Here is a 144,179-nt window from a genome sequence, read left to right on the forward strand (position 1 = left end):
AATATTTCTTTAGCTGTAAACAGCCCATTATTTAAATAGCTTTCATCTAAAAGAATTCTGGAAATTTACTCTGGGTGAAATTTCGAGGGGAGAATTATGATTAATCATTTGTGAGAATGACATTCTAAGTTCTCACACTTGCTGTGCCAGCTAAATCAAATAAGATAGGCTTTGATATAAGTCCCTTATTCTAAGTGTCACTCTTAAACTTTTCCAGAGGGCTCACTGATGGAACCAGTTCAATGACATTGATAACTGCAGGAGGGTGGAACAAAATCCTCCCAGGAATTACAATCAAAGTCTATATGTCTAAATTTCTATTTCTTCTAATCCAATATATGACTTTTTTTCTAGTGTTTTTAGAACTGGCTGCTGCTGCTGCTGCTGCTAAGTCGCCTCAGTTGTGTCCAACTCTGTGCGACCCCAGAGACGGCAGCCCACCAGGCTCCCCCGTCCCTGGGATTCTCCAGGCAAGAACACTGGAGTGGGTTGCCATTTCCTTCACCAATGCATGAAAGTGAAAAGTGAAAGTGAAGTCCCTCAGTCGTGTCCGACTCTTAGCGACCCCATGGACTGCAGCCTACCAGGCTCCTCTGTCCATGGGATTTTCCGGGCAAGAGTACTGGAGTGGGGTGCCATTGCCTTCTCCGTTAGAACTGGCAGAGGGACTGAAATAATTATGCAACCTTACTGTCCATTAACGTCTAACCATGAACATGTGTGCATTTTTTCTCCCTTCTCTAAATCATCCTAGAGGCGTCTCATGTCACCTCTACTTAAATGTTACTCTTTGCCATTTATTTTGGAAATAATTCATTTTAAACACAAGGAATGAACTTCTTTATTTTCCTTGCTAATGAAAATTCTCTATGCTGCAGATATGTCTTAGTCAGCCAATTTTCTTCACCTGCAGTTTGCATTTGCATAATGATCTCATCATGAAAAACAGTCAGCTTGATTGTAGCAAAGCTTCTGTTATTGAAAAACACACCTCATATCTTTTAAGTAGGGCTGATAACCTTCCATCTGCATCGTCTGTAATGTTACTCCAAATTGGTTCAAATACTGGTGGATTAATAATGATGAACAAGAAGTTTTGCCAGTTGAAAATCAACTTGCTCAAAGAGTTCATTCACCCATTATTGAAAACACATCAAGTTTAAGAATTTAAAAATAAGGAATCAAGGTTTTAGGGGGGAGAATTAGTTTGAAAAATGTCCACATATATTCTGATTCTGAGAGAAATACACAGGTTAAATAAAAGATAAACTATCAACACTTAACAGCTGAAAATCTGATATGGAGGCTGTGGTTGTAAGTGAGGTTCACAGGCTTTGAATTACCCAACTCATGAAAGAAGAGGAAAAGTTAATTTGAATATCCAGATACTTGGACTCAAAAGAAAACATCTGGGTAACTGAGTAAATATTTTCCATCTCCAGTGGCCAAATCTCTCCCCAAAAGCCAGGTCACTGCAATCAATTGCATGCAGGACACCTACCCTTAGATTCAAAGTAGTCATCATATCCTGGAGACCCATTTCTCTTCTACTGTTTCTATATTCACTGTCTTGTGAAATGACATCACTATCTGTATAGCTGCTTAAGCCTGAAATTTGATTTTTTTTCTATTTTATGCCTCACATCTCCTTAATCAACAACTTCTATGGTGTCTGCACTATAAGTAACTCACTCACTAATCCATCCACCTTCCTGTTTCTCCACGCAGTGCCTTAGAGGGAGCCCTTGTGTAGGTCCCACACCTAGGTCCTCAGGGCAGATTCTTAGCAGGGCTCCTAATCCCCAAGGTTTGGTTTTACTTCTCCTCCAAACCATTCTCCACCCCCAACCCAGAGAGATTACTTAAAGATATATATATAGATATATATAGATATATATATCTGTTCAAAATCCATTAGTGGGTCCAGATAAAGAGAGGGCTTCATGATTAGGTTTACAGGCTTTTTATGATTTAGCCTTCAGAGATCTCTGCAATTGTTTCTTTGGCCACAGAGATTTTCCTTCTCCATCTGCATGTCAGATGTGCTGTACTTCCTTGCCGCTGGTGGTTTTTTGTACATTTCCTTTTCAGCACATCCAATAGGTTCTCTTCTTTGCTTGGCTCTTAGTCACCCTTTACCTCTCACATGGGTTATCACTTTCCCTGAGACCCATGTTGGAGTTATATGCCTTTCCTTTGTGCTTCAATAGCAACATATAGCTCCCCTATTGGAATACTTGTAACACTGCATAGTAATTTCCTATTCGTTCCTCTGTTTTCTTAACTAAAGTAAAAATTCTCAGATGACAGGAACCACATCTTTCTTATTCACTGATGTATTTCTACATCTACCTAGTGAATAGGAATATAAGAAGCATTTAACACATATTTGTCAGATGAGTCATCCAAGAATAAATAAATATTAAGATTGCAGATAAGTATATTCCCAAAGGGGAAAAATCTAAAAATGTGAAAGCAGAAGAAAAGTATAAAACTATTTATTAAAAATTAGAAATGGATGAAAGGCAATAAATTAAACTGTTTCTGATCCTCTTTCCCCAGTTTTTCACATCAGTGTATATAAGGCTAGGACAAATCATCAATGGATGTTTCATATCCCTTCCCACGTAGCTTAGTGGTAAAGAATCTGCCTGCCAATATAGGAGACCCAGGAGATGCCGGTTCAATCTCTGGGTCAGGAAGATCCCCTGCAATAGGAAATGGCAACCCACTCCGATATTACTGCATGGAAAATTCCAGGGATAGAGGAGTCTGATGGGCTGCAGTCCGTGGGGTTGCAAAGAGTCAGACACAACTAAGCATGCATACACACATGCACGCACACCATAAATCCACCTGGTAATTTTCTAGCCTTTTCCAATTAACAGAAAATACATTTCTTTTGCTATATTCTTAGGCAGAGGGAGAATACCCCATTAACAGATCTACCCTCTGAATTGCTCTGATAGGATCATCAGTGGGTTTACCACTATGCATCCCCACTTTTGTCCACTTCTAATAGCCCAGAAGTGGACCCTTCTGATTCTGACTTGATGTTTGATCCCATATGACCCCATTCTTGGGGGCAAATCATTGTCTTAAAACCAATAATTGCTGGTGTGCATTAAGCATTAATGGGCTTCCCTGGTGGCTCAGACAGTAAAGAATCTGCCTGCAGTGCAAGAGACATGGGTTCGATCCCTGGGTTGGGAAGAGCCCCTGGAGAAGGGAATGGCTACCCACTCCAGTATTCTAGCCTAGAGAACCCCGTGGACAGAGGAGCCTGGCAGGCTACAGTCCACAGGTCACAAAGAGTCAGACACGACTAAGAGACTAAGCACAGTACATTAAACATTACTATATGCCAGGAATAATCTTATTTTTTCTTCACGTCCTGAGGACAAACATTGTTGTTACAGAGATGAGAAAACTGAAACTCAGAGAAGTTAAATAATGTTCTCAATATCAAGCAATTGTTTGAATTGAAACTACTGTGTCCAATAGTTCTGTGTTTTCTGAAAATTGCCACAGTCCCTCTTCCTAGTTGGTTAAGTCTGAGGTTCTCAACAAGATTTCAACAACTGACAGTCTCATGTTTACTTCTGGGGTTGAATTCCTGTTCTCTCTGTACTATTATATCCATGTGTCTCACATCCCCTATATGTTCATGGCTCTGGCCTATGCTAACCTAAAAGTGGAATATCCACCTCTAATGTCTCCAAAGTGCCATCCACATGAGACATTTCTAGGTTCAGCAGATTTTACCAAGAATTAGGGCAAAAGAAGAGGGCTGCATACCAGCAAAAATTCCCAAACTCTTTCATATACTGAATATTAGACAGACCTGTTTTTTAGAGTCTTGGGTTACCAGCCATTGGAAGGACTGATGTTGAAGCTGAAACTCCAATACTTTGGCCACCTGATGTGAAGAACTGACTCACTGGAAAAGACCCTGGTGCTGGGAAAGATTGAAGGCAGGAGGAGAAGGGGATGACGGAGGATGAGATGGCTGGATGGCATCATTGACTCAATAGACATGAGCTTGAGTAAACTCTGGGAGTTGGTGATGGACAGGGAGGCCTGGCATGCTGCAGTCCATGGGGTCGCAAAGAGTCAGACACAACTGAGTGACTAAACTGAACTGATGCTGGGAAAGATTGATGGCGGGAGGAGAAGGGGACGACAGAGGATGAGATGGTTGGATAGCATCACCAACTCAGTGGATATGAGTTTGAGTAAACTCCAAGAGTTGGTGATGGACAGGGAGACCTGGCGTGCTGCAGTCCATGGGGTCGCAAAGAGTCAGACACGACTGAGCGACTGAACTGAACTGGGTTACCAGCTATCTAGCAGGGATTCCTCAGTAACAACAGAGAACACCTCTAGCTTCCTGCCTTGTTACTCTGTGTGCTGTCTCCCTCCCTCCCTCCCTCCCTCCCTCTCTCTCTCTCTCTCTCTCTCTCTTTACGCCTCAGAGGAATATGGTCTGCTTTTCTGCCCTCCCCTGTTTCTTCTAAAATTGTATTACATTTTTAGATGGAGAAATTTATCTTTCCTGTTTTTCTTCTGGGATTCTTCCAGAACATGTCCTTAGGGCACACACATCCAAAGCAGAATATCAAGGTGTTTTCCTAAACAAAGATAGCTTTCTCCCCAAGGGCAACTCTGAGCCGGCTGTTAACATTACAGTCCTACTTATCCTGCCACCTTTACTTAAAGAGTAAATCAATGAAGGTGCTTGGGGAATTAACTTCTCCTGGGAAAGGCATATGTAACATGACAGAAAGATGATCATAATATGATTTTTTCTTTAAGGCTTTGATTATATTGATATATGTAATTCAGTGGTCCCAGTGCATAGCACCTCATTAGAGAAAACTAGACTGACTGAAGTGGTAACACATATTTCTACTCATTGTATATTCATGCTGTATTCACAAACACTCTGCTCTCTCCAAACCTGGATCATTTCTCAAAGCGAGCTTTCATATCTCTTCTTTCCTCCTTCGAGTAGGTAGGTTCTTTACTTATTGTCCTAAATGTATTCATTTGCTTCCACAAACGCATTGGGTGATCCTCTGAATATGGACTAATGAATAGGAGATGGTGATGAAGACAAGAAGATCCACCCAAGTCCTTGACTCCTTATAGAAGTCTTGCTAATTGTTTAAGTGTGTTTGCCTCTCCAATCAAGAACTGTCTGATTTATCTGATTTATGTGCCTCTGCATGTCAACTGCATTGTTGTTCCCAAAGTTGAAATCCAAAATGTTTGAAAACACTCCAGTCACAGTGTGAGTAAACATATCTTGATGCAGAGCCCATTATGGGCCAAGCGTTATGCAAGGAGCTTGAAAGAAATGCCAAAGCGTGAGTAAATCATGTAGCTCTTTTGTTTGAAGAGACATGGATACAAGGGAAAGCAAGAGAACAAAAATAAGGATTTATGGGAGTTATGTTTACCTGGATATGGACACATATTTCAGTCTCTTATATGTATAGATATGTATCCATGCATTTTTGTAACTATATATATGATAGCTAATCAGACTTCTGACTCTCAATCTCTTGCCACATCCAGGCAGTAACGTTGAACTGCCTTTTGCTCTATTTCCTGCCTACGTGACGCATCTACCACTGATTCTAACTCCAGAGTCCTTCACAATGACCCATTCTTAGAGTAATTCTCTCCTATCCTTTAATACTCTTCCTTGGACTCAAATCCTCCAAGAAGCCTGACTGAGGAAATACACTGACACACGGGCACATTAGTCTTGAGTTTTACTTTGTTTCTCCCTTCAGAGCGAGCTAGTCGTACCCAGCGATGTCAGATTCGATTTTTAAAATGATCTTCAGTTTACTGAAATGGTTGGTGAAGATCTACATGTTTTCCTAATAAAGCCACCTTTGTTAGCTTCCATAGTAAGCATCTGTGAAAATGTCTCTTCCGCAATTCTTTCCCAGAGTCTCTCTTGCTGCTGACAGCTCCCTCTAGAACTCTCCCTCTGGGGATACTCCCCTGCAATTACTAAACGGGTTCCAAGAAGGAAATGGAGAGGCAGGGTTACACACTTCTGTGAAAGCAGACTGATCCATGGTGGAATGCAAGACTGAAATAATGTGTTTCTCATTTTTTCCATGACATGTGACATTGACACACAGTCCCAATGAACAGCACCTCATTAGAGAAAACTAGATTGGCTGAAGTAGTAACATATTTATTTCTACTCATTGTATATTCATGCTGTATTCACAAACACTCTGCTCTCTCCAAACCCGATCACCTCTCAAAGCAAGCTTTCATATCTTTTCTTTCCCCCTTACAGTACGGAGAATGTCACATACATGAATGTCAATTGCTGGGGGAGTTTCCAAGATTGTTAGGTTTTTATTTTTTCCCTCTCTGCCATATAGCAAAAGGAGAACCACCATGTATGGACTCATGGTATGGTCCCTCAATTTAGCTACTGCTGGAAGTTTGCAGTAAGAGATAAACATGTCCTGATTTCTTCCCAATACATGGCACTCCTTATTTTGGCTTCATTTTAGGTTCTTAAAATCTAGTCTTGAAAAATCTTCTTTTGATATATCAGTTTCTTCCAAAGAGAACCTTATCATAAACTAACAAATAATCCATAATTTGAGGATGTAAATCCACACAAGCACACAGCTTACTCTCAGTCTGTTCTTGATGGCCATCAGGTTTGATATTTATGCAAAATGATGTGCATGTAGGTACCGTACAAACAAATCCTGAGAGGCTTCCTGAACTACTGAAGTTTCTGAAGCAATGTAATAGCTCAAAAGCACACTTCCCACAATGTCTCCTGTACACACACACACACAGACACCCACACCAAAACCAGAGTTTAAATAACAAAGCTGGCATTGTATGTATCTGCCTTATTCAAATACTATCTGCAGCCCAGTTTCTCAAATTACTCTGCTTCCTACAGAACTAATTTTAAAATGAATCCCCCACTGACTTCAAGGGACTGGGCTTTCATCTCTTTAGGATGGTGATGAAGGTTAAAAATGTGTGCTTGGTACCCCAGAACACTGAAGAATGAATTCTGTGTCAGCCAAGCCCAGAAGTGCTGAAACAGACCCAATTCTTCCCCGGGTGTTGACTATTAATCCCTGTGAAATCTTTCAAAAGGTCTTAAGCAATAAGCTAAGAGAAAATGAGCCCTCGGAAAAACACCCTTCTTTGGATTGACTTCATATCAGAATTCCATAGTCATATCAGAAATGAGACTGCTCAGTATACAGTTCCTTTTGTGCTATGAATAAAGAATGGTTTTTCCTTATTTTTTTTAATCTCAAATTCATTTTGTATAAGGAATGCAATTCAACTGTAGCATTACAGGAAACAACAAAGGAAGTTGCTCTCCACAGCATTTCAGCATCCTGGAATATAATAAACCCTAAACAACTTCCAGGAAATTAAGGTTCTTTTAAATGCTGAATAAAATGGAGAAAAAAAAATCTTGAGGAGAAAACACACACACACACACACACATACACGCATGCACAAAGGAAATTAATTATGTTATAACTACTGCACAGCTGCTCCAGACACTTGAAGGTACGCTGCTTTCTTCTTTGTTGATCAGATATAATCTGATTATGCTCCTTGCATGAAGTATCTCTGGTCCCTCCATCTCCAAAAATAAATTCTCATTGAAGTATGACATTTCCACATCTACTGGCTAATTACTTTAAGAATGGGATTTGTCTTGTACAGTTTTAGCCTAATCCTTTTACTCATGTAGATAAGATCACAGTTGGGGGTATCGACAGAATAAATTTCTGCCAGAGAATAATCTATCAGGATTCTTTACTGTGCCAGTCTTTCCTCTCTCATGTTAATATTCTGATGAGGCATCAGTGGAAAAAGCTTTATTCATTTGCTCAAATATCTTTCCTTATTCACGCTACTCCATTCTTGCTTCATCGGCTTTTTCTCAAATTTGCATCTCCATTCATCTCTTCTATTTCTCTTCAGAAATTTGTCATGTTTCCTCTTTTCTGCCATTGACTCAAGTTTTTTTTTATATCATTCCCCATAACTCTAAGAAAATTAACTCAAAGATAGTCACTTAGATCAGATTCTAACCTAAAGCTTAAAGTCTAACTGAAAGACTAATTCTAACTAAAAGACCACAGGCTTTAGTTTACTTTGCCTCCTTTTGTCCCAATCTGGCTATATCATACTAATTAATATTAACTTGGACTTTAAAATATTTGAATTATTTTCACATCTATAATTACAATATTTAAAATTCTTTAAAGACATGCTATTAATTATTTTCTTCATTTTATAGAGATATACCCAAGCAGACACAAATAACAAAGAGTAGAGGAGAGATTTGAACCCTTGTGCATTTTGGTTTCAAAGTTTATTGGTACATTGCATCACAGTGCCCCATGCAATCAAAAGCTTCTTAAGCCACTACCCCTACAGAAATATTAGTGAGTATAATAACCCTGAGCGATAGAAAAATTCTATCCTATCAATAGAGAGACATCAGTGGAGAAGACAGAGGATTCAAAAATTTGTGGTTCTGAATGTCATTCTCTATCAAATCATATAAGGAATCAGAATTTAACCAGGACAGATGATCCTATTCATAATTTTACTTTCATAAAAAATTCATTGTTTATTAAAATCAATTAGGTAGTCTGTCCTTCTTGCCAAAAGCAGATAATTCAGATGATACAACACTTCTTTTAGGGTGACTTGTCGTATCAGCAGGAAGTCCTTTCACGTTAGATGTTAAAACACAGACACTTCCTTGAGATAGCTGCAGAATGAATTGCTTTCCAAAGGGTTTTGCATAATTTTAATTTGCCTTTTTATTGCTATTAATGGACCATCTGCACCTGTGGTTTTCTATGAAATTTAAAAAGAACATACTGAGCAAATCTTGCAATTTAAAATGCTGAAATGTAATTAAATAAGCCATGTCAAGTAGAATGAGAATTATATTAATAAGTTCTAGAGATCAGTAAACACAAAGATTTAATATTTAGAGTATACGTTCAAAAATTTGAACTAGTGAAAACTAATTTGGGTCTGCTATCTAATTGTTAGCCTTTTTTTTTTTTTAATTTATGCTCAATTTCTGAAGCATGAAGAAAGAAAAAGAATAAAAATGTTTAATTCCAAATGAAATGTTTTTCCTTCCAACTGAATTAAAGTTAGAAATCAGGAATAATTCAAATTATACAAACTAATCTAAATCATCAACTGATTGTTAGTTCACTGAGAGATTTGATGGCATTTTAGAGAGGATTTTCTGGTATAATTTAAATCTGAAGTGAGGAACTGTGATTCTTTGCATTATATCATAATTCCAATTCATACATTTTTTTTTTAGTTTTGGCATATTTCCCCTGTATTTAGGGACAGTTTTCAACATTCATATATTCATCCACATCTAACATTCATTCATAATCTATAGCCCGAACTTAATCACGTGGCCACCCTAGTTGCTCGCACTGTCAGGAAACCTGATCTCTTTCTGTGTATCATTTTGTCTAGCCTTGTGCCTTCAACACACATGGACTGCTAAAGGAGATAAAAGCAGAAGAGACAGTGGGGGGTTGCCGACAAAATTCTGCCCCTTGGCATGTCCTTTTACTGGACACACAGAACATATTCATCATCCTTAGTAGAGTCACCTATGCCTCATGGATTTTCCGCATCTAGTTTGAAGCCCATAATCTCTTAGGTGCCATCCTCTTCTTGTGATCCCTAATCTATAAATAAACTAAGAGACAAGTTATTTTCCTCACTCAGCCTCGTCATCTAATACTCCATAATGGAGTAAAAAATAATTCATTCATGAAGGTAAAAATAGAAAACATAAAGCACTTTAGTGGTCCATAACTGCCAGATCCTAGTGAGTAGGAACTTTGAAATATATTGCTTAGCTCTCCTTGCTTCTTCTTTGGATCACTCTCTTGATCATTTTCTTTCATAACATCTGGATCCCTCTAGAAGTCTTCCCTCGAATATTGTACACTGTGGTTTTGGCCAAAACCAAAGTGAGTTTTGGAGGGTATGCTTTCTTTGTAGCCTATATGATTTACATCTTTGGCTGATACACACTTGGGAACCTAGGTCTTGCTTGTTGGACAATCTTGTGGCTTTTTTTTTTTTAAAGCTATATTCATTCCCCTCAAATTTAGTGAAGGTTCTATTTGTTTTTCAATCAGATTCTATATAAAAATTATAATACTTGATCTTTCCTGAATAGTCCTAGACTTGAAGATTCCTTACTCCGGTTTCTGGTTTCTGTTCTAAGGACTATCTTTCTGAGATAGTTTATAGGTTGTGCTGAAGCTACTGTGGTTTTATCTGATCTTTGCAAGTGGTCAGAGCTCCTATTATCTGGCTATGAAATACAAGTCGGAGGTTATTGAGAAGAGCTCTGAGCAAGGCTTAGTCTGCTCAGGTTAGCATAACAAAAATGCCATAGGTTAGGGGGCTTACACTAAAAAACATCTATTTCTCACAGTTCTGGAAGGTGAGAAATTCAAAATCAAGGCACCAGCAAATCCAGTGCTTGTAAGAGCATACTGGTTTATAGACAGTGATCTTATTAAGTCATCATTTGACAGAGGGAGAAAAGGGGCTCTCTGAGGGTCTCTTTTTTCATTGCCTAGCTCTAGTCAATGATTTTGGCAATCATTTCTCAAAGACCTCCTCCCTCTCTCACAATCCTAACACACTGAGGATTAGGTTTCAACATACAGATTTTGGAGCGACCCAAACTTTCTATTGCAAAATCTTATCTTCTGCTATGTATCTTCTTTTACATACAAACAAGGGATTTCCCTTTTTAAAAAGGATATCTATATGTGGTCAAGTGAATGTTTAGAGTTCTGTCAGAGACTCTCTTAGCAAGGTCTATTCCTTTTCATCTCTACTCAAACACTGGCAATCCTTATTCAAGCTTTTCTTTCTATATTTCTTGATACTTTTAAGTATCAAAAGGAAGCTAATGCAGACAAATATTTAGCCTTTTCCTAATCTCCCTTACTGCAACCGAATTTGTAGGTATGACCTTCTATTCTTTACTAAAATTGATAGTTTTACGAAATAGGCTGCCATGCCATCACAAAAGTCATTAGCTTTCCAAGCTGCAAGATTTACGTCTTTTTAGTCTGCAACTCAATGGCTAAAACAATGCTACATATTTTTTTTGTATGGCAGCACACTTCTTATGACATCAATTTCTTTATTAGCTAAGGCATAGGCTAAACATTTATTACAAAGAAACCTCAAAATACAAGATCTTGAATTAGGCAGAAGAATAGTCTCTCTTATCAATCTCTGATTGATCAGGTGGCTATACCATCATCAAAATATGGCTTCCATATTTGGGTCTAAGATCTGCTCTAGGGGCTGCTCTTGGCCAAGAATAAAAGAAATAAGGATGTATTGGGACAGCAACTTTATCTTCAAGGAAATAATCTAGAAATTGCACGTTTTTTTCAGTTCCCCCCATTACCCCAAACACAGTTGCTGACTGCAAAGGAGAATAGAAAATACAGTCTTTAGTTAAATGGCCATGTGTCCTGCTCACCAAATTAAATTTTTTAAAACTTGGAAAAATGGGGAATGGATACTAGGGAACATACCTTCTCTTCCACCTTTTTTTTTTTTTTTTTGGAGAAAAGTATCATAACGCAGATCTTTCTAAGACCTAAACATATGTTTAATAATATACCAATATCCTCATCAAATCTAGTAAATACATTAAGAATTTCCATTAATATATGAAGTGGCATGACCATGAGGTGTCAGGCAGTAGTACTGCTGCTTCTGCTCAGTCACGCTCGACTCTGCAACCACATGGATGGTAGCCTGCCAGGCTTTGCTGTCCACGAGATTTTCCAGGCAAGAATGCTGGAATGGGTTGACATTCCTTCTCCAGAGGATCTTCCCGACCCTGGGACTGAACCTGGGTCTCTTGTGTCTCCTGCATTGGCAGGCAGATTATTTGCCACTAATGCTACCTGGGAAGCCCCAATTAATATAATTCATTCCTAATGTGGAAAAGATGTTCATTCCCTTTTTAATGAGGAAGGACTGTATATTCCAATCAATGATTTAATATAGATATTAAGATTGATTCTTCATCAACACATATTATTTTTAGTTTTATACCTTGGCCTCTTTTTGGTCTACAGATAAAAAGTATTTGCAAAATATTTGCCAATATTAAGAACTCAGGCTGTGTTCTGTTTTTTTTTTTTTTGTCCTGTCCAATTATTTCCAGACACAGAAAATTCCAAACAAATAATTTTCAAAAAGATCTATATTATTTGATTACAGAGGAACATCTTATTGAACAACTATTAAAGTAGCTAGTGATTCCTATTCTCATTAATCATTCTTTCTAAATTTAATGTAACCATGATATGTACTAATTCATTTAGAATGTTTCTTTTAAGTTCATTTTCATTTCTAGGTTTAGTCAAAAGCTCTAAGCCATTTGAGCTCAAATTTCTATCTCTATGCATCAGGTTTCCTAAGGACTTGTTTCTCTCACATAAACAATTTTTATTAGCCTCTCAAAGAAGTGACACCTTGTAGACTGTGTCCTTCACTTATTCGCTTAGTCTTTTGTATGATTCTCACCCACACTTTTAAAGATGCATTCTGTATAGACCTGGGATTCTGCAAAGGTGCTAATGCTGGACAGAAGCAGAAATTAGATTTTCCTGGGCTCTGATCTCTCCCAATCCATTTTAGAGATAAAAGTTCAACACTTACCTTTGTTGTATATTGGAGCTATGCTTAAGATTTTCTTTGGGAAAAAGTTCTCCAGCTTAAAATGCATTTATAAATCAGAAAACTCTAAAGTTCTGTGCCATTTCATTTTCAATTTCCTAAAATTATAGCCATCTCATGAAAAAAATTAGAAGAAAATAAAAAAGCCAAATGGAAAATAAAAAAGCCAAATGTTAAGGGCTCCAATTATTCCCTGCTAGTCTTCTCCAAACAAAAACATAGTTGATTTTTCATTTTATTCTTTGCAAGTGAAATATAAAAACAAATGAGTAATATCCCATATCTTTCTGAAAACTTTTTGTAAAAATAAGCCATTGTTATTTGATCAGATAGGTAATAAGACCAGAGGAGACAGGGTAATATTTATATTGGCATCATGACCACTACAAATGTCTAATTGCAATAGAAAAGACTTATTAATTGCAGTGGAATAGTTAATAGCCACTAAGTAATTTCCTAGGTCCTCTACTAAGTTGGTTACCTTGATTTATTTCTTTTCTAGAGTTTCCTAAAAGCATTGTTTAAAGACTCCCATATAACAATTTTATATTTTTCTAGTCTTGTAATCGGAGAAGGCAATGGCACCCCACTCCAGTACTCTTGCCTGGAAAATCCACGGACGGAGGAGACTGGTAGGCTGCAGTCCATGGGGTCGCTAGGAGTTGGACACGACTGAGCAACTTCACTTTCACTTTTCACTTTCACACATTGGAGAAGGAAATGGCAACCCACTCCAGTGTTCTTGCCTGGAGAATCCCAGGGACGGGGAAGCCTGGTGGGCTGCCGTCTCTGGGGTCGCACAGAGTCAGACACAACTGAAGTGACTTAGCAGTAGCAGCAGTCTTATAATATCAATTTAATGCATCCCATTGAGGAACTTTTTATGGGAATGTCACCATTTTGACCTTTATTATTTTAGTATATCACTGTAATGAATAAAGAGTTAAAAGCAGATCAGTGCCTTACTGAGTTTTGTCTTGAGCTCAAATCCTGAAAAGAAACAATGCACATTTTATTCACATTTGATCTATAGCATGCTTCTCTCATGAGCATGCATTATGACATTTTCTTCTTGGCTCATATCTTCTGGGCAAGGAGAGAGATGTTAAGGAAACAAAAAGCTTACCCTTTTGAAGTTTTAGAGCCTTTACTTTAAGAAAAGGGGAGTCACGTTAAATAAATAATATTTTCTTTAGTATTGATGTGTGGGTGGAGGCAGTGTGTGAGAGGGGAAAGAGTACTAGGCAGAGAGGCAGGACCTTGGTGTCACATTCTCAGATTTGTCAATGATGGAGCCTCAGTTTAATTACATCTAAAGTGTCAGGTTAGACTAGGATAATCCATTTTGGATTTCCAAGTCCAAACTATTTCCACACATAATTTTACTGGGAAAGATTATCAAATTTATTCAGACATTTATAGTCAGTTCTCAAATGAATATATTTTAAATCTAATTTTTTAAAATGTTATGAAAGTACAAAATTGAAAAAAAGTCTGAGTTCCTTAAGGTAACTCATCTTTGATATATACTGAGCATTTAAAATTTCAGTTATGTTTATCTTTAAATACTAAAATATCACCATTTTTATTTAGCCAAGTGTCCAAAATTCCACCAAAAGAAAGCTACATTTCTACAGCTTTTCTTTCTAAACTGCAGCTTTAGAAAAAAGAAGTTAGTTAAGTCACAGTTGGTTGAGAGGGTCATATTTTGCTTTATTTTGTACTATTGAAAGAGTTTTAAAGGAGAACTGGAGGCTTAATTTTACGTATTAATAATGCTATTTGTGCCAAATTATATTTTTAAAGTAATGTGTAAATGCTTTTAAATCTATAAGGGTCATTTTCTGTTTTAGAATGGGTCTTGCTGATTAAATAACTTTAAATTTGTTTTTCTTTAATCTTCAGAGGGGGGTTATTTAGGATTGTTCAGTCATAGTTTTTCTAGATGCTCACAATAAAGAGATATATTTTCAAACTCAACCAATGCATCTTTCCATAATGCTCTGAAGAGCATTTGTTCTTTAAAAATTCTAATTCCCAAAACATTCTTAAAGATAATAGGTCAATTCTGCCATTGTATGATCAAAACCCTTAATCCCTGTTTTGTTTAATTACTTGATCTCTGAAGATTTCAATACTTGTCCAAATTCCAACTAGATTTAGGAAATACAATATGAGACATACAAAAAAAAAAAAAATCTTAGGATTGCTGAAGACACCAGAAAGTAACTCCTTTCCTGGCAAGCTGTAGAATCTCATTCACTTCTGTTTCCAAAGAGCCTTTAAAAAAAACATTGTTTAGATTGTATTTGAAGGCAGAATTTTTCAAAATTTATCCATAGGCACAAAATTTTAAATTGTCCCCTTTGCTGAGATGTCATGGAGAAGAGATACATAAAAATAGACAACATTCTATGCAAAGTTCAAGAATGTTATGATTCTTCCATCAGATTTTTATGATTTGTTCTTTCTTCTATCTTATAATCTTCTAATATAATTGCAACCTTGCTATTTTCGCTGTTCCTTTGGAGTTTTCCTTTAACATTCAGGCCTCCAAACTTTCTTGAGTGGGACTTTGGTTCCTCGGAAATCCATGTTAAGAATATCCTTTGTGAACACCAATTAAAATATGAGAAAGAACAGACTGACTAAAAGAAGCTTAAATTATAGCTGGTGGGAATTAGATGAAACAAAGAAAATGTCTTTAATGTTAAGTTTGGTTAGTCTTTGTAATAGGTTTTAAAGGATATGTCACTTTTTAAATAGTATTTCAGCAAATCTTAGGGAAATGGCCTAGATATTCCACATTTTCATCAGGAAATAATAAATATTAATGAATGAATGCCCCAATTACTTTCGTTTATTCAAAGTCCACTTTAATTTGCACCCAGTAATGTGAATGCTATTTCAAACTGTCATTGCATCACTACTGGGAGTAGTAACATGTCTGGACCCATGACAAGTTGGTCTGTATAAATCTTGCTCATTCTGCCTTTGAAAGTTATAATCAATTTCTATGGTAGCTACATCTTGAAGGCTTTATTCTTAGCAAATTACATATCTAACACTCAGTATGCTATGCAATGTTATTTTGTATATTACACTGTTATAAATAAACAACTCAGTATACTAGATAACCATAAGCAAAGATATTTCCAGATTTTAAAATCATACTAAGAGAATTTCAGGTTCATTGGGTGAAGGAAGAAGACCAATAATCAGAAAAATAAATCATGATGTCAGATCCAGAAAAATGTAAAGACTGTTTACTTCATATGGAACTGGTCAAGTAAGTAGCTCAAAAATAAATCTCTAAGTAATACAAAGTGATAAGATGCATTTCTATGGTGCTGAAAGTTAAATACTTACAAAACAATGTATACAGTAATGTAGTAGAACACGTTTTTACATTCTTCTCATGCCTCATGTAAGAAAGACTATATAGTATTATGATTTAAAGTTTGCTAAACTTCTTTCTCTCCTTAAATTGTGAACCCTCCTTTGTAGATAACAAGCCAGAGAAATGTCTACTATATAGCTAATATGTATCAGCTAACCTTATGGAAATGGCCATTATTTGACTACTTTTGATTTAAAAAGTAGCATTTAATATGCTGCCGCTGCTAAGTCACTTCAGTTGTGTCCCACTCTGTGAGACCCTACAGAAGGCAGCCCACTAGGCCCCCCCTGTCCCTGGGATTCTCCAGGCAAGAACACTGGAGTGGGTTGCCATTTCCTTCTCCAATGCATGAAAGGGAAAAGTGAAAGTGAAGTTGCTCAGTCGTGTCCGATCCTCAGCGACCCCATGGACTGCAGCATTCCAGGCTCCTCCATCCATGGAATTTTCCAGGTAAGAGTACTGGAGTGGGGTGCCATTGCATTTAATATGGATCCACCTAATCAAGCAAGTCTTGACAAGGTTATTGTATTAATATCCTAGGACTGCTGCAACAAAGTACTCCTGGAAGACAAGTAAGACAGAAAATGTGAAAGGACCTGTGTATGTGCATGTTAATTTGAATACTTAAAAAATATGATATATGAAAAAAAGTCCTCATTAAAAATGTCATTATTGTCAGAAACATTTTCTAATTACTTGGAACATTCCAGAATAAGCTGAGAACTTTAAATTGTTATAATCCCTGCTTTTGCAATACTTTAATCAAGAAAACATAAACCTTGGGAACTCCTAAGGGATCACTGGCAGATCCTCATTATTCAGCATGTGTCCCAGATGGTAAAAGGATCAATGACAAAAGGCTTCAGCCTGGCAGGAGCTTTTCCACTAAAGGAGAAGCAGTGTGACTAATATGTAGATATCTTGTGAAAGCTTTTCTTTGCAGAGTACCAGGAGGAAACAAACTACAAGTAAACTATAACTTGTTGTGTCTATATGGGTTGATGGGACTAACTAAACATACCTATATGCAGGTCAGGAAGCAACAGTTAGAACTGGACATGGAACCACAGACTGGTTCCAAATAGGAAAAGGAGTACGTCAAGGCTGTATATTGTCACCCTGCTTATTTAACTTCTATGCAGAGTACACCATGAGAAACACTGGGCTGGAAGAAGCACAAGCTGGAATCAAGATTGCCGGGAGAAATATCAATAACCTCAAATATGCAGATGACATCACCCTTATGGCAGAAATTTAAAAAGCCTCTTGATGAAAGTGAAAGAGGAGAGTGAAAAAGTTGGCTTAAAGCTCAACATTCAGAAAACTAAGACCATGGCATCTGGTCCCATCACTTCATGGCAGATAGATGGGGAAACAGTGGAAACAGTGTCAGATTTTATTTTGGGGGGCTCCAAAATCACTGCAGATGGTGATTGCAGCCATGAAATTAAAAGACGCTTACTCCTTGGAGGGAAAGTTATGACCAACCTAGATAGCGTATTAAAAGCAGAGATATTACTTTGCCAACAAAGGTCTATCTAGTCAAGGCTATGGTTTTTCCAGTGGTCATGTATGGATGTGAGAGTTGGACTGTGAAGAAAGCTGAGCGCCAAAGAATTGATGCTTTTGAACTGTGGTGTTGGAGAAGACTCCTGAGAGTCCCTTGGACTGCAAGGAGATCCAACCAGTCCATCCTAAAGGAGATCAGTCCTGGGTGTTCATTGGAAGGAATGATGCTAAAGCTGAAACTCCACTACTTTGGCCACCTGATGTGAAGAGTTGACTCATTGGAAAAGACCCTGATGCTGGGAGAGATTGAGGGCAGGAGGAGAAGGGGACGACAGAGAATGAGATGGCTGGATGGCATCATCGACTTGATGGCCATGAGTTTGAGTGAACTCTGGAAGTTGGTGATGGACAGGGAGGCCTGGCGTGCTGCGATTCATAGGGTCGCAAAGATTCGGACACAACTGAGCAACTGAACTGAACATACTGCAGTAATACTTTCATAATACATGTAAGTCCAACCATCATGCTATATACACTTTACACAGTGATGTATGTCAATTATATATTCATGAAAATGCAAAAGATAAATCTCGCATATGATCACGTGACTCATCTATCCAGTCATTTAAGCAAATGCTCAGCAGTGAACAAGGCCATGGACTTTGGTTTGAATTTGAATCTTGGCCTTGGTGTTCATTAGTTTGGTTAAGTTACTTAACTTCTCTAAGTTTCATTTCATGCACTTTTAAGAGGGGCATAAGAAATGCAATTCAAATGATTCTTAAGCAATTAAGTCATGTTATAAGATGTAAAACATTTAGTTCAGTTCTTGGCACATAAAATATACTCAGTATGAGGCAGCTCTTATTATAAAATACAGAAAAGCTTTCACCCGAAAATCCAAACTTCAACATAGTATTTATTTATTAGAGCTGTTTCCCAAAATATGTAGTAGAATAATACTAATTTTGAAAGATAAAAGGTATTAGGTTAAATAAACTTGAGAAAGTACTGAATCACATTTTCCCCTTCTGGAGGTTTCCCTTAGTCCATCAGAAGTTCTGAGAAGTTTTGAAATAAGGGGTTAACTTTATTTAATCCAGAATTTCCAAACATATTCGAACACAAAACCCCACTAATATAGCTCCCATTGCTTTTCTTAACTTTCCTTGTGTTCTGCCAAACAGGTTTTGGAACATATTGCCTAAAACAAAAGAGCTTATGGAATAAAATCAAAACAATAATATGGGAATTGTATCCTTTCCCACTGTCTCATGCCATTTCATTTGAACTTTCCTATTAATACAGTTAGAAAGACGGGCTAGGAAGGTATCATTATGGATATTTCACAGTAAGGAAGCAGGCTGATGTTTTGTAACTGGACAAAATGAAACAACTAATATGTGATGGAACCAAGACTTCCAAGTAGTTGTTCAGATACCCAGGCCACCTTCCCTATATGTTTGATACACGCTCTGAATATTTTCTATATATTCAGAACTTTACATTTTTACTTTCCCACAGAGGTAACCTGCACTACTGTTCTCTCACCCGTCTGTCACACACGGTGTCTTTGCTGGGGCAGAGTGAATGAATGTGCGGGCAAGCAGGCATGGTGAAGAGGTGTGCCTAGACCTCAAGCCCTTTTTTAAAAATCTTTTTACATTGTATTGGGGTATACCCAATTAACAAGCAACACTGTGATAGTTTAGGTGAACAGTGAAGGTACTCAGACATACATTCTCCCCCAAACTCCCCTCTCACCCAGGCCACCACGTAACATTGAGCAGATTTTCTATGTGCTATACAGTAGGGCTTTGTTAGTTATCCATTTTAAAAATAGCAGTGTGTACATGCCCATCTCATCGAGCACTTTCAAATATGATAAGCTCAAAATCCAAAGGACATTATATGCCTTTTATATAAATTAAAAAAAAAATTCTACAATTTACCCAACGTACAGGTAGAAGGACGATTATGAGGACTGTTGGCAAACCATATTTAGAGAGAGAGTCCCCGTTCTATTCACTTCATGTTTGGAGAAACTGAACTGGGCCCTGTAGATAAGGAATCACATGGCACTTCCCATGGCAAACAACCACAGTGCTGCAACAGTTAAGGCAAGGTGACGGTCAGAGACCACTGAGAATCATTTCTTGATCCAGGGTTCCTGGAAATTGGTCTGAAGCCTCAGCAACTGTGCAACAGCAAAACAGACTCTCATAGTTTTGATAGAGGCCCCTAAAGATCCCATTCAATACTATTCGCTCTGACTATTTTTAGTTGTATGGCTTTGACACCTTTGAACATCACTGTAAGCTGGGGATGTTAACACAACTTTACAGGAAGTTTAAATGAAAACTATAGGTAAATGTATATTAGTAGGCACTAGTAAGTCTTTTAAGAAGAACTCCATGAGGTCATTTCTATATAACACATAAAGGCAAGTAAAGCTCAGAGAGATAAAAAATGTATTGATACTTAAAGTCATGCAGCTATTAAGAAACTGACATTGGGATTCAACTAGATCGGGACTCTTAAGTAGATACTGCTTCACCGTGCTGCTTTCCCTCATTTATTTTCAAACTATAAGGGATTGGGCTCAACTGAAGAGTTTCTCAACTCTGCTTCATTCATGACATTTTTTTAAAACTTCACAGATCTAAATATTCCTACTGATTCACCACTATGAAACATGGTGCCGGAGCTATATTATTATCACTCCTTTCTCTAAAGGAGCTCTTATACCAGCATGGCTGATATGGCTTGAAAACTAGAGCATGCCCATTAAACTGGGCATCTTATTTTAGTCTGAGCACAATGGCTCCACAATATAATAAAACTCAGGAGCAGATCTTCAGAGAGAAGCCAGGTATTGATTAGTTCTTATGTGCTGACTGCTATGAGAATTTCTGAGTTTCACACAAATGAAAGTACAAATTGCTTTTTGGAAATCATTGCAAGAGCTTATCACATATGATTTTTCTAGGTATGCAAGTATCTATTTATCTAAAGTATCTCATATACAAATGCATGTACATGCACATATGCCATATACAAGCAAAAATAAAAGTGAAGCTGAAATATCAGGACAACATTATCCTCAGCTTATGTACAAGAATACTTTCCCATCACAGGTAACCAAGGTGGGAAGTGAGTCTAAACAGAAAAGGGAGCAGCCTGTCCTTATGTGCTCTACACACTGAGGGAAAGTGTTATTTGAACATAAATTGTGTCATTTCCCTTCTACCATGGATTTCATATAGTGAGTTTAACATGATCATGAAAATAAATATTATACAATGATTTTTAGCATCTGGATTTACCTGAAGGAATGGATGAATTAATTTACATGTAAGTTGAGAATTGTATGGGGTCTCTGCCATTTGGAGACTAAATATTTAGTTCTTTCCTTAATAAATATTTATAAATTGCCTATTAAATGCAAGCCTGTCATTAGGTATTAGGGATAAAATAATGAAAAAAAAACATATGTGGACTTATTCTTAAGGAATTTATTACTTTGTAGGAGAAACAGGCGTTAATAAGCATAAAAATAAGTGCTAGCAAGAAACACATCAGACACCATGATAGAATAGGAGCATCCAGCCAAATTTGGAGGAATATGGATAGTTTCAATAAAGGAGACTGAGATAAAATGAGAATAAGTCAGAGTTAGTGAGGTAAAGCATGGGAGGAAGATCATGGCAGACAGAGTGCTCAAAACTTCTGGAAAACAAAAAGAGTATAGTACACAAGGAGACTGAGTGTAGGCCATTACGGCTGGAATTAAGAGAGAAAAGGTGATAGTGATGTGTGATGACAATTAGGAAAATACAGAGATGCAACCCAACGGGATCTTGTGGGTCACAGTGACAATTTCATGTAGGTGGAATGCAATGGGTTAACGCTATGGATCAAGGTATTTCATTCATACCTTGTTTTCTCTGAAATATATAATTAATATGGTAACCAACTCAACTAGCTTTAATGAAGTTCTGTCATTGTTGTTCTTATTTATATTATGATTACTGTAAATTTCTCTACAACCTGCTGGATTGTCCTCGCAGTTAATTCTGTTGTTAGTGGTTATCAAGACCACTTGTTCTACTGATTTTCATCTTGGGACATACTGCTTAACATATGGTCTGTTTTTTTAAAAAAGTGCCACTTTAGCAAACATATACATTTTTAAAACATGATGCTTTCCTTCATATCCAGGATGTGCTGAAATGTAAATTTTCAACTTTAAGTGTTAATACGATTTTAAAGTTTCATGTGAAAAGTCAAAAATTAAATACTTCACAGATTTAAAAATATATATATTTATAGGTCCCTTTTATAATTATATCTGGCTCAAGAATTAGGGCATTTCATCTGTGATTTGCCTTTGGATGCCTGGTGTAAACACTTTTCCTGACTTTTCCTTTCTCTTCTTTCCAGTCTCTTTAACAGGATCAATGTTTGTTAACTGTTATAGGCAACATCAGTTATAGTATGTTATCTAGAATTTGGCTTATTGAATGCTCTCGGGCTTTGCTGTAGACAATCCTACAATTTGTCCATATCACTAAATACAGTTTGTAGGAAAAGAAATACTATGAATGATATCAATAAGTAATGTTTTGTCTCATATTTTGACTGCAGGAAAAAATCGTAAAACATGTGATTTCACTAGAGTAACTAGTAACTCTAACATAGTGTCATTATTTCCATTTTATAGTCCAGAATGTTGAAGGTCAAAGGCAAAGCTCTTTGCTCAAGGACCTCCAATAGTTGACCTATGGTTAAATCCTTTTTCTTCTGTACCATTTCTCATTTTCCTCCCATCACTCTACTACTCCATATATACATTAAGCCTGTAATACTGAATTTGTAGATGAGTATATTATATATTTAATCACACATGTAATTACATATTTGGCAAATTGGAGACATTATCCCCCAACTTTCAGTATCAGGATCTGTGGCAGCAGAAAGTATCCAAGGAACTGAGAACACCATCTCCAAGCAGTACCTTTCCCTTTTGACATCTCTCCCTGTGTTTTCAATTATTTTCTCAATTTATGGATATTCTGAGCCTGGGTACTCATGATTTTTTTTTTCAAAAACTGTAATTATATTATTTTTCTCCAAGTATCCTTTCTTCTTTATTCCATCTTAGTGTTAATAATGGACCTATTCTTCGTGTCACTGAAGATGTCAGCCTCAGTGTGATTTTGAGATTCTTTCTTAATTATCTTTGACATACAGAATGAATTAATCCAATCTCTCTTTTTCTTTCTTCTGACAAAGTTTCCTGATGCTGTCTCTACCTCTTTCCTTTCTGAAGAGCTATCTGGAAACAGATATTCAGCTTGCATATATTTATGTTCTCAGGAAAAGAGAACATCAGTGTAATCTCCAACACGCTGACTGTTAGTTTGACTTGTAATCGTCACACCTTCCCATCTCATTGAAAAGGTCGGGATGAATTAATTGAAACATTTAACCAATTGAATTTATGATCAGAATGTTGTCATAAAATGAGAAATTTGATGTAAGGGGATTTTTCTGGCTACTTTAAATATATTCCTTTTACACCAACATTTTTGTATTAGCTACTTAGAGTCTAAATTTACCCAGGACAATGAGATATCTGAGTTTTACAGACTCCTTTATCCCCTTCTGCTGACGTCCCATAGTTCTAACCACACATTCTGTAGTTTTTGATATTAAATTCCAGGTATCTCCAGAAGCATTTAACATAGTCTTGATGCTGCTCTAGTGGATGCTGCACTCTTCCTTGAACTCTGCTGGAAAGTGCCCGATGTCCTGCCCCGGGACTGCTTCTTCACTGGCTGTCCCGACCCTGCACCACCGGACTCCCAACATTTTTGCCAGATCGTGACACCACTACGCCATTACCCCTATAGCCCCAAATGGGCTTTGCCTTCTCCCCTTTCCTTAGCTCCAGTCCCTTCTGGGGGTGGTGTGGGGGTGTGTGGATCCCACTGATTATTCCATTCTGGTGTTTTTTAGTATTAAAATCTTTACTGCTGCTCTTCCAGGGCCTCATTGATGGCTGCCTGCACATTCATTGTGCCAAAGCCCCAGGAAAGCCTACAACAGAGAGAGGAACCCTAAAATAATGATATTTGCATTGAGATTTTATACAGCTTAGCTGAAATAACTTCAAGTTTTATTTATTTTGCTTGCTTATTTTGTTTTGTTGCATCTTAATTCCAGGCCATTGATTTAATCACTTCCATCACAAAGTCCCCCTCAAATTTATTCATATCTATATACATCCCTTCATCTCCATTACTCACTTCCATTCCCTCTTCACAGTTTATAATTCTAATGTATTTAATGCACATTCTTTTGATCTTGTAACTATGTCTTTGAAATTTATATTGTTATTTTGAACAAATGTCATTTTGGACCATATAGTCCAACAATTTTTTTTTTTTTTACCTTGTCACTATGCTTTCATGTTTGCTGTATGTACATCTAGTCTTGTTTCTGACTGTTGCATGGTGCCCCAGCATGTGTAAACACAGCATTTTGCCTATCCACTGCCAGTGATAGATACATGGATGGCAGCCAACTCATCACCATTTCAACTAATACTGCTTTACAGGAGGGATCATATCCCCTTGTGGCCCTGTGTGAGGATTTATCTGTGCCAGCTTCCTAGTGGCTCAGATAGTAAAGAATCTGCCTGTAGTACAGGAGACCAGGGCTCAATCCCTGGGTCAGGAAGATCCCCTGGAGAAGGGAATGGCAACTCAGTCTAGTATTCTTACCTGGAGAATCCCATGGACAGAGGAGCTGGTGGGCTACAGTCTATGAGGTTACATAGAGTTGGACATGACTGAGCAACTAACACTTTTCACTTTCACCTAGAAGAACTGATGGACAATATACACACTTTATTTAAGTATATGCTTCCAGATTGTCTCCTAGATTAGTAGTTCTAGTCTGCATTCTTGCCACCACATGAGGCTTTCTCTCTACATCCACACTATACTAACACTTGGAATTATCTGACAAAGTACAGATGTTTACCAGTCTTTCTGCGTCTCCTCTTTATGGGCATAAGGTAGTGCTGTGCTTTCACACCACTTCAAGTTAGATGTGGCTATGCAATTTGCAGTGAGCAATGGAATATACAAAGAAGTGACTTAAGAGTGGTACCTAGTTTGCCCTGTGAAGCTTATTTTCGAGTCAGTGTTCTACATGGCTACATCTTTCTTTGCTTAGGGCTCCATTTTAAGAGATCTCTTTTTAGTGTGCAACACTGTGCGATTCCTCTAGCATTCCTCAGACGTAACCAAATATCCCTGAACCTCTATCTTAAACTCAGACCTGGCTCAGGACGAGAACCTTATTAGAGATGTCTACCACAACCCACATTTTTCTGCCTTTTTAGAGGACAGAATTTATTGAGTGTTTTCTTGATAGCCTAGTCCATCATTTACAATGTCAAATACTACAAAATATTGTTTTGGAAAATGTTCTTAGGAACTCCTGACACATACAGGGCAATGTTACATTAAGCTAAAAGAGCCGAGAATACGATGCTACTTAGAACCTTGCATCTACTTCTCTACAGTTTTCTTTTCCCTTTCATCCTGTCATTCTGCAGGTTCCTGCAGCTATCCTAACAGGCATCCTGTTAGTATTCTTGCGCCTTTGGATGCTCTCATTTCCTCCACGAAAGCAGGAGCAATAGCTGTTCTTTTTTAATCACTTCTGCACACTCACTGCATGCCTTTCTTTCAGTATGTGCTAGTTTACCTTTCTGTATTTGCTATTTTGAATCTAATATGATTGCAGAGTATGAGAAGTGAGATTATTACAACAGCCTGAAACAACTATAAATATTTTTTGAGGGAGGGACTGAGAGATCACCTATGGATTAAGTGAAGCAGTTTAATGTTGGTATTTAATGAGCTGATTTTAGTTCATTAAGGATCCTTTGCACTACATTTTTTTTAAATTTTATTTTATTTTTAAACCTGAAACACTGTATTAGTTTTGCCAAACATCAAAACGAATCCGCCACAGGTATACATACGCTCCCCATCCTGAACCCTCCACCCTCCTCCCTCCCCACACCATCCCTCTGGGTCATCCCAGTGCACCAGCCCCAAGCATCCAGGATCGTGCATCAAACCTGGACTGGCAACTCATTTCATACATGATATTACACATGTTTCAATGCCATTCTCCCAAATCTTCCCACCCTCTTCCTCTCCCACAGAGTCCATAAGACTGTTCTATACATCAGTGTCTCTTTTGCTGTCTCGTACACAGGGCTATTGTTACCATCTTTCTAAATTCCATATATATGCATTAGTATACTGTATTGGTGTTTTTCTTTCTGGCTTACTTCACTCTGTATAATAGGCTCCAGTTTCATCCACCTCATTAGAACTGATTCAAATGTGTTCTTTTTAATGGCTGAGTAGTACTCCATTGTGTATATGTACCACAGCTTTCTTATCCATTCATCTGCTGATGGACATCTAGGTTGCTTCCATGTCCTGGCTATTATAAACAGTGCTGCGATGAACATTGGGGTACACGTGTCTCTTTCCCTTCTGGTTTCCTCAGTGTGTATGCCCAGCAGTGGGATTGCTGGATCATAAGGCAGTTCTATTTCCAGTTTTTTAAGGAATCTCCACACTGTTCTCCATAGTGGCTGTACTAGTTTGCATTTTTTAATTGATGTGTAGTTGACATATTACATTTGCTTCAAGTGTAAATCATAATGATCAATATTTGCATACATTGCCAAGTGATCACCACAGTAGTCTAATTAACATCAGTCACCATTCATAGTTACAATTTTTTTTTTCTTGGGATGAGAACATGTAAGATCTACTCTCTTAGGAACTTTCAAGTAGGCAATACGGTATTATAAACTGTAGTCATCATTCCGTACATTACATTCCCAGGACTTATTTAATTTATAATTGGAAATTTGTACCTTTTGATTCCAGTTTTTTAAATTACTGATTCTCAAATCTGTTTCAGTTAGTTGAGGTTATATAACAATGTTCTTTGAAATAACTGTAATTATGTTAAACTTTAAAAAATGTTCGATAAGTCAAAAGACCAACACTTTTGAGGTACTGAGTATAAAAAGCCTTCAGGGAGGACATCAGAATTTTTTTTTCTCATCCTGGGTTTTCCCATTTATAACATAAAATATTTACATTAGATTATCTTTTAGTCCCTTCTTCCTCAGCTATGTGATGTTGCTTCTACATCTCTATGTCAAAAGCTTTTAATTTTTTATTGACAGCCTAAATTTAAATATTTATGAACATGTTTAAAATATCCAGACACCTAACTTTTAGTTTTATAGGTAAAATATCCAAATAAGTTGGTATCTAGGGTCTACTTGGGGTGGGGGGGGGGGGGTGGGGACGGGAGGGAAGTAAGTCTTTATTCTAGGAAGAAAAATTGTTTTTACAGAGCACACAGCTGAATACATTTTAATGTACAAGCAAAAAATATTTTAAGATAATTCTTGTTTACTTATTTGGGAAACACTACTAATTCTATATTCTTAGAATTATGAATCATCATTTCAAATAGTGGTCCTTTTCAAAGTCTCACTAGTGTATTTCTATCTCAAAATGCATTTTTTTTTTTAACAATTTCAAATCAGGCATCAGGAGACCAGCTAAAGGCTCAAAGGTACCATATGAAGCCAAAAATGTTTTATTTTTAAAAGTGTACCTTCCCTTATTTAACCTCATATGGGGTGGTGCTCAGTGGAGGACCAAGGTAAGATGATATTAGTCAGGAGCAGCTGATTGAATTAGCTCAGATATGACAATAGTGTGTGGGTCATCTGTGCACCTTTCTGAGCCCTGAGAATGGGGAAGAACTGGTGCCAATGACAACCAGAAAGGTATACAGTATGGCTTTCAAGGTGAAAAGTGTGCTCGCAATAGTGGTCTGTTCTGACCTTTAAGGGATAAACAAGGATTCACAATGGACTGAGGAATTTAATCAAGGCCAAAGAATTAGTTAGAGATGAGCCAAGACTAGAACTCAATTTTGCTTCCCTCTCAGAGTTTCTCCACAGCACACTCCCTCTGGGTTATATCTTATATAACTTTTCTTTTTGACTTTTTGGAATAATTTTATATTTTCTGCTTCTTCACACTCATTTCAAAATGTTTTTTTTTTTAACCTATGTACATCTAAAATGAATTCAGAAAGAAAGATGCCTCATTTAGACAGAATTCTTTAAGGGGCATTGTTTAACACCACTCATACTAATATTGACTAGAAATTTCCATAGCTCTAATCTGTTTATATATTTATAATAATAAGCAAAGGTATTTGTCACCTTAGGGCTTTATGCAGGCAACAAAACGATTCATTAAGAAAAATGAACTCTATATGAGGGACACTATCAGATCAGATCAGTCGCTCAGTCGTGTCCGAATCTTTGCGACCCCATGAATCGCAGCACGCCAGGCCTCCCTGTCCCTCACCAACTCCCGGAGTTCACTCAGGCTCAAGTCCATCGAGTCAGTGATGCCATCCAGCCATCTCATCCTCTGTCATCCTCTTCTCCTCCTGCCCCCAATCCCTCCCAGCATCAGAGTCTTTTCCAATGAGTCAACTCTTCGCATGAGGTGGCCAAAATACTGGAGTTTCAGCTTTAGCATCATTCCTTCCAAAGAAATCCCAGGGCTGATCTCCTTCAGAATGGACTGATTGGATCTCCTTGCAGTCCAAGGGACTCTCAAGAGTCTTCTCCAACACCACAGTTCAAAAGCATCAATTCTTTGGCGCTCAGCCTTCTTCACAGTCCAACTCTCACATCCATACATGATCACAGGAAAAACCATAGCCTTGACTAGACGAACCTTTGTTGGCAAAGTAATGTCTCTGCTTTTCAATATGCTATCTAGGTTGGTCATAACTTTCCTTCCAAGGAGTAAGCATCTTTTAATTTCATGGCTGCAGTCATCATCTGCAGTGATTTTGGAGCCCAGAAAAATAAAGTCTGACACTGTTTCCACTCTTTCCCCATCTATTTCCCATGAAGTGGTGGGACCAGATGCCATGATCTTTGTTTTCTGAATGTTGAGCTTTAAGCCAACTTTTTCACTCTCCTCTTTCACCTTCATCAAGAGGCTTTTGAGTTCCTCTTCACTTTCTGCCATAAGGGTGGTGTCATCTGCATATCTGAGGTTATTGATATTTCTCCCGGCAATCTTGATTCCAGCTTGTGTTTCTTCCAGTCCAGCGTTTCTCATGATGTACTCTGTATATAAGTTAAATAAACAGGGTGACAATATACAGCCTTGACGTACTCCTTTTCCTATTTGGAACCAGTCTGTTGTTCCATGTCCAGTTCTAACTGTTGCTTCCTGACCTGCATACAAATTTCTCAAGAGGCAGATCAGGTGGTCTGGTATTCCCATCTCTTTCAGAATTTTCCACAGTTTATTGTGATCCACACAGTCAAAGGCTTTGGCATAGTCAATAAAGCAGAAATAGATGTTTTTCTGGAACTCTCTTGCTTTTTCCATGATCCAGCGGATGTTGGTAATTTGATCTCTGGCTCCTCTGCCTTTTCTAAAACCAGCTTGAACATCAGGAAGTTCACGGTTCACATATTGCTGAAGCCTGGCTTGGAGAATTTTGAGCATTACTTTACTAGCATGTGAAATGAGTGCAATTGTGGGGTAGTTTGAGCATTCTTTGGCATTGCCTTTCTTTGGGATTGGAATGAAAACTGACCTTTTCCAGTCCTGTGGCCACTGCTGAGTTTTCCAAATTTGCTGGCATATTGAGTGCAGCACTTTCACAGCATCATCTTTCAGGATTTGGAATAGCTCAACTGGAATTCCATCACCTCCACTAGCTCTGTTCGTAGTGATGCTTTCTAAGGCCCACTTGACTTCACATTCCAGGATATCTGGCTCTCAGTCAGTTATCACACCATCGTGATGAGGATCTAAATGAACAATATAATGAGGAACATATGTAGTTTACCACATGTTGCTGTTGTTCAGTTGCTCAGTCGTGTCTGACTCTGGGACTGCATGGACTACAGCTCGCCAGGCTTCTCTGTCCTTCATCATCTCCCAGAGCTTGCTCAAACTCATGTTTATTGAAGTAGTGACGTCATCCAATCCTCTCATACTCTGTCAGCCCCTTCTCTTCTTTTACAATATGGAATGTTCTAAAATACATGCCTGGTTTTCTGAGACCATTCTCCAATTCTTCGTCAATAAACAGAGGAGGATAATATGTGACCAGACTGGCCATCAATATTTTCATTTAAGTTGAGAGGATCTTTCATGTGAATGAAGCTTCCTTTGTCCCAACTCAGAGTAACTCTTACCAAGTCTAATTTTTCTTTTTAATGCCTAGTCTCAAAGTACCTACTTTAAATGCAAAAGTTGTATGTTTTGCTGTCTGCTGGAAGTTTCACTTCTTTCCAATATATTCTGCAAAATGTTGCAAAGACTGTGAGGCTTCAGCTTTCTGTTTCCCTGAGAATCCCGAGTCTGTTTCCTTTGCTGGCTGCACTCTCTTGTAGGTTTACTACTTCTGATGAGAATGCTATTTTAAAGCTAATTTGCTTGGAAGAGTTCCCTCCATAAATGAATCCCCTCATTGTGCAAAATATAGCCACCATAATACTTCCTCTGTAGTACAGCAACAGTAGTTCAGAAGCAGCTCCAGGGAACTGATGGTTTAATCATTCCTTATCCAATATCAGGTGAGTTACAGTAATATAATTGTTTTTCTTTCAGATGGACTCATAACATAATACTGTGTTTCAGTAGCTGCTTTTAAGGCAGTGTCTATGCAACATACATTTGATTAAAGAGTATAAAAATTATCATAAAACAAAAAGTCATCAGCTTTATGTTTTGGAATTATGTATGAGTTGATATACTTTCAGAAGTAATAAGAGGTTAGATAAAAAAATATACATAGTAATGATTAATTTAAGACAATTGGATTTAGTGAGCATAATATGGCCAAAAGGATTCAACTCAACAATCATTCTTCAAGTGTGTGCTATGTGCAAGGCATCCCTGGAGATACAGTGATGAACAAAATCCAATTTTTTTCTCCTAACGAATCTCAAGCTAGAAAGCATAAAAAGTTATGTATGTAAAAACAAACAAACAAACAAAGGTACTAGCTATGGCCAAGTCTCTGCTTACTGCTGTGTTTTGAACTTCCTTGGACAGTTAGAATGAATCAACAGAAATTTTTTTGCACCACTTCACTTGAGGAATTGGGACTGAAGGGGCAGGAAGGAGCCAGCTTGGGCTCTCATATTGTCTTAGGTGGAGATGAAGGAAGCTGGGCTGGCATAGAAGCCTGCAAATACTTCAAAAATTCATCTCCCTGACTGGTGCCTTGGACTTTAAGATAAAATCTCATATATGACCATTTTATTTTATTAAGAGTCTACTATATTCAAATAATTTCATACACAGTCTACTGAATCCTCTCAACGCAGGGTAGTCTTTCAGAGTTTGGTTCTATAGTGGTTCTCAAACTATGTAAGAAAAATGAAATAAGTTCTCTGACACACTAACATACTAGATTTAAAAGATGAACAGACCACTTGTAACCAAAACACAGAATAACTTTAAATATCTCTAATATTGTTCAAATATATATGCTTATTTCTTGTGAAAGTATCTTTGTTACTTACTGTTAAAAGGTTGTCACTTCAGCTATATGGAGACAGGAACTTTATTATGAAGGATTCTATGAGATGTGTGTTGGTAAGTTACCTTACTTGTAAGCATGACTTACCATGCTTACCTGGAAAAGTGTGACCTGGGTATAGGGATATTTTCATGTTTGGACCACAAATGACTTGGGAAAATCAATGCTGTTTTGGCACGTGAATAATTTAAAGCTTTGGAGGAGTCAACAATGGATCCAAAAAAGAATATGGCCAGGACCACATGATAGTGAAAATGACAATTTGTGAGTCAGAAAATCTTCTAGAATTCCTCAGATAAAACTAGAGAAGAAAAAAGAACAAGATGGCAGAGGAGTAGGTGGATGTGGAGTACATCTCTCTCTACAGATACATCATAAATACACCTTCAGACACAGAAGTGCATGCAGGACACCAGGTAAGAACAGACAGGAGTATCTGACTAGTGGAAAAGAAAATATAGAATCACACAAAACTCGAGACAAGCCCTGAGTCTTTGGAGTGGGAACACTGACTACAAGATCCTATACTATCAGAGAACTAACCCTGCTGCTGCTGCTGCTAAGTCGCTTCAGTCGTGTCTGACTCTGTGCGACTCCATAGACGGCAGCCCACAAGACTCCCCCGTCCCTGGGACTCTCCAGGCAAGAACACTGGAGTGGGTTGCCATTTCCTTCTCCAATGCTCTGAAGGTGAAAGTAAAGTCACTCAGTCATGTCCAACTCTGCGACCCCATGGACTGTAGCCTACCAGGCTCCTCCCTTCATGGGATTCTCCAGGCAAGAGTACTGGAGTGGGTTGCCATTTCCTTCTCCAGGGTATCTTCCTGACCCAAGGATCAAACCAGGATTTCCTGCATTCCAGGCAGATCAAATAGTGAGAACTCACTACAAAGCAAACCACCTGAATACAAGACCTGGTACCACCCAACCACCAGTAGCTCCCTGTGCACAATGCCTCATCTAAACAATAAACAAAACAAAAATACAAACCCAATCATCAGCAGACAGGATTACCACCCCACTCAGCCTTGCCCATAAGAGGAAAAACAAACAAAAATTCAGCACAAATCTCACCCTATAAGAAGCTTACATAAACCACTGGACCAACCTTAGGAGGGCAGAAACCAAAAGGGAGAAAAAATTCAACCTTGAAGCTTGAGAAAAGGAGACCTAAAACAAAATAAGTTTAAAAAATAATGAAAAGGCAGAGAAATACTACACAAATGAAGGAACAAACTAGAAACATGGAGGTCCAAATAAATGAAGAGGAAATAGGCAAACTACCTGAAAAATAATTCAGAATAATGATAGTAAACATGATCACAAACCTTGAAAACAAAATGGAGGAAATGCAAGATCAATTAACAAAGACCTAGAAGAATTAATATATAAACATACAGGGACAAACAATACAATTACTGAAATTAAAAATACTCTAGAAGGAATCAACAGAAGAATATCTGAAGCAGAAGAATGAATCAGTGAGCTAGAAGATAAAATGGTGGAAATAACTTCTGAAGAGCAGAATAAAGTAAAAAGAATGAAAAGAACTTAGGATAGTCTCAGAGACCTCTGGGACAATATCAAACACCAACATTCAAATTATAAGGGTCCCAGAAGAGGAAGAGAAAAAGAAAGGGTATGAGAAAATTTGTAAAGAGATTAGAGTTGAACATTTCCCCAACATGGAAAAGGAAATAGTCAATCAAGTCCAAGAGGCTCAAAGAGTCCCATATAGGATAAACCCGAGAAGAAACACACTAAGACACATGCTAATCAAACTAACAGAGAGTAAACACAAAGAAAGAATATTAAAAGCAGCAAGGGAAAAGCAACAAGTAACATACAAGGGAAACCCCATAGGCTTAACAGCTGATCTTTCAGCAGAAACTCTGCAGGCCAGAAGGGAATGGCAGGATATATTTAAAGTACTGAAAGGAGAAAATCTACAACCAAGATTACTGTACCTGGCAAGCATCTCATTCAAAATTGATGGAGAAATAAAAAAAGTTTTTCAGACAATCAAAAGTTAAGAGAATTCAGTACCACCAAACCAACTTTACACCAAATGTTAAAGGGAATTATATAATAAAGAAACACAAAAGAAGAAAAAAGATCTACAAAATCAACCCCCAAACAATTAAGAAAATGGCAATAGGAAGATATATATCAATAATTACTTTAAATGTAAATGGATTAAATGCTCCAACCAAAAGACACAGACTGGCTGAATGGATACAAAAATAAGACCCATACATATGCTGACTATAAGAACCCACTTCAAACAAGAATCAATCCCATTCACCATTGCAACAAAAAGAATTAAATATCTAGGAATAAACTTACCTAAGGAGACAAAAGAACTGTACACAGAAAATTATAAGACACTAATGAAAGAAATCAAAGATGACATAAACAGATGGAGGGATGTTCCATGTTCCTGGGTAAGAAGAATCAATATTGTGAAAATGACTATATTACCAAATGAAAACCACAGATTCAATGCGATCCTTATCAAATTACCAATGGCATTTTTCATAGAACCAGAACGAAAAATTTCACAATTCAGGAATACAAAAGACCCTAAATAGCCAAAGCAGTCTTGAGAAAGAATGGAGCTGGAGGAGTCAACCTTCCTGACTTCAGACTATGCTACAAAGCTACAGTCATCAAGACAGTATGGTACTGGCACAAAAACATAAATACAGACCAATGGAACAAGATAGAAAGCCCAGAAATAAACCCATACAGCTATGGGTACCTTATCTTTGACAAAGGAGGCAAGAATATGCAATGGAGAAAAGACAATCTCTTTAAGAAGTGGCGCTGGGAAAACTGGTCAACCACCTGTAAAAGAATGAAACTAGAACACTTCCTAACACCATACACAAAGATAAACTCAAAATGGATTAAAGACCTAAATGCAAGACCAGAAACTATAAAACTCTTAGAGGAAAACATAGGCAGACCACTTGATGAAATAAATCAAAGCAAGATCCTCTATGACCCACCTCCTAGAGTAATGGAAATGAAAACAAAAGTAAACAAGTGGGACCTGATTAAGCTTAAGACTTTTTGCACAGCAAAGGAATCTATAAGCAAGGTGAAAAGATAACCCTCAGAATGTGAGAAAATAATAGCAAATGAAACAACTGACAAAGGATTAATTTCCAAAATATACAAGCAGCTCATACAACTCAATTCCAGAAAAACAAACAACCCAATCAAAAAGTGGGAAAAAAGACCTAAACAGACATTTCTCCAAAGAAGACATACAGATGGCTAATAAACACATGAAAAGATGCTCAACATTGCTCATTATTGCTGCTGCTACTAAGTCACTTCAGTCATGTCTGACTCTGTGTAACCCCATAGATGGAAGCCCATCAGGCTCCCCCGTCCCTGGGATTCTCCAGGCAAGAACACTGGAGTGGGTTGCCATTTCCTTCTCCAATGCATGAAAGTGAAAAGTGAAAGTGAAGTCACTCAGTCGTGTCTGACTCTTAGCGACCCCATGGACTACAGCCTACCAGGCTCCTCCACCCATGGGATTTTCCAGGCAAGAGTACTGGAGTGGGGTGCCATTGCTTCTCCTGCTCATTATTAGAGAAATGCAAATCAAAACCACAATGAGATATCCCCTCACACCAGTCAGAATGGCCATCATCAAAAGGTCGAAAACAATAAATGCTGTGGAGAGTGTGGAGAAAAGTGAATACTCTTGCACTGTTGGTGGAAATGTAAATTGATACAGCCACTATGGAAGATGGTATGGAGATTCCTTAAAAATCTAGGAATAAAACCATCATATCCCAGGAATCCCACTCCTAAGCATATTCCCTGAGGAAACCAAAATGAAAAAGACACATGTATCCCATTGTTCATTGTAGCACTATTTCAAGCAACCTTCATGTCCATCGACAGATGAATAGATGAAGTTGTGGTTCCAACACAATGGAATATTGCTCAGCCATAAAAGGAATGCATTTGAGTCAGTTCTGATGAGGTGGATGAACCTAGAACCTATTATACAGAGTGAAGTGAGTCAGAAAGAAAAAGATAAATATCATATTCAAACACATATATACAGAATCTAGAAGAATGGTACCAAAGAACTTATTTACAGGGCAGCAATGAAGAAACATAAACAAACATAGAGAATAGACTTATGAACACAGAGAGAGCGGAGGGGAGGGTGAGATGTATGGAAAAAGTAACATGGAAATTTACATTACCATATTTAGAATAAGTATCCAATAGGAATTTGCTGTGTGTCTCAGGAAGCTCAAATAGGGGCTCTGTATCAACCTAGAGGGGTGGAATGGGGAGGGAGATGTGAGGGAGGGGATATGTGTATACCTGTGGCTATTTCATGTTGAGGTTTGACAGAAAATGGCAAAATTCTGTAAAGCAATTATCCCTCAATAAAAAAATAAATTAAAAAAAAAAAAAAACCAGAAGACTGAAGGCATCACAACAGTCTGCTAGCTAAAAAAAAATGGGTAATGTGACTATTATCACTACTAGAGTGGTACCTTTTATATGCATAGGCTGGGAAGCCTTGTAAGATCTGCTTTATGCATCCAGAAGATTAAAGGTAAGTTCCATAAGAGTAAGGTCCCAGTCATTCATGTTTATAACCACTTACCCAAAAGATACAATGATATTTGGGGAAAGAAATATTTCCATTTAGGTTCTATACTAAGTATGTGGGAAACTGTGGTGGGAATAATATTAGAATGAACAGATGAAGACAGAACATGGAGAACAGTCAATGTCAGTATAAGGAGCTGAGCTTTATTCTGAAGTACCCAGTCATCCTTGAAGGTGATGAACTGGAATGTGATGGTGGAGAGCTGGTTTCCTTCCATCCACCACTTCTAGAGAATAAGTCTTGTTTCATTCTGCATTGAAATGTAAATAAATGCACAGAAGGAACTGAGTATTTCAGTCATGATGTATATACTACCTTGAGGGACTTTTTATTTTTAGTCATAGGTATGGGAAGAGCTAATGTCAATTATCTTACTTCGTCCTGGTGAATAGAATGGAACTTTTAAAAGAGAAGCAAGCTATATCCTCTACAGTTCAAAGAACAACAAATTCCCACATACTTTCTAGGTATGTGGCCCTGAAGTCTGAAATTTGCTAAATGATAGAATGTCCATAAACTCTTTGTGACTCTGTGGACTGTAGCCCACCAGGATCCTCTGTCTATGGAATTCCCCAGACAAGAATACTGGACTGGAATGCCATGCCCTCCTCCAGGGGATATTCCCAATCCAGGGAGTGAACCCGTGGTTTCTGCATTGGCAGGTGAGTTCTTTATCACTAGTGCCACCTGAGAAGCCCCAACGAAGGCTGAGGACCAAAGAATTGATGCTTTTGAACTGCGGCACTAGAAAAGATTCTTGAGAGTCCCTTGGACTGTGTGGAGATCAAACCTGTCAATCCTAAAGGAAATCAACTCTGAATATTCATTGGAAGGACTGATGCTGAAGCTGGAGCTTCAATACTTTGGCCATCTGATGCGAAGATACAACTCATCTGAAAAGACCCTGATGCTGGGAAGAGGAGAAAGGGTCGACCAAGGACGAAATGGTTGGATGGTATATCAGCAACTCAATGGACATGAGTATGAGCAAACTCCACCAGGACATAGTGAAGGACAGGGAAGCCTGGTGTGCTGCAGTTCACGGGGTAGCAAGGGGCTGGACAACGACTTAGAGACTGAACAACAACAACAAATGTAGTCAATCAACAACTGCAGAGAATAATCACACAGCAGCCTCGATAGGTACAGAAACTGTTCCTTTGCAGCTTCCAGTCTCAAAATGATCTGTTTTGAAATTTTTCAAATATTGAAATGTTAAATACAGCCATCATCCAAGTTTCGATTTTGCATCAGTTGACTTTGTTGACAAATTGTATCTATATTCAACACTCTTGAGTTGAAAACAAAATGGATTGCCTATTCTATATTTTTCTCTCCTAGTTTGTTTTATGTATTTATTTAAAATCTGAATATGTATTAATTATGTTACATTTATATGAAAGTGCATCAACTTTGTGTCAGAACAATTGGCTTAACTGAGAAAATTAGGCATGTTAATCACTAGGTTATGTTGGTTAAGGCACATTAACATGGAAAGAAAATGAATGTTAAAATTCAGCCTTTCAATCAGAATTTGAGCTGTGGGTCTCTGGGAAACATTTATCTAGGCTCTAAAACATGTCTTATAAGACTGATAAAGTCTGATAAAAATGTCAGAAAAACAGATTTTCATGATGAATAAATAAAATACTGAAACCCCACATATAGCCTCTAGACAAATTTAGTTGTCATTTTGTTCTCTTTCTATTCTACATCAGATAGTTGTTTTAAATAATATTTTTAAAATGAATGTTATTGGAGTCTTTTTCTTACCAACATTTACACATTGTGTTGCTTATACTTTGCTCTCATCAAAATGAGAGGCAATTTAAATCATTTAAAATTTAAATTTAAATCAGCAAACACAACTACTAGACATTTCCTAAATTAACATATGGAATACATTTCATCAGAACGATAAGAAAATGAATGGTATGAATTAATAACTGAAATTCTTCACCATAGCTTTCATAACCATGCACTAAGTAAAGAAAAACCTACTTGTCCATGTTTAGTTCACATTTTATAATAGCAAGCATTTTTGCTCCAACCAAATAAGACCACTTAATAATTCCTGTATTATTCATTTATTTATTTATTTTTTCTATCTGAACTACTTTTTCCCCTTCTCCAAATCTTCAATAGAAGCCAAGGGAAAATGCTAATCTTATTCATACACACTGCAGAGTCTCAGATCTAGATATTTTATTTTCTTCCTTGCCCTCCTCTTAAGTCAGTTTTTAAGAACCACTAGCAATATTTTCCGGAGAAGGCAATGGCACCCCACTCCAGTACTCTTGCCTGGAAAATCCCATGGATGGAGGAGCCTGGTAGGCTGCAGTCCATGGGGTTGCGAAGAGTCAGACATGACTGAGCGACTTCACTTTCACTTTTCACTTTCATGCATTGGAGAAGGAAATGGCAACCCACTCCAGTGTTCTTGCCTGGAGAATCCCAGGGACGGGGGAGCCTGGTGGGCTGCCGTCTCTGGGGTCGCACAGAGTTGGACATGACTGAAGCGACTTAGCAGCAGCAGCAGCAATATTTTCCTACTCAACCCTATTTGTTCACCTGTCTTAGCCTCTCTTTTCCCCAACAGTGTCTAAAACACTGATTGGGCCACTAACTCTGTCTCCTCTGAAACACCCAGAATAGTTTCTTCCCTTTTTCAATGTTCATCATGTATTAGCAAAGTTGTACTAAATGGAAATATGATACAAAATTATTCTTTTAAATTTCTTGACAACTAAAAGGAAAAATAGGGTTAAATAATTTAACTGTCCATTAAATAAAGCACATAAAGTTATTTGGAATAATTATATATTTTACTCTGATTTCTAGGATACATGTATCTCATAGATCATAATATAAAGTTTTCCACATGATAATTGGACAAGTAAAAACCGTTTTCCAAAAGAATTTTTTTAATTTTTGTTAAAACTAGACATCCACAAGCAAAAAAATAAATCTGGACACAGACCTTATTCTCTTCACAAAATTTATGAATTCATGAACTGCAGACCTAAATGTAAAATGAAAAACTATAAAACTCCTAGAAGATAACATAGGAGAAAACCTAGATGACCATGTGTATAGTGATGACTTTTTAGATACAACACCAAAGTCATGATCCCAGAAAGAAATAATTAATAAGCTGGATTTCATTAAAATTAAAAACTTATGTTCTGCTAAAGATATTGTCAAGAGAATGAGAAAACAAGTCACAGACTGAGAGCAAATATTTACAAAAGATACAATTAATACAAGACTATGACCCAAAGTATATAAAGAACTCTTAGAACTCAACTATAACAAGCAACCTGATTGAAAAAGGGGCCAAAGATCTTAACAAACACCTCACCAAGATATACAGACGGCAAATACACGTAAAGATGCTCCAAACCATATGTCATCACATGTGTATATTGAAGTTATATGTATACTGAAGTGAAGTGAAAGTGGCTCAGTTGTGTCAGACTCTTTGCGACCCCATGGACTGTAGCCCACCGGGTTCCTCTATCCATGGGATTTCCCAAGCAAGAATACTGGAATGGGCTGCCATTTCTTCCTACAATATGTCACCAAGGAAATTCAAATAAAAACGATGAGATACCACTATGCACCTATTAGAATGGTTAAAATCCAGAACACTGACAGCACCAAATGCTGGTGAGGATTTAAGGCAACAGGAGCTCTCATTCATCGCTGATGAGAATGCAAAATCATATAGCCATTTTGGAAGACAGTTTGGTGTTTTCTTATAAAACTAAATATATACTTACTATATGATACAGTGAACAGAGTTTCTTGATATTTACCCAAAGGAGTTGAAAACTTATGTTCATACAAAAACTTGCATGTGGCTATTTATAGCAGATTTATTATTAATTGCCAAAACTTGGAAGCTACTGTTTTCCACTAGCCAAATAAATATATCAACTGGTATATCCAGACAATGGCATATCATTCAGCACTTAAAAATAAATGACCAAGTCACAAAAGGACATGGAGGAACCTTAAATGCCTAAGTGCAAGAAGTCAGTCGAAAAAGCTACATATTATTACAAATGTACCACTTGTGTGGAATGCTGAAAATAGAGGAGAATATGCATGTGTGAGGGGAAGGGGAATATAGGGAATCTCTGTACCTTACCCTCAATTGTTATAAACTTAAACAACACATATACATATGGGGAAGCTACTGACAATGACAAAGAATCTTTGTTAGGATACTTTTTTTTATATTACTCATACTCCAATTTTAACTTCAGGAAAATGAATGACATTATTCAGCAATATTGTGTGCTGATTTTAGTTCTTAACATAGGTCAGAGCTTGGAGAATATTTAAGAGTAGCTGGTTATCTTGTCTCTTTAAATCATCCCATGTTCAAGTAAATTTTGACAAGACCTGGTGATTTGCAGACAATTTGTGGTGTGACTCTGACAAGTGCCCAGAGCACAGATATCTGTGTTGCTGATTAAAGAGCACTACAGGCATCTTACATACCAGATGTGCAGATGGCAGAGTTTATAAAATCTTCTGGAATGTCTGGAGTCTGTTTTGCATTCTCACCCAGATAGAAAGCCATATAATTTCCAGAAAGCATAATGATGGGACACAGGAAGAAAGATGTATTTGTGTGTGGGCAGGGTAAGAGGATATGGGGAGAAAGCAGGAAAAGGGGAGTAAAAAGGGACATTCAAGTCTGCTCGAATAATTTCTAAAACACTCATTAGCTAGCTGAGCATTTTATGCTTCAAAGTATGGAAGCGAAGATTACCTTCTGAAATACTGCTTTTATGATACAATGAAAAAGAATACAAATCAGCAATTTACTGCTTTGACCTTAACACTACCACCTGGTAACTCTGATGTAACAGGATAGCTGCTTTTGAAACAAATGAAAACAACAACAAAAATATTTTATTAGTAATAGGCAAATGCATTTAATTGGACTGAATACTTTAGCAAGAATGAAGACCTGCAATTCATGGATTCTCTTTTGTTTTCTCCTTTCCCAGTAATAAATGTTATACCAGATGCCTTAAAATTAGTGGAACCCCTGAAGACACAAATCTTCCTTTGCTACCTCCTTTCTTCTTTCCTTCTTACCTATTACACTGGGCACGATGCAGTTCTTTTGTGAGCAAAGTCCAACACGACCCTTCTTCTCTTATTGGAGCTTATCATTTAACTTCTTTTATAGTCCTTATCCTTTTGCATTATTGTTAAGAGGTTTGTCCTAGCCCACTAGCTTGGCAAAGAATAATAGAACAGATGTGGGTATCCTTTTTATGGCAACAAAATCAATACATATGACTGAGCCCTCCTCACCCTAATCCCTTCCATTCCCACCAGCTACTTATAAACATCTAGAGGACACGGGATTCTCTAACATTCTTTGTTACTCCAGTTTCTCAGCCCTCCCCCCTGCTATGATCCATTCTCTTAAGCTAACCCCCAACTGCTGAGGGAATCAGCAGCACTGAAACACAAACACCTTTAGGAAGATTATTTTATTTATTGCTGTATTTAAACATAAGTTTCCCGAGGAATTCCCTGGTGGTCCAGTGGTTAGGACTCTGCACCATCACTTCTGCACTATTCCTGCTGAAGTTTCCTAACTAATCGGAAAAGCCAGTAGCTTAACCACCCAGTTCTCAAACACAAGCAGAATTTGATTACACATCTCAACAGTTCACTATCACTGCCCGTCCTCCCCACAAAACATGCCAGGTGCACAGCAAAGGCAGTCTCTTCTGCCCTTGAGAAGGCATAAGATAGTATATCTTGGTATATTAAATTGTTACATTTCTTCCTGATTCTTGTTCTGATACCCCAGCCTCTTCCGATGAATTGCATGATCCATGCCATCACCTCAAACCTTTTAGAGGACCTACATTCTGCTGCCTTCTCTGAAAGGCCACTTACATATCCCAAATTTTGTACATTTTCCCTGTTTTAGGCATCACAAAGTTTCTACAGAATAGTTCAAAATCTCTCACATAATCTTAAGAAAGAAGCTAGCAGGAGATGGACTCAGAAACTGGTGTCCCTCAATCAGAGGCTTTCTAACTAATGAGGGGCAGTATCTGTTAACACCTGCACTCATAACACCCCACTCCAGTACTCTTGCCTGAAAAATCCCATGGCTGGAGGAGCCTGGTAGGCTGCAGTCCATGGGGTCGCTAAGAGTTGGACACGACTGAGCGACTTCACTTTCACTTTTCACTTTCCTGCATTGGAGAAGGAAATGGCAACCCACTCTAATGTTCTTGCCTGGAGAATCCCAGGGACGGGGGAGCCTGGTAGGCCGCTGTCTATGGGGTCACACAGAGTCAGACGACTGAAGCGGCTTAGCAGCAGCAGCAGCAACAATCATAACAACATTATTATTTTCAGGAAGAAACTTGGTTTGTTGGGAAAAATAACCTTTAAGCCCTTGAGATAAACGTCTGTTTCCAGTAATTACTGAATAATTCAAAACAATCCTCCTGTTGAGGAAACACTAGAAAACCTGGGGGTTGGGGAAATGAACAAAATAATCTATGTGAAGGTTTAGAAGAACTAAACAGTTATTGATAGGTGGAGAGAAAAGGGTTCCACAACCAGCAAGTATCTGAAAGAGAATTCAGGAGTCCTGAGTCAAAAATTTAATTCTTACACATGCTTTTTGCCTGTCAGTCTGAAAGGAAAGAACAACGTGATGTTTTCCCTTCTTCTCTCAACCAGTCACCACAGACAGAGACCTAGGAGGGCTGACTTTGATAAGAATTCTTACCGTTTGCTGGCGTCTGTCAGTCTCCCCAGGATTCTGCAGGCTCTGGAGCCAGTCGGGTGTGCCAATGAGTCTCATTCTGGTCATGAGACATTGACGAGGAGGAAAAATTTTTTTCTTCTATGCTTTACAGTGAGGGCTTAGGTGAGATCCCTTTTCTTTGATGCGTCCCCTGAATGCATCAACTAACCTACGTGAAAAGATCTCCGTTGTGGCCGCTGTAATTCCGGATTGTCTTTGGTAAAGTTAACATGCTTGTTGGCCTTAAAACAAAACTGTATGCCCCTCTTGCTGGGCCTAGACTGGCTTAAGTCGGACCCGGAACCAATGTGGTTTCTAACCCGTGCGGGATCTGAGCCTCCACCCGGTCGGCTTTCTAAGTAGGACCCCATAAAACCTCAGACGCTGTCTGGTTTCTAGGATGGACCCAAGTTAACCCCAGTCGTTTCCAGACCCGGTGAGGAAAAGAAATTCTCAAATAAAGCCTAAAAGCTCTTCAGACCACAGGCACGGAGCCTCTGACTGACCCAGCGGTTCCTCAGGCGGCAGAGGCCCCAAGTTCAGGGCTCAGCAGGTACTATGTCTGGTGGCTGGTCACTCATAGGAATGTCAAGTTCTCCTTCCATTCCTGCTTCTTACTGTTACTAACAGAACTGTTAAGAGATAAACTGAGACATACTTCGATTTTTAACAGTTTATTTGAACAAAGATGGATTCCGATCGGGCATCATCTAGTCGAGCAGATAGAAAGGAGCTCTGGGGAGCTGTTCAAAATGAAAGACTTTTATAGACAAAAGGGAGCAGGAAAGAAAAAAACTAGGCTGAGAAGCGGTGAGTTAATGAGAAGTTACTTTCCTTCAGGGATTGACAAGGGTCTATCAGGCAGATGACCCCGCTAGTGCTTATCAGGAGATTCTGACTGGTTTCTATTTCTGAGAGAACCGAAACTGTAATTAAGTTAAATCTACTTTGGTGACATGGTGCTTAGCATAAGCAACTCCATTTTGGGCCTATTGTCTTGTTTTTAACAAGATTTCTAAAACTTAACACTGTATGATATTGGTCCCAAAATTACAATTGACCAAAGAAAGAAAAAAAAAAAAATCCAGAAACACAGCCACACATTTTCAGGCACTTGATTTGTTATGTTAACATTACCTATCTCTTTTCATTAAATGTTGCTGAAGCCTTTAGATATTTCTGTTTTTAAAAAATTAGCACTTACAGCATTCACAAATATTTATTTTAGGTATATTTAGATTTCTGAATATGAAAGGCACAATAATAATGCTTCTAGAAAAAAGACATAAGATATTAATTTAAAGGCCTTAAAAAGAAAATTTCTTAAACAAGATACTATGATATTGTGATTCATAATAAGAAATATATATTTGGTCTTCCTCTAGTCCCTGGCACGTAGGTCCTCAAACCTGGTGCCATAGAATTGTCTGGTATGAGAACCCCTATCCCCACCCACACACAGACATCTGGTGACCAAAGTACAGCAGCATTCAAAGTATTGTGTACAGTGTAAAGAAAAACAATAGTGTGTATTTTTACAGATATAAAAATAATAACAAAAGAAAACATTTTAAATTTTTCATCAAAATTAAGGGTTTCAGCTTAGTAAAGATACTATTTAGAAAGCAAAATAGTTAACTCAAGAGCAGGAAATGATATTGCAAAATATATAACTTTCAAAGATCATGTATTTGGGAATCAGAAAGAACTCCTACACAGGAATGTAAGAAACATAACCAATATGCAAGTCTACAAGTCTTGAACAAATACTTTAGGAGAGAAGATAGTAAAATAAACAGATAAAAGGGTGCTCAATTTCTTCAGTAATCAAGCAATTGTAAATTAAAACCATAATGAAATATTGCTAAAAACTCACCAGAAAGACTAAATTTGAAGTATGACAATTCTAAATGTTGACAAAAGTCAAGCTACTTAGAACAAGCATAAATTTGAGAGATATGTTCTTTGTTACCTCTTGCCAAAGGCAAAAATGATACTGGCTCCAAAATATCTATTTGTTTTTGAGTTTAATGGCTAAGCTGTAATCTTTTAAGACTTTTCTAACAGATATCTTTTCCAATGGGCAGGTTGTTAACACAGGATATTCCATAACCATAATCGATGTTTTCAGACTGGTGATGGAGAAGACTCTTGAGTGTTCCTTGGACAGCAATGATATCAAACCTCATTGGAAGGACTGATGCTGAAGCTGAAGCTCCAATACTTTGGCCACCTGATGAGAAGAGCTGACTCATTGGAAAAGACCCCGATGCTGGGAAAGATTGAAGGCAGGAGGAGAAGCGGGTGACAGAGGATGAGATGGTTGGATGGCATTGTTGATTCAATGGACATCTACTCAGTGATTAAAGCTATTTCTAGTTTTCTAAAGCATCACTGATGATGTGGCTAGCAGTTACTTCCAGTATCAAATATCAGTGATATCAGAGACCAGCAGTAGAGTCTCTGCTGAGAGATGTCAGCGGTAGTGTTTGAGCAAACTCTTGGAGATAGTGAAGGAGAGGGAAGCCTGGCGTGCTGCAGTCCAAGGGGTTCCAAAGAGTTGACATGACTTAGCAACTGAGCAACAATAGTGATTTCATCTAAATTCTGTACAAGTTATGAACAATTGACTGTAGTTTTTTTTGATTATTTTTGTTCATTTGCTTCTTTCTAGTTCCCATCAAACTTTACAAAACTAGAGGCAGGGTTTCCAGATTGCTCCATAGTGGTTTAAGTCTGACAATTTGTTGTTATATAGTTAGATAAAAGGCATATCCTCAAAACAGTTTGTACAGAGTAGAGAAATTTTGACTTAACCTTCTTATCCCCACATTCTCATTAGTCAACAGTATTCAACAATGAGAATACTGAATGTTCATTTTCTTTTCTTCCTTAATATGGGTGCAAGTAAAGGAAAATGAATTATTCAATAATCAATGATATTAATTTTTGATTAGGGGCATAAATGAGGTTTCCCCTAGACTTATCCTACAGATGGCCATTTAGCATTGTTATTACATATCTACTAGTTCAGCTTGATAAATTTACTAATTGGCTGTTTGTATGGCTTTAAATATAATGAAGACGGCAATGCCATCCTTTTCTTCTAGGAAGCCAAGTAAAAATATAAGGAGAATAAGGGATAGAAATATAAATGATATCTTTAAAGAAACTAGAGAGAGATCTGACTTAATCATTAATTATATAAAATGTTATATAAAATCTTATTAAAATGGTTATTGAGTGACTTACATGCCCCAAATACTGACTAGGATATACAGCAGTAAACAAGAAAAAGTTGCAAAGTATGTGAAAGAGCTGCTAAATTTAGTAACTATCATAAAGAAAAATAAAAGGATATCAAGAGGTAATGTACATGGCTGAAGACTTCAGAAAAAGCTGCCCCATTCACCAAATTAAATAGCCTAAATCTAGACTTGGGGGAATCTGACAACTCGTGGTTTGGACCCAGCTTAACTTGAAAATTTAAAGAACAAAGATTGAGCTAAACCCAGGATTATGCACAGACAAATTATATCTGCCAGAAACCACGTTTCAGAAAGGCAACATGGAGGAGAGGAATGATGCATGCTGAGCATCTTTGCAGCACCAGCCTTAGTTGGCTCAGAGAATCAAAAACTAAATAATTTATGGAGAACTATTGATGGCCCATAGACGTGATGCTGGCTGTCCCATTGCAGAAACTATCTGAAGGGAGTTGGTTTTGGAAGGTAGTACCTGTTTGAAAAAAGCAAGTCATAGTTATTAAGAACAATGTAGAATATCTCAGGAATGGTTTGCCACAGTGGTTAAAGCTGTTTCTAGTTTTCTAAAGCAGCACTGATGATGTGGCTAGCAGTTATTTCTAGTGTCAGATAACAGTGATGTCAAGGAGACCAGCATTAGTATCTCTGCTGAGAGATGTCAGCAGTGGTGTCTTCATGGAAGTAGTTCTACATGTAATTTTTGAAGCTGTTCCCCGCAGTATATCCCCCATCCCTACTCCTCTGTCTGACCAGGTTCTGGGAGCCATCCATGGGCTTTAACACATTCTGTTTCTCTTAGACAGAAATAGGCCTTGGCTGGGGTTTTGGAGTAAGTATGGTCAGGTGAAGTCCAACTCTTAACCTATTTATGTTTGTACCTGTGGAGTAAATTTGATTGGAAAAAGATCCACACACGTACAAACTGCTTGGTCACACTTGATATTTATCACCTCAGTTATCCCACTAATTGTGGAAACAATTCTGATTGTTTTATAGTAGATAAATTAAAGTTTATTTAAATAATTTCACATTGTTGGACCTATAGAGCATTTGATTTTTTTACTGATAGAAAAATTGCTGTTATAGATTATCCAGGTAGCCAAATCTCAGTCACATTCATAATTATTTCCTTTAAATAACTTATTTTCTAGAAGTGGAGTTCTGATTCCAATCATGAAGGAATGACTTGTATTGGACTAACTTTTCTGCTGTTACAGTTATTAATGCTGAACAAGATGTAAAATACAACTGTTTGAAGGCTCTGGAATACAACCAAAGTAGTTAGAGACAGGAGGGGCTACAATCATTTTAAGATGGAAAGAACATAAGATTTCTATATTTAGCTGGATTGTCTTCTGAGGGTGGTTAGAAATTTTCTGTCATAAGAGGCAATAGAGCCAAAGCAGGAAACAAGAATCTTAAAGGACTAAGGGGACAGAAATCGAAGTTTAAGATTGTGAGAGAGCTTACAAATAGAATGGCAATATCTCAGATTGTCTCAATTTGGAGACTTCAGAGAAGTCAAAAATCTTCTACTGGTTCTCTTCAGGATGTTGATGGATTCCTAATTATACATTCTGGAAAACCTAAGGAAAGCACTAGCTGGAAGAAAAAAAAAAAAACAGATTTCCATATCTGCCTACTTCTGAGGAATAAGATTGAACTTCAAGTTCCACCAAATCAGAAGAACTTACTAAATACCCAGGGCTTTTCTCTGAGTTACCAGAAAAGCTTTGACAGAATAACAAGGATGAAATGAAACCAAAATAATCTTAAAAAAAAAAAACTAAACTAAAATCAGCTTGTGAAAGGATGAAAGTCATCTTCTGATATTCTATCTGCCTTCCATCAAAAAAAAATATTGTCTTTGGAAGAAGATATGTTATTCATACACTGTATAATTTTAATGTACTATTTCCAATAAGAAATTAAAAATTGAAAGCATGTTAAAAATAGCACCAATTGAAAAAAAACAAGAAAAAAAAATTGAAATAGACCCATGGGTGAATCAGATACTGAAATTATCAAATATTTTTAAATAACATAATTGATATAATTCAAGAAAATAGAGGGAAGAATGGGAAACTTCAGTAAACACCTAGAGTACTCCCCATACACATACAACCTGTCAAATGGAAATCTACATCTGAAAAATATAATGACTAAGATGAAAATTTTACTGGAGTAGTTTATTAGCATTAGAAATAGCTCCCCCTACCCTAAAAAAAAAAAAAAAAAAAAAAAACAACAGAGAAAAGAATGAATATATCAGATCATAAGGAGGTAGAAAATATTCACAGCAATGCACAGGGAGAAAAAACACAGCAAAACATATTTGAGACATGTAAGACAGAGGGAAAATGTTTAACAGGTCTAATTAGAGAGACAGTAACTGAAGAAATAGTGGCTTAGAATCTCCTAGACATGCCTAGATATCAAGTCACAGATTCAAGAAGGTCTACGAGCCCCACAGAGTATAAACAGAAAGAAAATTACACTTAGAGACTTCCTAGTTAAACTACTGAGAACCAAAGATAAAGTGAAATCTTTAGAGTGGAAAAGTATAAACTTCCAGTAAAAAGATCAGTAATTACTAAGAATGTAATATACAACATGATAATTAACACGGCTGTATGGACTGGAAGAAACACAAGCTGAAATCAAGATTGCCAGGAGAAATATCAATAACCTCAGGTATGCAGATGACACCACCCTTATGGCAGAAAGTGAAGAGGAACTCAAAAGCCTCTTGATGAAAGTGAAAGTGGAGAGTGAAAAAGTTGGCTTAAAGCTCAACATTCAGAAAATGAAGATCATGGCATCTGGTCCCATCACTTCATGGGAAGTAGATGGGGAAACAGTGGAAACAGTGTCAGACTTTATTTTTTTGGGCTCCAGAATCACTGCAGATGGTGACTGCAGCCATGAAATTAAAAGGTGCTTACTCCTTGGAAGGAACGTTATGGCCAACCTAGATAGCATATTCAAAAGCAGAGACATTACTTTGCCAACAAAGGTCCATCTAGTCAAGGCTATGGTTTTTCCTGTGGTCGTGTATGGATGTGAGAGTTGGACTGTGAAGAAGGCTGAGCGACGAAGAATTGATGCTTTTGAACTGTGGTGTTGGAGAAGACTCTTGAGAGTCCCTTGGACTGCAAGGAGATCCAACCAGTCCATTCTGAAGGAGATCAGTCCTGGGATTTCTTTAGAAGGAATAATGCTAAAGCTGAAACTTCAGTACTTTGGCCACCTCATGCAAAGAGTTGACTCATTGGAAAAGACTCTGATGCTGGGAGGGATTAGGGGCAGGAGGAGAAGGGGACGACAGAGGATGAGATGGCTGGATGGCATCACTGACTCGATGGACGTGAGTCTGAGTGAACTCCGGGAGTTGGTGATGGACGGGGAGGCCTGGCGTGCTGCAATTCATGGGGTCGCAAAGATTCGGACACGACTGAGCGACTGAACTGAACTGAATGTTATATATGAAAGTTGTTAAGGAAGAAAATCCTAAGAGTTCTCATCACTTTTTTTTTATATTTCTTTAATTTTGTATCTGTATGAGATGATGAATGTTCACTAAAATTATTATGATAATCATTTCATGGTACATGTGAGTCCGATTACATGGTACACCTTATACAGTGCTGTATGTCAATTATATCTCAATAAAACTAGAAGAAACAAAAAACAAGAGTTAAATCTTAAGAGGTGTCAAGAGGGGGAGAAGTTTAAGAAGTAAAATTATAGATTTGAACATTTTGAGATTTTTAAATAATTAGATGTGAACTCGCAATCTGTTCTCCAGAACATGTGCACCTTCCCCCACGGCCTTGTCATTACTGTCACAAATCTTGGTATGGCTTTGGCATTCCAAGTAGTGGAATATTTAAACCTCTTTAATCTGTTGTGATTTCTGAATGATGAATGAAGCTGCTGGACATTTTGGAGAGAGTGAGCCTTTCTGAAACTATTCATGAACTTTGGTCTGTTTTTATTTTGGATTAAAATACAGTTTTTAATTTGGATATTACTAAGATAGTGTTCCTATGCATATTTATGCCAAATTTTACCTACACATATGTACATAAGGTTGATATTTTATAGGTTTTATACTTTTTCCATTTTTTTTAATTTTATTTTATTTTTAGACTTTACATAACTGTATTAGTTTTGCCAAATATCAAAATGAATCCGCCACAGGTATACACTGTCTTCCATCTCAGATAACAAAATCACAGTTTTTTTGAAAAAATGTGAGTTACACTCACTCATAGAATAGTTCATACATTACAGCTAGTTTCCTAAGTAATTTTGATTTTATTGTAGTTCTTGGTTTCATAACATGCGTTCAGGTGTCCTTGAAAGAAGTACTTTCATCTCTGTGGGTTTAAATGCCCTCCCTTGGCTTCTATGGGCAGCAATTATGGTGTCTCGTATCATCTGGTCTCTTTATATGGTGATCCCTAGGAAGCTGAGATGCAAAGATTCTACCCCAGTGATTTAGGTCTGGCCTCATTCCAAACCTTAATTGATGGAGACTTTGTCCTGTATTTAGTATTCAGCATAGAGCAAAGCATTTCTCATGAAATGGTTGCAGGCATTGAAAATGCCTAGTTATTGTGAACCTCACAGCAAAGTGGAATTACCTTCTAGACCAGACCTGAGGCTCAGTGCCATGCCCACCACTGTTTCTTAACCAAGAAATTTCCTAAAATACAAACTAGACTGCTTTTGAAAATATGAAACTCTATTACGTATATATAAAGTGAAAAGACAGGGAGCAAAATATTATGTGTACACATTAGAATTGTAAACAAAAAATTAAAAGCATATGAAGAAAGCCTGGAAGGAACTCCACCAAAATAATAATGATGGTAGTTTGAGTACAGTAATAATAGGTAATTGTTTTACTTTTTACCATTTTACATATTTCCTAGATTGTAGTTATATTACTTTTATAATTAAACAATAAATTTCCTTTAAAAATGATGTTAAAATAGCTCCTCTGATAAAGATTTTGACAACCTACGTTTATAATCTCCTCTCTTTAGCAATAGATCTAGGATTATAATGCTGGAATGTCATAATTAAGATCATAACATGTTAATAACCCAACTGGAGTTCTTAACATTATGGTTTGCTTATTTTGTAATACACTTCTGTTTAGCACCTGTACAATTCAAACCTTCTAATTACATTTTGCATCACTGTCAGGCAAAGTAATTGCAAGCAAGGTTTTGTATATACATTTTTCTTAAGCTTCACTTATAATAGCAATCCATATGTACTGGGAGCACTGCATTTAACCAAGTAGAAAGACAAAGCAATAATTGTGATTTCAAACTAAGTCACCAAGAATGGAATTTTCCAGTCACTTTTTTTAACCTTCTCAATAACTTAACTGCCAAAATTAAGATTAATTTATCAAAACTATGTAAAGATGTCACATACTCTCTAGCAAATCTTCTAGACTGCAAATTGGACTGAAAAATCAAAAATTTTGACTGAAACCCAGAGGGAGGGTATGGGGAGGGAGGAGGGAGGAGGGTTCAGGATGGGGAACACATGTATACCTGTGGCGGACTCATTTTGATATTTGGCAAAACTAATACAATTATGTAAAATTTAAAAATAAAATAAAATTTAAAAAAAAATTAACATGAAATGTTCTTCTTGTACATGTCTTCTTCACAGGGGGCACTGGTGGTAAAGAACCTGCCTGCCAGTGCAAGAAACATAAGAGCCTCGGATTCAATCCCTGGGACAGGATGATCCCCTGGAGGAGGGCATGGCAGCTCACTCCAGTATTCTTGCCTGGGAAATCCCATGAGCAGAGGAGCCTGGTGGGCTACAGTCCATGGGGTCACAAAGAGTCAGACACAACTGAGGTGACTTAACACAATACATGAAATATTTTTCTTGCACACAACAGGTGTATAAATAGAATTAAAGAGTTTGTATGCATTTAATCTTTGTTCTTCCAAATATTGTCCTCTTATATTAACTCTATTTAATTTGAATTACTATAGATGATATCCATAGCACTTTGTTAGAATGACTTTTATTTTTACTCACATTACTAAAAATAACCCAGTTATCTTTAAGCTAAAATAAATTTATTGAGAAATAAATTGCATATTAATGTGCCTTTCTTAAAAGATCAGGAACCATGGAAATGGCTCCCATTGAAACATGATAGCTGTATGATTCCATCATGGCTGACTTCTTTCCATGTCTTCCTGTGGTAAGGTCTGTTTGCCTATGTGGCAAATTTATGCCAATTTCCAAGCTGACTTTGAATCCATGATATGCATTTCAAATGAAGATTTTTCTTGCCTGCATGACTATGGCAAAGGAGCATCCTGTTTTGTGCTGTTTGCTCACTGTCACAGATCTTGTGACGCTTCACTAAACAAAGTTGAGTAGGTGACGTCAAGCTGAGTATCAGAGCAGTTTCATATGACGCCAACCCCACATTATGCCTTGGAAGAGAATGTGAATTAACTTTTGCTGCTCTAGGTTTTTACAATCATGAACTATTTCATGTAGAGTCAGAAGGAAATTCTAATCCAGTGGCTTTAGAGTTGAACTCCCTTTTCAAATATCAATCTTATGTAGCTGCCCAAAACATAAAATGATACAAGTAGAACTCCTCCACTGATTGAGTGAAAGCCTCCGGCGAAACACCTACAATTCACTTGTCTTACCCCTTATTTCTCTGTGGGAGCTGTTGAACATCTCAACAGAACACAAGAGTCCTCAGAACAGATTGCAAACCACAAATCTAATTCCAGTCTCTCTCAAGTTACCCACAAGTCAACAAAAGCCTAAAGAGATGAAGTCACTTATCCAAAGCTATAGAACACAAAGCCTTGCACACATTAGGTCTTAAAATATAAATTACATGTTAGTTGTTATATTAGCAAAAGAGGCAAACTTAAACTATCTGGAGCATTTTTTTCTCACCAAAACCACTGTTGTTTAATAGGTTTGGTTTTTTTTGTTTTTCCATTTGTCTGGAAGTTCTTCATTTGTCTGGAAGTGTTCAAAAGAAAGTATAAAAGAAAAGTGTTCATTATGAAAATCAACCCCAAAAAGTCTAGGGGTAGGTCAAGAAATGTATTAAAAAATATGGAAGAGATCTCAGCATGTTATCCTGAGGGAAGGACAAAATATTCAGTTCAAGTACCACTACTGCACAGATCTGGTGGGACCCAGCTGTTACTGGAACCATGAATGCTTCATTTTGCACAGAGAGGTATTTACAGGGAAGTAATTTCCTAAGAGCAAGAGCTCTGAAGGCATGCTGTATCTTCAGTGTAGAGGATCTGTTCAATAAAACACAGAGTATAGTTGAGTTTCATAATGTCAGAGAAATCATAAGGCACAGGTTGCTCTAGGACTCCTCGATATTCTGATTACTTAAAATGTGTGCTATGATGTAATATTCTCACTATATATTAGGTAAAATATTTGATTTCATCAAAGGGCTGATATTTTGCATCAGAAGAAAGCACTTTCCCTCACTACACTTTATTCAGGTGCCCCATAACTCAAGAGTTATATCAGCATTTCAAGAACTACAAAATAAATGATCACAGTATCAAACAGTTATGTTTATTACAACAGCCATGAGAGGTCTGCACAGAATGCAATGAGACTTTTGCTGGATCTCTGAATTTCATCTGAAGTCTGAAAGCCGAGACCGTGAAGGGCAGGTGTTATTACTTACCTAAAAAAAAACAACAACAACAAATTCATTTCCACTTGTCCAGACTGCTCCAGCTGTCATCATTCCCAACAGTTAGTGCAAGGAAAGTTTATGGAGACTTGCTGAAGAGCAAAATCAATGAAGAGATTAAATAGGTATATATATGACAATCACATTCCCTCTTCCCTCAAGTCAAGTAAAGTGACCTCCCAATAACCACTCAGAGATTGAAATGTCTGTTGAAGAGACACACTAACACAATCCCAATTCCTTGCCAAATGCTTGTTAACTGCACAAAATGCATAGGTTTGCTCATGATGTTATGGAACAGACACCTCCCGCTTGGCAAGTGTTCCCTGCAGTTTCCGCACACAGAGAAGGGTGCTTGTCTCTTGCCCAGAGAATTCCAAATACTGGAGATTGCCTTGAAAAGGTTTCATTGCAGAGAAAGAATAAAGCATGTAGCGAATTGGCCTCATTCATGGAGCATGTCAGGGCCAGGTGGTATGCGTTTTCACATCCATCACTTGGATACCCAGAAAAGTAACCAGTCTTGAATATTTTTGAAAGGATTCAGGTGTCTGCCGAGAGGAAAAATGGACCATTTTGCTTTACTGCTATGGGAGTGGAAGGCCAGTTGTAGTCACCCAAAGGGTTTAGAACCTGTGCCATGGGATGGTGTGGTAAAGGGTTTAGAAGCTGTGCCGTTAGATCGTGTGGTGCAGAGATACACAGTAAGGGAGTAGAAACTTTGTCATTTTTCTGTGCACTCCTCCCCAGCTCCTGACTGCAGAATAGTTAGAAGCAAAGTGAGGAGGAGGTAAAAGGAAGTTCTATTTGAAATCAGCCGGGAGAGAAAATAATAGTGATTGACTCTATTTAAGATAGATTGTTTAAGAGACCAGTTGTTTTACAGTACAGGAAACTGAAAACCACAGTTAATTGGCCCAAAGGCACAGAGGTTGAAAGTGACAAAGCAGTAGCCTTTAATGCCTTGAGAGAATACCACCTTCCTTTTATAAAGAGTTTGCAAAGAAATCGAGCATAATATTTACATTATACTCTGTGCTACCTTTGTCTTTGGCATTTTCAACTTAGATCCTAGAAAGATTAGATTGAAAAACTGTGAATGAGTATTCTGGGACTACCTAGTGGTACTGGAGCTTCCCTGGTGGCTCTGATGGTAAAGAATCTGCCTGCAGTGTGGGAGATCTGGGTTCAATCCCTGGGTCAGGAACATCCCCTGGGGAAGGGAATAGCAACTGACTCCAGTATTCTTGCCTGGAGAATTCCATGGACAGAGGAGCCTGACAAGCTACAGTTCATGGGGTCGGAAAGAGTCAGACAGGACTGAGCAGCTAACACACATACACACACACACACACACACACGTGAATAAGTTGCTTCATTTACCTAAGCTTCCTTTTTCTCATTTACAAAATGCAGAGTTTGGATCAACTTAGCTCTAAATTCCCTTTTAGGTTTTATAACACAATCATAGCTCAAAAAGACAGAGAGGACGAAAGAGGAGAGGGGAAGAAGGGAGGGGAAAGGAGGAAAGGAGCGTGATGTGAAAGAGTAAGATTCTGTATTTGTTATATTAGACAAATTTTTCTACTTTAAATTTGTATTTTTCAGAAGAGTCAGAGAATTCAATTAGAAGTCAAGAAGTGGCTTTATATTCTCCCCCTCCTCTTTCCCATCACTTCTTTTAGAGGAATTTATAAGATGATTTCAAAATAAAAAAGAGAAAACATAGTTTTAAGAGATGGAAGCATTGTATGCTCTCTGAAATGCCTTCAGTTGTAGATAGTAAAGAAAATTCTGCAACCTCCAAAAGCCACCCTGTAACTGAATTCTCAGGAGAAACGGCGGTATGGAGGTTTGTTTTGTGTGTTTGTTTTTTAAACATGACGGGAATGAGACGGGGGAATTGTAACTTCAGATGGGTTTGTTGCTGCAGCTTTCAATCCTGTCACAATTGGTGTCATGAAGATGAATAAAGTTGGTGCCATCTTCTGTTTTCATTATCATCCAAGGGGCTGGGATCGGAAAGGATTCATTTTGTGCCACTGTCATTTCTCATTACTATCTTTGTCATGAGAGTGAATTATAACAGCCCTCCGATGCCAGCTATGGCTTTGCTCTCATTACAGACTTTCATTCTTGGGACAAAGATGGTAATAAGAATGGAATGTCGTGTGAAAACAGAGCTCACTTTCATGACAGTTGGAAATTGGTGATGAAAATAGGAAATGGCAGAAAAAAATTAAGCCTTTTTTTGTGTGTGTGGCAAAAATGGTCCTGCAAACAACATTGTGCACCAAAGGTATCCCTCACTGTGGCCATGACAAAGCAAAGGAGAGGCAAACAATTAACAGCTTTTGGAGCAAATGAGGGATTCTGAGGCATCCATCTTGCTTGGTGCTTTGGAAATCTCTCTCTTAATCCTGGAAAATGTAACATCCATTTAGCTCCAAAAGTAATGTAATAGGCAATTAGGAACCTCTCTGTTCTCCCTTCAGTGATGTGGGTATCTCTATTACATACTGCCAGAAAAGCATCACCAAATTTATGGAAGACATTAGAATTTCTATATAGGATACTGTACACACACACAAACTCACATTCACACACACACAAATATATGTCTCTGTGTATGTGTTCATATATATGCAATTCTAGAAAAGTATTTAGCTGACTCAAAAATAGTGGTGATGAAAGGAAAAACTTTCACTTTCTACTGTATAAATTCCAATATTGATTAATTTTTTAAGCCAAGAGCATTTACCACTGAAAATTGCAGAAATGCTAGCCTTCTCTCCCACCAAAATAAAAGTAATACCACTGAATTACCTTTACTACTGGAGTCTAATGTCACCTCTTGATCCATATTCTCTAACTTTAAAATGGCAAGGGGGAAAACATTGTTTATATATACACTTTAAAAAGGGATTAATTGCTTTCTTTATAGATTCTTTTTCCTGCCATACTCCAACTATGATGTTTCTCTTTTACACTCAGAGGTTGTATCTTTACAGAATGAGGGTTAGAGCAAGCTGATGGTGGTAAGAACTTGTAAAATGATCCTTTCATTAGATTTCATTTAAAGCATTCTATCTAGTTTATCATTTGCCAATATACATAACATATTCAATATTTATCCATTTTCAACACATGGCATTGTTGGGAGAGAAAATAGGCATTTTAATATGCACATTGAGCACAGACCCTTTTAAAAGTTGGTTATTGAGTACAGAAACATTTATTTTGTGCATATTCAGTTCAGTTCAGTTCAGTCACTCAGTCGTGTCCGACTCTTTGCGACCCCATGAATCGCAGCATGCCAGGCCTCCCTGTCCATCACCAACTCCCGGAGTTCACTCAGACTCACGTCCATCGAGTCAGTGATGCCATCCAGCCATCTCATCCTCTGTCGTCCCTTTCTCCTCCTGCCCCCAGTACCCCCCAGCATCAGAGTCTTTTCCAATGAGTCAGCTCTTCGTATGAGGTGGCCAAAGTACTAGAGTTTCAGCTTTAGCATCAGTCCTTCCAAAGAAATCCCAGGGCTGATCTCCTTCAGAATGGACTGGGTGGATCTCCTTGCAGTCCAAGGGACTCTCAAGAGTCTTCTCCAACACCACAGTTCAAAAGCATCAATTCTTCGGCGCTCAGCCTTCTTCACAGTCCAACTCTCACATCCATACATGACCACAGGAAAAACCATAGCCTTGACTAGACAGACCTTTGTTGGCAAAGTAATGTCTCTGCTGTGCATATTAGTGCCTAGCATAATTGAAGGTTGCTAAATGTTGACAGAGTTGCCTATAGTATATGTGCTAGCCAGGAAAAGTCAACATGAGACACCACTGTATTGATAGGAAAAGAATGCAATTATGTTGTAAAATATCACCTGAGTTCACTTGATTTCTTTTACTTTGAAGTGGTTCTTGGTAAAGGCACATTTTAAAGCCTGAAAGGTTGTACAGTTTAATGGGCAGAAGAGAAGGGAATAAAATGGTAATTGTTAGGGAAAAGGGGGAAAAAAATATTCTTCTAAACTAGTAGAATTTTTACATAGAAAATATGCTGGAATAAGTTTATATAGCTCTCCAAAGTCATTGACAGAGTATTCTCAATTAAAAAATCTAAAAAGTAGATTACCCTAAAGCTTTCTCTAGAGTGTTTTGGGTAACTGATTAGATTGAACGTGTAGAACTCTTCAAACCATAATAAGGAAAGCTCATTTTAGAGCAAGGTTACTAACTATCATAGAAAACCCATGAGGCGTTTGTTCTTTGTTTTGTTTCTGGTTTTATGCTTTTGACTTCTCTACTGTATTTTTTTTAATTGAAGTATAATTGACTTACAGTGTTATTTTAGTTTCAGGTGTACAAAATAGTGATATGTAAAGTTATTATAAAATATTGGCCATATTCTCTGTGCTGTATATTATGCCCTTGTATCTAGGACAGAGATCTTCCCTGCCATGCTCATTGCAGCATTTTTCACAACAAGCAAAGAATGGAGACAACCTAAGTGTCTGTTGACAGATGGCTAGATAAAGAAATGTATACACAGTTGACCCTTGAACAACATGCATTTGAACTGTGCAGGTTCACTTATACAATGTTTTGTTTTGTTTTGCTTTGTTTTTCCAATTAATACTACAGTACAGCAGCATCCATGGTTTGTGGAATCCACTGATGTGGAACCACAGATATGAAGGACTGGCAGTAATGTTACACTCTGATTTTCTACTGCATGGAGTTGGTGCCTCTATGCCAGAATTGTCCAACTGTCAATTGTATACACAATAAAATATTTTTAGCCTTAAAAAAGGAAGGAAATCCTGCCCTTTGCAACAACATGGATGAACCTGGGGCTTGCCTGGTGAGTTATACGTTAAAGACTCTGCCTGTGATGAGGGAGACCCAGGTTCGATCCCTGGGTTGGGAAGATCCCCTGGCCGAGGGCATGGCAACTCACTCCAGTATTCTTGCCTGGAGAATCTGCATGGACAGAGGAGTCTGGTGGGCTGCAGTCCATAGAGTCGCAAAGAGTCGGACACGACTGAAGGGCTAAGCACCTCACTGCGCTGCACTGGATGAACCTGTAGAGCACTATGCTAACTCACATATGCCAGACAAAAGCGAATATTGCATGGTATCACTCACATGTGGAATCTAAAAAATAGTTGAGCTAGAAACAGTAGAATTATGGCTGCCAGGACCAGAAGGGAGATAGGGAGAGACTGGAAAAGGGTTTCAAGTTTCAGTTACAAGATAAATAAGGTCTGAGGCCTAACATATAGCACGGTGACTATAGTTGAGAATTTATTTTTGTTTAGTCCCTAAGTCATGTGTGACTCTTTTGTGACACCCCTACCCCGCCCAGGACTGTAGCCCACCAGGCTCCTCTGTACATGGGATTCTCTACGCAAGAATACTGGAGTAGATTGTCATTTCCTTCTCCAGGTGATTTTCCTGACCCACAGATAGAATCTGTGTCTCCTGCATTGACAGGGAGATTCTTTACCACTGGGCCACCAGGGTAGCCTGTAACTGAGAATACTGTAGTTTAATTAAAACTTGCTGAAAGTGGAACTTAAGCGTTCTCACTAAAAGAAAAAAAAAAGTTAATTAACTCAATTCTAGGACTTCTTTCAGAACATATATAATATATCAAATGATAATGCTGTACACTTTAAGTATCTTACAATTCTATTGGTTATTTATACCTCAATAAAGCTGAAAAGAAAAACAATTGGTTTAGAATCCTAAATGCTTTTTGGTAATCTGATTATTTAATCCTGAAAATACAATGTTTACAACAAAAAGACAACTTTTCCCTTGAAAATCATCTCTTTATATTTAAGCTCAAAATGACATCTAAGTTGCATGTATACATGCTTACTACATCAACAATTTTTAGTCATTTTTAATCATCAGTAACTGATCAATTTATATCAAATCAATGCTGCAATTAAAGCAACAATCAGATAGATATTTTTATTCATGATAAAATCGCTTTTAATGCAATGGAGTGCTTTTGTGTTTATTGTGTGTTGGCTAATTTTTTTGTATGGTTCATTTGTATAGCCTTAGACTTATTATTTAACCTTAGACTTACTATTTAAATTCACAACAGAAAAAAAGAGCTGAGGAAAATATTTCACCCAGGTGACTTGGTGACTAAAACTCAGTTCACGGAATGTTGGTTTGTGAATGGATACCTCAGATGCAAAACAGACATTGAGAGTAGGCTGAAACACAAAAAGGAATCAATAAAAATGAGAGATTTTATTTCTAATTCCATACTTTCAACGATAGCAACTGTAGGGGATGATATTTGGTCAGCCATTATTTAACAGAAGAACTTAAATAAAATTGAGTATGACTTCCCAATTTCTTTAATTTATATTGTATCATGACTTTTTAATTGGCAAGCTTCACATTTATTTAAAGTCTGAATCAAGATGTTGACTAAATCTTAATTGCTCACTGGTTATTAGATCTTTAAGTTAACTTATATGCTGTCACCATTTACATAATGATGTAGTAAACATCTTTATGGGTATAATTTTTTACTATCTTAGATTATTTTCTTTGGATGCTTGAATGGAGTTGTATGGGTGAAATGTAGGCACATATTTAAGACTCTTGGTACATAATGCCAAATTATTTCCCCAAAAGTTTCTGGCAATCATAACTGAAATCTGTAAACTCGACAGCATTATAATGTTGATTTCCCTTTTTTGTTGTTTATCTTTTTCATTATTGTTAATTGAAACATAGTTGATATACAGAAAAATTTTCTTTTTGTAGTTGTAGTTTGATGACTTTGACAAATGTATACTATGTGTATCCACAACAGCAATAAATTATATAATAGATATTTCTGTCACTCTATGAAGTTATGTTGTAAATCTCTGTAGGAAGGTAGGTTTCATCTATCTTCAGCCCCTACAAACCACTAATTTGATTTGTTGCTAGAGTTTTGCTTTTTCCAGTATTTCATATAAATGGAAATATAGGGTATGTGACCTTTCTTGGCTGACTTCTTTTACTGAGTTTAATCCTAAGAACATCATGTTGTTGATGTGTCATTAGTTTGTTCCTTTTTTGCTTAGTAGTGTTCTATTCTAAGAGAAGATGAACCACAATTTGTGCATCCTTTCACCAGTTAATAGAATTTAAATTGTACAAGTATTTGTGTGGAGATATTTTCAACACACATAAAAAATACCTTGGAATGGGACAGTTGGTTCAGATACTAAGTATATATGTAACTGTGTACCTCAGTGCCAAATTGTTTATTAAATGGGCTATACCATTTTCCATTTCCTTTGCATCCTCACCAGTTATATATATATAGTGGTGAGGTTGTTGGGGTGAAGATTTTAGCCAATCTGGTAATATGATGTAGTGATATCTTGTTGTGATTTTAATTTTCCCAATGATTAATAATACCAAACATCTTTTCATATGTTTAATATATAAAATTTCTTTGTGTGTGTATGAAGCTTCTCTTTAAAACTTTCATCCACTTATATTGAATTGTGTGTCATATGAATATTGTGCTTTAAGAGTTCTTTTGAGAATAGAAAGTTTTTGTTTTGAAGTATAAATTCTCAACTTTCGTTTCATGGTTTGTCCTTTTGTGTGCTAGATAAGAATATTTGCCCACCCCAGATCACAAAGATTTTGTCCTATATTTTTTCCTATGTTTATATTTCTGAGTTTCACATATAGGTTCCATGATCCGTTTATGTTAATCTTTTCTTTGTTAACACATGCATGAAATGAAGAAATGAAATCTTTTTTCTCCCACTAGCACACAATTTGTTGAAAAGTGTAGACTTTCTAAAATTCACTTGGAACACTACATTTGTCAAAAATAAATTGACTATAGAAGTATGGGTCTATTTTTAGACTCTTTATTTTGTTCCATTGGTCAATATCACTAAAACCACATTCTCTTGATTACTGAATATTTATAGTAAGCCTTTAAATAAGGCTTACTATAACCTGATTTGTGTGTCTTTCAAAGTTGTTCTTCTGCCTTCAATTTTGTTGGACTATGTACGCCATTGCCTTTCCACATAAATTATGGAATCATTTTCCCGATTTCCAAAACTAAGTTTTCTTAGATTGTGATTAGTATTTTTTGAACCTATATATCAATTTAGGAGAAACTGACAACAATGTTGAGATTTCCAATCCAAAAACATATTTCTTAATTTATTGGATCATTTTGTTTCTCTTGTCAGTTTTTTTATTCTCAGCATAAAATTATTGCACATATTAGGTTAGTTTCATGTTTCCTTTTTTGTGCTATTATAAATAGTGAAGTTTTTAAAAATTGTGTATCATCAATATCCAAATTTTAAGTATTAGTATATAAAAATATAATTGAGTCTTATAAGTTGACTGTGCATCCAGTGACATTTCTAAACTCATTTACAGATTCTATGAGGTATTTTGTAGATCCTTTGAAATTGTGTTCATAGATGACTGCAATTTTCTGAAGGTAATTATAGTCGTGTTTATTCCTTGCAAGTCTGTAATGCACTGATTGTGACCTCCTCTACAATGTTGCATAGAAGTGGTGAGATTGGATGTCTTATTATTCACTACATTAGGGAAAAGGTACTATTATTGTTCATTTAAATATTCTGTCACTTATGAGTTTTGTTAAGTGTACTCTACCAAGTTAAGGAAGCGCCCTTCTATTATTAGATGGCTGAGAGATTTTTTTGTTTTAAATAGATGTGACTTTTTTAAGTAGATGTCACTGATTCTTATATCATTCTTTTTTGTTATTGTTTCTAAACTAGACTTGCTAGGAATTTCTTAAAGAATTTTGCATCTATTTTAAGATGAAAAGAATGGATAATGTTGTTTGTTTGTTTTTAATACTGTTTTTGTATTGGTCTGTTTTTCCTTTTCTTGGGTTTTGGTACCAACAGGTCTCATAAAATCAGTTGGAAAATGTTCTCTCACTTCTGTATTCTAAAGGAATTTATTCTGAAAGAATAATTATTTAAATGTTTCATAAAACTTATACATGCTGCCACCTGGGCCTGAAATTTACTTTGGGGGAAAATTTTAAGTTCCAAATTAATATTACTGTATAGATACCAGGCTGTTTTAATTGTCTCCTTCTTCAGGAGTGATATTCAATTGTTATTTCCAGAAAATTATCCACTTTATCTAAGTTTTAAAATGAATGGGCATAATGTTGTTCATAATATTCTATCATTATCCTTTTAAGATCTGTAGTTATGTTCTCTTTTATTCTTGGTATTTGTAATTTTACTTACTTTCTTTTTTCTTCAGCACTCTGGGTAAAACTTTATCAATTTGATTGAACTTCTGAAAGAACCAGTTTTTAGATTCATCGATTTTATTTATTTTTAATGGAAATATAGTTGCTGTTAACACTAGACAAGTTACATGTATACAGCACAGTGATTCACAAACTATAGGTTATACTTCACTTATGCGTGCTGTGTATGCATGCTCATTCACTTCAGTTGTCTGATTGCAACCCCATGGACTGTAGCTCACCAGGCTCCCGTCTATGGGATTCTCCAAGAAGAATACTGGAGTGGGTTGCCATGCCCTCCTTCAGGGGATGTTCCCCATCTGGGTATCGAACATGCATCTCCTGCATTTCAGGGTAGGTTCTTTATCACTGAGCTACCGGGTAAGCCCCATTTTGCTTATTCTTATTATAAAATATTGGCTATATTCTTCTTGCTGTACAACACTTCGATGTAACTTATTTATACATAGCAGTTTGTACCTCCTTCTCCTTGGTAACCACCAGTTTGTTCTCCATTCTGTGAGTCTGTTTCTTTTTTGTTATATTCACTAGTTGTATCTTTGAACCGAGGAGCCTGGTAGGCTGCAGTCCATGGGGTCACTAAGGGTCGGATATGACTGAGCGACTTCACTTTCACTTTTCACTTTCATGCATTGGAGAAGGAAATGGCAACCCACTCCAGTGTTCTTGCCTGGAGAATCCCAGGGACGGGGGAGCCTGGTCGGCTGCCGTCTATGGGGTCGTACAGGGTCGGACACGACTAAAGCGACTTAGCAGCAGCCGCAATAGTTGTATCTTTTAGCTTCCATGTGTAAGTGATGCCATACAGCATTTATCTTCCTTTGTCTGACTTATTTCACTCAGTATACTATCTTCCGAATCCTTCCATATTCCTACAAATGACAATATTTTATTCTTTTTTGTGGCTGAGCAGTGTTCCATTATGTAGATATGCACCACATCTTCTTTATCTTTTCACCTGTTGATGGACACTTGGATGGCTTTCTTACCTTAGAAGCTGTAAATAATGCTGCCATGGATATTGGGATGCATGTATCTTTTTGAGTTAGTGGTTTTGGTTTTTTGTATATATACACAGCAGTGGAATTGCTAGGTCAAAGGGCAGTTCTATTTTTAGTTTTTTGAGAGACTTCTATGCCATTTTCCACAGTTACTGTACAAATTTACATTCTCACCAACAGTGTACAGGGATTCCCACTTCTCCACAGTCTCACCAATGTTGTTATTTGTGTTCTTTTTGATGACAGCTATTTTGACAGGTATGAGCTGGTATGTCATTGTGGTTTTGGTTTTCATTTCCCTGATGATTAGGGATGTTGAGCATCTTTTCATGTGCCTGTTGCCCTCCTGCATTTCCTGTCTCAAAAAAGTCTATTGAGTTCCACTGCCTATTTTTTAATCAGGTTGTGTTTTTGATATTGAGTTGTATGAGCAGTGTATATATATTAAATATTAATCCCTTATCAGTCATATCATTTGCAAATCTATTCTCTTGTTCAGTAGCTTGCCTTTTCATTTTGTTGATAGTTTTATTTGCTTTGTAAAAGCTCTTATGTTTATTTAGGTCTCATTTGTTTATTTTGTTTTTATTTCCTGTGCTATGGAAGATAGATCCCCAAAAATATTGCTGCAATTTATGTCAATGATTATTCTGCCTATGCTTCCCTCTAGGAATTTTATAGTACCTGGTCTTACATTTAGGTCTTTAGTTCATTTGATTTCATTTAGCTATATGATGTTAGAGAATGTTCTAATTTCATTCTTTTAAATGTAGTTGTCCAGTTTTCCCATCATGATTTTTTGAAGAGACTGTCCTATTCTCATGGTATATTCTTATCCCCTTTGTCGTAGACTAATTGACCATAAATGTGTGGGTTTATTTCTGGGCTTCCTGTCCTATTCTATTGATCTGTGATCTGTTTTTGTACCAGCACTATACTGTTTTGTAATACAGTCTGAAGTTAGGGAGCATGATTCCTTCAGCTCTGTTCTTCCTTGAGATTGTTTTGGCTATTCAGGGTCTTAAGTGTTTTCATACAAACTTAACTTTTTGTTCTAGTTCATGAAAAATGCCATCATTATTTTGATAGGGATTGCATTAAATTTACTTATATTCTTTGTTATTTTCTTCTATTTGCATTGGTTTTAATTTTTCTCCTCTTTTTGTATTTTTTAAAGTAATGGCTTAATTTACTGATTTGAGATATTTTTACTATAATTTTTGTTGTAAGTGTTTCCAGGTACTCTTCAGCTTTGTCCCCAAAATTCAGCATATTGTATTTTCATTTTATTCCATTGCAAAGTATTTTATCATTCCCCACTTTAAATCACTAGTTATTTTGAATTATATTCTTTACATCTAAATATTTCAGGGTTTTCCACATTTTTTATACTATCAATATCTATTTTGACTCCATTGTACCCGGATAACTAATTTTGTTTGATTTATGTGCTTGTTTGTTTTATGAGTCATAGGATGATCGGTGAATATTCTCTGCATATATTAAAATACTGTATGTTCTGTTTCTTTGGGGTCCAATGTTCTATAAATGAAATTAGAAAAAAGTGTTTGATAGTGCTTTTCTTTTACATCCTCTATACCCTTAATTGTTTTCTATCTTCTTGTTTTATTGTTAGAAAGAAATTTTATAGTCTCTAATTATAATGGTTGGTTTGTCTCCTCCTTTTAGATCTGTCAGTTTCTGTTTCGTGTGTGTGTGTTTGCACGCTAAATCGCCTCAGTTCAGTTCAGTTCAGTCGCTCAGTTGTGTCCGACTCTTTGCGACCCCATGAATCGCAGCATGCCAGGCCTCCCTGTCCATCACCAACTCCTCAGTTGTCTCCAACTCTTTGCAATCCTGTGGACTGTAGACCACCATGTTCCTCTGTCCGTAGGAATCTCCAGGCAAGAATACTGGAGTGGGTTGCCATGCCCTCCTCCAGGGGATCTTCCTGACCCAGGGATCAAACCTACAGCTCATGTCTCCTGCATTGGCAGGCAGGTTCTTTACAAGTAGTGCCACCTGGGAAGCTGTTCTGCTTTATATATTTTGATAATCTGCAAGGGAATATATGGTTAGGATTGTTATATCTTCTTGATGAATTGATTCCTTTATCAGCAGAAGACAGTAATTTCATAGATTCTGTCAGAAGACACAAGAATCAGAGATAAAACTTTTTATTATTCACAGCACAGGAAATAGTACGAACTCTTCCTTTCCCCTAACTCTTATGCGTGCAAGACAAAGTGTAAACCCAGGAAGATGCTGTACCCACAATGGGTTTGTGTCCAGTTGAGAAACCCTGACCTTGAGAAATCCCAATCCTATAAAGAAGGCTGCTAGGAGACCTGCCCAACATTTTCCCTGGAGGACATTATCTTTATTATCCTAGGCAGCAAACAAATCTGCCTTATGCCCTGGAGATGAAGGCAGACACAATTCTTAAAAGGATTATCCATAATAAATGAAATCACAAGATGTAAGCATATATTAGAGACACATGGAGAATTGTTTTCCAGCTATATCTCTTCTTATGCTTGAAGATCTTTCTATATTCTCTTTTGCATATTATATACTCACTTGCTTTCCTTTCAATCAGTATTTGCTTGGGGTATATTTTTCCATATTATACTTTTAACCTATCAATATTTTTATATTTAAGATGGGCTTTATGTGGGAGGCATTTGATCTTAATTTTTTTATCCAATCTGACACTCTCTACCTTTTAGTTGAGGGGTTTAGGCCATATTTTAAACATAAATGCTAAATAAATTTAACCTACTGACTTCTTATTATTTTATAATTATACTATCTCTTCTGTTGCTTTTTCCTCTATTCGGTTATTTTCTGTGGTTTAGGATATATTCTACCTTTAAATTATATTATCTCACTGCAAATTATATTATTCCATTTCACTTTGTTTTACAACTGTATACTTTCACATCTTTCCACTTCATCATTTCCATCCATTTTGCTATTTTTGTGCTGTATTTTGCTTCTATATGAGTTAAACAACCCATAATATTTTGCTACTATTTTTTCCAGAGATATTTAGCTCTTTAATAAAATAAGAAAAAAAACTTATGCAATTTAGTTTATCTGATTTCTAGGATTAATTATATACATTCAAATGTTCATATGTATTCTAATTTTCTTCTGCCTGATGTACACGCTTTAACGTTTTTTGTAGTATAGGTATGTTGGCAATGAGTTCTGTAAGCTTTTGTTTGTTTGACAAAGTCTTTGTCTATATGATTGCTTTTCTTCTGCTTACCTTAAGTTTAATTTACTCTTCTCTTTACACACACACACACACACACACACACAAAACCCAAAACCTATGTACAATACACTAGTGAAACACTTTTGAAACACTTCATACATAATGTGGTAGGAGCAGTGGGAGGCATAAAGTAGAAGTGTGTAGCAGCGCTCTGAAATTGAAAGCAGCAGCAGAGTGATCCTAGGTAATTACAGTGTGGTTTAAAAACCAAGCATCAGTAGTTTTAATTTCCATATAGACTCTGTTAAGAAATGCTGTACCAACAGTCTTTTGGCATAGAGGATATCCTGTGGGAAAACATGGACAATGATGACTCTGTTCAGAAATTGATTAAAAAGGCAGATTCTGAAGAGAAAGACATTTTAGGAATACTTTAATGAGTATCATTTTCTGATTTATTCTATGTAGATAAAAGATAAATAGGGTCACAATTATGTCTAAATGTCTAAAAACACTCTTTTATTACTTGAAGTTTAAAAGTCTAAGTGATAAGAAGGCATTGTGTCATTTGATTGGCTGAATTTTTTCTTTCATGTACAGAAAATAAGTTGGCAATAATAAGCAATGGTATGAGAATCACTAAAATATGATCATTGATAAATGTTTTGTTTATTTGAAATAATTTTAACAATTAGCTTTTAAACTCACTTCTAATTTTCTTTTGTGATTTCTTTTTCTTCTAAACTGTTTATTACAATTTAAAAATGTGTTAATTCCCTCATCATATAGATATTTATTTGAGTTTTTAAATATGTTTTTTAACCTATAATCATCTAGATATTTTGCCTGTGTAACAAAACAAAATTCCTTCATTAACTCCAACAAACATTAAACAAATCAGAGATCAGCAAAGCAGGAAAAAAGAAAGAAAGAAAGAGTAAGACAGGCTGACATTTCTTCTTTAGAGCAGATTTCATTATTTTGACATTGCTATAGAAATTATATTTATCACTTATTAAAACTTTGATATCAAGGTATAAAAATTATAAGAATAGATTATTATGGCTTTAACAGAAAAAGTAACTTCATAGATAAACTTCTGATGTAAGTATAATTGTGCTGTGCTCCCAAACTGTGATAAAGACTTTCATGGTCAGGATTAAAACTTTGGACATTATTTATTTTCATTTAGAAATTTGTTCCCTCTTTACCATTTTTTTTTAAGAAAAATATTTCTTTCTCTAACTTGTCACAGTTATTCTTTTGATTTTCTTTTATTGCCACTCTTGTCCAGAACTTTGGAGGCAGAAAGGCAGTATTGGAATGGCCTTGTCTCTGGAACCAGAATTGGGAGTTTGTTTCTAATTTCTGTTGCTTACCAGCTGAGTGACCTTTGGTAATCACCTAACTTCTCTGTTCCTATTTCTTTAGGTGTAAGGTTGGCAGCCCACTCCAGTACTCTTGCCTGGAAAATCCCATGGACGGAGGAGCCTGGTAGGCTGCAGTCCATGGGGTCACTAAGAGTCGGACACAACTGAGCGACTTCACTTTCACTTTTCACTTTCATGCATTGGAGAAGGAAATGGCAACCCACTCCAGTGTTCTTGCCTGGAGAATCCCAGGGACGGGGGAGCTTGGTGAACTGCCGTCTATGGGGTCGCACAGAGTCGGACGCGACTGAAGGGACTTAGCAGCAGCAGCAGCAAGGGATTAAAATAATCATTATATCTATAGCTAACATTTATAGAATATTTCTTATTCAAGTAATTTATTAGGAACTTTATACATGCCATTCCATATAATCTTCACAAGAAACCTCTGCAGAAGATATTATTATTATCTCCATTTTATACTAACAAGGCCACAATAGAGTAAAATGAAATAGTACTTACTAAGAATGGAAAGTAGGCACTAAATACAGCGTGACGATGACAATAATGTCAAAGATGATGACAAGTGGTAACTGTGACAACAAGGACAAAAGTAACACTTCTATGTATTAGCATTATGCCATCATCTTAAATAAATATGCTTTTAACTATTGGAAATAGTATCACAGTTTATTTTATAAATATTTATTGACACCCTTTTATGGCCAGACCCTGAAAAATATAAAGGTATATAGTGCTATTTTCAAGGAGTCTCTAGATTAGCAGTAAAGGGAAAAATATGATCAAAAGAGGAAAATATTAAAGGAAGGAATGACGAGGGGCAAAGGAAAGAAAGACGACAATAGGAGAAAATGAAGGGATGATAAAATAAGAAAAGAAAGGAAGGCAGGGTAATCTTATAGGAAATGTAGTTTGCTTTATTTGGATTGCACAATAGGAGGTATAGTCCAATCTCTAATACATGCCATGCATCAGCGCCCAAATTCAGAAATTAGCTGCTGGGAAGACACATGTAAACACAACAGAGCATTTTTCTTCAGGATGTGTGGTGATGCATACCGCCTGTCAAACTGGAATTTGGTTTTATGCAAAGACGGTGGCGGACCACTGGTCCTAATTCAGTGTGCCATCCATTAAAAAAAAACAACACTGTAGCCTATGTATGTACAATTGATATTACAAAATGATGTTAAATTAAAAAAGCCTGTGTGGCTTTTACATTCTTTCAATGAAAAAAATGGATGTCTTTTTCATTCATGCTGTGATCAGCTTTTCTTTTTTTCAAGCATGCATATCTAAGGATTATGGAAAGGGTGGAGAAGGACATGGAGAGACAGACAAGTGGGAGGGGGAAAAGGGCAGAAACATTATAGTAGTTTCCAGCTGCTTCAAAACTCTTGGAAAGAGGTTTGGTATAAATTATATCAAGAAAATAGGTGCGTCCAATAGCTTTAGATACATTTTTTTCTGCCCATCCAGTTAATATGTCAAAATGTTCTGCTTTAAGCAAGAAGACAGAAAAGCTTTGCCACACCACAAAGGGGCATCTTAATCCCATCACTCCCTCGTCATCCTCCAAGAAAGGAGCATTATGTAAGCATCTGATTTGCATCAGGGGGGCAGCCTTAATTTCAGAGAAAGCTGTTTGCAATTCAATAAGCTTCATGCACTATGCGGCCTTTTATATGATTCCTCACGGTGTGGTTGATCATGATCGTAATACTTTTTTTTCCCTTAATGTACAACACCAAGGCAGTGCTGCAAAATCACTCTTGGGCTCTGAAAGTCAGAGGATATATGAAGATTGAGAGAAATGAGCCTTCGTCTTTTATAACCTCTGACCTGGATTAAGACAGTTTGCAAAAGGCACTAGGTTAGGTAGAAGAGAGGCTGAATTGATGGCCTAGAAATAAAGACTGGACAGCGTGAAAAGTGAGGGAGGGAGAAAAATAGAAAGATAGAAAGTGAGAGGAAGAGAGACAGAAAAAGAGACACAGAAAGAAAGAGAATACAAAGAAAAAATGGAAGTTGCTGGGGAGACTGGATCACAGGGTAGGAAAGACATTTTGCAACCCTTGAAAAGGTCAAAAGTTCATATGAAATTCATCAAATGCTCTGCTCATTTCCCTAATTCATTCCTCTTAGCTTTTTGAGTGTTCTGGTTATGCCATAGCATCTTACAAAACCTAAGATTTTCTTCCCATTTCCCACTTTGAATAGTTAAATAACAACCATCCTCTTTATTGTCTTTTAAATCTTAATTTCAACAGAGCTGAGTTGTTAAACAGTTAATAATTCAGTAATATTTCCTGCTTTGCCTGAATTCTTCTTTGACAGAAAACATTTGAGATAACCGGTGTCTTAATGTGGATAGACATGGCTATGGGTCACTAACTTGGACTTTCCAAATGAGATGGCCATGGTGTTGGAAGCAATCTTAATACATAGATATCCTGTGAATGTGATAAAAATGAGTTGAACTATTGCTCATATTGAGGGAGAATAAAGAAGCAGAAGTAGCAAAAATAATGACTGTCAATAACAAGGACCTCAGGAACAGGGTCCATGGATTTTGTAGCAACCACCAGAGAGTCTGGTACATAACATTGCACAGAAAAGATGCTCCATGTTATTATTATTCATCCAAGACCGTGAACTGATTGCCCTGGTGCCTATAATGAAAACAAGAACAGAACAAGTTTTCTAATCTCAAATTGCTTCAAGTCAAACAGGGGTGACACAAGGAAATCAGTAGAAGAAACATGAGTATCTCGAACACATTATCCTCACATAACTTCTGTGTTCCTGATTTGTTCAAAATGGCATGCAATATTTTGAAGATACAAAAATTATTATATGAAGTGAAGTTTCTCAACTTGACATTGACATTTTGAGCCAGATAATTTTCTCTGTGATGTAGGCTGTTCTCTTATGTATTGTGGATGATTAGTAGCATCCTTGACCTCTTATGTGCTAAATGCCAGTAGCAACCCACCTCCATTTGTAACAACTGAAAATATCCCTTGACATTGTCAAATGTTCCCTGGGGAGACAAAATGTACTTAGTTGAGAAACACTGCCAGAGAACATTTAGGGTTTTTTTTTCTTCTCAATTACTCTTTGGATTTTTTTTCCATTTTATGTTGTATATATAGTAAATGTGGCAAATTTATGGACTTACCCTGAAAACCATTCTATCCTTTCTCCATGGTAATGGGTGTACACGGCCACTCCATTAGAGACTACATATACCAGATTCCTGGAGAAGGCAATGGCACCCCACTCCAGTACTCTTGCCTGGAAAATCCCATGGACGGTAGGCTGCAGTCCATGGGGCCGCTAAGAGTCAGACATGACTGAGCGACTTCACTTTCACGTTTCACTTTCATGCATTGGAGAAGGAAATGGCAACCCACTCCAGTGTTCTTGCCCGGAGAATCCCAGGGACGGGGGAGCCTGGTGGGCTGCCGTCTCTGGGGTCGCACAGAGTTGGACATGACTGAAATGACTTAGCAGCAGCAGCAGCATACCAGATTCCATTGCAGATTGATGTGCACTTGTGACAAAGCTTAGTAATGAACTTCCTGGAGTAATGAATGGTACTTCAAAAGCACTGCATTAAAATAAAGAGCAGATTCTTTTGTACTTTTCCTTTGCATTTTACTGTGAACTAGCTCACAGAGATGATCTAGCTCCAGCAGTGCCAAGAAAGGCAACATCCTGCAGGACAGGAAAACAAGAGGATGGAGTAACTTGGTCAGTGACAATTTCCCTGAATTTCTGTCTTTGTGGAACAAAACAATGTCAATGCACATTAATATTTTATGCACATGCTCACACACATATGATCAATGTGCAACATTTTGGTCAGGCAAAACATTTATGAAGAGGGAATATATAAGTAGGTGCATGTACCTATGAGAATACAGGTATAAAAAGCTATAGGACCTTAATTAATGGTGTAATTAAGTTTGCCAATGTGGCTTCTGGGCCTTAAATGATGAATAAGAGTTTGTCAGAAGGATTAATGAACCAATGAAAGACTGTTCTCTAGTTTCACAACTTGAAAGGCTCCCTCCAGAAAGAGCTAGTGGTAGCTTTACAGAAAGCAGCAGTGATCAGCCACGTCATTGATAGATACTCTCTTTTAGTCAGATCACTTAGCTGCACTCCCACATCCCACCAGGAGGGCCACCAGACTTCTAGAAGTGACAAGTGCTTTAGCACAGACAACTGACTCACCTGTACACCCTATGTTTCAATTAAAAGAACTCTAGGTTTTGTGTTTTATTTCTTTTCTGCATACAGAGTCTGTGAAAAAATACTTGAACAGAATTTGATGGTGCTTTTAATGATTCATCTAAGTGTTCTTTCTCTATTTTCTAATGATTGCAATTATATAGCACATGGATTGCCCTCTCCTCTGAATTGAATGCTGCCTTCTAAAACTGCCAGTCAGGAAACAAAGTTACATTTGGTTACATACTTATGAAAAAGGGCATGATGATTCAGTTTTCTTAGGTTAAACTTACACTGTCTCATGAAATCAATATGCATGATGTCAGCTTATTTACATTACTGAAAAAATTAACTATTTGAAAAAGCAATTGAATTGTCCTAACATTACTTTTTTTTTTTTTTGGAAATTTTTATTCCCTCTATGAGAAAAAGCCATATCACATTTTAAAAAATTTTTATTGGAATATAATTGATTTAAAATGTTGTATTAGTTTCAGGTATACAGCAAAGTGGATCTGTTATACATACACATATTTCCACTCTTTTTTAAATTCTTTTCTCATATAGGTCATTGCAGAATATTGAATAGAGTTCCTATGCTATACAGTAGGTCCTTAATTAGTTATCTGTTTTACATGGAGTGGTGATTTTATGTCCATCCCAATTGTCTGTCACAATTGTTCAGTTGCCCAGTCGTCTCCAACTTTACGACCCCATGGACTGCAGCACTCTAGGTCTCGGTGTCCCTCACCATCTCCTGACGTTTGCCCAAGTTCACATTCATTGCTTCGGTGATGCCATCCAGCCGTCTCATCCTCTGACGCCCTCTTCTCCTGCTGCTGTCAGTCTTACCCAGCATCAGGGACTTTTCCAGTGAGCTGGCTGTTCACACGAGATGACTAAAATACTGGAGCTTCAGCTGTTGCAATTACATCTCACTGTAAATGAATTCCAACATTCTTCATGCTAAATTAGTGAAATTTCTCACAAAGCCTTACCATGCTTACCTTTTACCAGATTTTTCAAATATAATTATGTTTTCCCAGGGAACTGTACTCTAAACTCCTCTCATACTTGACCTTATATAATATTCTGATGAATCTGGATATCAACTTTTCTTATTTCTTTCTTTCTTTATTTTACACTACTGGGTCTGTTTTTAAAAAAAAAAATTGTAAGAAGTTTGATTGCCCCCCTTTCTAAAAACATTATTAAAAACATTATTCTCTGTCCTTTTCTCTTGTTTGATAGTTGCAAAGATACCTCTTCATTTAATCTTCTCTTCTAGCAGCAATTCAATACTGTTCATTTTTTCTTTTCAAGAGGCTATGTACTTCTGTTGAATTCACATTTAACTCTTTCATGGATATTGTAATGAAGCATTTGCACTCCAGAGAGTTTAATTGTAAAAATATATCTAAATTTTTTAAAAATAAATTTAATTTAAAAATCTGCCAAAATATCCCATAAACCCTAATAATGCAATTTTGATGCTAACTATCCAAATCTAGCACAGAATTCTCAGATTAAAGAAACAGTCCCCACGGAACTCCCCTTATGTCAGATATCAGCCAAGTTTAGGGGTACCCAGGCCCTCTTCCCTGGTGGCTCAGACGGTAAAGCGTTTGCCTACAATGCAGGAGACCTGGGTTCAATCCCTGGGTCGGGAAGATCTCCTGGAGAAGGAAATGGCAACCCACTCCAGTATTCCTGCCTGGAAAATCCCATGGACGGAGGAACCTGGTTAGGCTACAGTCCATGGGGCCACAAAGAGTCGGACACGACTGAGCGACTTCACTCACTCACTCACTCACTCAGGCCCTTTTATACTTCTGATGAACTGGCTACCAATTTGGAGATTTCCACTAACACTTCAGATTCAGTAATTCATTGAAATTATTCACAGAACTTAGGAAGATGCTGTGTATTGTTACATATGATTACACTTTTATCATAGCAAATGGATACAAATCTGCACCAGCCAAAGAGAGAGACATAGGGTGAAGCCTGAGAAGGTCTCACATGTGAAGCTTCTGTACTTAAAGTGGAAGACAAAGTGGTGATAAAGGTATAGATGGTTTATCTTCGTGATCGCACAGCTGACTGGAAGCTCCAGCTTGCTGCTGCCCAGCAACGTGAAAGAATATTGCACCACACACAGCTAGCCTGAGAACAGATCAAAATTCAAAGTACAGTTTCTATGGGATGTGTATTGCTTTCAAACTACCATAAAATTGAAAAATCTAGGTCGAACCATCATAAGTCAGGGAGTTGAACATTTGAATATTAGACCTTGAAGGGATTTCAGATATTCTCTACTCCTATGTTACTTTTCTTTAGAAACAAACAGGTTAAGAGAATTAAGTGCTTTTCCCAAGGTAGAAAAGAAAACTAACTCTCAAATGGGAGTGAAGATTCAAATTTCCCAGCTTTTCCCATCATGCACCTAGAGTATTCCTTTGGAGCCTGCCCCAACTCATCATTTGGGGCCCACCCCCTGGAGGTTCTCCAGCCTGCCCTCTTCCCTTCTCCATCACTTGGGAGACTTCATGATATTAAACTCTCTTCTTTCCCAGCTGTTCCCCTCTACCTCCCCCTCCTCATCACTGAAACTCCAGTGGGGCAAGAACTGAACTGCAAATTCTCTTCCTTACACATTCAGATCTCTGTGAATGGCAGAAATGTGCTAATAATTCATTTTTGGCTCTTCGAGATATCATGATAGCTTAATTCTATTTCTTAAAATTAACGTTCTTCATTGGTATGAATGAAGGGGATTTCAGAAAGGAGACACTTGGCTATTCTGTGTACATAGGTAGATTTTTCTGCCACAGAGGGCAGAATCTGAACAAATACAAAGAAACTCTCCTTTGCAGATCAAGTGTGCTGCTTAATGTGATAGAAGAATCAGAATAACAGAAGTGCCTGCTGACTGATCCTCTTATGGTGTATCTCCTATTCTCCTCCCAGGATAACCTTGCTAAAATGCAAACCTTCCCTGAAACCCAGGGATGTCAATGTGTCAGTGCTCTCCACGGCCTTCAGTCCCCTTAGTCAGGTAATGGCTTCCTTCGTCTGGCTTCAGCCTGTCTTTCAGTCTAATTTCCAGCCTTTCGGCCAATATCCTATTGTACCTCCCCCACCATATGATGCCATTCCATGCTGTTCCATTCCTTCCACATGCCGTTCCCTCTGGCCGAAATGCACTCCTGCTAATCCTGCTGGGCCTCTTTAATGCATATGGGTAAATCCTTGAAAAACCAGCCTAAAAATGACCTTTCTTTGAATATTTAATACTCAGATTTGATTAAAGTGCCCCTGTTCTAGTCTCTTTTAACAATCTTTAGAAAGCCCCGAGTTAGCACTTTTCATGCAGTAATCTTTATAATGAGTAATCTGTCTTTCTCTCAAATGGATTATGAATTCCCAAAAGGCAAGGACTATGCATGCTTGATTTTGTATCATCAGAATGTGGCACATAGCATGGGCTAAATTAAGGTTTGATGAATGAACGAATACATGAATGAACAATATATATCATTGTAATCCCTATCCACCTTCATCTTTCCTACAGCACATTGGAAAAGGTTTTTAAAATATGAAATAATATCCACATCAGGTTTTGGAAGAATCAGTATCTTCAGTAAAATTGTGTGTATGTGTGTGTGTGTGTGTGTGTGTAAACTCTCTCTCCCTTCCCTTCATCTTTGCTTTAAATTCCTCAGTGTTCACAGGATGCTATTTCAAAATTACATTTCACATCATGAATTTTTTTCTAAGAGAATATGTTATAATCTTTGTTTCCAATATAAATAGTAGCATTTCAGGGCTGTGGTGAAAGGTAAATGTTAGAAATCTTTATTCTTTGCAGTGCTAAATATTTCAAAAGAACTGAAAGAACGGTATCCCCAGCTGCATCCACAATTGCCACAGCCACTATTAAATTTTGACAAAACACACATGGAATTTGGCAGTGTCTTTTACAAATATCACCAGATTATTTTTCCCAACTTAAAGGCCAGTGTTCTCTCCTGGCTTCTGCTGTCAGGGCATTGCCTTCTACCCATAACCCATTTCATAATTTACTCAATCTCATACAATTCACAGAATGTGTAAACAAAAGTCAAAGTTCATAACACTGTAAATTCTCCAAAATCAAAGATAAGCATCTATTGACAAAACTATGGGACAGCTTACAGGCCTCTTGTGTCCTAAAATTCACCTTTGTTACTTAGTCCTCACTTCCACAATTATAGAGCTCTTTGCTTGGAATTTTATTTAAAAAAATATAAATAATGGATGAGTTAGTTGAAATGAGTAAGGTATTATGTAATATCTAGCTCTTCCAAAAGTGACATTTCAAAGGCAAAAGCTTATACTCAGAATTTTTCATGGCATAAAATATTTCTACATGTGCATGGATTGATTTTTAGAGTATAGATCATAAAACTTGACATTTAATAGTACAGCAGAATGCAATTATTTGTATCCACTATTCCTGTTTTGCTTACCAGATGTTGGCATCAACAAAGATTAATGATTTTTAAATTGTTTATCTTTAGATTGATATTTATACTGTTTCTTTGAAAGTTTGGGCTTCCATTTTTGTATACACGTATGTATGTTCTCTATTCTCTGTTTTTGCTTCTCTAGCAGACCTCTGGGGCTCCTATAATAATGCTGACAAAATTTACTTAGGCTCTTGTAAAATTAGCACAATGGGAAAAATACAGTAAGATGCAAATAAGTTGCATGAAACATTCCATGGAATTAATGAGAGCTGAGAAAGAGTGCTAGTTTCCCTCAGGTAGCTCTATGGATCGAAGACCTGTTCTATTTTCCTTGATTAATTAAGTAGAATTAAACCTTTCTGGGGTTGAGGGGAGGGAAACAGGCTATAAGTAGGCTCAGTACTACAATTTTTAGATAGTTAGAATATTAAGCTAAAACAACAATAAAAATATTTTCTCTGTTAAAATTAAGATCTCAAATTTTAAAATAGTGTACATAATAGTCTTTTGGCTTAAATATATGTACAAGCATAATAGCTAAGCGGTAAATGTATCATGCTTATGTAGAGTATCCTTGTCTTGGGAAAAGTTACCAAAGCAAAATAGTGTATATTTTTAGATTTATATTCTGTTTTGCTGTATGGCCTAAAAAAAATGATACAGTTTGCAAGGTGAATTCAAAGCTCACTATGAAAGTTTGCAAATTTTAATTACAACCCTGACCCCTTACACTTGGGACTCATCTCTATAAATGGCTGGGGATTCACCATTTTCTATTAAATTCATTTTTTCTTGATAACTAAATCATTACTATTTACATAGTCTATTTGAACAATTAAGTAATATAAGACCAAGAATGCCAGCAATTTATTATTAACATTACTATTATTTTGCTGGAGGTAATGCATTCTTATTTTTTTCCTCATTAGGTCTTTTTGTTTTCTTTCATTCTTTAAACTCTACTCTGACAACTCAGTTGAATTAAAGGAAGGGAAGAGAATGTGTTCAAAGGATACTTGAACAAAGTCTTTTCCTGTGTATGTTTATTCCTAAAAGGTATTTAGAACAGGCGTTGGCTAATTTGCAGAATTTGTAGTAACTTAATTCAAATATCTTATTGATCCTAAGGGTGGACTCAAAAGAGGTTATAAATGGCAATAAGCACTAAAACAAGCTCTGTAGTTTACTGTTGGTAGAGTGTTTTGGTAAAAAAGTCTCCTCTTCCTGTGAATGTTCTGATGTAAAAGGTTACAGACCACAGTGAGACTGTAGAGGTCAATGAGGTTAGGAACACTGAGTTCTGCCAGTGATTTCCTGTGTGGTCTCCAGGAAAGATATTTAAACTCTCAGGGCTTCCACCATTCCATGTATGGAAGAGAAATAATAACACTTAAATATTTCTTAGCACATTACTATAATTAATTCTTCTGAAATGCTTTGAAATAAGCATCAAAGGGATTCACTTTTGTGCTTCAGCTTTGATTTTATTTGTCTGTAAGGGAGAACACAGTTTGCATGGAAGGAAAAAAATTCTTGATAATAAACATGGCAAAATTTTATTCATTATATTAAGTTCATTCTACATGATTTCATTAAGATGATTACAGAAACTGGAAAGTTCTTTTCTGTTCCATGTGAACGTCCACAGAAATGGGGTCCTCCCTTCTGGAAGTGACAACTACCCCAAACTAAGCTTTTGGGCATTACAGACACAAGATTATATAATGATGTGTCTTTTGGAACTTTTCGGGCTAAAGGACTTTTCTGCTATCACAGAGAGTTAACAACATTATTCAATTGACTAAAATGGGTTTGTCAGTTAAGGTATTTTCAATACAGAACAACAACAACAAAAACAACAACAACAAACCCATACTGGCTACAACAATGAAGGACATGCATTGGCTTTTTCAACGGCAAAGATCAGACATGATCAGATCAGATGAGATCAGATCAGTCGCTCAGTCGTCAACTCTTTGCAACCCCATGAATCACAGCACGCCAGGCCTCCCTGTCCATCACCAACTCCCGGAGTTCACTTAGACTCATGTCCATCGAGTCGGTGATGCCATCCAGCCATCTCATCCTCTGTCGTCCCCTTCTCCTCCTGCCCCCAATCCCTCCCAGCATCTGAGTCTTTTCCAATGAGTCAACTCTTCACATGAGGTGGCCAAAGTACTGGACTTTCAGCTTTAGCATCATTGCTTCCAAAGAAATCCCAGGGCCGATCTCCTTCAGAATGGACTGGTTGGATCTCCTTGCAGTCCAAGGGACTCTCAAGAGTCTTCTCCAACACCGCAGTTCAAAAGCATCAATTCTTCGGCACTCAGCTTTCTTCAGTCCAACTCTCACATCCATACATGACCACAGGAAAAACCATAACTTTGACTAGACGAACCTTTGTTGGCAAAGTAATGTCTCTGCTTTTCAATATGCTATCTAGGTTGGTCAGACATGATAGATAATAGTAATCACTTTTCACCAGGTTATGCTATAGAAAGAATTCCAAAATCCCAGTAGTTTGTTGAAATGTTTCTCTGAAGGAAGCTAGTGCTTTACAAAATTCTACTTTACCTTCATAAGCAGGCTGAAGGAGCAGCCCCTACCTAGGATATCTCATGAAATAATACAAAGAAATGGTGGAACTATCTATTGGCTTCTAAAGCTTCTTCTCAAAAATCACATGCTCTTTTCAACTCATAGAGAAGGTTGCATGGTAATGATTGATGTCAAGGCAGTGGTAAGTATAGTTCTTAGAGGGATAGGCAATGAATACTCTGAAATACTAATGCTACCTGCCACTTGGAATACAAGTCAGATACAGTTTAATCAAGGGCCAACTCCATTTCTCTGAATCACTACCCTCCCTCGTTTACTACCTCATGGTAGTAAATTGATGATCACTCTACGTCTCAAGTCCAGAAATTATCCATCGAAACAAGAGACTGTCTCTTTTTCTAACCATCATAAAAAAAAGGTTGGGGTTTCATTTTCATTGGGCCCACTTAAGTCATATGTTCAACCCAGAAGACATCACTGTGGCCAGGAAAGGCCAAATATTGATTGTCTGAGACCTAGGGTCGTGATGAGCCCTTGACTAACCTTAACCCTTAGAATAACAGACTGCTCCCTGAATCAGAGTTTAATGTTGATCCTAGTCAAACCACACTGTGGCAGGGGCAGAAGAAATGCAAGGAGCCAACCCTAGATCTACAGGTCCCAATCCATCTCTTTACTGGTTAACTTTCATGTCACTCCTTCATGACGTTCCATTGCCCTTTCTGCCCTTGAATTCTGTGATACAACCCCATATATGGTACTATTGCAACAACTTAAGTTTAATTTAGTTTGAAAAGGATTTCTGTTGCTTGCATCTCAAAATGGTTTACATGGTAAAAAAAAAAAAATTCACAAGAAGTTGTTACATAAAAGAGGATTCAATAAAACTTTTTATAAAATTAACTTTGGTTCTGACTCCAAATCTTTCACTTCCTAACTATGAGACTTTAAATAAGTTATTAAATTTGCTAGGCATATTTTCATATCTTTAAAAAGAGAATAATATATATATAAGTCCTTGGGCAAAAATTCAGTGAATTCAGGTACATGTGTAAAGGTCTTGCCTAGTGTAGAGTAATAACTAATTAATGTGAGTTGTTTTGTAAAGTGTTATAAGAATTTAGAGATGGTAGAAAGCACAGCTTGAAGGATTAGAAAACCTCTGTGGGGCTTGTGGCATTTAAGCTTGATTTTAACATCTGTATAGTATTTCCACATGAGAAATCTTGAGAAGATAATTGATAAGCATCCAAGGCCCACTGACTTGTATCCAGCAAAGCTGCAGAGGCAGGATATACAAAGTGTGCTCAGAAAATGGGAAATAGGCAAGTAAAGTTCTCATTCAAAACTCACTCCTTATTTCACCTCTGTTTCCATCGCCAAACCTGAAACAGTCCTTTTGCCCATTTCAGCCAGGTTTTCACACCTGTGATCAGGTTCAGCTCCAGCATTCTCCTCCAGTGGTATTTCCTGTCTTTGTGTTCACACTATTCATAAATGGTTGCTTATTCAAGCAGAGCATTTTCAATATTTTTATACATACTTTCATGCTGTTATTCATCTTACTTTTACATGAACATTTCATAATTTCTAACATACTCCAGGCATAAATAAATATATACCTTTATTTAAAATGTGCATAATTATACTTTCTGCTGAACTCAGGGGGAAAAAAAAAACTTTCCAAATGGAAGTAATTTTATCCCAAAATGAGCAATTAATAATGTATATTATGTACATTACATAGAATAGTCCTCATTTAGAGAATGACACAAAATTCATTTTTTTCCTAATTAAATTATGCTTTGTTCAAAAGTGTGTGCATTATTTATTGCTGGGCCTGATTTCAAGAAGGAAAAAATTAAATACTCTCAGTACCACAGAACTAGTTTTGGTTTTCTTTACTAGGTTCTGTCCTTATGCTTAACATGAGCTGAAAACATTAGGGAGCTACCTAATTCCACAGGCCCCTTCATCATTAAAATATCAAAATTCAATGCTTCTGAACTCCCCAATATAGAATATGTCATTTCAGTTGCCTGTTTTCAGAGTCTCCTTTTTTCTGATCTTTATAATAATTTTTTTTTATTTTTCTGTCTGAAATATTGAAATACTTTTCTCATGGCTTGCTAGTGATCTGAAAGGCTTTGAATAATGAATAAAATATGTTGAGCTTCTAATGAGAAAAACTGGGTCACAATTTTTGAAAATAGGCATGATAATGACACATAAAAATAAGGGGAAATAGAGACAAAACAAACGAAAGAGGTAAATTTCTTTGATTAAAAATATTGCATCTGACATTCTTAAGTTAGATTTTGGTGTCACCGTTCTTAGTTTGTTTGTGTGTTTGTGTGCTTACTGGCACTTTTTAACCACCATTAAGCATCATTTTGTTACAATTGCTACACCAGTCAGTGGAGAAAAAGAGGATTTCTGGTCCAATTCTAGTAAAATTGAGAGGAGGACTTTGAAAGGCAGTAACCAGAGAGAGGGGTATATTTAAGTCTCATCTTTACATAGATGAATACTTCAGATATCCTTGTGTCCTGATACAAAAACATTCCTGGAGTAATTTTATGCCAAGGAATATCCATTTTTTGTCCTCAGAGTATGACAATTTTGAATAAAAATCAAAGGTTTTTAATCGGACTACTTAGTTCCATTATATCAATTTGATATAAAATAATGTCCTGAGACCATTTAAATCCAAATAAACAAGAAGTTCAGGCCACCTGCCCAGGCTTGGAAAATTCTGTTTTGCATTTCAATGACCTCAAGGTTAATTGGTTTTAATCTCAGTTTGGATCCCATCACTTGGAATCACCAAAAACAAAATATCAAAATGAATGGATGTGAAGAAAACTTTTAGTACTGGGCACGCTGAATGATCTTTGACTACATAAAGAAATGGAAGACCACAGATTTATGGCATTTTATTTGTTTAGTTTAAGACTGGCATGGGAGAGGGTGATAACAATGTTTGGTTCCAAATACAAATTTCAATCCCCTCCCAAGAAATAGCTGAAAAAATAAGTAATCATATGGGATTTTCCAGGCAAGAGTACTGGAGTGGGGTGCCATTGCCCTCTCCAAGTAATCATATACAATAAGCTATTTTGTATTTGTACTTAACAAACTAAAAGTAATTAAAATACCTACAGGAATCCCACAATGATATGTATGGGCTTAGGAGAAAAATATTTTTTTAGTAAAGCCTTGTAAAATCACTGCTGCTGCTAAGTCACTTCAGTCGTGTCTGACTCTGTGCGACCCCATAGACGGCAGCCAACCAGGCTCCCCCATCTCTGGGATTCTCCAGGCAAGAACACTGGAGTGGGTTGCCATTTCCTTCTCCAGTAAAATCACTAGAGGAACTCAAAGATTTATGTATAAAAAATATTTTATTGTCTTAGAATCCTTTGTTCCTCCACACAATTTTACCGTTCTTGTTGCTGCTCCACACTATAAATGGCTGAGAATACACAGAATCCTCCCTGCCAGCCAGCTTTTCACCTCACCTGGAGCTCTTCTGAACTCTTTGGAGGACAAAATGGGGTAGCAGGCAAACAATTGCTTTGTGAATAGTCATGGGCTAGGATTATGTCACTTGTTTTGCTTCATGGTAGGTAGGTCACTGCCAGGTATTTCCTGAAAGCCATCTTGAAGCAAGTTCTGTTTATGCCATGATTTTGCCTCCAGACAGCTCTTGTGATGATTTTAAGAATTTCAGTTTTACAGTCAAGTAAATATTCCCTTAAGCACATAATTATTTTAGTAGTCAGTTTGTATCTGTTTGCATATTTTTTTCCTTATTGGTCAGTTTTGCAAATGCTGCCCAAATGTAGATACACCATAGTTTTGAATATAGGTAAAAGTAAATTCTTTGGTTGGATGTCCAGAAAACTTATTGTGGATGTCTAACACTTAATTGTCAGCAGCATTGAAAACCCATTTTGTGGGGGAAACTCCCATTATTGCAACCTCTCCACTCCTGTTTTGTGAGGGGTTGCTTAGAAGAATCATTTCTTGGACATCCTACGGTGCATGTTTTTCCCTTTCAACAGGTTACCTTTTTCCCTGGAACTCATCCAAGCTCTTTTCTACCCACTCACAGTAATACTATGCATCCCCCTCCACCCCACTGGCTGGCATTTCACTACTCAGAGAAAGCTTAATGCCATCTGCAAACTGGGAAATTCAATTTAGAGAAGTTGAGAAAATGTGAAATATGATTGATTTTAGCATATTTTCAGTAGAATCCAGCTCTTAACCATTTTATATCTATTTGAATAAATGCTGTGGAAAACCAAATTAATACAGCTTTTGTGTTTGCTTATTTGTTTTTTTCACATTACAGCATCAAGCTTTATGCATTTTGAATTGCTTAGTTTTTCAAAATAATTTCAGTGCATTTAATTCTTTTATTCCATATGTTAAAGACTTATTATGAGCTAGGAACAATGTTAAATGTTCTATTTTAACCCTACAACAACCACAGAGGTAACTATTATTAACTATATTTTACTATTAAGGAGGTAGCTTAGAAATACTCTTGTCTCTTCCCCCAGTACACAAAGCTAATAAAAGATACAACAGCAATATAAATCAGTTGCCTGAGTATTTATCAATTACAAATTAGCATGACTGTGAGTACATTTTAAAATCTGTTCATCTAAAGTAGTCTTTTCAAATGTTTTAGCAGTGAAATATTAAAAAAAATAAATCTAATGCAAAAGAGACTGCATTTTATCATGTAATATTTATTCTTTTTTTGACAATAATAATGCATGTATATTGTTAACATTCAAATAGCATGGAAACACACAACAGAGAAACCAGTGAAGATTGTCTTTGACAACCATAAAACTTTTTGATAGTAATTTAGGTGATTGCTGAAGTCTGATCAGCCTTGACATTCAATTTATTTTTGAAATTTACTCAGTTGTTTAGGAATAGAACATCTTGACTCTTACAGACCAGGAGGGTATGACCTTGTATTTGTGTGTGTGTGTGTGTGCATGTGTGTGTATCCAGGCATACATAGATATCAGTTACAAAAAAAAACCCAGCACCACTATAACCATCTTAATCAAGGACACATGTCTACAAGTTCAAATATAGTCCCAGAGATGATAAGCAAGGTTCTATGTTAAGCATGCACAAAAATGAACTCACGTGGCAGCGAAAGTTGGTATGCTGGTGGTCTGCAATGTCTTGAAATTCAGTATATAACACATTTAATGTGTATCTTAACAATTTATTACAGTCAAAATGTTAAATTGGAATCAAATGTCAATAAACCTTTCAAGACACCTTTAAGAACTAAGATTCAATAGAAAACAGTGTGAAAATCACCTCTCAAAACAGCACATCCACAACTAACCCCCTTTATTTAAGAACTGTAATCCTTTTGAAACTCTGCCTAAGCTGTAGATCTTCACATCAGATAGCTGGCAAGCATCAGGGAGTTAAATACACAAAAACACACTCTCACACTCACACTTCTCTAAACAATCTGTAGCCAATACATACCCTAAAGAATGTCTATGTGACACACATCAAAAATATTTTGATCCTGGAGTTGTAGAGAAATAATGGAAATTCCTAAGCCAATGGCTCATACCAAAGATAAAAATATCATTTGAAACAGACAATTTGTATGAAAAAAAAAAAAGAATATGGTTAAAACTGGAAGTAAATAACACATAAAAGTTGTGGTGAGATTATAGTTGGTGTTCTACATTTTAATCCTTGATTATGGTACCTAAGGATGTCTATCTTTTAACTTTTCCTTGAATATATTTTCTTAGTGGAAGAGAATGGTCAATTAGCGATATTATCTTCAACACTCATCCATATGCAAATTAGTCATTTTAAGGCGGGTCCAGTCATGAAAATCATAAACTTGGATTCGGTGGCAAGAAGATTTTCCTATAAATTTGATTGTTTGTTTTATTCCTTGTGTGGCTTGAATTCAAAACTATGACTAAGCCCTTGAACTAAGCCTCTAAGTCGTTTTGCCATTTGATTAAGTAAGTTCTGGCTAAGAAGTTACATTTGTGCAGATGATAGAAGAGGCATGCTAAAATATAAAAGAGAGACCAATTTCTTCATACTTTTTACTATTGGCCTTACAGCTGTTGAGGGATTTAATTATCTTCTCTTGAATCCTGTTGTGTTTTTTTTTCCTTGTTAGACTTAGCTTTTATTATAAATTTCTATGACTGCACAAGATGAACTGAAAAACTAAAAAACCCCCAGCACATAAGGAACTAATTTAAATGGGTCCCAGTTAAGAGTGAAGGAAGGTCTTGGTTCTGTGCCACATACAAAATTGAGGGGCAGCAACAGAAAATTGCTTTTGTACTATTTACTACACCATCTAAAATAGTCCCTTCCAATGGTGGTTTTCAATGTGGATCCTCTGGCTCCATAAAAGTCCTCCATAGAGATCTGCATAACAATACCCAATAGAAGTAACAAAGGGAAAAAAATGGGTGAAAAGAGGACTCTCACTATAGAAAAAGTAACATTAAAAAAGAGTAAACATTTTAAAACAGTATGATGAGGTTTTCTTTTTTCTGTGTATTTTTTTTTTTTAGCATTATTAAGTTAGCTGTGTAGGAGGTCTGTAGATTCTTTACTGTTTGAAATTGTCTATAAAACAAAAGATTTGGGGTAAATGCTAATAGTTTTATTTATACAGCTCATTTTGCATCCCAAAATGTTTAATAACATTGGAAGAGGGAAATATAGATCCATAAACACTTAGATAAAATTTTCAATTTCAGATTGTTTCAGAATTGAGAATTGTTCATATTTTGATGAGGTAATAATAACAAGACATGTGACATATATCATGTCAATCACTAGGAGTCTTATCTGGGTTAATGCCCAGTAATTAAACATGTTAGCATCTACACAGCAAAATGTATGAACTTTCCTGTTAAATAGAATAAGATCATAAATAACTTTTCATTTCTATCATTTCAAAGCAAGTCTTGACAGCAAATCTCAGTGTTATCTGCATTTCAGAATTGTAGTTAAGGGATTATGCACCTCTATTGCCTAATAGAGTTAGAACTGGACATGGATCAATAGACTGCTTCCAAATCAGGAAAGGAGTAGGTCAAGCCTGTATATTGTCACCCTGCTTATTTAAATTATATGCAGAGTACATCATGAGAAATGCTGGACTGGATGAAGCACAAGCTGGAATCAAGATTGCCGGGAGAAATATCAATAACCTCAGATAAGCAGAGGACACCACCCTTATGGCAGAAAGTGAAAAGGAACTAAAGAGCCTCTTGATGAAAGTAAAAGAGGAAAGTGAAAAGTTGGCTTAAAATTCAACATCCAAAAAACTAAGATCATGGCATCTGGTCCCATCACTTCAGGGCAAATAGATGGGGAAACAATGGAAACAGCAAGAGACTTTATTTTGGGTGATTCCAAAATCACTGCAGATGGTGACTGCAGCAATAAAATTAAAAGATACTAGCTCCTTGGGAGAAAAGTTATGACCAACCTAGACAGCATATTACTTTGCCAACGAAGGTCCGTCTAGTCAAGGCTATGGTTTTTCAAGTGGTCATGTATGGATGTGAGAGTTGGACTGTGAAGAAAGCTGAGTGCCAAAGAATTGATGCTTTTGAACTGTGGTGTTGGAGAAAACTCTTGAGAGTCCCTTGGCCTGCAAGGAGATCCAACCAGTCCATTCTGAAGGAGAAATCCTGGGATTTCTTTGGAAGGAATGATGCTAAAGCTGAAACTCCAGTACTTTGGCCACCTCATGTGAAGAGTTGATTCATTGGAAAAGACTCTGATGCTGGGAGGGATTAGGGGCAGGAGGAGAAGGGGACGACAGAGGATGAGATGGCTGGATGGCATCCCTGACTCGATGGATGTGAGTCTGAGTGAACTCCGGGAGTTGGTGATGGACAGGAAGGCCTGGCATGCTGCGATTCATGGGGTTGCAAAGAGTTGGACACGACTGAGTGACTGAACTGAGACAGCATATTAAAAAGCAAAGACATTAATTTGCCAAAAAAATTCCATCTAGTCAAAGCTATCGCTTTTCCAGTAGTCATGTATGGATGTGAGAGTTGGACCATAAAGAAAGCTGAGCACCAAAGAATAGATGCTTTTGAACTGTGATGTTGGAGAAGACTCTTGAGAGTCCCATGGACATCAAGGAGATCCAGCCTGTCAATTTAAAAAAAAATCAGTCCTGAATATTCATTGGAAGGACTGATGCTAAAGCTGAAACTCCAATACTTTGGCCACCTGATGGGAAGAACCGAATCTTTGGAAAAGACCCTGATGCTGGCAAGATTGAAGGCCAGAGGAGACGGGATGACAGAGAATGAGATGGTTGGATGGCATCACTGACTTGATGGACATGAGGTTGAGTAAGATCCAGGAGTTGGTGCTGGACAGGGAGGTACACTGCAGTCCATGGGATAGGAAAGAGTCGGATATGACTGAGTGACTGAACTGAACTGAACTGATTGCCTAATAGCTCTAAGACGGCATGGCAGTTCACTCTCCCACCAGCATTTATTGACGATTTCTTGGCAGGTCTTAGTCATCCTTGAATTAGTGTCCAGCATGACATCTAACTCATAGTGAGTATTAATTTTTAAATTGAATTATTTAAGCAAAATATCACCTTCAAGAAGTAGAGAAAAACAACAATCTCTGGAGAATGTTCAGCGAACAGTCATTTGGAAATAAATTTAAAAAATAAAAATATGAGGTTTCCTCACATGCTGTAATTTGGTTTTGGTTTGATTAGAAGGCTAAACTTAAGCAAGATCTGCATTTCCCAAGGCATTGGGACCCCCAAATATATAAATAGTTAAATGACCAAGCTCTCTGCAATGAGTTATAGGTTAATCATAGAGTTATTCCAATTTAGGAGTTTAAAGAGCTAAAAAGAAAGCATTTTTCCTACCTTTACAGTGACCATGCTGGGAGCTTAGTGACAGTTCAGGGTACAGGATTCTTCTAGCAGAGAGCTTTGCAAAGTTTCACTATAAATATAAACCTCATCGGCTGAAATCTGGTTATTATTATTTTTCCTAAAGAATACAACAGTGTTTTTCCTATCCCATATCATCATTAAACAACAGCAACCCTTTTTAATTAGCTTTTAAAGGTATTTATCCAAACAGTATCAGATCTGAAACATGCCAAAAGTTGTCATAATATATAATACAGTTCCACCCAGAAAAAGTAATTCTTGGAACGCATCTTGGAGAGGAAGCCTTTCTTGGTCCAACACAAAACAGTTTAGACATCTAGAATATTCACCAGTTACTTGTGAAAACAATTATGTTGCCATGCTCTTTGACTCGCTCAAAAGATGCCCCTCTTGTTGGTCCTCGGCTGCCAGCACTCCTCAAACTCAATAGCTGCCAAAATTATTCCTTTAGAAAGTGATATTCCAGAAATGCATTTATCAGCAGTTCTAAATCTAGAAAATGCTTCATGAATTTCCTCCAAACAGCAAACCTCTTGTATTTTAGAAATTATAAATATTTGGGAGAGAAAATGTCAATTCAGAGATTTGCATTTTTGTTTGTCTCCTACTGTTTACCACTCCTTCCAGGCTACCTTTCACTCTACTATAGTAATATGTCTAAGCTCTTCATCTGTTTAATCATGTTGGTCTTTTCCTTAGAAACCACCTTTAGTTCCCTTTTTCTTTTAATGTGGAGAAGGAAATGGCAATCCACTCCAGTGCTCTTGCCTGGAAAATCACACAGACAGAGGAGAGTGGTAGGCTACAGTCCATGGGGTCGCAAAGAGTTGGACGTGACTGAGCGACTTCACTTTCACTTTTCACCTTTAATGTAAAGAAAGTTCCTTTGTTTGTTTTTACTATTATTCTGAAGCTACCTTTCTGGCTTCATGTGTCTTTCTTCCCCACCTGCCCCAATATACCACTGGTAATCTTTAGTTTATGAAGCAGGGCAAAGACTAATAAAGTTTTGCCAAGAAAATGCACTGGTCATAGCAAACACCCTCTTCCAACAACACAAGACAAGACTCTACACATGGACATCACCAGATGGTCAACACCAAAATCAGATTGATTATATTCTTTGCAGCCAAAGATGGAAAAGCTCTATACAGTCAACAAAAACAAGACCAGGAGCTGACTGTGGCTCAGATCATGAACTCCTTATTGCCAAATTCAGACTTAGATTGAAGAAAGTAGGGAAAACCACTAGGCCATTCAGGTATGACCTAAATCAAATCCCTTATGATTATACAGTGGAAGTGAGAAATAGATTTAAGGGACTAGATCTGATAGATAGAGTGCCTGATGAACTATGGAATGAGGTTCGTGACATTGTACAGGAGACAGGGATCAAGACCATCCCCATGGAAAAGAAATGCAAAAAAGCAAAATGGCTGCCTGAGGAGGCCTTACAAATAGCTGTGAAAAGAAGAGAAGCAAAAAGCAAAGGAGAAAAGGAAAGATATAAGCATCTAAATGCAGAGTTCCAAAGAATAGATAGAGATAAGAAGAGTCTTCTTCAGCAATCAATGCAAAGAATTAGAGGAAAACAACAGAATGGGAAAGACTAGAGATCTCCAAGAAAATTAGAGATACCCAGGGAACATTTCATGCAAAGATGGGCTCAATAAAGGACAGAAAAGGTATGGACCTAACAGAAGCAGGAGATATTAAGAAGAGGTGGCAAGAATACTCAGAAGAACTGTACAAAAAAGATCTTCATGACCAAGATAATCACGATGGTGTGATCACTGACCTAGAGCCAGACATCATGGAATGTGAAGTCAAGTGGGCCTTAGAAAGCATCACTTTGAACAAAGCTAGTGGAGGTGATGGAATTCCAGTTGAGCACTTTCAAATCCTGAAAGATGATGCTGTGAAAGTGCTGCACTCAATATGCCAGCAAATTTGGAAAACTCAGCAGTGGCCACAGGACTGGAAAAGGTCAGTTTTCATCCCAATCCCAAAGAAAGGCAATGCCAAAGAATGCTCAAACTACCGCACAACTGCTCTCATCTCACACGCTAGTAAAGTAATGCTCAAAATTCTCCAAGCCAGGCTTCAACAGTACGTGAACCATGAACTTCCAGATGTTCAAGCTGGTTTTAGAAAAGGCAGAGGAACCAGAGATCAAATTGACAACAACCGCTGGATCATCGAAAATGCAAGAGAGTTCCAGCAAAAACATCTATTTCTGCTTTCTTGACTATGCCAAAGCCTTTGACTGTGTGGATCACAATAAACTGTGGAAAATTCTGAAAGAGATGGGAATACCAGACCACCTGACCTGCCTCTTGAGAAACCTATATGCAGATCAGGAAGCAACAGTTAGAACTGGACATGGAACAACAGACTGGTTCCAAATAGGAAAAGGAGTACATCAAGGCTGTATATTGTCACCCTGCTTATTTAACTTCTACGCAGAGTATATCATGAGAAACACTGGCTGGAAGAAACACAAGCTGGAATCAAGATTGCCGGGAGAAATATCAATAACCTCAGATATGCAGATGACACCACCTTTATGGCAGAAAGTGAAGAGGAACTCAAAAACCTCTTGATGAAAGTGAAAGAGGAGAGTGAAAAAGTGGACTTAAAGCTCAACATTCAGAAAATGAAGATCATGGCCTCTGGTCCCATCACTTCATGGGAAATAGATGGGGAAAGAGTGGAAACACTGTTAGACTTTATTTTTCTGGGCTCCAAAATCACTGCAGATGGTGACTGCAGCCATGAAATTAAAAGATGCTTACTCCTTGGAAGGAAAGTTATGACCAACCTAGATAGCATATTCAAAAGCAGAGACGTTACTTTGCCAACAAAGGTCCATCTAGTCAAGGCTGTGGTTTTTCCAGTGGTCATGTATGGATGTGAGAGTTGGACTGTGAAGAAAGCTGAGTGCTGAAGAATTGATGCTTTTGAACTGTGGTGTTGGAGAAGACTCTTGAGAGTCCCTTGGACTGCAAGGAGATCCAACCAGTCCATTCTGAAGGAGATCAGTCCTGGGATTTCTTTGGAGGGAATGATGCTAAAGCTGAAACTCCAGTACTTTGGCCACCTCATGTGAAGAGTTTACTCATTGGAAAAGACTCTGATGCTGGGAGGGATTGGGGGCAGGAAGAGAAGGGGATGACAGAGGATGAGATGGCTGGATGGCATCACTGACTCGATGGATGTGAGTCTGAGTGAACTCCAGGAGTTGGTGATGGACAGGGAGGCCTGGTGTGCTGCGATTCATGGGGTCTCAAAGAGTCAGACACGACTGAGCAACTGAACTGAACTGAAACTTTAGTTTCAACTTTTGTTTAACTTTAGTAAAATCCATGCTGTTTTAAAAACACCAAAACCAGGATCTTTATTGTTTCATTGAACATTTCTTGTCTTTTTGTTTTTTATCCATGACATTCCTCAAGTGAATTTGTATTTATCCTCCAGGAAGTAGTTTAAATGTCATTTGAGGGAAACTTTCTAAGGATCCGTTCTGTGCTCTTATAAATACTCTTTACATCCTTCTATTATAGAACTTCTTTGTCGATATCATTTTAAATATTCTGTGATATTTCTGTCTGTTTTTAATCTCTCTGTGTCTTTTCCAGAACATCTCATATTGCCATGCATTTTTTGGTGCTTGTAAATGTACCTTGATTAAATAAAAATGGGTGAATATTTCATGGATTCGTTAACAAATTTCTCTTGAAGAGGGGTCAGTTCACGACATACTTAACCTGAAAACTCCACTCCAATATTACAGAACCTCATGGAATTTCTAACTGAAAGACTAAATTATTTTTGTTTTCCACCCAACTTATGCTATGATGATGCAAAACATCATGCAACCGCTGTGAAAATAACGTCATCTGTCTTTATGAGAATATTTGCAGATCTTTGTCAGCAATAATGATCCTAAAAATCCTGATACATGACAAAGAACAGTGATGAAGTGTGATCAAAGTTGCGGTGAATGTCAACGATTAAGGATTATGAGAATACCAAGCACGGATGCTAAGCTGAGTTTCTTCAATATTGCACACAAGTTTAAGAACATATTATTGCCGGAGTCCAGCCCTGGCTGATCCAGGGTATTCGAAGGAGAGACGGCGTAGGCGAGGGTCAGGAAACAACTGCTTAATTAAACGTTAATTAAGGATATAAAGAGTAATAGAATAAGGATAGCCAGTAGGAAAATTCAGTGGAGAAAAGAGGCTGAGTAGCTTGGTTTACGTGGGAGACCAATAAAACTTCAAGACAAGAAGTTTGCACCACTTACGTAGGCCGCAGGCGTCCTTCCATTCTCCCAAAGGAGAGGAGACACTGAGGCCTCCCCGGTCGGATTTAGAAGCCCAGGCATAATTAGCAAGCATGGCGGGTTCCGCACTCCAGATGGAGACTCAGCCAGAATTTGAGAGAGAGAGTGACATGGGGAGACCAAGTTTCAGTGAACAAGGCCCGCACTTTATTTTCCAAAGTAGTTTTTATACCTTAAGTTGTGCATAGAGGATAATGGGGGAAGGGATGGAGTCATACAAGGACAGCAGTTCCTGGTCCTAATCGAAACCAGGCTTTCAAACTTATCATATGCAAAAGTTTAGGTGAATTACCTCATCTTCTGGCCCGGAGGCCTGTTAACATTTTAAGAAACTTATTTTTCTCTAAAGGTGATTATTCCAAAGTCAGGCACCAGCCTCCAAAAAAGCATTGGACAAAGCTGCATTTTACATTTCTATACACCCATTATATCAATCAATACACTGCCAAGGACACAGTAGGTAAGGAGTATGGAGACTTAGCAGCAAACATTGGCCCAACAAGTGAAAAACCCTTCACCAATACAATTTCTAATCAATCTTTTAACTATTCAAAAGAATCTGTGTTTAGACAGTTTAGAACATCTCCTGCCTCTCACAGTTGGGAGGCTCTGAACAATCACATGTGGCCGGAAAAACCTATTCAGGCAGGCTAGAGGACTTCCAAAGGAGTTTGTAGGTTGAAACACTGTCACACCCAGGAATTATTAACTGGAGCTGTAAGCTAACTCTCTTTTCAGAGAGAGGTAGTGGGGGACAGCCCCCCGTAAAGTCAGAGATGTAGGTGAAAGCACAAAGCAGAAAGTAGGCAGACTCTGGTTTTGGGGGTAGATGCTCGAGAATTTCCAGGGGGACTCCTGAGGCTCGATCCCGCCTTTGCGTATGCCGAGCCTCCTTCCTCATGACCTTTGTCACGGGCGGAGTTCCTCACGCTGGCTCTCGGCAGTGATAGAAATCCATTTGAGCAATTCCAGATCCTGAAAGATGATGCTGTGGAAAGTGCTGCACTCAATATGCAATATGCACTCAATATGCAATATGCCCGCTCCCAGCATATTATGTCTTAAAAACCAATGAAAAAGAAGCCACCCAGGCCTTGTTTCCACAGCAGGGCTAAGCCTAATTTTTTTATGGTACATTGATCCTGGAGCCAAGGCTCTCTCTCTAGGCTATTTTCTGTTCTCAAGAGAGTAGAATGCAAGATTTCCCTAAACTGCCATCCCTCCCTACTCAGTTTCACTGCTTTCCGCCAATATCACCAAGCAAAGCCCAAGGGAATCCAGCACCTAAAAACAAACCATTTATTTGGTTGCATTTCCTTACAAGGTAATAAGAAGTATTCATCTAACTTAGGCTTTACAACAGCTGAGCAAAATAGGGTGTCACAAATGAAACACATGGTGGCTAATCCAAGTAACTGGAGGAACTGATTTGTCTCTCTTCCCATGATGACATTACCAGAAGATGTCCTTTCTCTAAATTTCCATGTTAACATTCTTTCTTAAAACTAGAGACATTATACTCTTCTACTGAAATTGATATCACCCAGCATGAAATCCTCTATTAAATCTTCCCTTTTGTGCTTGGAGAAATGGTGTACATAGCACATCCTTATCTCTCTACATCATTAACCCTTTATTTATTTATTTATTTTTTCTGAAACCCTGAAAGAAATGGAGTTTTTATAATTTTTGGACTTCTGTTCTTATTTTGAATAACCCTACTTCCTGATTGGATTTATAGAAAAAATATAGGAAATTTTAGAACACCAAGATTATTGATGAATAGGAATTAGGATCTGGATGTTGTGCTCAGTTATTAAGAATTGGGGTTGAAATATTCTAAAATTTTGCAATTTTTACATAAGTGTAGATTGTGCTGAATATTCAGGGAGATTTCTCAATATAAAGACTCAAATTCCTTACTATCTCTGGAATATTGACATATTGACTTAATTCCTTATTATGACATCAAATCGACACTGTCTTGCTCCCTGTACCTTTATAGTAAGTCCAGAAATCCAGTAATGTTATTCCTCCAACTTTTTCATTTTTCAAAATTTTCTTGACCATTCTAGGTTCTCTGCATTTCCATATGAGTTTTAAAATCAGCCTGCCAATTTCTATAAAATTGCCCACTGGAATTTTGATGAGGATTGCTTTGAATCTATAGACCAGTCTGAGAATAACTGACACCTCAACAATAATGAATCTCCCAAGCCCAATCTTAGTAATATTGGGTTTTGGAAGGGAAAGAAGAGAAACTCATGTGCTTTTATCTGATCTCTTTACTGGAAGCTTTGTTTCTGATCCTTAATTTTTATTTTCCCACAATCAGTCTGATCTCCAATAGCATATTGGGCACCTCCTGACCTGGAAAGTTCATCTTTCAGTGTCCTATATTTTGCCTTTTCATACTGTTCATGGGATTCTTAAGGCAAGAATATTGAAGTGTTTTGCCATTCCCTTCTCCTGTGGAACATGTTTAGTGAGAACTCTCCACCGTGACCTGTCCATCTTGGGTGGCCCTACACGGCATGGCTCATAGTTTCATTGAGTTAAACAAGGCTGTGGTCCATGTGATCAGATTGGTCAGTTTTCCGTGATTGTGGTTTTCAATCTGTGTGCCCTCTGATGGAGAAGGATAAGAGGCTTATAGAAGCTTCCTGATGGGAGAGACTGACTGAGGGGGACATGGGTCTTGTTCTAATGGTCAGGACCATGCTCAGCAAATCTTTAATCCAATATTCTGTTGATGGGACGGGCTGTGTGCCCTCCTTGTTGTTTGACCTGAAGCCAAACTATGGTGGAGGTAATGAAGATAATGGCGACCTCCTTGAAAAGGTCCCATGCGGACACTGCTGCACTCAGTGCCCCCAACCCTGCAGCAGGCCACTGCTGACCCACGCCTCTGCCACAGACTCCTGAACACTCACAGGTAAGTTGGTGTCAGTCTCTTGTGGGGTCGCTGCTCCTTTCTTCTGGGTCCTGTTGCACACAAGGTTTTCTTTGTGCCCTCCAAGAGTCTGTTTCCCCAGTCCTGTGTTCTGGAGGCTCTATGGTGGGGTTAATGGCAACTTCCTCTAAGAGGGCTTATGCCATTCTCAGATCTACTGCACCCAGAGCCCCTGCCCATGCAGCACTCCACTACTGACCCATACCACTGCAGGAGACACTCAAACACCATTCTGGCTCAGTCTCTGTGGGGTTCTGGGCCCTGGTGTGCATGAGGATTGTTTGAGTCCTCCGAGCATCTCTGGCACTTTGTTGACTACACCAAAACCTTTGACTATGTGGATCACAACAAACTGTGGAAAATACTTAAAGACATAGGAATACCAAACCACCTGACCCGCCTCCTGAGAAATCTTTACTCAGGTCAAGAAACAACAGTTAGAACTGGACATGGAACAATAGATTAGTTCCAAATCGGGAAAGGAGTATGTCAAAACTGTATATTGTCACCCTGCTTATTTAGTTTATATGCAGAGCACATCATGAAAAATGCTGGACTGGATGCTTGGGGCTGGTGCACTGGGACGACCCAGAGGGATGATATGGGGAGGGAGGAGGGAGGAGGGTTCAGGATGGGGAGCACATATATACCTGTGGCGGATTCATTTTGATGTTTGGCAAAACTAATACAATTATGTAAAGTTTAAAAATAAAATAAAATTAAAAAAAAGAAAAATGCTGGACTGGATGAAGCACAAGCTGGAATCAAGTTTGCAGGGAGAAATATCAATAACCTCAGATATACAGATGATACTACCCTTATGGAAGAAAGCAAAGAACTAAATAGCCTTTTGATGAAAGTGAAAGAGGAGAGTGAAAAAGTTGGCTTAAAACTTGGCATCCAGAAAACTAAGATCATGGCATCTGGTCCCATCACTTCAGGGCATATTGATGGGGAAACAGTGGAAGCAGTGACAGACTTTATTTTGGGGGCTACAAAATCACTGCAGATGGTGGCTTCAGCCATGAAATTACAAGGCACTTGCTCTTTGGAAGAAAAGTTATGACCAACCTAGACAGTATATTAAAAAGCGGAGGCATTAATTTGCCAACAAAAGCTCATCTAGTCAAAGCTATGGCTTTTCCGGTAGTCATGTATGGATGTGAGAGTTGGACTATAAAGGAAGCTGAGTGCTGAAAAATTGATGCCTTTGAATTGTGGTGTTGGAGAAGACTCTTGAGAGTTCCTTGGATTGCAAGGAGATCCAACCAGTCCATCCTAAAGGAAATCAGTCCTGAATATTCATTGGAAGGACGATGCTGAAACTGAAACTCCAATAGTTTGGCCACCTGATGCAAAGAACTGACTCATTTGAAAAGCCTCTGATGCTGGGAAAGATTGAAGGCAGGAGGAGAAGGGGATGACAGAGGATGAGATGGTTGGATGGCATCACTGACTTAATGGACATGAGTTTGAGTAAGCTCTGGGAGTTGGTGATGGACAAGGAAGCCTGGCGTGCTGCAGTCCATGGGGTCACAAACAGTCAGACACAACTGAGTGACTGAATTGAACAATCAGCCTTCCCTTTCTAACTTCTAACATAGCAAGCTTTAACTGTTGTTAAATGAGCAATACTCAATTCACTTAACACACTTACCTTTTCTAACTAGTTCTTATTTTCTTTCACTACTAAATCAATGGAGTTGAATTGCTCTTAATACATTTTATCACTAACATTTCTGAGATCTAGTTTGGCCTGCAACTTAACACCACTAGTCATTAGTGTTCCCATCCTGATCAAAACCTAATGTTCTTTTCCTTGGTTCTTTTCTTCTTGATCTTTTGATTTTTTTTTTATTTCTCCATTGCTTCTCCCTTTGTAACCTCTGTTTCCTCATTGAATCCTGGGGACTATATATTTCTGGTTCTAATTCCCAAATCTTTGACTATATTTTACACCACCATGAGATCTAGCATAATATCTTCTAAAACATATTCCAGAAAGCCACAGCACCTCAGGAAAGAAAAAGAAAAGAGAGAAATATTATTAGATACAATCAGCCATCCATATACGATGGTTCCACATCTGTGGATTCAGACAATCACAGATAGAAAATATTTTTTAAAATTCCAGGAAGCTCCAAAAAGCAAAAATCGAACTTGTCTCTTGCAGGCAACTATTTATATAGCATTTACCTTGCATTAGGTATTATAAGTAATCTAGAAATTATTTAAAGTATATGGGAGGATATGTGTAAGTTATACACAAATACTATGTCACATTATACAAGGGATTTGAGCATCTACAAATTTTGGTTTTCAGTGGAGTGGAAGCAATCCCCCAGGGATACCAAGAAAAATTGGAAATTTAGGCAACACACCCTCAGAGTTCTTCACTTTGAAGTCTTTAATATGCTAATATGCATCATCTATCACAGGGAAGAAATTACAACATATGGCATTTACCAGACCTGCAAGTCTCATGGTACAAGCCCTGAGCAAGGAATAAGGCATTAAAAATTGCCATGCCTAGCATGGGGTCTCCAGTAATTCAGATATCTTCCCATTACTTAGTTTCCTCATCTGTTTTGTGTATAGTTTTCCACTCTCATCTTTGAAATTTAGCACAGATTTTGCTACTCAATAAAATATCAATCAATGATTTTTTATCTTTATTTAATATTCATCATTATAACAGTTGTACAAGTGCGGGCTCCATCGTTCAGTGGTGTCCAACTCTGCAGCCCCATAACTGCAGTCCACCAGGTTACTCTGTGCTTGGAATTTCCCAGGAGAGAATATTGACAGGTGTAGCCATTTCCTACTCCAGGGGATCTTCCCTACCCAGGGATTGAACCTGCAACTCTGGCTTCTCCTGCACTGGCAGGTGGATTCATTACCACTAGCACCACCAAAATTTCAACACAATATTCTTTAACTTGACAAATAGCTTTCTCCTAGAAGCAAGAGGAATTATTTTTAGTGTAACATGTATTTTAACAATAATTTTGAAAGTGAGAACAGGGGTGAGAATAGTGTTTAAAAAAAAATCATCTTGGAGGGGAGCATAGCTCTGAATTATAGGAATATTCCAATCTTCCATTCTGTGGTCAGAGGGGAAAACTTGATCTCAAAGTACCAATTATGGGTTCTAGCCAGTATGTTCAAGATGACTGGAAGTACTCTGCATCAGGATACATAACACTGTGGTCAGACTAGGAGGAAGGTAGGCACTTTAAAAAGTTTCAACAGTTAGAGTAAACCAAGCTCCCTCATACCCAAAGGAAGAATGTCTTCAAACTCTAGTGAAAGCATAAATTTCCAGTCAATGTGACAGAAAGCCATAATCAATAACAAATTGCAATGAGTCTAGGAGCTATTTTATTAATTCTTTTTTAAGTTAATATGGTTATTTATCATCATTCTGGAGCTCTGCCAAAGTGATGTTCCCTGATTTCCAGGGGAAAAGTTGGCAAGATGTACCAAGGTCTGTCCACATTTATGAAACCAAGAACTTCAGACTGTACTGTTTGCAATTCAAGAACCAAGAAAGGAAAAAAGGTAAACAAGCATCCATTACTTTAAAATTACTTTTTCATGTAAAGAAAAAAAAAAACATACACACACACAACAGCATTCATGCCTGATAAATGAAGAGGTATAAGGGTATATATAGTTCTAGTTCATTTTACATGTGATTTATTTTAACAAACTTTCTATACCGATTTTTAACTTGGATTTTCCAACTCATATGTTGTATAATATTAACTTGCAAAATAAATGTGCTTTCAATTTTGTTTTAATATGAAATTCATGGGTATTTGATCAATACTAAATGAATATTAAAAACATATTTCTCTAGAATCAAAAATATGAAGTATCATAAGGAAGGAAGCATAGCTTTTTTGCCATTAATCATTTAAAGATATCTGATAGTTGTACTGCCTGCTGGGTCTTTTGGAGCAGTGAAATCTTTCTACTATTTTTTTCATATTTAAAAATAATGAGCATATTGGAATTCAACCTGTTCAGCTGTCATGGTATAGAATCTTACAACAGGAAAGATTGTCTAGGGCGTTGTTTCAGTTCATTAAATGAAATATATGTCTTTTCAAAATCCTTATTTACGGTGGTTTTGATATGAGAGATGGTCTAAAAGCCTTGGGAGAATGACTTTCATTAGAAAGGTGACTATACATCCAGGTCCTCCAAAGTATACTTTAAGTCATTTGTGGCAAAAAAATTAGAATCTTAGATCATGTGATGAATTAATTTCATAACAGCTTAGATAACCTAGAGTACCCAGCTATTCCAATAAACAAACTTTAATCTTGGTGTGAAGATTTTTTGGTAAATGTGATTAACTCTACAATCAATTGATTTTTTTTTTTCATCTGAGTATGTTTCTTCTTTTTTTTTTTTTTTTTTATTTTTAAACCTGAAACACTGTATTAGTTTTGCCAAACATCAAAACGAATCCGCCACAGGTATACATGTGTTCCCCATCCTGAACCCTCCTCCCTCCTCCCTCCCCACCATCCCTCTGGGTCATCCCAGTGCACCAGCCCCAAGCATCCAGTATCGTGCATCGAACCTGGACTGGCAACTCGTTTCATACATGATATTACACATGTTTCAATGCCATTCTCCCAAATCTTCCCACCCTCTCCCTCTGCAACAGAGTCCATAAGACTGTTCTATACATCAGTGTCTCTTTTGCTGTCTTGTACACAGGGTTATTGTTACCATCTTTCTAAATTCCATATATATGCGTTAGTATACTGTACTGGTGTTTTTCTTTCTGGCTTACTTCACTCTGTATAATAGGCTCCAGTTTCATCCACCTCATTAGAACTGATTCAAATGTGTTCTTTTTAACGGCTGAGTAATACTCCATTGTGTATATGTACCACAGCTTTCTTATCCATTCATCTGCTGATTGATTTTAAGTAAAGGAGGTTATCTTCGATAATTTAGGTGGGCCTGATCCAATCAGTTGAAAATCTCAGAAAACAAACAAACAAACTGAGATTTCATTGAAAAAGAAGAAATTCCACCTGTAACTGCAGGATCAGCTTCTGCTCTAGAGTTTCCAGCCTGAAATAATGGGTTTTGGATTTGCCTTGCTAGCCAATCTCATAAGCTAGATCCTTAATAAATCATTTAGATTATATATGAATATATATATATTCATATAAGCATACATTCACACACTTACACAGTATATATGTATGTTTTAAGTTAGAGTATTTTGTGTCTAATTATAAATAATGTATATTTCTTTTTTGTTGAGGACTAATTGCACAATATAATTGTGTGTGTGTGTGTCTTCCACTGGTTAACCCTGATTGATTCAGAGCACATACTATGCGCTGTTCAGCTGTTCTGCAGAGACATGTTTTCTGGTCACCTTAGATATCATACATCATTTCCCATCATCATCTAGCACAGTACCATGTCTATTTTCTTTCTAAAATGTATAACAATCTACAAAATTTTAATTGTTTAATTGTTTATTGCCTGTCTGCACTAATGTAAAATCTTCTGAGGTTAGGCACCCTCTCTCTTCCAATGTTGTATCCTTTAGACTAAACACAGTGCTTGACTTATAGTAGGTGCTCATTTTGTTGGATGGATGAAAATAAATGAATTAGCTCATCTAATCCTTATAAAGCCTCTGTAATGTGTAGTCTATTATGCTCACCTTACAAATCGCAGAGAAACTAAGTGATTTACCTCAAGTCATACAACTACTAAGTGAGGGAACTAAGATATAAATCCAAATTGTTCTATTTCCAAGTCCATGCTGTTTCTATACACAAGTTTTCATCATGAATGGGTGCTGGATTTTGTCAAATGCTTTTTCTATGTCTATTAATATGACCATGAGATTTTTCTTTTTTTAGTCCTTCGATGTGATAGACTATACGAAGTGATTCTCTTCTTTTAAGTCCAGTGCTTTTTGAGCTCATATGCTTTAACTTGTAAATTCCTACACTAACAATCACTCTTTTGCTCTATTTTTTGCCCTATGATTTAATACAGATACTGTTTTCAGGGTTAATATGTTATAGCCATAGGAAAAAAGAAGATAACTGGGAAGACCTTAAGGTCAATTACATGAGTTTAAAAAATATAAATTTGAGGAACAAACAAAGAAAAACTTTTCAAAGTTTTGTTCTCAAAACTTTTTGGTCTCAATAAGCCTAGGGTCTCTGGCTTTCATATTTTGCAATGTATCTCTGAAAGATAAGATCTCTTTAAAGAATATAACCACTATACCATTATCACTCTCAAAAATAAATATAGTAGTTCTGATTAATGTTAGTTGCTATTCCTGTCCAACTCTTTGTGATCCCACAGACTGTATCCCACCAGGCTCCTCTGCCCATGGAATTTTCCAGGCAAGAATACTGGAGTGGGTTGCCATTTCCTTCTCCAGGGGATCTTTCTGACCCAGGGATCAAACCCAGGTCTCCTGCATTGCAGGCAGATTCTCTACTGTCTGAGCCACTAGGGAAGCCCTTAATATCATCGAATATCCAGTCTGCATTCACATTTCTTTGATATTATCGTATTATTAAATACATTATTTACTGAATCTTTCTCCATTTTATTATAAAAATTTTCATACAGCAAAGTCAGAATTATTTTATAGTGAACATCTATTTACAGATGCTCTGTCTGAAATTAATATAGTAACTCCTGTTTTCTTTTGATTAGTGTTAGCCTGGCATATTTTCTTCCATCCATTTACTTTTAATCTATACTTGTATATCTGTTGGAAGTGGGGTTTCTTGTACACAGTATATGGTTGGGTGTTTTTGTTTTTTAGTTTTTTTTTTAATTTATTCATTTTTTTACTGAAGGATAAATGCTTTACAGATTTTTTTTTCTGTCAAACCTCAACATGAATCAGTCATAGGTTTTGATCCAAAATTGTCTGTCATTTAATTGGGACTTTTAGACCATTGACATTCAACATGATTGTTGACATAGATTACTCTTCACCATATTTGTTGCCCTCATTTTTTGTTCTTATTTCTACTTTCTCTACTTTTGTGGTTTTATGTATTTCTTTTCTTTTTTTTTTTTTTTTTTTAGGGCAGGGAAGAGTGGATGGGGAAGGAGGCCAGGAAATTGTTGCCAGCTATAAAAGTCTTAGCAATTGTTTTTAGATGTTTGTTTGTAGACTGACATTATTCTTACTCTGTCTTTAAATAAGTTGGGGTGCGAGTTCTTGCCTTCTCAGCACAAAAAGCATAAAAAGATGTGGAGGAAAGTAAAAGGAAGCCCCGTTTGCCCCTCAAGCATGCTAACTTCCTTTGGGACTTTAATCAAGTATTTAATGATTCCATTTTGTTCTTTCTTAGGATATTAATTATACTTGTTATTATTTGGGGCTTCATGGGTAATTCAGCTGGTAAACAATCCACCTGCAATGCAGGAGACCCTGGTTTGATTCCTGGGTCTGGAAGATCCACTGGAGAAGGGATAGGCCACCCACTCCAGTATTCTTGGGCTTCCCTGGTGACCCAGTGGGTAAAGGATTCACCTGCAATGCTGGAGACCTGGGTTTGATCCCTGGTTTGGTAAGATCCCCTGGAGGAGAGCTTGGCAACCCACTCTAGTATTCTTGCTTGGAGAATCCCCATGAACAGAGGAGCCTGCTGGGCTACATTCCATGAGGTTGCAAAGAGTTGAACGTGACTGAGTGACTAAGCTTAGAACATTATTATTTTACTGTTTTTAGAGGCTACTCTAAAGCGTGCACTAAATATTTGCCAACCAGTCAATCTGAAAGGAAATCAACACTGAATATTCATTGGAAGGACTGATGCTGAAGCTGAAGCTCCAATACTTTGGCCACCTGAGGCAAAGAGATAACTCACTGGAAAAGGCCCTGAATCTGGGAAAGATTGAAGGTGAAAGGAGAGGTGGGCAGCAGAGGATGACATGGTTAGATATCATCACCAACTCAATGGACATGAATTTGAGCAAACTCCAGGAGACAGTGAAGGATAGGGAAGCCAGGCGTGCTGCAGTCCATGGGGTCGCAAAGAGTTGAACGTGACTTGGCAACTGAACACACAGATATTTACAGCTAATCTAACTTCACTTTAAAATAACACTATACCACTTTATGGGTAGTGTGAATACCTTATAATTGCAAAATTATTTTATTTCTTCCTCCTGAACCTTTTATCATTGCTGGTATTCATTTCACTTATATATAAGCATATATGTGTGTGTGCATGCTCAGTCACTTAGTCGTGTCTGACTCTTTGCCTTCCCATGATCTGTAGCCCTCCAGGCTCCTCTTGCCCATGCACTCTTCCAGGCAAGAATATTGGAGCAGGTTGCCATTTCCTGCTCCAGGAGATCTTCCAACCCAGGGATCGAACCCTTGTCTCTTTCATTTCCCACATTGGCAGGTGGATTTTTTACCACTGTGCCACCTGTGAAGCTCATACTATGCATAAGCATGTCTTTATATATAAAATGTATACACAAGCATTCATATTCAAATGTATTGTTGGTATTTTTACTTTTAACAAACTACTGCCTGCATGCACTCACAGTCATTTAACACGTCTTAATCTTTGTGATCCTATGGACAGTAGCCCACTTGGTTTCTTTCTCCATAGGATTCTCCAGGCAATACTAGAGTGGGTTGCTGTACCCGCCTCCAGGGGATATTCCTGATCTAGGAATTGAACCCATGTCTCCTGTGCCTCCTGCATTGTAGGTGGATTCTTTAATCACTTAGCCACCCAGGAAACCTCAACAAACTAACTCAGTTCTTTTCAGTCGTTCAGTCATGTCTGACTCTTTGAAGCCCCACAGACTGCAGTACACCTGGTTTTCCTGTGCATCACCAACTCTGGGAGTTTACTCAAACTCATGTCAATCAAGTCTGTGATGCCATCCAACCATCTCATCCTCTGTTGTCTCCTTCTCTTCCCACCTTCAGTCTTTCCCAGCATCAGGGTCTTTTCCGGTGAGTCAGTTCTTCCCATCAGGTGGCCAAAGTATTGGAGTTTCAGCTTCTGCATCAGTACTTCCAATGAATATTCAGGACTGATTTCCTTTAGGAGGGACTGGTTGGATCTCCTTGCAGTCCAAGGAACTCTCAAGAGCCTTCCCCAACACCACACAGTTCAAACAAATCAATTCTTCTGCTCTCAGCTTTCTTCATAGTCCAACTCTCACATCCATACACGACTACTGGAAAAACCATAATTTGACTAGATGGACCTTTGTTGGCAAAATAATATCTCTGCTTTTTAATATGCTGTCCAGGTTGGTCATAACTTTTCTTCCAAGGAGTAAGCGTCTTTTAATTTCATGGCTGCAGTCACCATCTACAGTGATTTTGGAGCCCCAAAAAATAAAGTCTGTCACTCTTTCCATTATTTTCTTATCTATTTGCCATGAAGTGGTGGGACCAGATGCCATGTTCTTAGTTTTCTGAATGTTGAGTTTTAAGCCAACTTTGTCACTCTCCTCTTTCAATTTCATCAAGAGGCTCTTTAGTTTCTCTTCACTTTCTGCCATAAGGGTGGTGTCATCTGCATATCTGAGGTTATTGATATTTCTCCCGGCAATCTTGATTCCAGCTTGTGCTTCATCCAGTCCAGCATTTCTCATGATGTGCTCTGCATAGAAATTAAATAAGCAGGGTGACAATATACAGTCTTGACATACTCCTTTCCCTATTTGGAACCAATCTGTTGTTCCATGTCCAGTTCTAACTGTTGCTTCTTGACCTGAGTAAAGATTTCTCAGGAGGCAGGTCAGGTGATTTGGTATTCCCATCTCTTTAAGAATTTTCCAAAGTTTGTTGTGATCCACACAGTTAAAAGCTTTGGCTTAGTCAATAAAGCAGAAGTAGATGTTTTCCTGGAACTCTTTGGTTTTCTGGAACTCTCTTGGTATTATGATCTCTGGTTCCTCTGCCTTTTCTGAATCCAGCTTGAACATCTGGAAGTTCATGGTTCATGTACTGTTGAAGCCTGGCTTGGAGAATTTTGAGCATTACTTTGCTAGAGCATGAGATGAGTGCAACTGTTAAGTAGTTTGAGCATTCTTTGGCATTGCCTTTCTTTGGGATTGGAATGAAAACTGACCTTTTCCAGTCCTGTGGCCACAGCTGACTTTTTCAAATTTGCTGGCATATTGAGTGCAGCACTTCCATAGTATCATCTTTTAGGATTTGAAATAGCTCAACTGGAATTGCATCACCTCCACTAGCTTTGTTCAAAGTGATGCTTCCTAAGGCCCACTTGACTTCTCATTCCAGGGTGTCTGGCTCTATGTGAGTGATCACACCATCATGATTATCTGAGTTGTGAAGATCTTTTTTGTGTATCATCCACCTCTTCTTATTATCTTCTGCTTCTGTTAGGTACATACCATTTCTGTCCTTCATTGAGCCCATCTTTGCATGAAATGTTCCCTTGGTATCTCTAATTTTCTTGAACAGATCTCTAGCCTTTCCCATTCTATTGTTTCTTTCTGTTTCTTTGCATTGATCTCTGAGGAAGGCTTTCTTATCTCTCCTTGCTCTTCTTTGGAACTCTGCATTCAAATGGGTATATCTTTCCTTTTCCCCTTTGTCTTTCACTCCTCATCTTTTCACAGCTATTTGTAAGGACTCCTCAGACAGCCATTTTGCCTTTTTGCATTTCTTTTTCTTGGGGATGGTCTTGATCCCTGTCTCCTGTCATGAACCTCCATCCGTAGTTCTTCAGGCACTCTATCAGATCTAATCCCTTGAATCCATTCATCACTTCCAGTGTATAATTGTAAGGGATTTGATTTTGGTCATACCTGAATGGTTTAGGTTTTCCCTACTTTCTTCAATTTAAGTCTGAAGTTGGCAATAAGGAGTTCATGATCTGAGCCACAGTCAGCTCCCGGGCTTGTTTTTGCTGACTGTATGGAGCTTCTCCATCTTTGGCTGCAAAGAATATAAGCAATCTGATTTTGGTGTTGACCATCTGGTGATGTCCATGTGTAGAGCCTTCTCTTGTGTTGTTGGAAGAGGCTGTTTGCTATGACCAGTGTGTTGTCTTGGTAAAATTCTCTTAGCCTTTGCCCTGCTTCATTCTGTACTCCAAGGCCAAATTTGCCTGTTACTCCAGGTGTTTCTTGACTTCCTACTTTTGCATTCCAGTCCCCGATAATGAAAAGGACATCTTTTTTTGAGTGTTGGTTCTAGAAGGTCTTGTAGGTCTTCATAGAACCGTTCAACTTCAACTTCTTCCGCATTACTGGTTGGGGCATAGACTCGGATTACTGTGATATTGAATGGTTTGCCTTGGAAATGAACAGAGATCATTCTGTCATTTTTGAGATTGCATGCAACAAACTAGTACCTGGTATCAATTAAGAAAAGAAAAATTTCACCTCACTTTTCACTTATTCTTTCTTTGATGCTCTTTCTTACTTTTGTAGACTTGAGTTCTGACCTATATTATTTTCCACCTTGCCAAAAAAAAAACCTCTTTCATCATTTCTTACAGTTGAGATCAACTGACAAAAAAATTATCTCAGTTTTTGTTTGCTTGAAAAAGTCTTTATCTCTCCTTCACTTGGATAATTTTGCAAGGTACAGAATTTCACATTGATATCTTTTTCTCCTGAACACTTTAAATATTTCACTTGATTCTCTTCTTGCTTGAATCATTTCTCAAGATAAGTCAGATGTAATTCTTATTTTTGTTTCTCTATAGATAAGGTGTCCCCTCCATGACCCCAGTTTCTTTCAGAATTTTTTCTTTATTTTTTATGTAATTTGAAAATGAATGCCTACATACAGTTTTTTTTTTTTCTCCTGTATTTATAATGCTTGGTGTTCTCTGAACTCTCTGGATCAGCTCTTTGGAAATAGCCATTAATTTGAAGAAAATTTCAGTGATTTTTTTTTTTTCAAATATTTCTTCTGTTCCTTTCTATCTTTCTTCACCTTCTGGTGTTAGCATTATACATGTTATACCTTTTGTAGTTGTCCCTGTTCTTAAATATTGTGTTCTTTTTTTTTTTTTTTAATTCTGTGTGTTTCTTTGTTTTCCAGCTTTTGAGATTTCTATTGATATGTCCCCAGGGATTCTCTCCTTAGGTGGGTTCAACCTACAAATAAGCCCATCAAAGGAATTCTCCACTTGTCTTGCAGTGTTTATCTCTAGCATTTCTTTTTGCTTCCTTATTTCCATCTCTGGTTACATTCCTCATCCATTTGTGCATGTTGCTTATACATTAAATACCTTAGCAGAATTGTTTTACATTCCCAGTCTGATCATTCCAGCATCCCTGCTATGTCTGACATTATGCTTGCTCTGTGTCTTCAGACTGGTTAGTGGACATGGTGCACTGCTATAAATGCATCACGCAATGCGTGCTGAACTGCTCTAAATAGGCCTTTAGTAATACATTAGTGATATGTGGAATGGGAGAAAAATTCTGTAGTCCTATGATGAAATTTCAGTCTTATAGTCAGTCTTTGCTACTGATCTATGAACTTCACAATAGTTTCTTAGGTCTTTTTCCTCTCTTTGCTAGGTGAGCAGGGTAGTAAGAGTGAGCACCTGTCTTTCCATTTGCCACTTATTCACTGGACAGGTTCTTACTACTAATTTCCTATGTAGCAGGTACTATACTGGTGGCTGGGAATACTGCAGTAAGTAGGCCAGATATAGCCCCTACCTTCACAGAATCTACTTTTAAGTTGCACTTTCAAATGTTGTAGTAGCCTGTATGCATGTTCAGAGAATCCTAACAAGATCCCCAGTTATTGAATAGGGTCTCCCATCTCTCCTGACTGTTATATGGCTGTGGTAAAGAACCTGCCTGCCAATGCAGGACATGCAAGAGACATAGGTCCAATCCCTGGGTCAGGAAGATCCCCTGGAAGAGAGCATGGCAACCCACTCCAGTATTCTTGACTGGAGAGTCCCATGGACAGAGGAGCCTGGTGGGCTGCAGTTCATAGGGTTGCAAAGAGTTGGACACAACTGAAGTGACTTAGCATTAAAAATTATCCCCTAGCTATCAGAATTCTTTCTCACTGCATCTGGCCTTAGAAATAGTACATAACTGCCCATTAACTCCAAATTCCATAGCATGACATAGTAAGTAAGTACATGAAAGTCACTTAATCATGTCCAACTCTTTGCAGCTCCATGGACTATACAGTCCATAGAATTCTCCAGGCCACAATACTGGAGTGGGTAGCCTTTCCCTTCTCCAGGGGATCTTCCCAACCCAGGGATTGAACCCATGTCTCCTGCATTGAGGGAGGATTCTTTACCAGCTGAGCCACCAGGGAAGCCCAAGAATACTGGATTGGGTAGCCTATCCCTTCTCCAGAAGATCTTCCTCACCCAAGAATCGAACTGGGGTTTCCTGTATTGAAGGCAGATTCTTAACCAGCTGAGCTACCAGGGAAGCCATAGCATGACATACATAGTCTTTTTCTATGTGATTTAGCCATGACATTCCAGCTTTATCTCCGACCATTCCCCACCCACCTGTGCAGGTGTATCTTGTTTTATAGCACTTGGCACAGATACCATATTGTTTTCTTTTGTTTTACAAATGGGACATTTGTGGCAATCCTACCAAGTCTGTTTACACAATTTTCCCAATGACATTTACTCATTTTGTGTCTCTGTGTCACATTTTGATAATTCTTGCAATATTTCAAACTTTTTCATCATTATATTTCTTATGGTGACCTGTGATTAGTGATCTTTGATATTACCATTGCAAAAAGATAACAATTTGCTGAAGACACAGATGATGTTAGCATTTCTAACAGTAAGATATTTTTAATTAAGGTATGTACGTTGTTTTTCTAGACATAGTGCTATCACGCACTTGCTAGACTACAGTATAGTGTTAACATAACTTTTATATATACTGGGAAACCCAAACAATTTGTGTGACTCACTTTGTTATGATACACACTTTACCATGGTGGTCAGGAACCAAATCCACAATATCTCTGTTATGCCTATATTCCAACCACACAGAGATTCTCCAGGTTCTCCCAAAGTATCTTACTTTCTGTAAGTTCTGTTTCCTGTACATGGAATGCTTTACTTCCTTTTTTTCATCAGGTAAACTCTTATTGACCTGTCATTGCCCATTTAAATGTCCCTTCATGTAAGACGCCTTTACCTTTTTTCTCTCCAGTAAACTGGTCAACTCTCCTCTGGAGTCATAATAATTTATATTTACATGTGTTACAAAGAATATCACATTGTCTTGTAATAATTTGCCTAACCACATTTCACCTTTTGTTTCTCTGATATACTATGTCTTCCTGTTTTGGAAGCATAGCAAAGGTCCTGCAACATGGAAAGAAATAAATTGATGGTTATTTGAATTGATTTCATTGGAACTAAGACTGTGGTTGAGAAAATTTGGTTTTGGTTATTTGTGATGAGCATTAATTCCTATCCAGAAATGTCGTTTAATTAAGGGTACCAGGTTCTCATTTTTTGATGACTAAATATCTAGGCATATAGATTTAATCAGAGTAAGTCACCTTATGAGAATCAAGTGTAGGCCTTTCTCAACATTTTGTTAATTCTGATTTAGAGCAAGGACTGGACATTTGAAAATAAAATATGATGAGTCACAAGTGCTTAACATTTTAGCTTTTCAAATACTATAATGCGATTTACCTCAAATCCAGGATTTGGGCAGAGGTTACTCTAGAGATACATGAAAATCCCCATACTCTTCTAAAATAACTGAATGTAGGCCACTCCTGAGGCTGTTTATTTTTACATGATATACAATGAAAACACTATAATTAAGAATGGGTAAACCCAGCTGTGCTTTGGGTTGATCAAATTTCTCGATGTTGTTTTTGAGTATCTGGAGTCTGTGAAGACTAAAGCCTACTTTTTCCAAGAATTTTTCCTCAATTTTTAAATCAGTGTTTATTTTAAAAGAAGTACAATCCATATGGTTTTGATTCCTTTACACTTAACTCATCCAAATGTAGTTTTGCAAGAACTATTTGAAGTGAAAAGCCTTTTGAAATTTTTATGAGCCTTTTTGTCCTTTTTCTCCCCTCAGAAAAGGAAGCAATACTTTGCCAAGTGTAAACAAAGCTAATCACCATACACTTTTATATTCTAAAATAATGGAACCAGATTGGGTGCTGAATTTCACAAAATAGTTCGTTTATCCCTAGTGAAGTTGTCTAAGCGCCCACAGAGACTGCTTTCTCTAAAGCCCAGCCCCGGTGACGCCAGTGTACTATTCAGCCTTTCGGATCTCACATAAAACGGCAGCCAACTGCTTTCTCAGCCAGGGTTTACTTATGATATCTTTATTTTGTCACAGAAGCCATCAAAGTACAATATGAAATGTCAATGACAACCCAGAAAAGTTAGTGATAAAGTATGTGAACGGAGAACTGATGCTGTATCCCTGAGTAAGTGCTTTCTGGGATTGTCAGACCGGAGGAGGAAATCAAGGAAATCAAATAGCACAGGGCTTCATTTGTTTGTTTGCAAAGTCGCTTCAGTTGTGTCTGACTCTTTATGATCCCATGGACTGTAGCCTGCCAGGCTCCTCTGTCCCTGGGATTCTCCAGGCAAAATAATGGAGTGAGTTGCCATGCCCTCCTCCAGGGGATCTTCCCTACCCAAGGATGGAACCTGCGTCTCTAACATCTCCTGCATTGGTTCTTTACCACTAGCGCCACCTGGGAAGCCCCATGCTTTCAAAGTCCCGCCAGAAGAGTGGTAGACAAGCTATGGTCCGCAGACTAAAAAGAGCCCGCCATTTTCTTAAATAAAGTTTTATTAGAACACACCCATACCCATTCCTCCATATAAAACTAAGGCTTGCTTTTGTGCTACTGTGGCAACTTTGAGTAATTGTGACAGAGACCAGAGGGAGGGCAATTTACTACCTGGATTTTTACGGAAAAATGTTGCTGACTCCTGATCTAGATGGTATGTAGCTAATAACCATTAGTTTCTCAGCTCTGGCCATAAAACAAAAGCTTGCTGAGTGTCACCTTCTCTCTCTAGATCAAGGATTAGGAGAATATTTTTTTTATTTTTATTTTTTATTTATTTTTTTTTCCTCAGTAGTTTTTCTTCTTTTTTTTTTAATTTTATTTTTAAACTTTACATAATTGTATTAGTTTTGCCAAATATCAAAATGAATCCACCACAGGTATACATGTGTTTCCCATCCTGAACTCTCCTCCCTCCTCCCTCCCCATTCCATCCCTCTGGGTCGTCCCAGTGCACCAGTCCCAAGCATCCAGTATCGTGCATTGAACCTGGACTGGCAACTCGTTTCATACATGATATTTTACATGTTTCAATGAGAATATTTTTTTAAAAAGAAGATATTATTAGCAAACAAACATATATTATGAATATGTGTTATTTTTCCTATGATAGTCAAAAATGGACACTTGGTGAAAAATTCCCAGCTTCTAGCTTCACTGTGACCAAACATTTGGGGTATTTGAAAAATGTATACAATTCTCCCAACACTAAAGTATTCATGGTAGAGATCTCTTGGCTGACTTGCTTATTTTTTTTTCTTTTATATTATTAATATAACAGAAAAATAATAGTCATATTTCATAAACCTTACTTTGTGCTAGTACCTATGCTGTACTTTTTTCTGCATTTTTATATTTAATCCTCAAAAAGTACTTACCTAAGTTGTTTAAACTGTAGAGATCTGTTTCTTAATTTGTAAAATGCGGATAATAATACTATTATTACCTTTCTCATAGGGATATTTTGAAGATTAAAGAATTTAATACATACACGGTATTTAGCAGAAGGCCTAAGCTATCTGTCAGCCCCAATAAGGAGCCCCCAAAAGCCAGCTGAGCCAGCAGAACTCAATTTATTAAACCTACTGTAGTAAAGCTATGACAAACCTAGACAGAGTATTAAAGAGCAGAGACATCACTTGGCTGACAAAGGTCTGTGTAGTCAAAGCTATGCTTTTTCCAGTAGTCATGTATGGATGTGAGAGCTGGACCATGAAGAAGCCTGAGTGCTGAAGAACTGATTCTTTAAAATTGTGGTGCGGAAGACTTTTGAGAGTCCCTTGGACTGCAAGGAGATCAAACTAGTCAATCCTAAAAGAAATCAACCATGAATATTCTTTGGAAGGACTGATGTTAAAGCTGAAGCTCCAATATTTTGGTCACCTGATGTGAAGAACCGACTCTTTGGAAAAGACCCTGATGCTGGAAAAGATTGAAGGCAAAAGGAGAAAGGGGTGGCAGGGGATAAGATATTTGGAAAGCATCACCAACTCAATGGACATGCTGACTGAACAACTGCATTTAAAGGGAGTACCATAGTCTTAGGAGAGTCTCAGAGGAAGTCAAGAGGAAGAAAAAATATACATATAGCCTATAAATATATATATATAATATCATATATGTGTATTTTATGTATATACATATGTATATACATATGTGTATATATATATATCAGTTCAGTTAAGTTCAGTCACTCAGTCGTGTCCGACTCTTTGCAACCCCGTGAATCACAGCACGCCAGGTCTCCCTGTCTATCACCAACTCCCGGAGTTCACTCAGACTCACGTCCATCGAGTCAGTGATGCCATCCAGCCATCTCATCCTCTGTTGCCCACTTCTCCTCCTGCCCCCAATCCCTCCCAACATCAGAGGCTTTTCCAATGAGTCAACTCTTTGCATGAGGTGGCCAAAGTACTGGAGTTTCAGCTTTAGCATCATTCCTTCCAAAAAAATCCCAGGGCTGATCTCCTTCAGAATGGACTGGTTGGATCTCCTTGCAGTCCAAGGGACTCTCAAGAGTCTTCTCCAACACCACAGCTCAAAGGCATCAATTCTTCGGCGCTCAGCCTTCTTCACAGTCCAACTCTCACGTCCATACATGACCACAGGAAAAACCATAGCCTTGACTAGACCAACCTTTGCTGGCAAAGTAATGTCTCTGCTTTTGAATATGCTATCTAGGTTGGTCATAACTTTCCTTCCAAGGAGTAAGCGTCTTTTAATTTCATGGCTGCAGTCACCATCTGCAGTGATTTTGAAGCCCCAAAAAATAAAGTTTGACACTGTTTCCACTGTTTCCCCATCTATTTCCCATGAAGTGGTGGGACCAGATGCCATGATCTTCGTTTTCTGAATGTTGAGCTTTAAGCCAACTTTTTCACTCTCCACTTTCACTTTCATCAAGAGGTTTTTGAGTTCCTCTTCACTCTCTGCCATAAGGATGGTGTCATCTGCATTTCTGAGGTTATTGATATTTCTCCCAGCAAACTTGATTCCAGCTTGTGCTTCTTCCAGCCCAGTGTTTCTCATGATGTACTCTGCATAGAAGTTAAATAGGCAGGGTGACAATATATAGCCGTGACATACTCCTTTTCCTATTTGTAACAAGTCTGTTGTTCCATGTCCAGTTCTAACTGTTGCTTCCTGACCTGCATACAGATTTCTCAAGAGGCAGGTCAGGTGGTCTGGTATTCCCATCTCTTTCAGAATTTTCCAAAGTTTATTGTGATCCACACAGTCAAAGGTTTTGGCATAGTCAACAAAGCAGAAATAGATGTTTTTCTGGAACTCTCTTGCTTTTTCCATGATCCAGCGGATGTAGGCAATTTGATCTCTGGTTCCTCTGCCTTTTCTAAAACCAGCTTGAACATCAGGAAGTTCACGGTTCATGTATTGCTGAAGCCTGGCTTGGAGAATTTTGAGCATTACTTTACTAGTGTGTGAGATGAGTGCAATTGTGGGGTAGTTTGAGCATTCTTTGGCATTGCCTTTCTTTGGGATTAGAATGAAAACTGACCTTTTCCAGTCCTGTGACCACTGCTGAGTTTTCCATATTTGCTGGCATATTGAGTGCAGCACTTTCACAGCATCATCTTTCAGGATTTGAAAGAGCTCAACTGGAATTCCATCACCTCCACTAGCTTTGTTCGTTGTGGTGCTTTCTAAGGCCCACTTGACTTCACATTCCAGGATGTCTGGCTCTAGGTGAGTGATCACACCATCATGATTATCTGAGTTGTGAAGCTCTTTTTTGTATAGTTCTTCTGTGTATTCTTGCCACCTCTTCTTAATATCTTCTGCTTCCGTTAGGGCCATATTATTTCTGTCCTTTATCGAGCCCATCTTTGCATGAAATGTTGCCTTGGTATCTCTCATTTTCTTGAAGAGATCTCTAGTCTTTCCCATTCTGTTGTTTTCCTCTATTTCTTTGCACTGATCGCTGAGGAAGGCTTTCTTACCTCTTCTTGCTATTCTTTGGAACTCTGCATTCAGATGCTTATATCTTTCCTTCTCTCCTTTGCTTTTCGCTTCTCTTCTTTTCACAGCTATTTGTAAGGCTTCCCCAGACAGCCATTTTGCTTTTTTGCATTTCTTTTCCATGGGGATGGTCTTGATCCCTATCTCCTGTACAATGTCATGAAACTCATTCCATAGTTCATCAGGCACTCTATCTATCAGATCTAGTCCCTTAAATCTATTTCTCACTTCCACTGTATAATAATAAGGGGTTTGATTTAGGTCATACCTGAATGGTCTAGTGGTTTTCCCCACTTTCTTCAATTTAAGTCTGAATTTGGCAGTAAGGAGTTCATGATCTGAGCCACAGTCAGCTCCTGGTCTTGTTTTTGCTGACTGTATAGAGCTTCTCCATCTTTGGCTGCAAAGAATATAATCAATCTGATTTTGGTGTTGACCACCTGGTGATGTCCATGTGTAGAGTCTTCTCTTGTGTTTTGGAAGAGGGTGTTTGTTATGACCAGTGCATTTTCTTGGCAAAACTCTTTTAGTCTTAGCCCTGCTTCATTCCGTATTCCAAGGCCAAATTTGCCTGTTACTCCAGGTGTTTCTTTACTTTCTACTTTTGCATTCCAGTCCCCTATAATGAAAAGGACATCTTTTTGGGGTGTTAGTTCTAAAAGGTCTTGTAGGTCTTCATAGAACCGTTCAACTTCAGCATCTTCAGCATTACTGGTTGGGGCATAGACTTGGATTACTGTGATATTGAATTGTTTGCCTTGGAAACAAACAGAGATCATTCTGTCATTTTTGAGATTGCATCCAAGTACTGCATTTCGAACTCTTTTGTTGACCATGATGGCTACTCCATTTCTTCTGAGGGATTCCTGCCTGCAGTAGTAGATATAATGGTCATCTGAGTTAAATTCACATATTCCAGTCCATTTGAGTTCGCTGATTCCTAGAATGTCAAGATTCAGTCTTGCCATCTCTTGTTTGACCACTTCCAATTTGCCTTGATTCATGGACCTGACATTCCAGGTTCCTATGCAATATTGCTCTTTATAGCTCAGACCTTGCTTCTATCACCAGTCACATCCACAGCTGGGTATTGTTTTTGCTTTGGCTCCATCCCTTCATTCTTTCTGGAGTTAAGTCTCCACTGATCTCCAGGAGCATATTGGGCCCCTACTGACCTGGGGAGCTCCTCTTTCAGTATCCTATCATTTGCCCTTCATATAGTTCATGGGCAACTCATTTAGCAAGACTCACTGCTTCTGGATCAATACTCATACCAAGCCCCTTGCCTCACTGTGCCCACCAGTCCATAACTCTCACAACAGATATGGCCTAATCCCTATCAGTCACCTGCTCCTCAAGATTCCTCCCAAAATCACCAGTCCAAATTCTTGTGTGTATCATATTAGAATTTGCCCACATTTCATTCATATCCAAACACGTTTGTGTTTGTTCATATCCAAACACCTTCTAACTGTAGTATTAGCAAGATATGTATACTTTAAGCATCTCCATGCCTAAAGCAGCCTCATTCTCTTATAGAATAATTTTTCTTTTCTTAATTTTAGTGTGTGTGTGTCTGTATTTTGTATGTTTTGTATTAGTTCAACTGAAGTCAGTTAATTTTGATCTAGTTGATGGTGGTACGTGAATGGTGTCGGTAGCAGTGGAGGAAGGGGAAGGGGTGCTAGGTGAATTTCATCAACTCCCCCTCAAAACTCACAAAAAATACGTCACTTAGACAGAGGTACATATCAGATCTATTGCAGTAAGAAGGAACACTGCTGCTGCTGCTGATGCTAAGTCACTTCAGTAGTGTCCGACTCTGTGCAGCCCCATAGGCGGCAGCCCACCTGGCTCTCCTGTCCCTACCTGGACAGTTTTAGTTAGGTCTCTGAAGGACAAAGTCAGAGAGGGATAGCTATTAGGTTTGAGATCTGGTTGGCTTAAAGTGGCTCTTTCAAGATGGAAAACTGATTGAGATTGGACACAGTTGGTGGCATAAAACTAGTGGATGCACTTTTATACAAAAGCTTTGAAGCAGCTCTAGTAAGTAAAATATTGTTTGATAATATTTATCAATAGTTGGCCAGGTGAGCAATCTATTGTCCTGATAGGAGAGCTGTTTACCTACTTGAGCAAACTATTTGCCCAAATTGGTTTGCACAAATTTCCCAAAGCCAAGAGTGAAGTTATTTATTGGTTGCATTCTTATCTTCCTAGGTGAGAACTTTTCTGGAACAAACACTTAAGTCATGTTGACATAGGTGGGCTCAGTTCTCATTCCTAATAATTAAGCTACAAGGATGTAGGTGGGTTCAATTCTCAAATCAGACACTGATGGATTATACTTGTGCTTATTCTCATTCCCAAGACTATTTCTTTCTTTTTTTTTTAAACCCTCTTTGCTATGTTAATTCTCTAATCAAGTGAGTTGTCTGCAGACTGAAAAAATTTAAAAAAAAAAACATTAAACAATGTTACTCGAGCCAACAAATTGACTTATCATTGATTAACTTTATCTGCAGTATTTGTACAGGAGAGTTAATTTGTGACAAATTTATTAACACCTCTATCTCATAAGGTGCAAGTGTTTATTCACCAGAATTTTACTGTCTTGTAATATCGTGTCAACTGGGCTACATCCCTTTCCAAAGTTAAATGTCCCCAGTCTTCTTCAATTTGGATGTATCTGTGCCTTTTATTTACTAATTATTTTTTTCAATTTTCTACCTCTTCATGCTAAATTAGTGGGAGATAATTCTGTTTCTCTTATGCTGCTGCTGATCTACTTCTTAGAGTTTCACTTTTACTTACTAAATAAAGAAAATGAGAAGAAAACACTTAATTATATCATTGTATCTGAGCAAGCAGATAAAGCTCTGTGAAGAATGGCTGTAAGGCTCCACTGAGCTACATGTCAAAGAAAAAAGAACAGAAGCATTCTAGGCAGAAGCTCAATAAATATTGATGGGAGGGAGGAAGAAAAGGAAGGCAGGAGATAAGTAAATTTCAAAAACTATTAAAAAAGAAAATCATTCTTTAAGCACATGTGTTGAAACATGATCCAAGACACTTTAAATAAAAGTGGGATATCCCACTTTGGGGATATTTAGGATATCCCAAATTTTAAAGATAGATATCCAGGTTCATAAACTGTGTATCACAGGTCAGATTTGCTAAAATACCATAGTCATTTTAAAATAAGAAACAACTCAGAAATGGTCAATAATCAACATTGAATAGAAGTCTAACATAACCAGTATGCAAAGGGACAGAGTATATATCAGGTCTACGAGGAGTCTAAGCAAAATGCAGAAATATTTCTCTCCAAATTATTGTTGTTGTTAATTTCATCTCCTTTGATTAACCAATGAAGTTCTACAGGTGAAAGTTACAATTAAATGTGCATTTCCTGTCCATTACAGAGTGTACAGAAAGAACTATAAAAAGAAATGCAAATAAATTATTCTTTCTTGGGGGGGGGACATTAACAAGGAAGCTGTATGCTAACATGAATCATAGACATCTGACAAGCCACTACCAATTATGTTTTGCTAAGTTTGCTAAGACACTTCAGTCGTGTCTGACTCTGTGCAACCCCATAGACGGCAGCCCACCAGGCTCCCCTATCCCTGGGATTCTCCAGGCAAGAACACTGGAGTGGGTTGCCACTTCCTTCTCTGATGCATCAAAGTGGAAAGTGAAAGTGAAGTCGCTCAGTCGTGCCCGACTCGTCGTGACCCCATGGACTGCAGCCTACCAGGCTCCTCCGTCCATGGGGTTTTCCAGGCAAGAGTACTGGAGTGGGGTGCCATCACCTTCTCCGACCAATCATGTTAAGCCACTACTAATTCATGTTGATGATAGATTAGCCTGTTTTTCCAACTTTACATGTATTCACCGCACTTTATATCAAGTAGAGAGAAAACAAAGCCAGCAACCAGCAGCTGAGGCAGGTACTACCCACATGGCAGCCAGTGACAGTTAACTGCACCCTTGTGACTAGTTCTTCCTTGAAGGCAAGTCTGACCAGACCTCTTCCATAGCTATCACAGTCTCACCTTGGGCCACTTCTCCCCACATTTGGGGGAGTAGCTCCTTAATGGTCTTTGTGGGCCTCTCTTCCTGAGAGAAGGAGAAGGCAATGGCACCCCACTCCAGAACTCTTGCCTGGAAAATCCCATGGATGGAGGAGCCTGGTGGGCTACAGTCCATGGGGTCGCTGAGGGTCGGACACGACTGAGCAACTTCACTTTCACTTTTCACTTTCATGCATTGGAGAAGGAAATGGCAACCCACTCCAGTGTTCTTGCCTGGAGAATCCCAGGGATGGGGGAGCCTGGTGGGCTGCTGTCTTTGGGGTCACACAGAGTCAGACACAACTGAAGTGACTTTGCAGCTTCCTGAGAGAAAAATTAAAACGAGGCTAATGGAAGGACTGCAACTCCCATCACCACAGTTGTTCTTGGGGCAGCAGTGGATAGTTATCCAGTCTCTCCTCCACCATCCATTCCAGATTCTAGCAGTTCTAGGTATCTTACCTGACGGCTTGAGCTTAACCTTGATTCCTACTGGATCGGAGCCCTGGGCAACCATTCTTAGCAGGATTTGTTGCTCCTATCCAACCATAACTAGAGTGGAACAAGGGAGTGTAAGAATGCACCCAAGCTCCACACATGCTCCTCTTCCTACCACTGAGGGTCAATTTGTACTGTATGATGGCAACTGTTTTTCTTGACACGAGGAATCCTAAGTGCCCGGGTAACACAGCAGTGCGTAGTTCATTACTACTCTTGCTGTTTCCCTAATAAATGTGCATCCTTAAGGCAGGCTTTCTCAGCTTCAGCACTTTCAACATTTGGGGCTGGATAAAACTCTGTAGTAGAAGGATTGTCCTTCACCTTGTAGGATGTTTAGCAGCATCACTGGCTTCTACACAGAGGATGCACGTCCTCTGTTATGAAGGGTGGCACGTCTTTCTTTCAGATTGCTTATGCTGAGCCAGAACTTCAACTGGTCTTTAGAAGCATTTTCCATCTCTCTGCTCCTAGTTACTTTTAGATCTTGTGATATAGGAGGCAGTCCATTGCTGCACCTTCTTTGCAGTAAAGTGGGCTCATTGGTTGGGTGTTTATTGTTTGGGATTTAGTGTTTGTGGGTCAGGCATTCCTGGCAGTCGAACTGACAGTTGGACAGTTGAACTGACTGAAGCACAAAAGGTAATCAATACGTGTAATAGGTATCTATCCCTATCAAGATCAGCCATAAAAAAGGTGTGATGTAGTCAACTTGCAACTAGCAGATAGGTTAGAGGATTGAAGAGCCAGATCCTGTGCTCAGAGTTGGTCTCTGCTGGCCGCAGAAAGGCAGCAGTCTGTAGAATGGGCTTTGTAGGTTGAAGCCCATGCCTTTGGTACCAGGTATAGGCTCCATCTCTCCCACCATGTTCGTTGCATTCTTTTGTCCATCATGCCAGTTCCAGGGAAGCCAGTGATGAAGGCCATCCAATGCCAATGGCTGAATCACCATGGGTACATGGTATTCAGTGCCTTTTCCATGTTGGATGTTTTCTAGTAGCCATTACCATAAGACACAAAATTCTTCACATTGAGTTTCCACTCCAGTATGTCCAGCCACTTGCCTCTGTGCCAGACGTCCTTGATTTCAATCTTCTAACCCCTTTCCTTCCAGAACTTTGACCAGATGGCTAGGTAACTGGTCGCTGCACAAATCTCTCTCTCTTTCTTCTCTCTTCCTAAATATAGTGTTGTCACCTTAACCCTAATAGGTCTATCAGACCCTGTGCTATGTTCTTTGCTGTAGGAGATGCAAAATTCAGCAATATGTCTTTCAATTTTGAGGTAATATCCCAGCACACCCACGACCAATAAACCCCTAAATCAATACTTAAGTAGCAGATTCAAGATTCTGCTTAGGTTTTATCTCCTATTCTATGACGTGCACATTGTCTTGCCAAGATTTCCAGTATGGTAGCCACATCTCTCTTCCTGTCCAAATGTCCCTGTGGTTCAGAGCTCTTCACCCTATACTATGTCATGGTAGGGAGTGTGGTTAATACACCCTGATGCAAAACTGTAAATGAGTACTGTTGCATGTGAAAGCAAACTGTTCGTGATCCTCGTTTCCAATGTGAATATAAAATAATACATTTGACAAATTAGTGACTTTATGCCATAAACCTGAGGCCTTATTAATTTGCTCTAACAATGATCCCACATTACACACACCAGCTGTGATCAGTACTAGTAACTGGTTGAGCTTGGGTATCTCTAGCATCCATCTTATTTCTGCTGGGACCAGACACCAGCAGAAAAGGAAATATGATAGTGATCATCATTCTAGCTTTCTGTGTCTTATCATGATGTGTTTCTTTAACAAAAGTGCCAATTTCTGTTCGATAAAGCTTAGACAATTATAATGCCTTTTATAAGATTTCCATAAAATGATAACAAATGAAAAACAGTTTGGGTATTGAAGACATATCATCATGTTCTGTCTGAGAAATAAAAGATTACATGATATTTATGTATTTATCTCTGCTTTTCCCTGTGAAAATATCATATAAGCTTGGGGGAAATCTGTCTTGAAAGCCATGTACTTTATGACTTCAGTATCTTTTAGTTCTTCAGATTCACTGGCAAGTGGTAATCTCCAGCTAATGCTTCCTTTAGGTCATTAGTTAACTAGAATAGATCTTAGAAGTTGCTCAGCCGTGAATCCTTGGCAATTGTTAGGAATTTAAACTGGTCACCATGGTTAAAGAAAGACTCTGGGACACTGACTAGAGTTTCCATAATAACAAGTTACTGTCCCTAACAACAGGGACACAAAGATTGATAAAACAAGGTCAGTCTCCAGGATTTCCCCTTTGACCCAAAAAAGCATGTCAGCAAATATGTTTCATTCAAAGTTACAACTTTTTACCAATGGCACTAATCTTCACTACCTTCTCCTTATTTCACAATGTGATTTGGTTTTTAATTTTCTATCTGGACCAGTGGAGTCAGTTTCAGAAGTTTCCAATTGGTTTTTACCACAATAATAGCTTTACCCTATCAGTCAAGAACCCAGAATGGCGGTTACTCTAATCCCCACTGTCTCAGTTCCAATTCTATACTCAGAATCTGAGGAAATGATGATGATGTTGATCCACAGGCCCAGGGTCCACTGTGAGCTGAGCTTTAGTCAGGACTTATCATCTGGCTTCCACAAGATCCTACACTAACAGAAGGGCCATGAGAATGGTTAGAATCTCTGGCTATCAGCATCAGCTCAGACCCTGTGTCCAGTACTTCTTGATTATCTTTCCCACTTGTGTAGGTGGTCATGAGTCCTTTTAGGAGAAGACTAAGGGGACCATTACATTATTTAGTTGTTTTAATGTTGCAGAGTCCTTCATACGAGAGACCTAATTATGTTTTCAGTCAGTAGATTCTAGATCTGAAAATCAGTTTAGCAACTAAACAGGGAATTGTGACTTTTTATCTGGAAGATATTGTCAACTTCCTAGTTCTCCATTCCTGACTATTTCTGGTTGCAGATATTAATCAGCCATCTTTTGGCTGCCTGTGTATTCTGCTTTTAGGGATACCATGCTCAGTTAACTATACCCATTACCCCCTAGAGGTCACATCTCCTTCACTGCCCTTCTGACCTTGCTGGTATTAATGATGATTGTGGTCCCCAGGCTTCTGGTGGTTAAGAGCTGTTGTTTGACCTCTATTTCTCTGCAGTCCCATTGTTCCCAATGACATTACATGCTCAGAGCTGGTCTGCAGAGAAGAACCTATACGGACCTCATAAGTCTCGCTGGAGCTAAAATCACCAGTATATTGCTGACAATCACGGCACATGGTATTCTCTGGGACCTCCCATAAAATATAATCTTCTGGCTAGCCTTCTGACCTCACAGCAGGCCCACTTTCCTCATTCTCTTTATCCCTTCCTCTACTCTCTGTGAAGACATCAAGAAATCCACTTTGCTCGGTGCTGGCCATCATTTTCCATGTTTCTTACCTCAGGATTCATTGGCAAGGTTTCACACTGTTTGTCCTAAAGAGAGTATCTACATCAAAGAATTCTTGCCCTCCTTGGTCAAACACCCTCAAAATACAAAGTTAAGTCCAAGCCCAGATGGTTTCACTATGATTTCTACCAAACACTTAGGGGAAAAAAAATGATAAATCTTAATTCTACATAAAATCTTCAGGACAATTGAAGAGGAAGGAATACTTAATAACACATTACTGTGACAAAGTAATTCTAAAATCCATAGAGAAATGAAAAAAAAATTAAATCATTTAAAAGATTAAATCATTAAAATAGTAATAAGATAGAAAAATGTACACTGTATGACTTTAAGACTTATAGATCTGTAGTTATTACTCAGCCATTAAAAAGAATACATTTGAATCAGTTCTAATGAGGTGGATGAAACTGGAGCCTATTATACAGAGTGAAGTAAGCCAGAAAGAAAAACACCAATACAGTATACTAACGCATATATATGGAATTTAGAAAGATGGTAACAATAACCCTGTGTACGAGACAGCAAAAGAGACACTGATGTATAGAACAGTCTTATGGACTCTGTGGGAGAGGGAGAGGGTGGGAAGATTTGGGAGAATGGCATTGAAACATGTATAATATCATGTATGAAACGAGTTGCCAGTCCAGGTTCGATGCACGATCCTGGATGCTTGGGGCTAGTGCACTGGGATGACCCAGAGGGATAGTATGGGGAGGGAGGAGGGAAGAGGGTTCAGGATGGGGAACACATGTATACCTGTGGTGGATTCATTTTGATATTTGGCAAAACTAATACAATTTGTAAAGTTTAAAAATAAAATAAAATTAAAAAAAAAAGACTTATAGATCTGTAGTTATTGAAACAGTATGAGATTTACAAAAAGGTAGACAGAGAAGGCAATGGCACCCCACTCCAGTACTCTTGCCTGGAAAATCCCATGGGTGGAGGAGCCTGGTGGGCTGCAGTCCATGGGATTGCTAAGAGTCTGACATGACTGAGCGACTTCACTTTCACTTTTCACTTTCATGCATTGGAGAAGGAAATGGCAACCCACTCAGTGTTCTTGCCTGGAAAATCCCAGGGATGGCGGAGCCTAGTGAGCTGCCTTCTATGGGGTCACACAGAGTCGGACACAACTGAAGCGACTTAGCAGTAGCAGCAGCAGCAGACACATAGATCAATATAATAATAGAAAAGAATCTAGAAATGGATCTACACACAAATTCTCAATTAATTTTTAACCAAAGTTCAAAAGCAATTCAGTGAAGAAAGGATAATCTTTTCAACAAATGGTGCTGGGACAATAAATATCCATAGGCATAGTAAGTTTCATATATACCTTGCAACTTACACAAAAATTAACACAAAATAAACCATAGACCTAAGTATAAAATCTAAAACCATAAAAGTTCTATTAGGTAAAGGATACAATGTGTGATTAATTTAAACAAACCATATTTTGGACTTTATACCAAAATTTGAAAAAAATAAGTAAACATGTTTTGCTCTGTGAAAGTCACAGAAGTGAGCTTTTTCCATGGAGAGGATACCCAAGGAATTGATGTCCAGTCTCTTAAGAAAACGAAAAGACAAACTATGCCCTGGAAGAAAGTACTTGTGAATCACATACTTAATAAAGTACTTGTATCCGTAATATATAAAGAACTTTCAAAATTCAATGATTAGAGAACAATTTGGTTTTTTTTAAAACAAAAGGTTTGAACAGACTCTTCTCTGAAGATAGATGGTAGACAAATAAACAGAAGAAGAAAATTATAATGATGATAAAGATAAAATAATGAACTTAGGAAACAAAGCCTGTAAGGAAATTCTAAGTAAGGATTATTTAACTTGGCAATTTGAATGGGCTCTTCTAAGCTGGAACAGAATTAAACTGTGGGCCTCTGTCAAATTAATATAGGGAGCCCTTTCTGCTACCATCTTTGGTTGTCTTTATTCATGGTTTTGTGTTGGTGGTAGCAAAATGAAAAGTCAGGAATTATTTGGTTTAGCTAAGCATTAAGACTGACTTAATATTTGCTCTGGGAAGTTATAAATTTTCTCTGCTGCTGTTGCAGGGTTTGTTTATAATGTTTCTAAGTTGTAAAACTTCAAAGGCCATTCCCATGGTAGAGATGGAGGCGATGGGATGGAGAGGAGTGTTTCTTGAATAACAGATTAGAGGGAGAGTCGAGAAATTATGTTGAGCTGTTAAACTCAAATGGAAATGGTCTGATTATACGTTGAGACCATTTACCTTGGAAGTATCAAGCAGCCCAGGGCTTAAAAGGAACTGACCAAGGATTAGATCCAGAGAGAAACCTGTGAATTGGTTTCCACGATATTCTGAAAGCCCCATCAGTAAAAGCAAAGGGGCCAACTGGCATCCAGCTGAGTCGAAATCTTAATACCTTGATTAGGCATAAAATTCAACCAGAAAAGGGCCAGGGTCCATTTATTCATTCAAAGCCTACTCTGTCCTTGGCATCAGCAGACAGGGGAGTACAGTCCTCTACAGAACAGACCTGGTCTGTGAACTCTGAATTTATATTCTGTAGTCAGCATTTGGACTGACTGATAGAAAGCTAAGGCTTGTATCCTTAGACACTTTTTTACTCTAAATCAGGTCAGCTTGCTGGATCTTAAGTTCCCGTAAACCACTATTAACATTAGGCCATGTCATAAAAATTGAAACTGATCCTGCAAGTGAAACAGATTCACTGAGGGATCATCCTGATCTTCAGGGACAAAAACTTTGTACACAGATAATAAGGCCTAATTCTTTCCCAAAGTTCTTCTCTAGGTCCAAAACAAGACCCCTTGGTATCAAGTAAATAACCATTTTTTTGTTGTTGTTTAGTCGCTAAATTGTGTCCATCTCATTGGACCCCATGGACTATGGCTCGCCAGGCTCCTCTGTCCATGGGATTTCCCAGGCAAGAATACTGGAGTGGGTTGCCATTTCCTTCTCCAGAGGATCTTCCTGACCCAGGGATCAAACTGTGTCTCCTGTTTTGGCAGGGAATTCTTTACCACTGAGTCATCTGGGAAGCCAAGTAACTGTATTACCAAGCAAGAATTGACTGTTTAGGGTGAGCAGACTAACTCATCCACAAACCCTATATGTATCTTTTAACTGGCCTCTACTCCAAAACATTTTAAACAAAGTGTGTGTGCCATGACTTTCAAGCTTGTAAAGTTTCTCATGTACATCTTCACATAGAAAAATTAAGAGATAAAAAGATATTCAAAGGGTTCCAGGACTTTGGGGAATTGTCTTCTCATTTCCTTTCACTCCATACAATAAGGTAGAAACACCTTTATTCCATTTGGCTGACCTTAATGCTATTTAATTATTATTTTATTTGTTACCAAATGGGCCCTAGCAATCTAACATATATTTATTTGAGCAAATTTATAGTAAGTGATGTATTTTTAATAACTTGCCTATAACAGAATTTGATATATTTTGGCAGAATATTAAAAGCAAGAGTTCACTTTTTGCCAAATTATTTTGTGTTAATAAGTGTAATATTCTGGAAATGTATGTTATACTGATAATGGTTAATAACAATTTACTAAGCTTTTACTGTATGCAAAGCAATGTGTCAGTGCTGACATAAATTAATTTGATCTTTAAAACAACTCCAAAACAAAGGTATTATTGATACTTTGAACAGATTAGGAAGTTGAAGTTCAGAAGAGTTAAATAAACTCTACAAAGCCCCACTGTCAATATGACCCCAAAAGTCCTTCATCTTAAACTCTGCTCTGTATCACCTCACCATATTTAAAATTCCTTTGTTCTCAAGAAGCCAACATTCCAAACAAATGTTATTACTTTTTCTTGCTATTTCCACTCATTGTTTAGCCTAATTTTGGGGTCATCTCTAGCTTCAGTTACATTCAAAATTGGCCAAAGAATAACACAAATAAATGGAAGAAATTCTGATGAAATTTCCACTGACCTTATTGATCATCTCAAGGCTTTAATAGAAGTTTATTCCATATTTCAAAGGGAAGGCAAGTTCACTGTGAATAGATTTTATTAAGCAGTGTTCTAGACAGCAGTCAAACTAGGAGGACCAACATAATTGCACATGTTCCCAACTAAAGCACATTAGTCACATTCTATTTTAGAAAAGAGCCAGGTTTGGGGTAGGCGAGAAAAACAAGAGGAGTAGTTAAACCACTAACTTGTTCTATGTGATATACCCAAAGCAAAGGTGCAAAGTGCAACCTATTAAAAAAAATGAAGTGAATGAATGTATTTTCAAAGGAACATGTCTTCTGGTTTTTGCATTTTTTATGACCAGCCATATATATGATAGCCACTTACTTAGTTCAAAATTGATTGTTCATTTGCATTCTGGAACATCAGCAATTTTAGTTGTGTTGTTATCTTCTTCTTAGAAAGGATGAATGAGTGGTATCTACTGCATATTTTGGGAACATAGACCCAGCTTATATTTTTAGTGTATAAATTTCAGAGTATTTAGCTCAATGTTTGGCATAAATAACTAAACAAATATATAAGTACAAAAACAAATGCATTTCATGATTTGGAGTCATTGCATGTTTGAATAAGAATATTGTTTTGTTAGGAAGCAAGTTGGGGTCCCTAAAATAGCATCATCCACCCAGAAGTATTTTTGGGGTATTCATTTAAAATTTTAAAAGCATACACACTTGGAATCACTTTCTCAAAGTGTTTAACAACTTCTGATTAAGTGTGTCTCAGAATGTTATGATGTGGTCATTGAATTTTGTACTTTGAGATGAGATACAGAGTTAAGGCTGTAGAAAAGATAAATTTCACCCAGAAAAAAATTATTTATCACTAAAGAGAAGCAGGAAGCCAGTTAGTAATATGGATAAGAAAACTTTTCCTAATTAGGCAAGAGACTAGCTTTCATGAAGATCAACATCCTCACATCCTAGCAAATTAATCTCTCTTAGCAGGAAGTGGAAAAAGGATACTGTCTTTATCTTCCACAAAGGGCAATGTTATTTTTATGATATGAGAGATGGAGGGAAGCAAAGATAGCATAATTCTACCCTTTGATTAGCTAACTGTAGGATTCTTGGAGTAAGACACCAAATAAGAAATTTCTTTTATTTCCTATAATTCAATGTTCTGTAGAAGTTAGAGGGGTATGTGTGTGTGTGTGTGTGCTAAACCTTCTTTTCATATTGGCTGTTAGGTTTTGCTTCTTAGAAAGATGAACAAAAAGCACAGATTTTACATAAAAACAGTATCACAGCTATGAGAAGAAAAGGAATATAATGACAGGTTTTACTTCAAGGAAATATAGAGATGGAAGGCACATTTTTGTCACAACAGGGGATAAAACGAGGAGGATATTAAGAGACAATGAGTAGAGGAAGAGTGAAAAAAGCAGCAAATAGTGTGAAGGAGTTTATCGCAAAACAGTTATTCATGGTCTTCTTTAATCTCCTACTTTTTGGAGCTATTTTGTGTTGTGATGAACGTTTTAGCTGTTTGAATAAATTGTTGAAATGACTCTGTTAGTCAGAAGTCTTCAAGGCAGCCATGCAGATATGATGCACAGACTTCCTTCCCCCACCAAAAAAAATCTGACAGAAGAAGTACAGTCAATTCACAGCTTCCCAGTCCAGGTGCCTTCAGGCTATCCCGACCCCAAACAGGAGCCAAGGCCTCATGTTTCCAACACAATGCTCAGCCCCTGAAAATGGCAGTGGAAGAGAACCTCAACTTGGAGGCAGAGCAGGACTCCCCCCAAAGCAGCCTTTCCAAAGAAGCTTCCCCTGAGGTCAGCTGAGAAGTTATGAGGTGCGCTGCTGTGTGAGGCTCATCCTACCCAATCCTCTGGCTTTCCTTTCTCTCTGTGACCAGAGCCAGAAATTTATCACAGTTTAAAGGCTTTCGTTGGATGTTCTTGCCCCCTTTGCCTTTTTATGCTTTGCGGATTTTTTTCCCAATACATTTTTTGGGCATTTGGTTTTGTTATGCAATTTTAATGGCTTCTGCTTTCCAAAAGAACTAAACTGGCGTGGCTGACACTGGAAGCAGTTTATGGTTTCAGTGAATAAGGTGGAGTTTGGCAACTGGATCATTTGCCACCTACCAGAAAATGAGGATCCCTCCCCAAGAGGTATATGGATCACGAATAGTTTCTGGCTCAGAGCAGCAGTTCAGTTGATAAACATTTCGTCAGTGGTGACTTTGGAGAATGTCTCATTGAATGTGAATTCCCTAGCTAGGACAATATTCAGGCATTTGAAAAGACGTGGTGCAAAGAACCAGTATAAAGACAGTGGAATGGCTGATTATTAGTAAGTTATATTGTAGATCTATAGAGAGTTAATGAGAAACTGAACATGGTTAAGAAATAGCTCAAATGTCAGTGTGAAAGCATGAAGGCTTCTTGGGTAGCTTATAAAAAGTTTCTTATCTTTTGCAAAAGGAGAGTACACACAGCTGGAGAGAAAATTCAGAATCTGATATTTAGGGTCACTGAACTGCAAAGATGATTCAATGTGTTCTGTTGAGGAACGTTCTTATGATAAGGCCAGAGGTCTGCTTAGGAAAAGTTGGAGCATGGGTACATATGATGAGTGCCTCTAGGTGAATTCCCCCAAAGGGCTACAACCCAAGTACCTGCAGAGTTGGTCCAAACACTTCTGTGAAGAGCTAGACAGTTTCCCTTGCAGGAGGATAGTTCAGAGGTTGTTCCTACAAAGGTACGTCCCTCAGGATTTGCCTGCCTTCTCTCCTGGCTTCTAGGCTGAAAAGTATGGTTAAATTCCAGTATTACCAAGCAGTGAGATGGAAATGTACTGGGACTACTAAACAAGAAAAGAGATAATTACCCTGTGAATCCTCAAGAATTAGCCTGTCAGGAAAGGATCCTTGGGATTGGATTTTCAGAGTATGTGGTCAACAGCTCAGGAAGTTCATGGCTAAAAAAGAAAGAATTTATTGACGTGGAGCCATTCCCTTGAAAAATGGGATTTAATGTTCTGGTAAAAATCTCAGAAAGTCTTGATAATATTAGAATTCCTGAATTGCCAAGCAAGATGGCAGAGGCATGAAAAGGAGTAAAAGACTCTGGGAATGATCTGCTGAAAGCTGAAGCTGAAGCACCAACTTGGAGACAATGCTCTGCAAAGAATGCGTGCAGGCTAAATGGACCACCAGGGCTGCAGAGAAAGTCCAGAGACAGAAAGGCTGAGGGCCACATGTCTAGTGCGTCAGAAGTGGGCTTTGAGAAACAGAAATAAAATATATATATATATATATATATATATATATATATATATATATATATATAAGTCTCTGCCCTCAGTTCCTGCCACAATTCTTTTAATTTCCTAAGTAATAAGAATGCACACAGGAACATCTTTTGTTTTAATATTTGGCCTTTGACCATAGTTCTTAATATAGAGCTCCTAAATCCCTTGAAATTTCCCAGGTGATATTTGCATCTTTTGTTCTAAAGTGAGAGTGCTAGTTGCTAAGTTGTGTCCAACTCTTTGCAACCCCATGGACTGTAGCCTGAAGGGCTCCTCTGTCCATGGCATTCTCTAGGAAAGAATACTGGAGTGGGCTGCCATTCTTCTCCAGGGCATATTTCCAACCCAGGGATTGCCCACATTGTGGGCAGATTCTTTACCCTCTGAGCCACCAGCGAAGCCCATGTTTTAACAGATGACTCTTAGGAGGCTCCTGAATGGGAGCTGGTCACCAGAAAGGCCAAATCATAATTAGAAGCTTGAAATCTTCAGACTCATTCCTCATTCTCTACAGAAGAGAGAGGGCTTAGAAATGGAGTTAATGATCAATCATGCCTGTGTGATCAAGACGCCATAAAAATCCCCAAAATACTGTACAGGGTCTAGAGAGCTTCAGGGAGGTTCAGGGAGCTCACTGCCTCTCTTTCCACACCTCGCCTTATGTATCTTTTCCATCTGGGTGTTCATCTGCATGTTTTGCCAAGTACTTATATAATAAATGCAAACAGTAACTGTTTTCCTGAGTTCTGTGAGCAGCTCTAGCAAATTAACTGAATGTGAGGAGGGAGTGGTGGGAACTTGATTTGGTGCCTAAAGTTAGAAGCGCAGGTGACAACCAGGACTTGCAATCATCTGAAGGGGTGGGGGCAGTCTTGTGAGATGGAGCCCTTAAGCTGTGGACTCTATCTAAAGGTAGGTACTGTCAGAACTGAGTTAAATTGTAGAACACCCAACTGGTGGCTCAGAATTGCTTGGTGGGTGAAAACCCCCACCCATCTGTTGTCAAAAATGTTGTGAGTGTGGTAATAATGTGAGAATAAAGAATAAACCCAGGAGTTGTGTTTTTTCTTTTTTTTTTTTAACATAGGTTAGGGTGATATAATATGTGACCCCAGGTGTTTGCATCAAACTCAGTTCACACTTGGGTTCCTCCCCTCTGCCATGAAAATAGCAAGTCCCAGAGAGCAGCTGCTTTTTTAGTCTCGAATGATAAGATGTGCAGTAACAAGATCCAGTTGAGCCCTAGTACTGATGTAACATAAACAGAAACTAAATGTTTATGTCATGTCACTGATATTTTAGAATTGTTTGTTATTTCACCCAAAATTGACTGATATATTAACCAAGGTTTGAGTTGAGGGTATTGTATAGATTTTTTTAAAAAATCTTATTCTGTTTTTTCTTTTTACTGACAAAAGGGAGAAAATAATAGAAGGTTCACCTTTGTTATTCAAAATGTTATAGAATTTTCATTATAAAAATCTTGAATAATGAGCATTTCATATTTCTGTTTAACTAGACAGACTGCATTACTATGCCATGATATTTCCAACTTAAAAAGTATTTCATGAAGAGTAGTCTAGGAAGTTTATTTATCTGAAACATGCAAACGCAAAAAAAATTTATAATATGGGCCTTTGAACAATCAATAAAGCATTTCAAAGGTTATTATTTTTGCAGACTTGGGAATTTTTCTTATTGTAAACCTCTTCAAAATTCATTTTCATGAAAGATAGCCCTCATTTAAGTCAAAAATGGTAAACAATTTTCATTCATTTAATAATATTTTAAAATGCTAAAAAATAAACTCTCAACAAATTATATTTTTAAGCATTCAAGGGCAATAATTCAAGTGATAGCTAATAAATGTGTACTTTAAGGTAAACCAGAACATAGTAGATAGTATAGAATTTTACAGTTTCTTAATAAGATATAACTTAATAATCATCACAGAAACTATTTATGTATGAAACTTAAGTGAATAGCAATGTTGCTTATTCCCTCAATCACTAAATAAGAAAAACAACAAAAAAAATGCCATGAGTAATCTGAATATTTCTTTCCTGTAGGGACAAGAAACTTTTAACAGAGTTGTTTTTCCAGTTGCTTTCATCAGATTAAAGTTGGTTCCCACTCTGCCCTATACTCTTTCAAAACCTTGTGACCTAGGTTGAAGCCAAATTTAACATGTCTAAATACTTTTGCTTAATGTTCCCAATGCGCTTTGAGTTTAAAACTTGAAACTCAACTGCTTAAAGTTCAGCTCATAGCAATTTCCCATGGTCACTCCTGAAGAATTCTTTTTGGTCGTTATTTCGTTCCTCCTTGTCTCTCTGTAGAGTCTTCTTCCTGTCATACACACACTATTCCTAGTTTGCCAGGGAATTTCCTGGTTTCAGACTAAAAATCTGGTGTCTTCAGAAATTGCTGTGGCATGGGCACACCAAAACAGGGGGTCAGCCTTATCCATCCAAATCCAATTCTGCCTTTAATAGTAGATAGAATTTGCAGCAGTGTAAGAACGAAAGGAAGGTAAAAATAAGGAAGGATCAGCTCAGTTCAGTTCAGTCGCTCAGTCGTGTCTGACTCTTTGCGACCCCATGGCCTGCAGCATGCCAGGCATCCCTGTCATCACCAACTCCTAGAGTTTACTCAAACTCATGTTCATTGAGTCAGTGATGCCATCCAACCATCTCATCCTCTGTCGTCCCCTTCTCCTCCTGCCTTCAGTCTTTCCCAACATCAGGGTATTTTCAAATGAGTCAGTTCTTCGCATCAGAATGAAAATAATGGAAAAGATTAAAAAAGAATTATGAATAGGAAGAATGAGGAATAGAAGAAGAAGAATAGAAAAGATTAAAAAGGAATTCAGTTCAGTTCAGTCGCTCAGGTGTGTCCAACTCTTTGCAACCCCATGAATCGCAGCACGCCAGGCCTCCCTGTCCATCACCAACTCCCGGAGTTCACTCAGACACTCTCCATCGAGTCAGTGATGCCATCCAGCCATCTCATCCTCTGTCGTCCCCTTCTCCTCCTGCCCCCAATCCTTCCCAGCATCAGAGTCTTTTCCAATGAGTCAACTCTTCTCATGAAGTGGCCAAAGTACTGGAGTTTCATCTTTAGCGTCATTCCTTCCAAAGAAATCCCAGGGCTGATCTCCTTCAGAATGGACTGGTTGGATCTCCTTGCAGGCCAAGGGACTCTCAAGAGTCTTCTCCAACACCACAGTTCAAAAGTATCAATTCTTTGGTGCTCAGCCTTCTCCACAGTCCAACTCTCACATCCATACATGACCACAGGAAAAACCATAGCCTTGACTAGACGGACCTTTGCTGGCAAAGTAATGTCTCTGCTTTTGAATATGCTATCTAGGTTGGTCATAACTTTCCTTCCAAGGAGTAAGTGTCTTTTAATTTCATGGCTGCAGTCACCATCTGCAGTGATTTTGAAGCCCCCAAAAATAAAATCTGACACTGTTTCTACTGTTTCCCCATCTATTTCCCATGAAGTGATGGGACCGGATGCCATGATCTTCGTTTTCTGAATGTTGAGCTTTAAGCCAACTTTTTCACTCTCCACTTTCACTTTCATCAAGAGGCTTTTTAGTTCCTCTTCACTTTCTGCCATAAGGGTGGTGTCATCTGCATATCTGAGGTTATTGATATTTCTCCTGGCAATCTTGATTCCAGCTTGTGCTTCTTCTAGTCCAGCGTTTCTCATGATGTACTCTGCATATTAGGAATAGGAAAAAAGAATGAAGGAAAACTTCTACCCTGTTAAAAAATGAATACCCTTCCCTAGGCAGCTGCTGCTGCTGCTGTCACTTCAGTCGTGTTCGACTCTGTGTGACCCCATAGACGGCAGCCCACCAGGCTCCCCTATCCCTGGGATTCTCCAGGCAAGAATACTGGAGCGGGTTGCTATTTCCTTCTCCAATGTATGAAAGTGAAAAGTGAAATTGAAGCTGCTCAGTCATGTCCGACTCTTAGCAACCCCATGGACTGCAGCCTACCAGGCTCCTCCATCCATGGGATTTTCCAGGCAAGAGTACTGGAGTGGGGTGTATTGCCTTCTCTGCCCTAGGCAGCTAGCTGTTCTCAACTCATCGTCCCCATTGTCTTCTCCTCTCATTTATACATTTGGTCTAGTAGCTTCTTCTGCCCACCCTACCCATCTCCCAACCCTTTCTGGAAGAAGTGGTTGAGAACATTAGCCCTGAAGCCAGAATACTTGGGTCTAAATTCTGCCTCTATCAACTGAGTCTATGTGTAGGTGACTAGATCGCTTTGTTCTCATAAACTCGGCATGAAAGTAAAACCTATCTCTGAGTTGTTGCGAAAGGAGGTAATACATGTAGAGTTGAATAATCCACTGCATTATTACTCTTCTCGAACTCAGAGATCAAGGCAGAAGGTAATCAGAAGCGTTTGCACTCACTCCATGCCAGGCTCTGATGCTAAGTACCTCACCACCCTGTAGCACTGTTTCAATGAGGACCTGATTCTGAGTTCTAAGCAACTTACACATGAACTCTTGGGAAAGAACCTGCTCATAAGCATGAGATTGCCTATGGATCAGGAATAATTTATACTGCACTTGTCATTCTCATGCTTTGTTGCTGAAGCTGATTATATCTGAGAGTAAAAATCTGGCATAAGCCATTTGCTCATGCATTTTTAATTTATGGACTCAAGAGTTTGGAATAACATTCAAAGTCACAGATGCTTATCTGAACCAAACCCAAAATATTTTGAGGTTTTCATATCAGTCATAACCATCAGAGCACTATAAAAAAGAAAAAAAAAAACCTTCTACAAAAAAAACGGACTATAATTTACTTTTAATATTTATGCTGAGAAAAACTACCTTTAAATCTACAAACTATACTGTATCACATGTACAGATAGGTTTATAAATTACTGTGCTTTGATGAAACTTGGGGAGAATAATGAATAGTCCCCTTAAAGGGGTTCACTCAATTATTTCAGGATATTTATAATCTACAAAATTTTAAAAATTTCTTAAGAAGACATAATCTTTAGGTAACAAAGACAAAACCCCAGGATACCTGGGATAGAACTGAGGATATTGGAAATAAACAGAGGTTTTCCAGGTGTTCTAGAAGATAATTTTGAGTAATTCTGGTGGTAGACCAGAGCAATGGGTAGCATAGAACCCAAAGCTAGCTGTATAAGATAGGTAGATACACATTATGACAAATATGGGTTAAAATTAGTGGCAATCCAGTCCACAAAGCTAAATAAATTTTACTGGATAAAGCAAGCAAGAGAGTCCAAAGAATGGAGCTTGATTAAGTACTCTGAAGATTGGTCTGGAAGGCCTGTGGGCTTACGGACAGGTTGTTGTTGTTATTTAGTCACTAAGTCAAGTCCTGTGATCCCCAATGACTGTAGCCTGTCAGGTTACATCTCCAATAATATTTGAAGGTTGCTGCTGCTGCTAAGTCGCTTCAGTCGTATCTGACTCTGTGTGACCCCGTAGACGGCAGCCCATCAGGCTCCACCGTCCCTGGGATTCTCCAGGCAAGAACACTGGAGCGGGTTGCCATTTCCTTCTCCAATGTATGAAAGTGAAAAGTGAAAGTGAAGTTGCTCAGTCGTGTCCGACTCTTAGCGACCCCATGGACTGCAGCCTACCAGGCTCCTCTGTCCATGGGATTTTCCAGGCAAGAGTACTGGAGTGGGGTGCCATTGCCTTCTCCAATTTGAAGGTTAGGAATCATTAACTGAAACTTCCACGTATTAAAATAAAATACCATCATGATTTTTCACTTGGTCTTCAGCAAATACATGTTTTAGATTTAAATGTAGATATCATAGCTAAAGTTGACCTGATCTAAGGTGGAAAAACATAAATGACAAACAAACATTAAGACCTGACTAATGTATTAGGGAATACAGTGCTATCTGTTCTTCACTTAAGATGGGAATTTCAGGAGAAAGAAGCAAAAGACCAAACAAGAAATGATGGAATTTGTATCTGTGGCTACATTAAGTCAAAGTGGTAGTGATGGTGGGAGAGAGCAGTTGATTTAATAAATTCTTTATTGTTTAGTTCATTTTAAAAAGATTCCATCAAAATCGATTCATGTGTAGGCAGAAATATCAATTAACTGGTGAATCTTTAAATTCCTAGTGAGTTGTTTTCAACATGGACAATTCAATGTGCTCTAATTTGTATTTTGCACTAAACCTTCAAAACCAAATCTTTCTGTATCAGCATGCTGACCTCTCCCTCACCGCCTCCATGTCCCACCTCATCCTATTCCCTCTCATCCTGCTCTACAAATACTTTGCACATGCTGTTTCTTCTGCTTTGAAATCCCTTCCCTCTTCCCTCTTCTTAGTCTAATTATTCCTAGGTACTCTAATTTTCAATTTAAGTAACTTCTAACTGCAAAGCTTTCCCTGGACTGTCCCAGAGTTTCATCTATAATCCTTCTAGACTTTATATATAGGTCCATCATCAGTAGACAATGATGTGATTGGTATCTGTTGTAAAGGCAACCCTGAGTCCTTCTACCACTGCAATGAATGGTCTAGTTGCTTTCTTCCTTCAATATATGAGGAACCTCCAAGCAATGGCAATTACTAATGTTTCCTGACATGGTGTCTGACATATAGTAGGCCAGGGATGAACAGAAAGTTAGCTTTAGCTCTAGTATCAATTCTGTTTTCCTGGTGTGGATGCCAGGAGCTCTTGTAGAAGAGGATCCTGATGTTGAACTTGTTCTGAGAGGAAAAGAATTCCATGAGCAACTGGTGATGTCTGCCATGGGAGCAGGAAACTGGAAATGGCAGGACATGTACCTCTTTAGGCATCCTGTAACTATTCAGAGAAGGAACACGGAAGCTAAACAAATGGTAATAACACCTGGAATTTATCCAGGGACATTATTTAATAGATGAAATATCGTTTACCAGCCCTCAGAGCCTCTGGTCTAAATGATACAAAACCCACCGAGTACCTCTTATGTCACTACTTACTCCATTTTAGTTTTGGATACAGGTATTAATTTCCCTTAGAAGGGAATCTAAGTCTGTACAGACAGGATAGGCATGCATAAGACAATTGCTGTCTCCATAGTATCAAATACTCAGGGAGTCTGCTTTATTCACTGATTTGGTTTTACACAAGCTGAAGATTACATGATCAGTCAGAAGTAGGATTTAGATGCTTTGATATTTGCACAATAGAGGGACCATATAATTTGTAGTTCATACTGAAACACTTTTGAGAATGAATGAAATGATATTAATAATTACACTGTAATAAGAGATATAAACCAGAACCATTCTGTGAAATCCAGAATGTATAGTTACCCTACCCTATAGAACAATGATTCTCATTCTCCAGTAGGATATACTGACTTATTTGCTTTATATAGACCTAAAATTGTCATTTCCAATGGATTACCTGTGGTTTCATGGGGCACTGTTGAGAAGCCTTCTCAGGCTGCTTCTGGGCTTCACAGAAAAGGATGCTCAGATGCACCAGTAACCAAGATGTGTCCTGCTAACCGTGTAGCCACCCCTGTGACTCTCTGGACTTCAGATCTGTTACCTACTGCTTCCAGTTCTTAGGGGAGGAAATGGCAACCCATTCCAGTATTCTTGCCTGGAAAAATCCAATGGACAGAGGAGCCTGGCGGGCTATAGTCCATGGGGTTGCATAGAGTTGGACATGACCAAGTGACTGAGAACACACACACGCACACACACACACATGCACACACTTCCAGTTCTAGCTGTGCTTCTTAGTATCTAGATTCTTTGTCTAGCCATAATGTCATAATTGTGGACTTCTCTGTTGAGTTACTTACATGATTTTGTAGCAGCAATTCTGCTAATTGTGGAGAAGGAACTTGGTTAACTATAGAGTGGCTAGGCTTTTGGCCTTGGTGACCATGCCTTGCATAGCCGTGGTTTCTTCTCTTTTACATCCTTTGGACTTCACCCCCTAGGGTCCCAGCCATGACCACTTTCTCCCTGACACCTTTAACTGATGAAATCCTAAGAACTTATGTAACAGTTACTCTCAAAATCTAACTTCCAAGTTGGTACTCCTTCTAGAGCCTGTGGTTCTGTTTCCAAAATGAACAATAAAACATAAGTGCTACAGGTAATTCGGAAAAGAGGAGAACTTGAAAATAAAAACGACCCAGAAGAATACCTCAAGTATCAATTTTGTTCTGGCATAGAAGAGAGAGCCTGAATGATCACCAAATCCCTCAACTTAGTGTTTATAAACCTTTTAAAATGTTTATTGAATGGAGATTATAACAATGAAAAATCCTTGTGAATGTTTTAAAGAATAACACAAAAAGGAAAATGACTTGCTTTATTAATGCTAAATGATAAACACCTAACTCCTTTATAGGACTGCACTGAAGATCAGATGAAGTAACCAGTAATATCATTAGAAAATATGAAGTGTGGTTTCTGTATGATTTAAATCTCAGGTATGCAAGAAAGGACTTTTGTGTTATTTTTCTTAAATTAACCCACTTTTAACTCCAAGACCCAATTCCAACATAATGTCAAGGATTTTTGTAGCCTTCTCAAAGTAGTATCAGAAACTGGGGAAGTTTAAATCTCCCTGAACACAAGGAAGAGACTGTCACATCCCAGCTAACATGGTCCCTTTTGACTTTTCTTACTACCCAAGAGATCCCCATGAGGTCTGGTGGCTCTCACACGCTGTCTAATGTTCTCCAGTGGGACTCTCTAAAGAGGCGGGACCCTGGGTATAGTCACAATTCCCTGTATCCTCCTTACTCTTGGGGGCTTCCAGTATCTAGTGTTGAACTCTGGTGTCATCCTGCCTCTCCAACATTCCTCCAGGACCAGGGCTCTGGTTCCACTGCCCTGAGGCCCATCATCAATAAGAGTCTCTTCTTAATTATTGGAATAGGCCTGGGAACCAAAGCCAGAGAGGCTTTCCATCTTCTGCTTCTTGCCTTACCACCCTCCTCTCTGAAGAGATGAACCTGAGCCACAGAATCTGTTACTCCTTAGAATGGAAGGCAGGAGTGCAAAACAGAAGGGAAACAAGGGAGGGAAATAACATTTTTAAAACACATTTTATGCAGACGTTCATATAAGGCTTCATATTGATGATAAGTTGAGGAAAGAAAGCGGCTTTACTTTCTGTGAGGGATACTTCCGGCCTGTAAGAAGAGGCGGGAAAGCACTTACTCTGTGCATTTGACCCCAGTGAAAGAATTACACTGGCAGACAGGGGAGGACTTTTTGCTTTCCTTCTTTTCTCTTCTCTTACAGAGCACCCTGACACAGGGACAGCTGCCAGGGCTGGGGCTTGAGCAACTCAACAGCTGATAGGCACAGGGAGACAAGGCACAGACTGCTCTCCCAGCCTCTTCTACTGCAACCACCCATTCGAAACTACATGCTGGACACTCCCTCTTGGGTAGTGTAACTACACAGTTGGGGCTGAATTTCTTTAACAGGCTCTGAGCCCACATGATAAAACCAAGACTATAAACCTCACAAAAGTACTGCAAGAGAACAGTACTTTCTAGACACAGAATGCTAAAAACTACATATGCACAGTTCTCTGGGGATTTAGTTGTTCAGGAATATAATTTCTAGGTTGATCTTCCCCCATAGGAGACTATTTTAAAGTGAGTGCAAAAATGGTATATTACCTCTCTAGTTTTTGCTTTATTTGTTAGGAGAAGAGGATACACCTCTCTGCAAACCTCCTTTCTCCCATCCAGGTTTTATGGCAAAAGATTTATTTAGGCTCCTAAATGCAGTTGGAACCAACAATTAGCAAATGCAATCTTTTAAGACTATGCATTTCCTTAAACAGGTAACTTTTAAAGAAATATTGCTCTCTGATTACACCTGATCACATAATAAAAGTGTAATTCCATTTTACTGTGATGTTTGATTTATTTAGGTCTTTTGTGTCACACCAAGAATAAAGGTTAAGGCTTCATTCAACAATCATTTATCAGAAAAACTATATTGAAGACAAAAATGCATTGAACCTGTGGTTTCTTGGAAAGAGAACAAATGCACAAATAATGTGTTTGCAATCTGTGTTTCCTTGTCAACAATGTTCTGGGCTTAGTAAACAGTACAGGTTTTCTATTCAAGAAGTTAAAGCGTGCATTCTTGTGTATTTCCTACAGCTTGGAGCATCACGCTATCTTTGAATTATCTGCTCAATAAAGCCCGTTTAGAACCTTGAAATGGCTTATGGGTTCCTATATGTTATGTAACATTTCCAGTGGTTACTGTAGCAACACGTTGTCCTGTACATTTCAGTTCCATGTGAAGTAATCTGTATTGCTACAGGATCCATGTCCCATGCTGATGATCATAAACCATCCTTAAGGGTTTCAAACACTGACTCCCCACTCCCTTTTGTCCGACCTGAAAGGCACTTACGAAGCCCATTTTTTCCTTTCATTTAGGATTAAACAGAGGAGACGCTAAAGAGGTTCGTCAGCTGTGCAACAGCGACCCCTAGAGGCTAAATGCCTTGCCAGTGGCCAAAACCTCTCAAAGATCAAAGCTTCTGCCTCAAATCGAGTCTTGCTTTATTGTGTTTATCCCAAGAGCTATCACAGTATTAATCCAGAACTGCCTTTATTTTGAGAACAAGAGGTATTTTTGCTGCCTAAAAGTCCAAGTCCAAAGTTTCGAGAGCTTTACTACCTATTCTACATGGCACATAAATTTTTATCTTCTCTTTGTGCGATCTAAAGGTATCATGAATGAATTACTTTCTATTTATCAGAAAAATCAGCGTAATGACACATTTGTGCATAGTCAGAACACAACGCCTTTGATTCGCTTTTTCCTTGGGCAGAAAAAAAGCTTGGAAAATAATGTAAAATATCAGAAAGAAAGAAAGAAAAAGAATCCTAGCACTCTTGCTTTTCTGGGTTTACTGTAGCTCATGCTCCGGGATGATTCATCGCCTGAAAGCCTGAGCGCTCCATTTGTTTTGTAGATTTCACTACCCGCTTTGTTCTGCTTCAAACCTTTCAGAGAGCTGCAATGCATTATTACCTTGTTAAATCTCAACCAAAATCATTTCTGCAGCCTGAAGCTGTTTTGACGTGGGTTGAGCATCTCACACACAAAAGAATTGCTTTTGTTCCCAGAAGCTCTCATTGGCTGAGTGGCCTTTCCACCCAGCCAATCAGAAGCTAGTTGTTAGGCTTGACTGGCTATTTTTAGCCTCACTCTCAAAAATACTTGGTCTTGGAGAGGGTAGGCTGCAGAATGAAAGTAGCATAGTTAAAGCAAACAGCTAAGTACATTTTGCCTGTCGCAACGTGTTTGGCATTTTTCCTTTAATTACTCATACGCTGTTACATTAGCATGTGTTTTGGTAAACAATAAATTTAGGAATAGAACTACATTTTCTAGTTCCAAATTATCCTTTTAATAAAGAGGCAGGAAGTCAAAGAAATAGTCACTACTCCTTTTTTTTTTTTTTAATCCAAAAGCATCTATTTCACAAATACACAAAAATGCCAGTTATCGTACACAGAACACTAACACTTTTTTTTTCCTTTGAAGAATTTCTAAATTATCATTTCAAGTTAATAGAAAATTTAAAGGGCTTGCTCATCATTAGTTTAAAAAGGCATAAAGTCACCCTTTTCCTTTGACCTTTAAAGATGTATATAATTGTCCGAACGAGTATGCACATGGTGTGTAGCAATTAAAATCATAAATATTCAGTGTGTTTTATACGTGGCAATTAAGCATTCTTTTGATCGTGTTCTTTCATTTGAGCTATTACTCAGTAGGCACAAGAGTATTTTTTCCCAAATGCACTTGAAGTGATGAAGCATTACAACACAGATCTTCCTGACCCAGGAATTGAACCAGGGTCTCCTGCATTGCAGGCGATTCTTTACCAACTGAGCTATCAGGGAAGCCCACACAAGTTGTTAATTATGTAATATTATCAGGAAATGAAAATTGTCTAATGAGAAAATTCAGGTCTGAAACCGGTTTTCCATCAGCCATCTATCTAACTAGGCAAGAAGGAGGCAGAGCTAGACTGAACCAAAATTTCACAGCATAAAGCAATTTTATTAACAGGAAAGGAGACTTCCTGAGGGGGGAGGGAGAGCAAATCTATGTCTAATTCTTAAAAATCTGCTGAGGTTGTAGATTTCCCAATATTTATTACTCAGGCTTGGACTGTGAACTCATTTGCTGTTGCTTGCTTGTTTTAAGAAAAATCCCTTTTTACTTCTAGTTGCAAGAGATCAGAATGCCATTAAGACGTATAATAACAGGGAATCTGTAATACGAGTATATATATCCAGAAAACTGGAAGACTTCAAGAAGGAGAAAAGATTTAAGATCCAACCCTGGGATTGCATAAGTGATTTATGATGGTCTTCTATGAGCAAGGATGGCCAAGTATACAGCAGGTATAGGCCAAGTGATGCAAAAAAAAAAAAAAAAAAAATTATACCAGAATGAATGGAACACAAGAAAGTTTTAAAAGTAAACTTTCCTTACTTTAAGTGGTACAGAATACGGTATTGAGGGGATATGTCCCCTGGGTTTATGAAGATGAAACTCAAATAAGGCACTTTGGGAAGGGTTTTCTTCTTTTTTCAACATCAATTTGGTGCACACTGGGACAGATTTTAAGAAGGCAGCTATACAATGGCTCCCAGGAGTTTAGCTAGGTTTTTGTAGACAACCAGCTGCTAATAGTTTAATATGCAGTCTTAGTAAATTAAAGCAATCTGATAAATTGAGACTCAGTGAGATTCTTATTTGTGTGTTATGGCATAGCATGTTGAAGCCTAGCAGAAATTAAACCATTGTATTGAGAGTTGGACCATAAAGAAAGCTGAGTGCCGAAGAACTGATGCTTTTGAACTGTGGAGTTGGAAAATACTCTTGGGAGTCCCTTGGACAGCAAGGAGATCAAACCAGTCAATCCAAAAGGAAATCAGTCCTGAATATTCATTGGAAGGACTGATTGCTAAAGCTGAAGCTCCAATACCTTGGCCACCTGATGTGAGGAACTAACTCCTTGGAAAAGACCCTGATGCTGGGAATGATTGAAAGCAGGAGGAG

This window comes from Bubalus kerabau, chromosome 1 (assembly GCF_029407905.1).
Source record: "Bubalus kerabau isolate K-KA32 ecotype Philippines breed swamp buffalo chromosome 1, PCC_UOA_SB_1v2, whole genome shotgun sequence".
Lineage (NCBI taxonomy): Eukaryota > Metazoa > Chordata > Mammalia > Artiodactyla > Bovidae > Bubalus > Bubalus kerabau.